General features: G+C 48.2%; 2 protein-coding genes across 2 annotated transcripts; both read right to left on the reverse strand.

Moving 5' to 3' along the window:
• Window positions 1–4153: 4153 nt before the first annotated feature.
• Window positions 4154–70240, reverse strand: ATAD3A (ATPase family AAA domain containing 3A). The gene is made up of 16 exons (XM_036747718.1): window positions 69894–70240; window positions 62681–62757; window positions 61953–62054; window positions 59378–59437; window positions 57265–57334; window positions 54677–54842; window positions 54118–54187; window positions 32515–32670; window positions 32102–32158; window positions 31243–31368; window positions 29724–29848; window positions 27785–27836; window positions 25340–25410; window positions 22498–22665; window positions 21155–21263; window positions 4154–4512 (listed from the first exon to the last, which is right to left on the reverse strand). The coding sequence occupies exons 1-16, from the start codon at window positions 70099–70101 to the stop codon at window positions 4345–4347; spliced, it is 1785 nt and encodes a 594-aa protein (XP_036603613.1). The 5' UTR covers window positions 70102–70240; the 3' UTR covers window positions 4154–4344.
• A 16315-nt stretch (window positions 70241–86555) lies between these two features.
• VWA1 (von Willebrand factor A domain containing 1) lies at window positions 86556–101783 on the reverse strand. The gene is made up of 6 exons (XM_036747746.1): window positions 101457–101783; window positions 97043–97606; window positions 91625–91903; window positions 91053–91325; window positions 88448–88717; window positions 86556–88035 (listed from the first exon to the last, which is right to left on the reverse strand). Exons 1-6 carry the CDS (start codon window positions 101524–101526, stop codon window positions 88004–88006), a joined length of 1488 nt encoding a protein of 495 aa, XP_036603641.1. The 5' UTR covers window positions 101527–101783; the 3' UTR covers window positions 86556–88003.
• Window positions 101784–130829: the final 29046 nt, after the last annotated feature.

A 130829-nucleotide genomic window follows, 5' to 3' on the forward strand; every position in this document is an offset into this window, starting at 1 on the left:
ACGCCCTTCCCTTAAGTGCTTAGAGCTCTTGGAAGGAAGGTGATACAGCCAGATGGGGTGGGGTGGTAGCTGGGTGATTTCAGACCCCTGGCATGGGAGGGAAATTGTGTGTGTATGTGTGTCTAGAATGGGTGTGGGTGATCCACAGTGTTTAGGTCTTAAAAAATTGACTTCAGGGTGCTGGGTAGGTGGAGAAGGGAATGGGAACCCCTAGGAGGGAAGAGGGGGGCTGAGACGGCTCAGACAGCTGTGGCTTTAGGGGTGAGTACCTGGTTGTTTCTGTTTCTGGTCAGTCCCCATCCTCATCCCCGGACCCTCCTTCCTGACTCTGGGTTGTGTCCAACGTTTCTTAGCCCCTCAGGGCCCTGGGGGTTGCCCACTAAGTGGGGCCAGGCCCTGACGTTCCATCCACTGGTTTAATTCTGTTTCTGCTCAGCTCCTTTGTCTGGGATCACATCCATTATTTTTTTTAATGACCAGCGTCTGCGTGTTTCCTGTCCACATTTGTGTTCATTTGTCAGGCTGTCCGGGGAGTTGACTCCCAGGGAAGGTGTCAGGGCCTAGTCTGTAGGAAGAGCCGCTGTCCAGGCAGGATGAAGGATGCACGGGACGGGGTGTCCTGAGGGGGCAGAAGTGCAGGAGGTGCCGTGTTGCCAGCTCCATTCCCCCGTCCTACCGTAAGCCCCAGGGCCCAAGCTTGGACAAGGTCAGTCAGTACATCACCAGGAGCTGGTGCATGGTAGGTGAGGGTCACAGTCCTGAGACAAAGGAGATAGCGATGGGGGCAGGGAGTATGGGGATCCCAGGGACCATTCTTCGAAGCTTCTCTGGGAGGAAACCAACTAGGTTAGAGTGAATGCCTGTTGCCAATCTGTGCATGTGCGAACATGTGTGATCACGTGTGAAGCACGTGCCCATGACCTCATGGGGTCTGCATGGACTATGCACAGGTAAGAGAGAGGCTGGAGGACTGGCCTTCTCCTCTTTGTCATCAGCAAGATAGTAGCTCTTCCCAGGTGCCTGAATAGCTTGACTGGTCCCATGGGAGGGGAGAGTCCCTCTCTACTTCCAGACAATCCCCTCATCTCAAGGCTTTTTAGTGTAGGCCCAGACCAGAGCTGCCTCAGGCCCCTGTGGCCTTTCACTGTGATCATCTCCACCAGCCTGCCCACCGTGACTTCATCCTTCCCTCTCCCTGGGCCTGGTTGCCTCAGTCAGTAAAAATGTTTGGGGCATGTCCCGAGTGTGCCTCTTCTTTTGCTTCCTGTAGCCCCAGGACTGGGGTTGGGGGGGGGCAACCTCTGCTCTGTAGTTATTTTAGTGATGTGATGTTGGCCTGGTGTGCTGGAGAAGGTCTTGTCCTGGTAGACCACTGGGCCAGATCAGAGAAGATAAAATCAAATAGGGATAAATGTAAAGTCTTACATTTGGGTTCAAAAAATCACTCCACAAGGACAGGATGGATAGAAGTGGAGGAGACAGGGCTAGGCAGCAGCATGTCGACCAAAAGCAATCGCGGGTGGGGGGAAAGGGTTCGGTGGACCGTGAACTCCACGTATCCACAGGATGGTGGGACAGCTCCCCCAAATAACGTTAACTTAAGCTGCAGTTAGGGAGGCAGTTTCCAGCAAAGTACTTCATAAAATCTCATTTGATCCTCGCAACTCTGGGAACTAGGTGCTATTATTCCTGTATTAGAGATAGGGAAACTAGTATAGAAAGAAGTTTAGCAACTTGGTCAGGGTTAGCAAGTGTACAAGGATGGATTTGAATTCAGGTCTCCCTGACTCAAAGGCCTGCACTGCCCAGCTGAAGGTGTTAGTCCAGAACCTCAGGTCCCATCCAGAGTATCGTGTTTAGGTTCTGGGTCCACCACGTTTTAGGTAAGACTTGTTAAGCTAGAAGATACACAGTGGAAGGCTACTTGGGTAGGGAAGGGCCTTGAGATCAGGTAAATGTAAAGATCACATAGAAGAATTGGGGGTGTTTACTTCACTTGGAAACAATGGCTGTGAATCAGGCTTGTTTTGGTTGGCCCGGAGCACAAGCTAGAATGGCTGGGAATTTGCAAGAAGGCAGCTTGAGCGTTAAGGGTAACAGTGGAATGGATTGCTTTGAGAGGTAGTGAGCTCCCCTCACAGGGCTGGATGACCGTGTGCTTGAGAATGCTGTTAGGATTCTTCTGAAGCACAGGCTGGACGTGCGGGGCCTCGGAAGCAACCTCTGGGCCCTGGGATCCTGCATTTTGAGACACCCAGAGGACAAAGCAAAGGCTCAGCCTTCTGCCTCCCACCCAGACAGCCGGGGGGCCATCTAGAGGAATGCTTCTCAGGTTAGCCGAGTTACACTTCTAGATGAGCAAGGCCGGCTGGCGATGCTTCCTTCCTTCCTTCCTACCTAAAGGTTGTCCCTAAACACTTCCTCTGTGATGGCCTTGTGGTGTGGGGGGGGTGACACAGACGACACACACAAGACCTGAGGTCAAATCCCATCTCTGGCCCTCACAGGTCTGAGGCCAAAGCTAGGGCTCCCCTTGTCTTCATTCACCTTAAGCCCAGTAGTAGGTGAATAATGGGTGGGCACTGCCATCTTTTCCCAGCTACTTGACTTGGCATATTTACCATACCTGGATGCAAGGTAGGTTTCTAGGTATAAGGATTTTACACCTATACCTTTGGTCCCTCCTGCTCTGTCCTATGGCAGGCCACCTGGTTTAGTAGCATCCCCCAAGCCCCACCTCTGACTCTGAGCTTTTCAGAGACTCAGCATCAACCTGGGAGAATAAGAAGGCACCAACCAGGGGGTATCACTAGCCTGAGAGACAGGGCACTGAGGGCCCAAGACAGGTACCTTTCAGCCAGATCAATGTCCACAGGAGGGAGGAGGCCCAGGAATCTTTTCTGCTGATTTTCAGGTAACCTTGGGATGACCCATTGGGGGGAGCACAGGTCAGAGGGCACCTTACTTTCATTTGCACTGATGGTCATTGATGGGACACTGCCCACACATCAGGGCAGGGGAATGAGGAAGGATAAATTCCCGGGAGAGGGAAGGGGAAGAAGCCTTGGTTCGGGGCCCAGCCCTTTCCCTGACTGGAGGGCCAGCTCTGGGGGCCCATCTGAGCTTGATTACACACATCTAGAACTTATGAAATGAACATCACAGTAATCATAAAAGCACCTTGAAGGTCATTTATCTAGTCCAGGCCCAGAGGGATTGTTTGCTCAGACAGCTACCTCCCCCAGCTCCACTCTGGCTGGCAAGTCGCCCCAGAGAGAGCAGGCAGGGCCCAGCTCAGCTCCTTGACTGTGGGCAGTAAGGACAGGAAACTTGGGGGCCACAATCAGGAGTCCTTTCATCTTCAAACCTTGGGGATGATTTGTGTCTCTTGAATCCTTTGGGAACCAGCTCGGACTTTGCAGCATTTACCTGGGAGGGGAGGGGAGTCAGGCCTGTCCATACTATGGAGAAATGAGCTCAGCCCCAGTGGAGAAGGAACCCACAGGAAGATGCATGAGGTGAGGGCAGTAGGCATGGAAAGGGAGCTGGGCAGTGGGCATGCCAGGCTCTCAGTTCCAGTCAGGGATCCTACGTTTCTACCTTTCTGAGGAGATAAGAGCCTTGGGGTAACAGAGCAGGGAGGGAGGGAAGCAGCCTGAGGGACTGTGGGGGGCACTTCTGGTCCCCCCACCCCCAGAGTGACTGGTTTTGGCTATAAGGGCCTCCTTTCTCTTAAGAGATCTGAAGGCAGGTGCCCAGCCCTGGAGGCTCAAAGGGGCATTTAGGGGACCAGGATTCCGCTGGGCACCCTCACCAGTTTAGGACAATGGAAGGAGAGTTGGGTTCTAATCTTTGCTGTCCTGGCGAGTCTGTGGGCACCATGTCCCCCAACAAAGAAGAGGGCTGAGCCATCTGGATGGTCCTTCCTCCTCAGCTGTGCATGTCTATGGCCTGGGCTCCAGGCCTGCCCCGAGTTAGAGGGGCAGCCTGGGCCACTGAGAATGGTCTGAGCAGAGGGCCTCAGAGTCGAGATCTTTTCCTTGGTGCTTGCTGGAGACCCATGGGCACAGCTGGCACACGGTGCCAGCTCCAGCATATAGCTCTTGGGCTTTGGCACTTGACAGAAAGACCCCAGCACACAAATGGGCACAGGTTGGTGCGTGGTAGATCCTTTAATGTGGCTCCTGCCATCACACACCTTGATGGGAGGATTTTAAAAAAGCCTCGAAGGGAAGAGAGAGGATGACTACAGGCTCAGCCCTGTAGGCCCTGGCTCCGACTTAGACACATGATTTGCCCTTCTATAGCCCTCTTTTCCCCATGTCCTGGGGAGGGCTCCTGCCCTTACACTGGGCTCTCCTTGAAGAACGGGAGAGGCTGGCTCTTGCTGCCCTCCATACCCTCTGCTTTCAGCCACTCCATCTTCTGCTGGTGCTGCTGGATGGCGTCCTTTACGCGGGTGTCAATCATGGCCTCAGTGAGGACACCGTCTTCTGAGGCATAGGCTAAGGCCTGGAGAAGAGAGAGGACAAGGGCCAGGGGATGAGAAGTGACCAGACTGCCATCTCTGCCATACTCCTGGCTATTGCCAGACACCTCAGAAGCCTGTGTAGGCCTCACCCTGGGGCCATCCCACTGAAACCCCTACAAGCTTTTATAGACCACAAGGGGCCCCCAGCCCAAAGTCCCTGCTTGCTCATAGGCTGGAGCTGTGAACTATGACCCTGAAAGACATTGCAAAGGCCCTGGCAGGAGAGTCTGGCAGAGGCCAGTGGGTGGAAAGTGGGCTGGCCATGGCTATATTCCAGCTTCTCTGGTTCACCTGAAGGGACATCCCATTATTTAAAGCTCCTGCTCTCCCCAGTGTCTCTATGCTCATGAAAATCTGATGAAGTACAGGTCCGTGTGAGGACGACAAAGAACCTGACCACTAGTGATGGTTTCAAAATCCACCAAGTGCAGAGTTAAGTATTTGTGGAGACTTCTCACAAAACACATGCTGGGCTTCCAGGGGACCTACAGGGGGGTCCCCAAAGACCATCAGAGGACCCAGGCAGGCAGGCAGGGCTCAGAGCCTACTTGGACATACCAGTGAACGCAAAGCAGGCTTCCAAGGGGCCTGTTAAGCTTAGGGGAACAACAGGACTTCTGGTTCCTTTTGGGTGAGGGGAGGTAATTTGGGGTGATACCAGCTGGCAGCTCTCAGGCCTGGCCTCTGCAATAAGCAGCCTGGGTACACACTGACCCCCAGTGATACTTCACAGGACCCAAGGCCGACCCAGCTTGGGAAGGGAAAGCAGCACCCAGGCATACATTGGGGTGTCTGGGGCCACCAGCCTGCCTGTGAAATGCAGAGGACCGAAAAGGAGCCCTGCCCCACGGGGCATGCCGCATCTCGTGAATATTCAGAGGCCCAACCCCACCCTCCCCATTCTTCAGAGGCCAGTCTCCAAGATAAGTGGCTTCCTATCTGGGCTCCAAAGTAGGTGGTCTCCCCTTAGGGCCACCGAGCAGCCTCATTTCAAAGGTGGCCAAGGCCAGAGGCTTCCCTTGGGCTTGGGCCCCACATGCCTGAAGTGCACACACAGATTCAGAGACGGCAATGCTTGTCTCCTCCCTGGGCCCGCAATGCCCATAAATTTAATAGTGGAAGTCCCAGCAATTTTGTGCAGTTCACGCGCTGCAGATTTTCTCAATGACCTTCTAAAAATAGAAAGCTCAGGGCCTGAGCTGTCAAGAAAGCAAATGGGGAACGCGCCAGTCCCCGCTGGGAGCAGCTCATGCCGTTCAGGAGGCAGAATCCTGTCCTTCCATGCAGATATTTCTAACCAATCTTTCTCACCTGCCTCATAATGGAAGGTGCTGTCAAATGGAGGAATTCACAATTGGCCTTTGGGCAATTCTGAAGCAAATTAATTTTTACTTCCAGGAGGGCAGGCCAGCAGCTGGCCGGGGGGGGGGGGGGGGGGGGGGGGGGGGGGCAGGGTGGAGGGAGGGAAGAGGTAGAGGGAACCCATCCCTCCAAAGAATCCTTCCAGGTGCTCCACAATTGTGAAGAGGGGTGAAAGGGCCAGAGGAAGCAGCCTCCGGGGAACGACCGACCATGTGTGCTCAGGTCCCAGGGAGGCCCCCACCCCTGAAACATCCTGTGGAGCCAAGACCCAGAAGGCCCTGACCCACAGGTCTAGGGCCTCCAGAGTATTATGGGGCCCAGGAGCTGTCCTCTCCATTCACATCCACGTCACCTAAATAATGAGTCTTTTTTTAAAAAAACTAGTTTAAGAAAACCAATTTTGTGACCCTCTGTCCTTCTAGTTGTCAGGAGACAAATTGTGACCCAAGGCTAGGCCCCCCTTTTCTGGTCTCAGTTCCTCATCTGGGTGATCTCTGAGGTCCCATCGAGTCCCCAGACTGAAGGGTGGGGATGTGACAGGAACAATGGAATCCTTCTCGGCACCCCCCATGCCTGCAGCGAGGTCACTGCTGGGAACAAGCTGGCCATGGAGCCTGCTAGCCAAGGTTCCAAGAATACACTGTCACCTCCATGCCACAATGAGGCAAAGCAGGAGTAAACAAAAAATAAGATTGCAAAGCCCAACACTTACGGCTTCTCATGCAAGTCACAGGAGGAGCCTTTTGTGGTTTGTTGATGAAAACCACCACTAACATATTTTTCTGGCTGTTGGAAGGTCTAAGGTCCCTTATTAAAGCCCCCCACCCTGGGTTTTCAGTGTCATCTGACACTGGCTCAGGGGCGGATGGGGGAGGGGGCACCAACACAGAAGGGGCTATTGTTTATGCCTTTTCTTTTCTAGGATTCAGAATAATAATCAAAGTGGGCTGGGTTTGGAATCCAAAAGATCTGAGTTCAAATCCTGTTCCACATACTTAAAGGCTCAACAACTGTGGATAAATCCCTTACCCTCTTTGCTGTTCTACACTGGTAAAATGGAAGTGATGATCGTAATGCCAATTACCAAGATCAAACAAGATGATGTAAGTAATACACTCTGCAAACCTCAGGGCAGTCTCAATGTTGGCTATTAGCACTGCTGTTGAGATTGTCACTGGTGCGGCAGTCTGGCACGAGCACTCTGCTGTTCGGAGCCACCTTGGGAAGCAGAAGTCCCACCCTCCCTTCACAAAAGAGGGAAGAGATGTGCCCAAGGTCACAGGATTTGCAGGAGGGACCCAAGATTTGACTTTGGCCCCACAAAGCTCTCACACACCAACTCCCCAAAAGGCTTGGCTTGGCCGCACAGCCCTGAGTCCTGAGTGCTGAGGGCAGGCCTTCCCCAGGCTGGTGCTGGTCTGAGGACAGTCCCCCCACATTAGCGGAAAGAGGTGCCCTCTGCTTCCCCTGCACCCTCCTCCCTGCAAGGTCACCGCTCCCAAGAGAGGGCAAGGGGAAAAGCAGAGTCTAACACAGCAACCTGATGCAGACAATTCATGTGGAGAACAAAGAAATGAAATCTCTTTTGATCAGGAACAAATGATGAGGCAGATGCTATGCTTGAGCTAGGGGAGCTTGACACTCCAAGATGGGAGTGGCCTGTGGAAGTCAGAAGGCCAGAGAGCAGCCTGCAGCTCTCCTCCCTGCACCCCAGAGAACCACAGAAGATCTCGAAGCCTCCAAGACCTCTAAAGGCAGAGCCAGCTTGGGATGTGCCCCTCCCTGATGGGGCACCTCTTTGGGGCTAGACTGCAGACTCTTGTCATTATATCCCAAGAGGGAAGGGGCCTAATTCCGACCCCCCAAGTGACTGTGCACCCAGCTACCCTTGGATGTCCTCCAGCCCACTTTTGTCTGGGCAGCTTTAACGGACAGGAAGGTTTTCTTCCCATCCCACCCAAGATTGTGTCTCGACAGCAGATAGCATTGGCTTCCACTTCCTCCATGCTGCACTCGGGAGCCAAGAGGAACCAGCTGATCCTACTTCCTTCTGCACCTTCAGACAAAGGCCTCCTGTTTCTGCCCAGCCTTTCCCACATCTTCTCTCCTTCTTTTAACCAGTTCTCAGATGCCCTGCCTTCAAGGCCCATCCCAACCCTGTCATCGTCCTCTGGGTGCTCCCTGGCTCAGCCAGACCTTTCTAAAATGGTGGTGCCCCAAACAAAGCAAAGGTTTCTAGCTGTGGCCTGGCCAGGGGGCAAAACAAACTCTCCCCACCCAGTCCTGGGCCTCTTAAAAGCACCTACAGCAGCCTTGGCTTTCCAGGAGCAAGAATTGCTAGGTGGAGTCATATGGAGCTTGCAGTACACTAAAACCCCCAGATCTTTTTCAGATGAATGTCATTTAGCCATGCTGCCCCCACCTTGGGCTTGGGAAGCAGCTTGTTTTGCATAAAGATGAGATTTTGTATGTAACCCTACTAAATTCCATCTCACCGGGGTCACACATTTATGTTCTAGCCTGTGTGGAGCTTTTTGGCCCCATGCCCCAATGGGTTCATTTTGTGTAATCTGCAGGTCAGATAACTACCTCTCCCCCGCCCCCCATGCCTTATCTAAGTCAAAGAGTGTGCCCTGCCAGATAACCTTCCAAGGTGACTGGTCGCTGAGTAAACGCATTCAGCTGATTCTGAACACATCAAACGCTCTCATCTTCATCCGAGGCTCTGCTTGGTTTTGACTCCAAAGGACATCACACCCTTGCACTGGGTGCTCCCTGGTCCAGCCCCCCGCCTCCCTCCTCCCCCCCTTTTTAATGTACTTTCTTTCCCTATTAGATTGTAAGCTTCTTGAGGATGGGGGCAGGAACTGTATTTCTTTTTCTTATTTATATCCCCAGCACTTATCACAATGCTTGGCACAGAGTAGGCACTTAATAAATACTTACTTGACCAGCACCATGATCTGGCCCATACCTCTCCATATTAGCTATAAAAGTAGCACAAGAGAACTCTGAAGGCTTCACTCAGCTCCGGGTAAATGACACCCATAGCCTGTTGCTGGTCTATCCACCTGGCCAGGCTTGGATGTCAGGCTTTCAATGATGCCACCCATGCCAGCTCTCTAGAATCATGGCTCCATCTTCTAGATGTTTGCAAACTTTGATCAGGAATCGAAGTCAAACGCCCATGCCTGTCTGTCCTTCCTTTTTGAAACTTGGCACCTCTACCCTTCTCCAGCGGTGTCTGACCTCCCGCAAGGTCCCCACATGTCCACCCTTCTCCAGTGGTGTCTGACTTCCCACACGTCCCTATTGGCCAGTGAGCCGTGACAATGACTTAGCACCCCACACACCAGGCTTCTTGGTACTGAAGAGTGCAGCCATCTGGGAACCAAAGGCAGCTCTCTTACTCTCTCCCTACTTCTCTTGGGTGGCTAGTCCACACTGGCCATTTGGGGTTTGTCCTTTCCAGGTGAAAGCTTATTCTCTTGCCAAAAAAAAAAAAAAAAAAAAAAAAAAAAAAGAAGCAGAATAATAGAGGGCTGACCAGCCCTGCCTTCTCTCTGGTGATTGCTGCTGTCCCATTTACCCCAAGCAGGGCTCTGGTCCCTTGAGGAGCTTATTTCTCCACAAAGAGCCACAAAGCCCTTTTTTTGCTTTTAAGTTCACCGAGAACCTTTGGGAATCTCTACTGCTATTTGTCTTCCTACATTGTAGCCTACCCCGCCCCCCCAAAAAAACACTACCTCTTTTTTTTTTTAGCTTAAACCCCTTGGATTTCTAGAGAAGCCACTAAAAAAAAAACAAACAAAACAGTTGAAATAATTAGCAACTTTGCCAAAGTTGCAGGATATTAAAAAACACCCCACACAAATCATCAGCATTTCTATAAATTACCAACAAAGTCCAGCAGCAAGAGATAGAAAGAGAATTCCACTTAAAATAACTGCAGACAATATAAAATACTTGGGAATCTACCTGCCAAGACAAACCCAGGAACTATATGAACACAATTACAAAACATTTTTCATACAAATGAAGTCAGATCTAAACAACTGGAAAAATATTAACTGTTCATGGATAGGCCAGGCCAATATAATAAAAATGACAACTTTAAATTAATTGATTTAGTGCCATACCAATCAAACTACTAAAAAAACTATAGAGCTAGGAAAAATAACAACAAAATTCATCTGGAAGAACAATAGGTTAAGAATATCATGGAAATCAATTAAAAAAAAAGTGAAGAAAGGGGGCTTAGCCACATTAGATCTCAAACAATTATAAAGTGACCATCAAAACAATTTGGTACTGGCTAAGAAACAAGAGCAGCAGATCAAATGGAGAGATTAGGTACACAATACACAGTAGTAAATGACAGTAGTAATCTGGTATTTGATAAATGCAAAGATTCAAGCTTTTGGGACAAGAATTCACTATCTGACAAAAAATACTGGGAAAACTGGAAAGCAATTGGCAGAAACTAGGTACAGACCAACATGTCATACCATAAACCAGGATCAGGTCAAAATGGGTCATGATTTAGACATAAAGGGTGATACCATATGCAAATTCAGGGGAGCAGGAAGTAGTGTATCTGTCAGATCTATGGTTAAGGGAAGAATTTAAGACTAAAGAAACAGAGAGCATCACAGGATATAAAATGGATAATTTTGATTATGTTAAATTAAAAAGGTTTTGCACAAACAAAACCAAGGTTATAAGGAAAGCAGAAAACTAGGAAAAAATTTTACAGCAAGTTTCTCTGATAGAGGCCTCATTTCTTCTCAAATATATAGAGAAATGAGTTAAATTTATAGGAATATAAATCATTCTCCAATTGATAAATGGTTAAAGGATATGAACAGGCAGGTTTCAGAGGAAGAAATCAAAGCTATCTATAATCATATGAAAAATGCCTAAATCACTACTGATTAAAGAAAATGCAAATTAAAACAACTCTGAGGTACCACCTCACACCCATCGGATTAGCCAACATGACAGAAAAGGAGAATGACAAATATGGGAGGGGATGTGGGAAAATGTGGACGCTAATGCACTGCTGGTGGCGTTGTGAGCTGATCCAACCATTCTGGAGAGCAATTTGGAACCATACCCAAAGGGCTATAAAACTGCGTACACCCTTTGGGCTTGTGTCCTAAAAAGATTACAAGGAAAGGATTTGTATGTACAAAAATACAGCAGCTTTTTGTGTTGGCAAAAAAACAGGAAAATGTGGGGATGCCCATCAACTGGTGAACAGCTGAACAAGGTTCGGTATGTGATTGTGATAGAATACTATTGTGCTAAAAGAAATAAAGGATGGTTTCAGAAAAACCTGGGAAGACTTACTGTGTTGGTAATCAAAATGGGCTCCTTAGCACTTAGTTCAACAAGTGCCCTTGAAGAGTTTGGCCTTTGTTTCCTTTGATTAATTCAGTGTCTTTGACTGAGTCTTACTAGGTGCTAAGCCCCAGGCCCAAACCCCTATTAGGTGTAAAACTTTAGTGGGTGTGGACTGGCAACTAAGGTGGGGCTAACTCCAGGGAGGGCCTAGTTTACATGTCTGGGAGAGCAGAGGCTTTTAGACCATGTGGGTTTAAGTCCGCCTCTTTGTGAGGATTCTAGGTCATGTGGGTGAGTCACATGTGTGACTCACCCCTGATGATGAAAAAGATATAAAAACCAGGGGTTGGCTGTCTGTTATTTGGAGCTCCTCCTTACAGCAGTGGTGGTGCATGACTCTGGGCCAGCCCTTGTTCTGAGCTCCTGGGCTGAACCTAGATGTTGGTAACTATGAATCTGTATTGGGTCTGTCTGTTGATGTTTGTACTTTGTTTGTAATTTGCTCTGAAGTTTAGGGTGCTGGATTTTTCCCCTGAACTAAGTGAATGATATTTGTATGCTGAATTAAAGTAAGCTTGTCAACCCCTTCACCTTGCTTTCCTTAGTTAAGCAGATCAAAAGAACCTGTGCTGTTGGCAGCTTTCTGGGTGCTGGCTGTGGGTGGATCTTACACCCCCACAGAAGCTGCTAGCCGGATTGTGGAAACACTTACATGAACTGATGCAGAACCAAGAGAACACTGTACACAGCAACAGCAATACTGTATGATGACCAGCTGTGAGCGATCCAGGACAATTCTGAAATACTCATGATAAAAAATGCTGCCCACCTCCAGAGAAGGAACTGATGGAATCTGAGTGCGGATCAGAGCAGACTTTTTCTTACCTCATTACTGTTTTTATGCTTATATTTTCTTTTACATGACTAATATGGAAATATGTTTTACATGGCTGCACATGTACAATCTATAGCAAATTGCCTGCCTTATCAATGACAACCCCGGGGTGAAGGGGAGGGAGAAAGAGAATTTGGAACTCAAAACTTAAAAAACCAAATGTTAAAAATTTTTTTACATGTGATTGGAAAAAAAAAATATCTGAAGAAATAAAAGCCAACGCTTGGATTTGATTCACAAGACTCCAGGCAACTATCTTTGTACCAGACACTGTTGGGTGCACTCCACCTCTGGCCAGGAAAGCATGTTATTCCTACATTGGAAGCCTTGGTCCAGAAATCCAAATCGTATTCTCAGAAATCCTCTTTTTACTAGTTGGTTGCTTTGCCAATCTGCTTGTCTCTCCCTGAGCTCTTGCCTTTGACTGGCAAACATGATGGAAGCACTATCTGTGCCCTGAAGGTCTTCAGTTGCTTGCCCAAGACTTCATCATCTTTAGCAATATTTTCTAGATTCCCTCTAGCAGTACCCTTTGTGTCTATGTGAATCACCAGATGTGATCACTAAGAGAGAACTGTTACTGTAGGAAGGTTTCTGGTTTATTTTTCATCACACTTAGACCCTTTTCATCTTGGAGGGTTCATGTACTAACACAAACACTTTCCAAGTGAAAGCCATGTGGTTTGGGGGAGGGCACCCATGTTTAGGTCTGCCCATGAATGATGAGAAGCCTCCCATGGCTGGCCCGAGGGGCACAATAGGTCACAGGTGTTCTCTGGAGCTCTTCAGGATTTGAGAGTAAAAAGACCCTTGTTCCTGAGGATGCCTGAGTCTGTAGCTTACATATGAATTAAGATGGAAGCCACACACTGAGGAGAGTGACATCTTAGAGAAAAAGGAAAACCTCGACCCAGAGGGTAGATCTTGCTCTGAAGGCGAGCACAGGTGGCCACCAGACATGCTTTACATGATACCTAGGTTTGTCAGGAGCATCATTTGGGGTCTGTGCTGGACGTACCCTTTCTCTCTCCGTGGGAACACACTAAGCGAAGAATTCGATGAAGACAGCAGAACATTATTCTAAATTTATCTGCCAGCACATAAATAATTCTCTCCACTCCCACCTTCTCTGCTATTCCTGCTGCACCCACAGCCGGGCCCTGCTTTTTTTGGGAAGCAGAGACATATGTAAGGAGCTGGTTCCAGAAGCTCCAGGCCTGGCTCTGGATGTAAATACAGTCCACCTGTCCTCTCAGGGAGGTTTAGTTAACTGTTAAACCCAATAACTGACATCTCCCAGAACCAGTTCATACTAACAGGAGACCCACAACCCTGGGCAAACCCACATCAGTAGCTGTCCCAGTAGCTAAATGGGGAGAGGACTGGAGCTGGAGTGTGACTATTTAGGAAAACCCCATCCTTCACACACAAAGACGCTGCTAACCCTCCTCTCCCCCAGCTACTGCCCAAATGACATATGCTGTGTGAGGTGTCAATACAGCAGTGATCGCTATATTGAACAATACGTGTTCCTTCCCTCCTTTGAGACGGATTCCAGATAATGGGATTCCAGCTAGCTATAGTAAGGAGGGTTCGAGTGTAAATGGCTGCCACAGAATCAGTCAGAGAATGCCCGGGGTAGAAAGGAACCTAGGCAATCACTCAGCCCAGCCCCTCCAGAGAAGGCTGGAGATCAGTCCCCAAAGTAAGAATACTCAGGTCTTAAAAACTGATCTGATGAAGAATAAGATATAGTTCTATGAACCAAAAAGATTATAGAATGTGTCTTTAGGTTATGGACCATGTGCAGAACTGGCAGACCAAACCCCAATTCAGGCCCCAAACCTGAAAGATTCATTTAAAAAAAATCCTAAACCTGCTCGAGTTAATAATTAATAAAAAAGCAATTTTAACTTGTTTTCTGAATTTAAACATACTTCTAAACATCAGCTTTTACACTGGCCAAATCTCCAATCTCTATCATTTCTCTGTGCTACCCTGAAATCCTTATTTTCTAGCCCTGAATCAGACTTTCCCTGGGGCTCCTCCATCAGTCTTCGAATGAACCTATCCGTCTGTACAAGGAGCCTGCCCCAAGGCTGCTGCCTTTTTAATAGTGACAACTACAAACATAAGCTATCATCTCTCTGAAGCTTTAAGATCTAGTTCAGTTGCTGTGAGGCTCAAATAATGATTATGGAGGCGGAGCCTTGTGCACCTTGTGACACACAGTAGGTACTTAATAAATGTTTACTGATAAAGTGTGTCAGCTACTACTTATTAATGGATGAATTTGAAAATGTTTGCTTTTTATGGCACCTGCCCTGTGATTTGGGGGGCTACTGTTTATACTATTTCAGGTTACATGCTGGTCCAGATCTGAACAGGCCTGCCAGTCTTGAAGGCCCAACTGCCACAGCCAATTTACTAAGTCTACGATGGAAAGTCTGGACCAAGCTTACAAATCTGAAGGATCCCTGAGTAGGTGGCTCTTGTTAGAAGACATTTCACACAGCTCTATGCTACAAATAACAAAGCCAAGAAGGGGCCCATGGTTTAATCTACTGCACATACAAATACAGAAGAAATGGCTAAGATATCACGCCCTCGTAGTAGGCCTACAACACCTGATCCAATGCAAGCACTGAGCCCAGAGCCTGGTCCTGCACCTACTAATTGCCCAGCCATAATGGGAACTAGGTAAGGAGGACCGGCCCACCCGTGAGAGTAGCCAGGAAGAACATGGATGGAAAGCTAGAAGAAATCTGAAATGGCTTGAAGCAAATGGGGAAAAGAGAAAAAAAAGGCAAATGTGGTCAAGGCCAGAGTTTAAATTTGTGAAAGAGTGAAGTCAATTGACTTCATTATGGCTATTTTTATGGGTTTCTGAAGAGAAAACGGGTACTAGGAGAATGGAAACCATGCCAGGCTTCTGTGGTTAAGGCTGAATGGAGATGGGTAAGCCTGAATCACCTGGCTGGTGATGGGCCCCAACAGAATGGCAATAAAAACCCAGCAGGAAGAAGACACCTCCAGGCGAAGGGGGCAGAGCCCATCCACACCTGATCAGACACCTGCCTGTAGCCATGTGAGGCCAGCACCACCCCCTAAACTCCTTTAATTAGGTTTGCATTTCCACTCTGTTCACCTCAAACAGCTCCCCCAGATGTAGAACTAGATAGAACCCGTCACCTAGCAACCAAATTTCCACTCCTCCCCCTTCCCACCCAAAGCCCTTCAGGGTATTCAGTGGGACAGCCAAGGAGGCTCAGTGAGGGATGGAGCCTGAAGCTGCAGAGGTAGAAGGGGGGCAGGTAAGGAAGGCAGGAAGCAGGAGGAGAAGCTATCCTTTTGACTTTGGTCACAACTACTGCTCTGCCCCCAAGAAGCCCAGTGGGCCCGAGACCCCGAGTAGCAGCCACAGACAGTGACAGTGAGGCCTACCTGCCTGGGCCTGGAGAAGGGAGTGAGGGGACACAAGACAGCTTCAGTGAGGCCCGCCTGACTGGCTCAAAGGAAATTATCAGGTTCTGAAAATGCTATTTACTCAGGAGAAACAATCCCATCCTTATTGCTCCACAAAGCAATTTTCTACAATTTGCAGAAGAAAAGGGCCTCCCTCTCCCCAGCATTTCAATCCTGTTTAATGAGCTTAATTGGAAAGCAAGAGAAAATCCTTCAAACCCTGCTGCCTGTAATGTCTTCTCAGATGCAGAAATGCAGGACTGAGGTGGGCCTGATGGAGTGGCAGATGGAGCTCAGAAAGGACAGACCTTCTAGCTTCCTCCCTCCACTGTCTATGTCTGAAGGGGTTTGCTGGGCCCTGCCTCAGCCCTGCCGGGAGCTGAGAAGGTGGCCTCAGCTACAGCTGTAGAATAGGGGGAGGAGGAGAGGGAGGGAGAAAGGGAGGAAGGAAGCAAGCAAGCCTGGGGAACCACATCTCTCCATCCTGTTCTTCTCTGGGTTATTACCAAGCCTGCTTAAGTCCAATATAACAGAAGCAGCTCTGGATTCTAGCAAAAAGACACTAGAAACTCACACCTGCTGGTGGTTTTCTTAAAACCATGCTCTTCTCTCTTGTGGTTAGCTGAGAGGCAGTCTTCTAGCAGACAGGGCATGTGGTGGGCAGCCCGCCGTCCCCGGTCTCTCTGGATCAGAAGGAGAGGTGGCAGGGGTGGGAGAGGGTTATTCAGTCCCATGCTTTCTCTAGAGAAGGAAAGTGTAGCCCAGTGGCAGGAAGGGGCTTGCCAAAGATCCCCAGGAGGGGCAGAGCCGTGGGTCTGGCCTCTGCCCTGCAGCCTCATTTCTCCTAGTGTTTGAGGGTGTACAATCTAGACTAAGATACTTTGGTCAGAAAAAGGGCCATGGGCACATCTGATAATCAGCTGAGCCCAGAAGACTCGATCTCCATGAAAAAGCCCCTTGGAGTAGTTTAGTGTTACAGTGACCGAGGGCGGCATTGCGCCCCCGGTTCTGTCTCTGAGGAGTCTGTCAATCTTCTAGACATGTGTGGCCTAAGAGCGCGCCAGCCCATACAGGCAGCGAGATGGCACTGTGGACAGTGAGTCAGACTTGGAGTTAGAAGCCCTGAGTTCAAATTCTGTCTCAGTATTCGCTGCGTGACCTTGGACAAGTCACTTGACCCGTTTCCTTCTGTGTACCTCCCTCAGATGGCTCTTGTGAAGACTAAACGAGGTAACGCACAATACAAGTGCTAAGTCCTATTACTGCTGCTGTTGTTTTATAGAAGGGGAAACGGCAGCCCAGGGCAGGGTCCCCCAACAAGAGTTTTTGGATCCCCCCAGAGACACACAGGCTCCTCTCTCTGGCAGAGTGAACCAAGGGCCTTCCATGCTACCTCACGTCCGTGCCAAGCAGCACCCTCAGGCACTACACAAGTGTAAGGAAGAGTGTGTGAGAACCACCTGAGTCACGCTACCACTGCCTGAGGTCACAGCCCAGGAGTGACAGAGGAATGAGGGAAGAGTCCCATTCCCTCCAGGTTGGGTCACCTCTATGCCTAGGGGAATTCCCAGACCACCATCCACTTGGTGAACACCCTCGGGGATGGAGTGGACTGCTTAGTCAGACCAGGAAGGCCCTTGGTGGTCAGCTCTGACGCAGCTTCTCCAAAGGGAGACTGCAGAGGCAGAGGCCTGATGGCCCCGCTGGCCTCCCCATAGGAGCAGCAAATAAGGAAGCCAGCCCAAGTGACTTCCATTCCCTTCTGGGGCTCTCCCTTCTGGTGAAGGCATAAATCTAGAGGAGATAGAAAGCAAATTGGCCCCAAGTGAACAATTTTTAAAATGACAGAATGCAAATCCACTATTAAAGTGCTGTTCAGACAACCAAGAATGGCAGTCCATGCTCACATCTGCTTTTGACTCAGCTCTCAAGAGCAAATAGAGAACATCTAAAAAAACAGTTACCAAAATAGAAAACACTAATTGGATAGACAACAGACTTTTTCTACTGCAAGCAATAAATACATTGGCACACAGCACGGCAATCTTGAAGATGACCCAGGCCAGGCTACTCTAGCCCATGAGGACATCTGCTCAGAATGGGGGGCTGAGGACCTTACAAAGCAGGCCCAGCAGTCTGGCTTCACTACCTCATACACACTTAGAGAAACCCTGGATGTATCACACTTTCTGAATCCCCTACTGCAGGGGTGGGGAACCTTGAGGCCACAGGTGGCCTTCTAGGTCCTTGGGTGTGGCCTTTTGACCTAGGTCAAGTTTTACAGACCCAATCCTTTTATTAAGGGAATGTGAAGTTTGGATTCATCAAAGGGCCATAGGTTCCCCACCCCTGCCCTGTTGCATTTAATTGCTCCCCAATATTCAGCACAAAAAAAAGTGTGGCCAGGTGGGACTGAGCACAAGCCTGTCCAGAGGTACAGCAGCAGCCCCTGCCCCCCGCCAAGTGTTTATGGTAGAGATCAGCTGTGAAATCAACCACTGCACAAATTCTGTTCTCCTGTGTCCAAATCATCCTTCCTGCTGCTATCAGAACCCTCAAGTTCAAGCTCATCTCTCTGTCTGGGATCCAGGCCCTACTAGACGGACATGCCTGGCCTGATCTTGTGACTTCATTCTATGTTCCAGCCAGTGTGGCAGCTCTGTGGGGGTCGCTCCCTGCCCCCTCCCCCTTGTGGCCTTTGCTTACATTACTAACTCTGCAGATTCCTCCCCCCACCCCGCCCCCAACTTGGGCCTATGGTGTTAGGAAAAATGTCTTTGCTGTCTGGTCCTGGCGATCCGTAAAATGATGGGTGTGGAGACCTTTCAAGTCTTTCTCAGCTTTGATTTTCTTAGCTCAGCTTTCTGGGCCAGCATGGAAGTATCCACGCAGTCTCAGGAGGAGATGAATCACCGAACTCGTCAGCACTCACGTCTGGAGGGCAGGCTTGGACACTGTCCTTTCACACACGGATACTATGTGAGCGCACTGCAGCTGGGCCAGGGAAGGCTCCGTGTCAGCTTATTCTGGGGAGTTTTGAATCAATTCTTGGAAAAGGCATTTACCAAAACAGATCCCACCACCAGGCAACCAGGGCTCAGACTGGATCCTATCAAGAGGACAAACAGACTAAGGCGTGATACTGCAGCACCCATCTATCCAACAGGCCATTGGACTGGTTTAGGTGAAAAATGCTGACCTCCCTAATGATGCTGCCTAACTAAGCCCTGCAGAACACTGGGCCAGCAGGGAGGGCAGACACCCAACACACAGGCACTCGTGCACACACCGGAGCTTCTGCCAGATCATGTTTTATGGAACCAAGCCTCTTGAAGGCTGCAATGAAGAAGCCACTGAAAGCAGGACCAGCCTCGTCTGCACACCTAGTTGTGGTGAGACGTATCTAGAAAGGGAAGCAGACACAAGCAGTGGCTGCTCCCCACAGCACCCAGAATGCCAGCTGAGGGAAGACCTGCAGACACTGAAATGGGGGCCCTAGGCTGGGGTGAGCGGTGTCCTTGGAGGAGGCGAGTCCAGCTCCATATCACAGATCCACGAGCCTTTCTCAATGGCAGGACCAGGACACTACAAGGGTAAATCACCCAGCCACAGAAACAAGTGCCCGAGGACACACTGACAGCCGGGCAAAGCCCTGAGGGCCCTGCTGAGATGCTCCAGGGGCTGCATTTACCTACACAACCACTGAGCAGGCCAAATGTGTCCAAGCCTTCGATGCTGAAGGTGCCCCGATCTCAGATTGCTCTTACATTGTACATCAGAGGTGAACCTCCCCACACATGCTCTCACCTGTCATCTTTGAGAGCCTCGGCCTAACAGGTCAAATCACTATCTGTGCTTTAAAGACCTAGAGCAAGGAAGTGAATGAATCCCCACCCCCTACAATGACACTCCAGGGAGCAGGTGGAAGCTGTTAACCCAGGATCCAGAGCTGGAGCTGGAAGGGACCTCAGATGTCACGATGTCCAAGCGCCTTGGGGGTGACAAGTAAGGAAATGAAGGCAGGGACATGTCAGCAGGGTGGGACTGGAACCCAGATTCAGAGGCAAACTCAGTAATTCCTAGGCAGTGCAGCTACCGGGAACAGACTAGGAACTCTCTCAGGACTTCCAGAAAGGATGAAAAGAGGCTCCGTTTAGCCTGATGTGGACAGTGCCACCAGGCTGGAAAGGCTGCAGCTTCTGTGGCTGTCATTTTAGACATTTGCCTAATTATTCATATGGCCCTAGCTGCAAATGTTCATCGATCAAACTCCAATCACAGGCAGCAACATGACAATTTGGCGGCAGAGGGCAGAAGGGAGTGGGAGAGCTGGCGCATCAGTGCCTGGGGGGCCCTGACTTCGGCAGCCAGGGAACAGAGGACATGAGGGGCAGAAGGTGTCTCCTCTGAGAGGGTTTCTGCAATGTCAGCCCCAAGCCTCCCTGACAAAGGATACCCTCGGTTAAGTTGCCTAAATGGCAAGATGTCACTTAAGCTGATACACCTCAAAAAGGGAGGAGAGACCTGCCAGGAGACTTCTCCATCAGGCCTGGCCTTGCAACACAGACGTTCCACCAAGCTCCCAGCAGGGACAGGCCCCCCCCCCCCCCCCCCCCCCGGGCACCTGTCAGCTGGGAGTCAGCCCTGAAGTGGGAGTGCCCCTGTGGGCCAACTCAAGGAACAAACTTTCCTGCTCTGCTCCCTAGTCTGAACAACCTATGTTCAGGGGTCCTTAGAGGCTATGGGCTTGGGGGAGAGCACCCAGGACCAGAACCCAGATTGGAACAAAGATCCCAGCACCAAAGTACTCCCTCCCTGAGCCACCATCTAGAGGTTTCCTAGGTCACAGGAAGGTAGAGGGAAAGACCTCTGGCCACTGAAGCAGGGGCTGAGGCATTCTCTTATATATGCAGGGTTCCACAGGGGCTAGCTGAAAAATAGAACTATTGTGGGGTGGGGCAGGGAGTGACTCTCCTTTTCTCTCTAGTCTGTTGGGGCTATCTCAAGGAGACCTATTCCTGCTCCAAGCTCCTGGTCATTCATAGTATTCTGGTGGGTGGGCCTAGTAGGGCTGCCTTCAGACACCCTGCCTGACCCAGGACATGGCAGATTTTGTACAGAATTCAGCCAGATGTGGTTCAGCAGGATGGATAATGAGATGGACCGCCCTCTCAAAACTTCCTTATTTCTGCAGAGTATAGATATCAAGAGGCCACGTTTACTACAGCTCTTCTCCCAGTGAGCCGGACAGGCAGGCAGGCAGCCTCCTCAGTCACATCTGAAAAGCCTCACTGACCACTGACCCTGTCAATTCCATTTAAGAGAAGACAGAAGCTCCTTGGCTTCAGCACAAGAGGCACATTTTTGCTTTTTGAAGCTGCTGCTGTGAGAGCCTTGAATACACAGCAACACATTGCGTTAGGAAAAGACCCTGCTGAGCCGGGTATTGCCATTACGTGGAGCAATGGTCAGAGTGGACCAGAAGCAGAAGGGAATGTGGTTCTGGAGAAGAGCCAGGGCCCTGGTCCTTAGCTGGCAGTGCCCTTCTCACTCACCTGCCAGGCGATGGCGAGCTGTGAGATCTCCCGCCCGGACATGCCTTCAGTCAGCCTGGCGATTTCTGAGCATTTTTTCCCGTAGTCAAACTGGGCCAGCTTCAGGCGCCTGAGAAGAAGGGAGGAGTCAGTTGTGGGTCCTGGGGCCTCCCTGGGGAGCAGCTACCACTCAGGACCCAGAGCTAGCGGGGGAAGGGACCTCAGAGGCCACCTACCACCACCTTCTTGGGGCTTACAGATGAGGTGCTGGTGGCGGAAGCTGAAACCAAGCCCTCGGACACTAGCACTAGTGTCATCGCTGCCGTGGCTAGGGCACTTTCAATCTTGGGAGGTTGGACGTGCACTGATGGTCCCAATGGTACAGTAGTCAGTCAGTCAACAAGCATTTATTAAGCACCTACTACATGCCAGGTATTGGAGGACCAAAGAAAGGCAAAAACACAGTCCGTGCCCCCAGGGGGCTCCCAGTCTAATGGATCAGCTATGTTTGAGGCCTCTTGCGCAGGACAGCAATGACTGTGAAAGAAAATGAGCATGACAGGCAAATTCCAATTCAGGTCAAGGGAAAAAAATGGGAACTTGAAATGAAATCACTGCTATTCACCTAAGGGTGGAAACAAACATTCCTGAAAACCAGGACACAAAGAAAGGCTGGTAATATTCCTTAGCAGGAACAAGAAAAGGCAGGAGTAGGAAGGTCCCTTGGCCTTAAAAAAATCAAAAGCGTTCCCAGAGGCTCATCTTCTTGCAGGGCCGGGGGGGGGGGGTAGTGGGGCGCGGGGCACATGAAGAGAAGCTTCTTCAGAGAGGAATCAATGCTTCTCAGACATCAAGAGCCATGTTGGGGGCTGTGGATTCCCTGACAATTATTCCCACAGCTCCCCAGAGCTGAGGAGACCCAATTCTCAGCTCCTCCTTGGATCTGAGCCCTGCTCATGAAGGGAGGGACATTTTGAGATCACTAGCTCACCCAACAATGTTTATAGGCATCATGGCTGTACTGGGTCAAATGTCCTCAGTACACAGAGAAATGTGGCAGTGGGATTGTGGAGTGGAACCCCGCAAGCATACCCTCCACCACCGGGGAGCCCCAGGAGAACTAAACTGCTTGGCTGAGAGGAGCACAACACACATCACTATTTACTCTGAAAGTCTTGTTTTCTGCTTTGGAGTGAACAAGGGCTTCTTCCTGGACGTCTGGGAGAACTGGGGCAGTGGAGGATGGGAGAAGGCAGGGAGGCTTCACTGAGGGACGCTGGGAACCAGAGGCCACATGGTGCCTGAGGGGGGGGGCCCTCACCAGCTCTGCTGCCCACCCCACCCCCCCACCTTCCCCCACTTACTGCTTCCCTTCCGTGGCTGGCTTCAGAATATACTTGTCAAAGTACATCCTCACCAGGCGCTCCCGTTCTGGAAGCTGAGGCAGGTCAAAGTTGACCATTTCATCTATTCGGTCATTGATGGCCCAGTCAAACTGCTCAGGTTGGTTACTTGCCAAGACCAGCATGAACCTGTTGGGACAAATCAGAGGGACTGCCGTCACACGTGGGTCTTCGACTGGGCTGCAAACAGTCATGAACTCAAACCCACCAGAACTAAAAGGATCACTTCTCATTTTGCTGAGGCAGAAATTCCCATTTCCCCCAAGTCTTTCAAGCTCATTACCAATCGCAGTTTAAGAGGAAGAAGTTGAGTTTAAATGATTCTGCAGAGACCCCGAAGGGAGGAGGCAGCGGCGAATGTGCCCCTCCGTCCTATCAGCACAGGCAGAGGAACATCTCCCCACCACGGCTCCTTCCCAGCAGGGTCGCTTTCTGCTTGCATTTGGAAAGAGCCCTAAGTTCTTGCTCCCTCCCAACCCTCTCTTCCACAAGATCTGATGTTACCAGTTTAATGAAGTCTCTCCCTTTGGATTAGTCTTTTCACAGCAGCTACTGCGATACACTAGAGCTCCTTCACCATCTGTTTAAGCGAAGCCTCAAGGAGGAGGAAGATGGAATCCCTGCAGCCCTTCACCACACCCCCTGCCAGCCATTGCAGCCGCTTAGCTTCCCCACACCCAGGAGCCCAGCAGCCAGGCCTACCAAGGCCAGTTCCTTCAGAAGAGAAGAATGCTTTGTTCCAGCACTGCAGAAGACCTGGCCTACCCTAATGAAATCACAGGCCCTAGAAGCACTGAACTTCAAGGGGTCCCTGCCTTTAGAACCCTCCTCTCCAGAGGTTTTTCTTGAAAAGTTTTGTTGGCAGCTGTGATTCCCAGGAAAAACTAACAAGGAAGACTTTCCTATAAGGAAAAGCAGAACACCCTAGGAGACAAGTGACCACAGGCAGGAGATAAATTCCAGATACAGCTTTGGGCTAATCTCCTTGAATCATTTTAGTGACTCCCTATGGATTTTACCCATGAGTACTTTTCAGGGATTCCTAGTGTCAAAATTGTGGGTTTGCCTTTACCTGACATCTCAGACACCAGAAGAGAGAGTAGAACCTCTGTGGAGTTGTCAGAGCCGTACATGGAGCTAACAAGAGGGTTCAATGCCAGTGGGACACAAGCCTGAACAGGAGGTGGGGGTGTGTGTGCGGCAGACAGTTCTGGAATGCCTCTCAGGGGTAAAAGTCTGGTGTGCCTGGTGGAGCCTCACTGAGCCTCTCCCAGCCAGGAGACCCTGGACCAAAAAGCCAATGAGACTTCTCATACCCAAGGATCCTGGCCAGTCAGGCACTAGGTGCCCTGCTGGACATGTACTGGGGGTACTAAGTCATGACATCGAGGATACAGGAAGCAGGGATTTATTTCTCCAGAACTCTGTGAAACTTCAAACGTAGTTTAATTCACAGGAACAGGAGACAATCTTACTTTTGTAAAAACAGAATTCATTACTCCTTCCTGGCTATGCCTTCTTATAACGCACTGGCTGTGCCTCCACAGCAGAAGAGACCACCTCATAGGCCTTCAATTACAGTAACTACATGTGTCTTGCCATCAGCCCTCCCTTTATCATTAGGTATAATGTTTAAAAAGACCATTTTTTCAGCCCCAAGAACACAATTCCTGTTTTCATCTGATGTGGCTAGGATGTTCTCAGAGTGAATGAATACAGTGTTGAAACAGTGCAGGCTAAGCCAAAGTGACTTTTAACAAGCTGTCCTTTTAATTCCTTGGAAAAGTCTTACTCTGGGAAGGACTGAAAGAAGTGGCTGGTCTGTGCTAGTCTTCCTAAGAAGTGAGCATTAGCACCTGGCCAGAACTGAACTGCCCAAGGCCCTCCTGGGGCCCAGTCACTACCAGCAAACTGAGACATCCCTCCAACTCGCTCTGAATTTCATGACTGTTCACAGGTATATACTTGGTGGACAGATCACACAGCCAGAGCCCATTATGCAGTTGAGTCAAATATGCCAATTCTGAAGGAGAGATACCTCGGGGATGGAGAGGTAACAACCAACAACAATCCCCTCCCCATCCCCAATCAGGTGGGAAGGCATCAACCCCACCTGGTGGGACAGCCGGCACACTGAGTGAGTCCTACGAAATCAAATTGGGTCTTTTCCCGAAGATTGTACATCTTTGGTGCTAAAAGCCTGTGAGAAGTCAAGTCTTTCTGATTAAGGGAGAACTGGGGTGGGGGGTGGGCTTCACTCGCTAGTGAACAATGTACCTGACTAACATGTCAGTCGGGAGCACCGCCAACCTGAACACAAAACATCATGGCCCTAGAAGAGGTTTCATGTGAACAAAGTGGAAGTGCATGTGTGGGAGTGAATGTGAGTGTGGTATATTAGCGACTATATGTGTGTGTTAGTGTATGCATGTGTAAACGATTGACTATGAGTGTGAATGAGGTAGTAAGGGTGTAAGTGAGATTCTAGGTCTTTTGTTCTTCCAAAGATATTCTATTATGAGTATGAGTGTGTGTGAATGAGTATGTATGAGTGTGAGTGTGTGAATGGATGTGTGTTAGTGAGTGTATGTGTGTGCATGAGTGAATGTGAGTGTGAGTGAGTATATGTATGTGAATGAGTGAGAGTGGGTACACATACTTGTCAGGACAGTCTCACAGAAGAACCTGAGAGACATTTTCTCTGGATGGCACAAATCAAAGCTTAGATCAGAATACAACAAGCATGCTGTGTGGATGTTCGGTGCGAGGGAGACGGCATCGCTGCCCCATTGTGCTTCCTTACTTGTTGCTGTGCTGGCCTGTTCGATGAAGGAATGCATTTAGCGTTGCCCGAAGGTCTTCACTTATTTTCTCCTGCAAAAAGGCATTGCAGACAGCTGTCAGCCACATAGGATGTGGGCAAGGCGACAAATTCTAAAAATGTCACTACTGATGACTTTATACTTGAACTACGTAACCAGAGCACTGGTGGGAGCCACTGAGAGCCTGTCCCTCAAAGGCCAATGAAAAAAAGGGAAGAAGATGATCACTGATCAGAAACAGATCCTAAACATGCTGTACTGAGAGCTTGTGATACCAAAGTTCACATGAAAGGTACAACTATGGTTTCCAAGTCTCACACTCACACACACACACACATCCCAACTCAAGGACAACCAAACTGCATGGCAGTTAAGAACTGCAGGTTGGGAGCCTGAGCCCCAATATGGCGACCCCTATGGACTGCAAGGGCCACCCTGGAGAAGAAGAGGGACTCAATGTGTCTGCGGGGTGCCAGGAGGAATGAGGGAAGGAAGTTTCTGACAAACTGCTCCCCAGTGTTGGTAAATCCTTCTGTTCTCACATTTCCTGAATACTGAGGTTAGTGGGTTCAGCTGTTTCTGCTTCTTCCCTGTGTTCTATTTTTAACTAGTGCCAAACAATTTGATACTTGCTGCTTTCTAACAAAACTCGACGTCTGCAAATGCGAGCCCCCTTTCATTCCTACTTTTCATTTTCCCCTTGAGATTCTGGGCCTTTTGTTCTTCCAAATAGATTCTATCATTGTGTCCTGCTTAACAGTATCCCTTTGTATAAACAGCATGGCACCCAAATCCACAAATTAATTTGGTATCACTTTGGCACAGCTTAGACATGAACACTGAATATTCTCCCAATTATCTGAGTTATTTTTTATTTCTTCCAAGAGTATTTGATAATCTGTATCTATCCAAGTCTGACCCCTGGATATTCTCTATTTTGGGGGGGGGGGGGAGAGAAGGCAGGGCAGTTGGGGTTAAATAGTCACACAGCTAGTAAGTGTGTCAAGTATCTCAGGTCAAATTTGAACTCAGGTCCTCCTGACTCCAGGGTCCATGCTCTACTCACTGCACCACCTAACTGCCCCTCTATAGTTGTTCTGAATGAGATTTCCTTTTCTATTATTTCCTCCTTGATTGTGTTATTGCCACATAGAAATGCCACTTTTTAAAAGTTAATCTTCCATCCTGTTGTTTTTATTGAGTTATTAATGCTCTCAATTAGTTTCTTTATTGATTCTATAGGGTTTTCTAAGAAAACCATCATGCCAGTCATCAGCAGGCATTGATTGTTTTGTCTCTTCTTTGTCCATGTTTATGCCTTTAATTTATTTTTTTGTATTATTGCTGTTGTTAGAATCTCCTGAACTGGGTCAAACAATGGGCAAAGGGGACATTTTTGTCTTACTCATGTTTAATGAGAAACCTACATATAATTCTTTAATTTTTTTAATTTTAGCTACACCTAATATAATAAAAAATGTCTTGACAGCTACATTTTGCAGGGTTTTTTTTAAAAACATAAATTCTGTGATACAGATACATAGCTTGGGAGGGTTGAAAATAAAATTTATTGCTTTGGGGTAGGGTAATTATATGCCCAAAGGCATTGTACATGGTAAAATCCCTTCCTGACAAAAAAAAAGTCAAAAAAGGACTCAGAGTGAGATGGAAAAGAATCCCCAAGTCACAACAAAGGTCAATCCAATCAAATGCCCAAAGTGAATTTCTCTTTCCTTGACTTCTACTACCTAGCCAAGAGTTTATCTATCTGTTAACTTGCTGAGGTAACCTAATCAAGAAATAAAAAAGGGAGCCACCAAGTGATGAACTGTGTTGTAGAAAAACAGACTGACTGGCTGCACTCCAATGGACCCAGCAATACAACCACCACCTCTGTACCCCAACGAGGTCAAAGGAAAGGGAAAAGAACCTATACATATTATCTAGAGCAGCTCTTTTTGTGGCAGCAAAGAACTGGAAACTGAGGGCATGGCTGGAGAAGCCATATACAGGGGATGATTTCAGAAAAACCTCAGGAAGACTCGTATGAACTGATGCAAAGTGAAGAGATCAGAACAAGGAGAACAATCTGCCCCACCACGGTGCTATTCTAAAGATAACCAGCTGTGAAAGACTCAGGAACTCTGATCCACACGATAACACCACAAGTCCAAGGACTCATGCTGCAATGTGCTGTCCACCTAAAGAGCTGTGGGCTCCAGCATGCAGACTGAAGCATGGCTTTATTCTCCTCTTTCTTTTTCTTGCTTGCCCCCTACCCCCTCAATATGGCTAATGTGGACATTTTTTTTCATGACTATACATATTTGTAATGGGCTTAGTATTTCTTTCCTTCTCAGAGAAAAGGAAGAGAATGTGGAATTGAAAAATTTTTAAAAGTCGAATGGGGAAAAAAAAATACTCACCGTGGCTCGCTTTCTCAGGAACGCATCTGCTTCATCGACAAATAGCAAGAGGCTATAAATGAGAAGAAAGCAAAGATGAAGGAACCTGGGGGAGAAGCAGCTGTGTGTTTCTGAGCAGAAGCCCAATGTGCCTGGGTCACGGGCCCTTAGGATATGGCCTAGGGATTCTATGGACAAGAAGACATGATTGCTAGGAACCAGAAAGTTTTTCCTGTGAGAGGACAGGAAAATTTTAAACCTCTTATGGCCTGTAATTATCCTTCACCACCAGACCCCCCAGGAGCACGACAGGTCCTTCATGTGCCTTTATTAGGCAATAAGGAAGCACACCTCTTATGCAAGGCACACGATTTTAATATTTATTTTACTTCTAGCACTCAAGGAGTCTGGCACCAAATAGCACTTGACACGCATCTCTAATCACATAATTGTAGGAAGCTAACAAACAGCAATGGAGAGGCCTTCATGGCCAACAGTTCTTACTTTAGAAGATGAAGAGGTCTGAGTGACTTGAACCAAATTAGAAAGAACTCAAGGGTCCAGACTCACAGACAACAGAAAATCCTTTGGATAACCAAATCAAAAGTCAAAGCAGAACAGGGAAATTCTAACATAAAAAGAGATGTCATATAGAAAGCATATCAATAATCTACGTAAAACTGGTCTTGTCTTCTGGCAGAGGATTCCTATCTATTGGATGTGAGCATCAGACATTGAGCAATGCAGTGACTTATAACAAAGACCCTGAGTTCGTATGGTCCATAGGCTGCAGTGTTTGTGCCCTTTCCACCCCAAGGCCTTATCTTGGTGTGGAGGAAATGCTGGGCCTCAGAAGGCCAGGCTAGTAAAGTATGAGGTGGCAGGGTCTCAGCTAGGCCATTCAAAGCTTCAAGTGTGGGAGGGCCTGGGCACAGTCTGCATACCCATCACCTGAGGACCAGCCCAGCGAGAGCTGGTCCCCAAACTTCATTTTTTATGAAAACTCGAGAAGGCTCTCTGGGAAGACACAGAGGGGCTGTGATCTCTGCCAGTAGAAGGAGCAGGAGTAACAGCCAGGAAGCCACGAATCCATTGAAGCCCTGGGACCAGGGGCTCAACTGAATTACTAAACACAATAGGATTTACTTCTCTAAAGGTCTACATACGCAAAAGCTGCACCTACCCTCACTTCCTAGGATCAAGTGATAATACTAACACCTAACTGATTAAGCCTCCTTGCCTGGGACAAGAAGGCAGAGAGAGGAGAAAACTTACTTTCTAAATTTACAATATTCCTTTTCTGTGTGCCAGGCAACTGGGATTAAGTGACTTGGCCAGGGCCATGTAGCTAGTAAGTGTCTAATGTCTGAGGCCACATTTGAACTCAGGTCCTCCTGACCCCAGGGCTGGTGCTCCATCTACCGTACCACCTAGCTACTCCAGTTTTCAATATTCTTAAGTCACATCTTCTGAAAAGCTCCCATGATGAAAGCAGATCAAGTTTTGATAAGGACACAGAAGAAAGTGTCTGTCAGAACCAATCAGAATACACATAAATCACCAATTAAATGCTTTTTTTTTTGACACAGTGTCTAGAAACTGTAAATAGAGAATGAGTAGAGAGTCAGGCTGTGCTGGTTTCTTTATGCATGGTGCAGACAGGGCAATGGGCACCTGCCACAAAAATCTCTCCCATCCAAATGACTCTCTCTGAGCTTCCCCTTTCCAGGAGCAGGCAGGCTCAGGGAGCCAGTTGGAGCACCCCTGGAAATCCAGGTACAAGCCTGGTCCTAAAGAAAATGGAGTGAGTAATGCACCCTTCAAAGCCACCTGTGTTGAGAAACAATAAAGATGTGTATTGTAGAGCCCACAGCTCATCTGTCAAAGTGACCACTAAAGGGGAGCACAGACAGGGGCCGCATCCTTCCCACCTGAGGCCCCCAAGGGCTCGTTGACTCACCCTCTGCGGCTGGTGTTGGCCCAGTCAAAGACCTTGTGCATGGCAGTCACTCCTTCTCGCCCCATGGGGGCGACATCACCACCAGTCATGATGGCATAGTCCATACCCGAATGCATGGCTAACTTCTACAAGCAAGAACAGAATGAGAAGTGTTAGGCATCGGCCCTTCAAGATACACGCACGTGCTGATTTACCATGTGAAAGAATTAGTAGAGACTTTTCTATCTATCATACAGATGAAGAGGGAGGCATTGGAATTTTAGAATCAATAGCCACCATTCCTTCACTTTGGAATAAAATGGACATAACCCCCATTCAAAAGAAAACATACATTCTCAAGAAGTGCTCATTGATTCTGCTGATCTACGAGTAGAAACTCAGGCATCATGTATTATTGGAAGTTATTTGAAAACAAAGCACATAAAAACATTTTCATTTTGCTTTGCTCATAGGATTTAAATTCTCTCGCTTACAATCTTTATGAGGCAGCAAAGATGGCTATCAGAATGAGCCCCTTAGGAGCTCTCTGAACTGGGGTGGCTTTCTCGACAGGGGCACCCTCCTCATTTCCTCAGGGAAAAATTCTCTGAACTTCCTTTATTTTCTGAAACACTAGTTTTGAAGATCTGTCCCTGTAAAATGAGGGTTTTAATTCACAAAGTCTAAATGTAAGTTTCTGGCAAGCCTCTCAAAATACCTCTGTTACAATAGGTGTATAAATGTAAAAGCCAGTTTCAGTCGCTATTTTCAAGAAAATAAGGTAAGAAAAGCATAGCAGAACAACAAACTATCACTCATGGATTCAGTCTTCCTCTACCATTCTGAGATTGTTAGGAGTTTTTTTAACGTGAGGACCAACTTAAGCCACTTCTACCTAAGGGACAAGGTGAATTCAGATAAATATTGGATGACTAAAGTAAAGAGAAATGAGATAGCTGACCATGAGTCAAACGAGACCAACAAAGCTGGAAATGAGATTCCTTCTCAACACTGTGAGCAGGTCCTGACAGATGGTAGAGTGCCATCCAATTGGAGGGATTATTTCCCTTCCATATGCTCAGTGGATGATGCAAGGGGCACTGAGGTAGGCAATTAGAGGAAACCTGGAAGAGTCCATTAAAACATGTCTTCATCCCTGTCCCCCTTAACCCTGCCATGACACTTGTGACCTTGGAGCCAGCCACCCCATCCAGCCATAGAGCAGCAGCCTGGAGCATGGCCCCAGGTCAGGAAGACTAAGGGCCTCTTTATAATAACTGGTAGCTTGGTGTTAGTCAAGAGTTAGTCAATCACAGGGCAGAAGACAGAATGTGAAGGACACAGCATCTGGTGTGAAGGGTGGGCCTAGCTCCAGGCCCTGCCACAACACCAAGGCATCAGTCCTCTCCCCTCCCCCTGGGACAAAGCCTGAGCTGAACCAGGGTGGGTGGGAGGCTCTGGTCTCCAACACTGACATGGCATGTGCCCCACACTGTGGGGCTTCCTGTGTGCCAGGATCTCGACGACTTTGTGTTTTTACCTTGGCAAAAAGTGTTTTCCCCGTGCCGGGGGGTCCATACATGAGGATATTCCTGTATAAGCTTTTGTTCTTTTTGGTGTTCCTTGTTGCTATGGCGATGTCCCTGACCCGTTCCTCCAGTTTCGGCTGCAGAATGATGAAAAAGTAAGCAATCGGGGCCAAGTCCCACCCTCTTGCTTTACAAGGCAGCAGAGATGGGGGCGGAGCTGGTTCGGCCTGAATCCCAGACTAGCAAGCTGGCCAAAGCCAAGATGTCAGCCTGGAACTGAAGCCCCCTGAATCTCCTTCCTGTACGGCCTTCTGCCTTACAGATGGACAATTCCATGGGAGGGTGGGAATGTCTCATTCTCTTAGTTTATAGATCATCCTCCCTGTCTGAGGCTCAGTGACCAATTCTGGTTTTGTGATCCACAAAATAAACTACAGCTAAGCAGTACTGATAAGCTATGGGCCTGAAAAACAAGAGAAGGGACAGAACATCAAAGTCTGGATAGACAGTAATTAGGGACCACTGTCAGAAGGGTTTCCTTTCTGTCTTGAAGTTTTAGAAACCCCGGTTTGAATCGCTGGACAGCTCACTAAACTATGGCCAGAAAGCTAATATTTAACAGATTATGAACACTAAAGGTCATAGCTCAATAAATATATCAGCAGAGAAGGATGGGTAAATCTCAAAGAAGCAGTTATTGGGTTTTTCACTCTGTCTTTGGGAATAGAGGAGAAAATATTCAAACACAGCAAAGTCTGGAATCAGTATGAGAAGAGAAGACTTGAAATATTTATAAAGTAGAAAAAAAAAAGTCCTGCTCAGAGACTCAAGCAGCAAGGAAAACAGTGTATGGCCCATGTTGTTACTTACACTGAGAACAACTCCTTCCAGGGCATCCTGAGGCTTACTAGCCAAACGCCTGCCAACCTGTGGAGACAGCAGCAGGATTGGAGATCCAGACTCAGGACATTAGGGGAAGGCCGTCAATCAAGAACCGGAAGTGGGGGGGGTGGGGCACACACCTCATCACTGCCTCCGCTTCTCTCAAAACTTAAAAACCATATTCTTATTCTACTGCTGGGGGTTTACTTGGAAAGCATGTGATGGAAAACTCTGTGTGGGTTTTTGGGAAGAGCCAATCCATACGGCAACAACATGAACTGTGCTTGATTCTATTTGCACTGGTAAAGCAGCCATATTTCAGAAGGAACATAATCATGTGCTGAACATAAAGGTGATGTTGGGGGTGGGGGGGGGGGCAGGAAGGACCGGGGAGGGCTTACCGTGATTGGATGCTTCAGCGCCTCCAACACTGTGATTCTCGAGGTTTCTCTTACCAAGGAGGGCTTTCCTAGGCGGGCTTCAATGTAGCGGCCAGCAACCGCTGTTGCGTTCTTAGCTGTGTAAACACCAACGGCTAGCAGCGTCAATCCAGCCACCTGTGAATGTAACAGGGGGAAAATGAGGTCATCATAGAGCACCGAAGCCTCCCTCCCTGCAAGTAGCCTCAGTAATGCCAAAGTCAGGAAAACCCAAGATCACTTTTTGGCTCTTCATGTGACGGGGAAAGGAAAATATGGCAAAAATTTCTCTTCAATATAGGATCTTACCTGTTCTTATAGCCTTGCAGGCCTGGTTTCAGCAGAATAAAACCCAAACAGATGAAGGAAGGGGAAAGGCATCTCAGATTCTACCTATTAATCAACCCTAATTCTATTTGCTTTTAATAAACTTGGCTTGAACCTTGCCTATTTATAATGCTGTCAGTCACAAGATTGAACACAATAAAATGAACCACCTTCTCGCCCTCCACATACCACCCAAGCTAGGTTCTTAGACAAGCATGTTGTGAATCTCCATCAGGACATTGTGAGGCCCCCTCAGACCTCAGTTGCGGAGGCAATTAGGTTTAGAGGCAGAACCAGCATCAAGTACTTAGGCTGGCCTGCGCTGCACCTCTAAGCTAGAAGACAAGCCAGGCCAGGGATCTCAGGACAGGAAGGCATTTATGCTAATTATCATTTAACCCAGGCCTGGCAGAGACTGTCAATCACAAGTGAGAAGAAAACATTGCAGCCCTCATGACCTTCTGAGCCTGTCTTACAAGGCATGTGGACACAGAGGGAAGCACCAGCACTGACGGGCAAACAGCGTATTGCAGACACCTACAGGAGGGTTTGCTTCATGTTAGACAGAAGAATTCCACACTATTTATGATTGCTACAGCCAAGTTTCTCAAAGCAGGGGACAATGGAGAAAGAACAGAAATGGCAGAAATAAGGAACTTGTTTCCAGGTGAGGAGGTACTATGAGCTCACTCTGAAATGGCGTGCAAAGGGTGGGGAAAGGCTTTCCCCTTCCAATCCCATCTAGTGATGTTTTCTCCAAGCACCAAAATGAAAGAAGTGGAAGAAACCCAATTTCTCCCCATCAACACCCGACAAATGCACTAAGCCACGAGGTGACACCTGAGCAGCCATAGTCTACCGTCCCAGAAGAAAACACAATCACAAAACTGTAGAGATCGGACCAGTCACCAACAGAAAAACCCTCCTGCCTGGCACGCAGGAACATGTACTAAAAATCTGAAACAAGTAAGTAATGGATAGTTTCACAACTTCTGTAACTTTACTTGAGGACAGCAGTTATAGTATTTCCCATCACTGCTGCTGTTCAGCTGTGTCCAACTTCTTGGTGACCCCATTTGGGGGTTTCTTGGCAAAAACACTGTTTCCTTCTCCAGCTCATCTAACAGATGAGGAAACTGAGGCAAACAGGGTGAAGTGACTTGCCCAGGGTTACACAGCTTGTATGTGTCTAAGGCCACTTTTGAACTTTGGTCTTCCTGACTCCAGACAACGTGCTCTAACCATTGAGCACCTAGTTTCCTCATTCTCTTCCTTACTAGGCCTAAAGCCTGGCCAACTACCTCAATAATAACACCCCAAAACTTTCACGTTTTCTGCACTGTTTAAAATGCTGAGGGAATGCAGATAGAATCTCATTTCTCCAACAAATGAGCTCATTCCATCCTGCTACCCCAAATCTGCTAGCCCTTACACCTCCTATGTTAGAAGGGGCCCATGGATCAGCTACTGTTGTTCCTAGTCAATCTGCTCAGTGGAGTGGGCAGGGAGCCAGAGGACCTTAACCTGTTCTAGGCTGTGTACAATCCTGGAGAAAATAACTTCTGATACTGTGAAAGGCCTATGAGCCACTGAGGCATTTATTTCAAACCTTCCAGATTTTATGCCTTCATCCATAGAGGTTCCTCTCATCCCTGCTGCAGCAGAGCCCTTCACAAGTTGGGAGATGGTCCATGATTGCTGAGGAGGCCAGAAATCCATCCCCCTGTGGCCAACTTTGTGGCTAGCACAGAAGGGGGCCCTCTTCCCTCCATTATGACACCCCAGATAAGTGGCTATCCAGCCTCTGCCTGAAGACCTCCAAGGATGGAGAACCCATCTCCCTTACTCTGGAGCCCTCGTTCTTAGGCAATGGCTCCCACCCACTGCTCCTGGTTCAGCCCTCTGAAGGTACATGGGACAATTCTGATCCTTCTCCCACCACCTGAAGGCTACTCTCACATCCTGAGTCATCTTCTCACCAGGCTAAACAGGCTCGGTTTCTTCAGCTAAATTTCATCCTGTGGTCTCCGGGCCACTCTCTGTGTGCTATCTGCACCTCTGCTTGGTGCCAATCCCCCAGAACATCGTGACCAGGGATCCCCTGGTGGCCCCCCTCCCTCCTTTCCAGCCTTTTTGTGTTGTTTTCCCTATTAGATCGTTCATGCCTGGAGGGGAGGGACTGTCTTTCTACATCTCCTTCTCATCCCCTGCACTCAGCACAGCGCCTGGCCCATCGGAAGCCCTTAGTAAATGTTTACTGAATGGAAGTCAAGGCCCTGCAACACCCTGGACAGTTCTCTGGCCACTTATCAATGCTGTGCTTCCCAATCTCCCAGCTGAGTTCTGAGGGGAGCAGGTTCCCCAGCCTGCTTCCCCATTCCTGGAAGCCCAGCTTGTCTGAAAGCAGCCCAAGGTCACTTTCACATTCTGGCTACCACATCCCACTGCCAATTCACACTGAGCTCAAAGTGCACTGAACCCCCTGAGCCTTTTAAAGAGCTGTCCTCTATCCTTGCCCTCCCCCCAGCTTATTCCTGTCAAGGCCATTCTTTGTACTGAACTTCACCCCATCAGCCTCAGCCTGCTGCTAGATTTGGTAGACCGATATTCTTTCGGGGCCTTCTGACTGCCTACGCTCTCTGAATTTGCTGAAGCAGGTGCTCCAGCAGTCACAGCCACTCCAGATGAGAACAGCACCAAGCCTTCTGGGGGTGGCCAAAGCTGTGGGTCATGCCATGAACAGAGGGCAGCGCAGGATCCTAAAACACACAATCCATCACAGTATCACCCCCTAAGGAAACATCTATTTGGGTGGAGACCCAAGAAAACACTCCAAGTTAAATCTCCCAGCTTTGGAATATTTCATCTGACCATAACAACAAGTATCCCTCCAAAGAAAGTACTGTGAATGGAAAGTAGAAAGAGGGAGAAGAAAAATCGAGAGTTATCTCATAGTCCAGTCTCTTCCTGAGAGCCCTTTGCTGTTTCTACAAGGCACATAAGCATGAGTGGGTTGAGTATGACATCTTAACTAAAACTGAGCTAAAAATCGAACCAGACTAACTAGGACACTCAAAAGAAACGTCAAGGTTCAGGTCCAATTGTGTCTTTGGGTGATCATAACTAAACTGTTTGTTAGGAATGCCTAAGACACTAGACCTGTAAAAAGTGGAAGGGGGTAGGGGGAGGGGAGGGAAGGAGGGGGAGAGAGAGAGAGAGAGAGATTCAGCTAGTTCTTTACAAAGGAAGGAGTGGGAGTCTGAAGAGGAGGGTGTGGATGTGGGAACTAAGCACTCTTTCCTTAAAGGAGCCTGACATCTTCGTCACTTGTCTTTTCCCCAGCTACCTTTTCCCTTTCGGCTGTGATGGGCTGCTGAGTCATGAGTTTTCTCACTAGCTTAGTAACCAGAAAATATTTTAACTGCTCAAAAAGTGTCAAGCAAAAAGGATGAAAAGGCAGCACCTTCCCTCGTTAGCTGCAGAGCCAACTCTGCACACGTAAAAGCAGAATCAGAATGAATGTGATCTTTACAAGGCCCAAGAACCACAAGCATTCCTGAGGGACACAAGTACAAGCTGGACAGGCCATGGAAACTCTTTAGATGCCAATAAAATTAATTTGTATTCAATCCAAAGGGTATAGTTAATGAGAATCAACTCATTTCAGGTCTTTATTAGCAGCAGAGGAGAAAAGCAGACATTCAGAAAAGTGTTGTTTTTATGGTGAAAGAAAAAGTCAGCTGCTAATAAGACCTCCTGCATTCACCACAGGTATGAGCCCCTCAGAGTGTGACCAGCCTCAGATCCCTGCAATACAATCCAAGTAAAAGTAAAATATTACCAGCCGAGTGCTGGTAAGTGTTTAACAAGTGCTCCACCACTCTGATCTGTGGTGTTTGCCAATTTCTGACATGTAAATGCTTGCACAGAATATTTAACAACCAGCTGTCCAAAGCCAGCAAGAGCCAGCTCCACATCCCTGAAATACTCTTTGGGGGGAATGTGCATTTACCTCTGGATGGAGGAAAAGAAGGCCCCAACTGCAGTGTAACTTTCTGCAGAAAGCCAACCTAAGTCCCTGACATTGGCTCTCCGTGTTAGAAACAGGATGCCGCTTAGTTAATGCATTGCTTCTCCTGCTGGGTGTATGTAGAAAATGTATTATTAGCAAGTCACTAAGCAGAGGTCCTATTAAAAACACATTATCTAGGACTGAAGGGATACATGGTCACGCTGTGGAGGTGACTCCGGGACCTTACAGGCTGAGCCAGCAGGAGGCCTCCAGAAGACCGTGTGCCAGCCTAGGGGGCCCTTGCCATCTTACCAGTCTTCTGAGCTATGCACCCTTCTAGTGCCGATGGCCCTCCTGCTCTTCCTCACAGCCCCCTCCCATCTCTCAGCTTGGGGGCCCCATCCCTGGCTCTCCCCCAGGGCTCCTCTCCTTCTGCTCTCCACAGCTGGCTTTCCTGTCAGACTCGGAGCCTCCATCAGCTGGTCCCTTCCTATCGCCCCCAGTGGAGCCTGGATGAACTCCCTGCACAGATCGAATCTGCACCCAGCTGTCTGTATGCTCCCCATTGGAATGTGAATCTTTCCTTTCTTTGCATCTCAGAGGACAATACATGCTTGTTACCTGACTGATCGATGCAACATGGATCCTTGAAGAACAAAATGAGGATCTCTGCCTTCAACTCTACTAATGGCAAGAAAAAAAAGAAACTATGGAGCTTTTAGTCTAGCACAGGAAGGACAGGGGTAAAGGGCTGAGCTCTTGAGATCAAACGATTACTCTTCACAGTAAATGCTTAAATGAAAAGCTAATTTGTTAAAGTAATCATTCTTTGCTGCTGTTGCTGCTCTTGGTGGACACTGCTACATGCAGGTCTGTAACTTACTGAGTATAAAAAGAAAAGACCCCCTCCACCCCACCAGCCCGCAGATGCAAGCAGCACACAGCATCAAAGAGGCAACCTGGCGTGAGGACTCTGGACAGCTCCATCACCAAGAGTTTATCATTTCAATCTCACCACACCATTATTCCAACTGGGAGGTAGTAGAGAGCCCCACCACCTTCAGGGGGCACAAGGCAAACCGAGAGGGGTCATTCCACTAGGACTTAAGGGTAGTTAGAGAATGTTTTGCATGACTGCACACATATAACCTATATCAAATTGCTGGCCTTCTCAATGAGGGGGGAGGGAAGGGAAAGAATTTTGAACTCAAAGTTTTAAAAAAGCAATGTTAAAAAATTTTCCAAGTAATTGGGAAAAATTTGAAAAAGAAAAGAAAGAGAGGTTAGAGCAAATTTCCCAGACTGCTAAGCAGCCTCCTCAGGACCTCTGCAGGCTCTCCACCAGAGGGCCTGCTGACTCCCACAAGCCTCTGTAACTTATAAAGACAGTATCCACGTGGCACAAGAATTTATTATGAGCAAATTAAAAATTTCAAAGACAGTGGAAAGCACAACTGACAGAAAACTGTAGCTTCCCAGATCACTGTCCTACTTGCCCATTTCCCTGGTGAAGCCAGCCCCCACCAGACCTTGCTCCTCAGCCCATAAGGTCCCGAACCACACTGGACTGCCCAGGGCTCGTCAGTGGGAGCTGTCAGATTAACCTTGTCCATGCCGGGAGATTTCACAAACATGGCACTGTAGTGCGTCAACAGAAGAGCACTAGAAAACACCCATCAGAGCCTCTAGGAAGACCAGAGAAGCCTCCCTCCATAATGGCACAGCAACACTGGAGATCACAGGTGTCTTCAAGAAAGACTTGCAGACCACTGTTCGTAAAGGAATCAAGACTATGCATGCAGAGCCGGAAAGGACCTGAGGCCATTGAGGCCAACTCCTCATTTTACAGAGAAGGAAACTGAGAGCCAGTTAAGACCATGCTGCTGTGAGGGAGTGGGGATGGGTGAGCTGCTCTATGGCTTTGGGGGAATCTCCAGATCCTGGGGGGTCTTTGAAGCAGACTGGGAAGGGGTGCTCGATATCTAAAGGCAAAGGGTAGAGGAGATGGTGACATCATGTAGAGTTGTGTGCATAATTGCACCACATTTTATTCACTGCTTCGGAAGACATGGGCAAAGAAGGAGGAAGGCCAGACAGGGCTGATGTAGATGTTCATGAACTGTGTAATACCGGGGAGGAAGAAGGACAATGTAAAGGAAGGGGGTGTGTGCGTGTGCGCGCGTGCTCTTTCCACTGGGAGATAGACGCCACTGCCACTGCCATTGTGTAGATGAAGAGAACAGGCTGAGAGTTCAAACAATTTGCCCAGGACATACAACTAAGTGTCTAAGGTCTTCCTAAATCCACTGTCTACCATGCCACCTAGCTACCTTAACAACTATCCATCCAGCCATCCCTCTTTCTAGTCTGCAAATACACAAAGGCTCGTGATTCAACAGGCTTTCTCCACTAATGCCCAAAGGCCAATTAATGAATTGTTATGCCCCACCACCCTAACCACCAAGCAGTAGCCAACCCTTTGGTGGCACAGCTCAGCACACTTAATGGCACCCCACCTGGTTACCTACAGATGCACGTACCAGAGGCCTGTCTTGAAAGTCCTTCTGGACCTCTAAGGCTGTATGGTCCTGAGGTAGCTTTCCAGAGCCCAGGGCTGGCCCATCCACACAATATGGTCTGGCCTCAAAGGAGAATCCAAGGCTGGGTCAATGACTGTCCTGTGAATGAGCTTTCCCTCTGCAAAATAAGGCTGACTTCTACTCAGCTACATAAATGCAGGAGAAACCATCTATCACATCACCTTTCCACACCATGGTTTTCCTGGGGAAGCATTTGTCCCCTAGCTAGGAGCTACAAGAGAGGATCGCTGAGCTAGCTATCTGTGATAAGGAAAGCAGGAATTTCTGAGTTCCAAAGCAGATGAATCTGGTATAAAATCCCCATTAACAGTTCAAGCCTTGACCAAGTATATTATAACAATTATTGAAATACAAGTGAAAGAGCGTTGAGTCCTGCTGTGTTTGTCCCCAGAGCCAGGGCCACTGAGGCTCGAAGCCTAAAGATGAGAGTAACACAAAAAATGAAACAGGGTTCTTTGGGAGGCAATGGGTTCCCTCTCAGTCTAGCTCTTATGGCAGAAGCTGGCTAACCACGAGGGCCTCTGCCAGGGGCTCTGGATGAGACTTGCCAGCTGCATGGTTGAGGTCCCTTTCTCTTCCCACTGAAATGCTATGATCTGCACAAATCTCTTGTTTTTATAATGTGACATGTCTGATATAAGAATAAAGCTGTACATGTATGAGAGCACAATGAGAATTTGTGTACTGCTGCTGAGCAAATACTATGGAACTCCATGGACAGGGCCTGTAGATGGAACTCCTCTCACCTTGGAGCCCTCCCCCTCAAAGCCCACATGTTGTGAAAACAGAAGGGCCATTTTTGAGCCTCAGGCTGGCCAGAGCGCCTCACTCTGTGAACAAGATTCAGAGAACAATTTCACAATGGGTAGTGATGGGTGCAGGGGTTTCCTGCTCAGCTGAGCTTATACTCAGCCCAGCGGGGGGCCTGGGAGGCTCTCTGGGGTTCTCTGGTGGCCCTCAGCAGCTCTACCCAATGAGCTGGGGCCTCCCTTCTGAAGCACAAAGCCAACCACAGGACTATTTCTAAAACAAAGTGACAGGGAATTTGTGGTTTCCAGGCAGACTGTGGCCATTCAGAACCTTTGAGGCTTCACAGTCCTTTGCTATCAGTGAAATCCCTGAGCTGAGGTCCCTTCAGACAGGCCAGAGGCCTAGAGTTAGTGTTCACCTGAGTCCTCGAGGACAGGCTGCCTGACACCTCAGAGGAAATGCCTGTTTGCCCCTCTAGGCCTGCCAGGAGGTGCTGTGGCCAGTGAGAAGGGGGCCTCCTTACTTGCACTCTGAGGTGAAACGCCAAATCTCTAATTTGCCTCAGTCCTATAGGGACCTGTCTGACTCAGCGCTCCTGGGAAGGGAGCCTCTCATCTGTCCCAAGATGCTATCACAGCCGTCAGACAGAAAGACTCGAGATGTGGGGGGTACTTTCTGATATTTCTACATAAAGGCCCAAAAGACTCCACAAGTGGCAGGTGCATCAGAGGAACTCACTTTTTAAAGTAAAAAAAGGGGTGATTAGGGAGGATGATGTGGATGGGTAAGAAATGATGTGACTGATACCAAATGATCTTACATCCCAGAGAAGGCTTACTAATCCCCCAACAAGTTTCAAGGAGGCCCTGGATCTGTAAAAGATTTAAGGCAGAACCCAGCCAATAGAATCTGGGCCCCTGGCTGGAGTGGTCTGGTGAAGCCTCCTCAAAAAAAATGCTCTTAAATGCAAAACAGAAAATATGGAGGATTCTGAAGGAGATCAAGTCTACTGAAAGAGAGCTGTGAATGGAACAAGTTCACAGAGTCCAAGCCCACTACAGAAGGAAATGACTTCAAAACCATCCCAAACTCTGAGCCTCTATGTCCCACCACCTCCATCTGCCCTCGGAGCTTCATGCCTCTGATTTCATCACAAGACCGGGTGGATAAATGGAATTGACCCTTCCAGGTCAATGAAATTATTTCACTTGTGGATGTGGACACACCCAAAGGCCCAATCTCAAGATCAAAGGCGACAGATCAGCCATCCATCCATGCCCTCAAGCTCCTACTGCTGTGAGCTGCTGAGATCTGCAGACCTCATATGTGATCATGGCACTACCCTCGAGGGCTAAGCCTGGAGATGAACCACTGCAATGAAAGGGTTAAATCAAGGTCCCCTAGTAGGTGGCTCCTGTGATCTTCCCTCTCAGTTAACTCTGAATTCCCAGAAGCCCCTGCGACAGCATTTTTGTCCTTTCCCTGCTGGCCCCAAATCAAATAATAAATTTCTCTTCCCCCTATTTTTTTGTGGTGCAAAAAACCCAGGAAATATCCTGTGCTCTCCCATTATTTGTACAACAAACATTTCAACTGAGGCAAAGGCCTAGCATCCAACAAAAATAACTTTCACAATAACCAAAAAAGATGCAAATGAACAAGTACGGGAGAAAAGTTGGTTTTGCCAGTGGAGACTTATTTCAGGAGAGTTTCTTTGGTCTGACCCATTGATTCTTCCCATGTAGGGAAGGTCTAGTTATACCTCCATCCCCCAATCAGCAATTCACCTGTAGGGCAGGGGCTCTTAACGTGGGCCTCCAGGGATCTGGGAACTTGGATGGGGGAAAAAAATGCCATCTTAATTTTCAAATAAGAATATCAGGTGCTTGGCAAACCTCAAGGGGCTACATACTTACTGGCCATTCTGTTCTATTAACCTCTAACTGAAATTTGCATTTCTTTCAATTAATATGATTCTGAACAGGGGTACATAAGTTTCCCTGGACTGCTGGGGGGTCCATGACACAAAGAAAGTTAAGACGCCTTGCTTTGGAGAGCTGCCTGGGGGCACTGAAGACAGCCCAGCAACAGGCTGAGCTGGCTTTCCTATAGAACAAGGAGGCTCATCAATGGAGGGCGGCCATGTGGGGATGAAGTCTTTAGCCATAGTAAGTCACGCTCAAATAAAACTATCCACAGTCCTTTTCTTCTTCTGCAGTGGTGTGGCAGGAACCAGTGGAAGGAAGTGGCAGGTGCTGAGAAGCAGCTATTAGCCCAGCTACACCTGAAATGCAACTTAGTTATTAGGACTCTAAAGGTGAGATCCTTAACTAACAAGCGGACATGGAACTAGAAGAATGGAAAGCATTAATCTTGACGTTTTTGTCACAAATCAAACCATGAGACAGAAGGAAGTTACAGCAAAATGGAAGAAAGAACGGCCCAAAGGCCATGAGAAATGTTCCATGGTGCCATGAAATGGCCATCTCGCCATGATGGTGCACATGATAAAATCATATCAATTCACAAGGAAGCTGAGGGGAAGCTACCAAAGGCCTAAGAAAAAAAGCAACTGCAAGAAGCTTCATGCGTGTTGACCCATATGCCTGCCTATTTTCCCATCTATATAAATTTTTTATGAAAAGTGTTGGCCTGGGTACTGAGGGCATCTTCAGTGAAGGTGATGCAGACAACACAGAGGGCTTTCCCAATGGACAGGCCACACCTTTACCATGACACAAGCGACTCAAATATCCTACCATGTTCACCAACTATAAAAAGCATCTTGGTAAAGCAAGACACCACCTTAAAGGTTCCCCTCCAATGAGGTTTGGTGAATGCATAAATCAAAACTATACAAATTTCTTTGAAAGCTCTAATGGAGATAACCTTGTTCAATGACTCTGATCATTTTCAGGAGGCAAAAAAGAGGGAGATGGAAGACTTCTAGAATTTCACTGCAGCCAAGCTGAGGCTGGAGGGTCCTCCAGAGGTTCTGCCATAACCACTTCAGAGCCATAACCCCCCCCACAGGAAAAGTCCAGGGGTTCAATAATGCGCCTTGTGAGGGATCTATTCCCCAAGTGGATGCATCTGGGACTGACACAGCTGGGTTCTGAAGGAAACAGGATGAGAACACATGTGTTTTAAGAATAAGCCCAAACTCTACCTGAAACAAAAGCCTTTCTTGTCAATACCAAGATTCTACTATTGTATTCCCAAAGAGCAGATGTGGTGTTATTCCCCTACTCAAAAAACTCAATGGCTCCCTATCACTTGTAGGATTACAAATCTAAGCTCCAGTGAAAGCCCGCTGACCTGGCTTCGACCTATCTTTCAGGCTAATTGGCTGTCACTCCCCTTCTCACACACCACAGCCCAGTTATTCAGCACACCCCTGGGCCTCACCCATGCCTGGAATGGCCTTGCACCTCACTTCAGTCTCTCAGAATCCCCTTCCAAACTGCTTGAATGATCCATCTTCTATATGAAGCCTTTCCTGATACCCCAGCTGCTCAGGCAGACACCATATTTTTCTTACTTTTAATCTTGTGTACACTTAAGTACACATTCCATCCCCCAATGGATTATTAGCTTCTTGAGGGCAGGGATGGTTTCATTTTTATCTCTGTATGCTCAGCACCTGGCACACAGTCTGAATGTAATAAATGCTTGCTGACTCGAGTTACTATATGGCTGTGAACAGTGTAACACTACAGTCTCTGAAGAATAAAAATGGAATATCACTCAGTCAATGGAGAAGCACATGATGGAGGTCATTAGGCTGCTACACCTAATAAGGAACCACTAAAAAGAGCTGAAACAAAAGATTTCATCAAGGAGGTGGCCTAGCCAAGTGGTAAGAGCACAGGCTAACCATCGGACTGCCCACTAGAATCCTTGTGATACAAGGGGAAAGAAAGGAAGGTCCCTGGAAGACTGGGCTGATATCTCCCTCTCCATCATCACTTTGTGGGTGAGCTTGGACAAAGGTGACACAGGACAGGAAGGCATGGATGGGCTACAACCTGCATTGACTGTATCACAGATCCATCTGGGCTACCTCAGAGCTTTCTCTCCCAGTCCTCATCTGCTGAGTGAAATGACAAGATTAGCTAGAACCTTCCATCAACTGTACATCCCCCTTGTCAAACAGGGGTAACCGAACTAGTAAGAGCCAGAGATCACAGGTGCTTATTGGATCACTACGAACATCAGTTAGTGGCTTTGGGTCTTTTCTGGATTAACTTAGTAGCTTTATGAGAGAGAGAGAGAGAGAGAGAGATCCCAAAGGAAATGAAGTGGGGAAATCAGCCTTCTAGAAAAGCTCATCGAGCCCTCCTAGGTATCGCTTGCCTCCCTCCACACTGTGACCCGTCAGCAGAGGCTCCACAAATTTCTTCCCCGGGACAAGCCAAACAAAGTCTGCAATGTGTGAAATGTAGAACACCACCACCACTACATAAGTTCATCCTGGGTAAGGAGGCATTCAGAGGACAGGGCCAAATAAGAACCAAGTGTAAAGTCAGGAAGGATGTTAGGAAGAGGGCTGGATCTATTCTAAGTCTATACAAAGAGGAAGGCAGGAGACCATCATGGAGCACCCCTTGGCACAGCCTCACTATGGTAAGCTCTGCCATGCAGGCCAGGCCTCCCAGGAAGACGAAAAGACCCTTTGTTTCAGATGCTCAGCACGCAGCATGAAGCCTGGCACATGGCCGGCACTTAGGAAAGGCTTGTTGGATCGAAAGAGACAGACACAGACATGGTGAAGGGTGAAGCCCCAATACAAGTGTATGTTACCTTCTGCACGAAAGGTGTTTCTGAAGTGAATCAATTTGATATGAGAAATACATTTGTCACGTGACAGAATCCTATGGGGAAAAGTACATGCCAAGTAACAGGGGCTTTGTAACCTTCTCCCCTCATTGGGTTGTATTCTACAATGGAGGAGAGCCTGAGACACCAGTCAGTGCATCTGCTCTCCTTTTACAGATAAGCAAGCTGAGGAAGAGCAAGCATGAGAGCTCGGATTGGAACCCAGGCCCAGAGCACTGGACCACACTGCCTCACCACAAGCTCATCTCTACTTGTGAAGTACAGGCTTAGCACTTAAAACAACTCATCAACACAACAAAAACAGCCATCCAGGAGGCAAAACTTGTTCCACAACTTGGAATTTGTGAATCTATGCACTTTAAAACTGTACCCCCACAGTCTCATATAAAGCTGAAAGAAGGAAATAAGACGGGGAACTCGATAAGAAACACAATGATTTCTAGCTGAGCTCTCTGGACCCTTTCCTTTATTGATCATTTATTAAAAATGAAACTATCCAGAAACCAGGGACACACCTGACCTACTACCAATTTCTTCACTAGGAAAAAAGCCCTTACTCTGGGTTTTATTCTTCCCCAAATTTCCTATTTTAGGAAATAATTTTCAACTTTCTTTTTAAAAAAAACAACAACTAAGTTCTGCTCCTAAGTACCAATAGGAGGTTGCCAGAGAGAAGGAGCAGGAAGAGGGCAGGGAGGTATTGTGAACATGATCTCCAGGGTTCTGGAGTCATGAAAGCGCCATGGATTGAATCCCATCCCAGAAGGTGAAGGGCTTATTTCAAGAAAAAAAAAAAAAGGATTCGAGGAGGACGAGCATTTAACAACAAGAAAAAAAAACAGCTGGTAAGACAGTGTGCAAAACAAAATGGAAATACTAGGTAAGAGATGAGGAAGAGGAGGGAATGGAAAATGGGGGCACCAGGAGGGGTTCTCGAGGGATTTAGGTGTAAAAGTGCTAAAGAAATAAGGAGAGGAAACTTTAGAGCTGACATCACTCACACACAGTGTCTGCTACAGCCCAGTCTTTAGGCAAGGAAAACACTGACAAATCTATATACAAAGTACAGGCTGATCTGCCTCCCAGAGGATGGGCTAAAAGGCCTCCAGGTACAGCCACTTCTATACTCCCCAGGTGTTAAGGGACAGTGACTTATTCCTTTAAACCATAGGTTCCCCTGGGGGGCACTGGAATGATTGGGGGGAGGCAGTAGTAGTCTTGGGTGAAATTGGGAGGGTGTTGAATAAAAATAAGGAGGCAGTGGAAGCATAAGGAAAGATAAATTTTGAAAAACCGTTCAAACATCTCATCTGTTATATAACAGAGTTAAAGTCCTAGTGATTATGTTATTTTCCAAATAAACACACAAAATGCAAGTTATAACCAATCAGTGGTCATATCCACTGACAGGTCTTAACAAGCAAGTGTTGGAAGGTGAGTGTGTTGGGAACTGTCAGGAAGTCTAGCATGCTTTAGCAGGAATATGTGCGTGTAATGACTTGTTTACAGTAAAATACTATACAGCTGCATGATGCAATATTACATCATCAAAATTTCAATGCAGGAAAAACCCCATAAATTTACAATAAATTATTAAATTTAAGATGCATCATTTCAAAAAATATATATATTTTTTGAAATGATGCAAGTTAAAAAAAAAAACTGTGAAAGGTTTAAAGATAGTAGATTTCCAGGGGGGCACTGAGTAATTTTTTTTTGAAGGGTATGGTAGGCCCAATAAATTTAACAAACCTCTGCTTTAAACAGAAATGGAATGGCTAACACTGCCATAGCACCTTAAAGTTTGCAAAGTGCTTGCCACCTATTATCCCACCTGATCCTCACAACAGCACCAGGAGGTAGGTGCTTATTATTTTCTGAACTGTACAGAAAAGGAAACTGAGGCTGAGGAAGGTTGTGACTTGCCCAAGGGTCTCAGAGTAATTGTTTGAGGCAGGATTTGAGTCCAGGTCTTTCTGACCAGGATGTAGCCTTCTATCTATAATGTCACGCTTTAAGGTCTTCAAAGAGAAAATCAAGAGAAAAAAAAAGAGCTATGAAAAGGGGGGCGGGGCAGGGACACACCTGACCTACATTGGGAAGTCATAGAGGAGAAACACTTTGTGCTAAGAAACAAGCCTGAGGCTCTCCCCCAAGGAAGGAAGAGCATGATATACAGAGGAAGCAGCTTTCTGGCTTCCGGGGAATGGCCAGTGGGACAGATCCTCAGGTGTGTGTGAGGGGAGATCCAGGAAGGGGGATAGGAGTGACTCTCTGCTCCAGGACACTGGAGCACCACCTGGGAACAATTGGAGCTTTTGGAGAATCTGCATCCAAGCCCCCAAACATCCCAAACCGTGTCAGAATGTGCAGCCACTCTATCTTTGTGAATCTGGTGACTGATCGTGCACAGAGGAATGGAGAAAGCCTTGCTAAAACCAGCTAAATCTTGAGAGCTAGAAGCTGAAGAGCTTAGAGGCAGCGCTATGTTCTTACCCCTGCTCCCCATCAAGGCTGAGAAGTTCAGAAGACAGGTATCACTAACAGCTGGCTAAGGAAGGTTGTGTCTAAAATGGAATGTAGATTTGTGGAGCCCAGATTAACATATAGTAATGACAGGCAATCTTGCTTAGTTAGAGATGGCATCTACCTAATAATGGTTAAGAATCCATCCGGGCAAGAATGTATCAACCAAGAGTTTTGCACATCTAAGAAAAATGAAAAGAATGAAGGAGAAAACTATTACACGTAACTACCAAGCTTAATTCTGATGAGAGGAGCTACAACATATGAGGATGAGCTATCCAGAAGTTCACAGACAAAATCCAAGAAAGGAGCCAGTAATAAAATCTGTATTCTCAGCATGCATACAAAAGTGCCAAGTGTGGGCAACAAGCAAATAAGCTAGAGATCCATGCAACACATGGAGGTAAACAGGAGCCCATAACTACTGAAGCATCGTAATGAGATAGGCGTGATGGCTTGGGAAGGATCTGATCTTATTTGAAACGGGCCAACAAGACAGGTAAGATAAGGAGGCAGCGGAGTGTATGCAGTGGTGGCGCAGGTGGGGGGGGGGGGCAGCGGGCGGTGGGAGTGGACAGGAAGCTAGTATCATGAGACCCTGAAAGCTGAGAGGGGAGGCACAGTGGACATCATCTGAGTAAAGATCAATGAGACAAAAGGAACATGGTGATGACGTGAATGGACAAGAGGAGGGAAGGATCCCAAGCCTAGAATGGATGGCCTTCAGTTATGTGGACAGACTCTGGGAATGTACAAGACAGAGAAGCCAAAAATTTCTTAACAGGGAGGTGGTACAGCGTAGGGCAGGGCTGTCCAAACCTTAGGTTTTTATTGAAGCAATAGACAATATATTTTGATTTGCCATTTTAGTGAGAGCTCTGTGGTAGCTCAGCTCCCTTTACTAAAGCATTTATGTAAATTTCTATGCTTGTGGGCAGGCTTTTGGACAGAGAGCTGGGCCTGGAGTTGGGAAGACTTCAGTTCAAATCCTGCCTCAGTTACTCACTAGCAGTGCCACCCTAGACAAATCATGTGACCTACGTGCCTCACTTTTCTCACCCAGAAAATAGGGCTAATAATAGCACCTACTTCCCAGGGTTATTGCAAGAATCAAACAAGATGATAATTGTAAAGCCCCTAGCACAAGGGCCCAGCACAGAGGAGGTGCTCAGTAAATGCTGCTTCCCTTGCCCTCCCTTTAACCTGCTTTAAGATAAACATTATCCCTGGAAAGGCCAAAGGACTGGGTAAAAGTTCTACCCTGAGCCCAATGCCACCATTGTGGAAGAGTGGCTGCTGAGGCAGAAAGGACTGGAAGCCTGGGACAGAGGGGAAGAGCTGGGCACTGCCTGGAGAGAAGATTTCAGAGGGCTCAAAGGGCAGCAAAACTGGGGGAAGACAATCCAGGACAGAGAAGTAAAGGCGTTGCAGCGTAGTGAATGGAGCTGGTCTTGATGTCAGGAAGATCTAGGTTTGAATGCCTTAAGACTAAATTCTTTAGTCTTTAGTATTTCTATACTTCTCATGAGGACGAAAAAGGGCAACTGTCTAAAGACACCAACATGCACAGAGCTCACCAAAGCAGGTTTTAAAAAACCCATTCTAGAGCGTAATTTGGAGCTATACTCAAGCGATTATAAAACTGTGCATATCTTTTAACCCGGCAATACAATTAGGTTTTTATCCTAAATAAATAAAAAACAAAAAGGCAAAAGACCTATAGTACAAAAATCTTTCCAGCAGCTCTTTTTGTGGTGGCAAAGAACTGCCAATTAAAGGGGGGGGTGGGGTGGGGTTTGCCCATCAGGTGGGGAATGGCCAAACAAGCTGTAGTATGTGACAGTGATGGAATATTACCGTGCTATAAGAAACGACAAGCAGGATGTTTTCAGAAAAACCTGGAAAGACCTACCTGAACTGAAGCAAAATGAAACGAGCAGAACCAGGGGCACAGTAAAAGCAACGCTGCGTGATGATCGACTGGGAATGACTAATCTCTTCTCAGCGATACAGCAATACAGGGATCCAAGACAATTCGGAAAGACTCATGATGAAAAATGCTATCCACAGCCAGAGAAAGTGGAGTCTGAATGCTGATCAAAACCTACTTCTCTTTTACTTTCTTTGTTCTGGGTTTTGTGTCTGTTTTCTTTCACATGACTAGTGTGGAAATGTTTTGCCTCACTGCACATGTATCAAATTGCTTGCCTTCTGAATGAGGGGAAGAAGGAAGGGGGGAAGGAAGAGAGAGAATTTAGAACTCAAAATTGAAAATGAATGTTAAAAATTGTTTTTACATGAAATTGGGGAAAAAATAAAATAGCAAAAACCCCCACAAAAAAACCAAGAAGTGCCTGCTGAAACAGCCCTCATGGGAACTAGAGAGAAGGCAATGGGACCAGGCTAGCAGATACCAGCAAGGAAAGGGAAGCAGGGTCTGCAAGCAAGGGGGCCAAGCTGGAATCCTGGCTCTACCACTTACGAGACAGATGACTTCAGATAAGTCACTTCACCTCTTGGGGGATTCAGTCTCCTTCCCTATAAAAAGGAAGGGATAGAATTTATGATTTCTAAGGTTTCTCTCTAGATTTAAATCCATAATCCTAGGGTCTTAGAATGAGTGATAAAGAGTCAAGCTGAGCAGTCTGACATGCACCCTCTATTGGCCAGGAGGGATATGAAGTCCTAAAGCAGGACATCTTGATCCTTTTTTGTGTCCTGGAACTGTTGGATATTGCACCCCTTCTCAGAATCATGTTTTTGAATGCATAAGATAAGATACAGAGGATCACAAATGACAATCTTATCATGTTACTGATCAAGTGTACCAGAATATTAAAACAAGTTCATGGACTCTAGGTTAAGAATTCCTGTTCTGAAAGAGGAAAGTTCTAAGGCTGCAAACAGAAACATTATATTATGGAAGATAAGGGAGAACTGTCCAGAGATGTGGATACACTCAAAGATGGGGCAATGACAGAAGCAAGGGCATGCGACAGAGAAGAAGAAGGGCCAAAACTTAAAATAAGCTGAGCCAGGCAGTGAATGCCAAGGGCAACAAAAGGGGCTCTTTCGGCCATGGCACTGGCCAGGGCAGGCTGGGGGGGGGGCGGAGGGGGGAGCATGCTGCTCACCACAGACGAAAGGATAGTTGATGGGAGCAACACTCAACTTTGATTTCTGCTTCCCTGTTCTCTGTAAGGAGAATGACCTTTAAACTGGCAAGGACAGAAAGGCCCACAGTTAAGCAGGAGCTGCCTGGGGCCGGCAGCAGAACCACAGAACAGCCTGAGCCTCACACTCTGAATTCTCAACTTCCTCTACTGGGATTCTTAACCATTCTAGATAACTGCATTTCAATATAAGTGATTCTGTATTTTCTGTATTTTATCCATTCAAATACAAATTCTGAGAAGACTCACAGGCAGGCCTCCCTACATGGCCCTAGGGATCCAGGACACAAAGAAGGTTGAAGCACCCCTGGGCCCCCCATCTAGAGCCTTTATCCTAGCTGGCCTCTAGAAGGCCAGCCTGGGAGTAGCGGCTGAGAGGCAGGTTTGGCCTTAGTCAGCAAAAACTTCTGGACTAGAGCTGGCCAAACACTGACAAGGCTGTCTAGGGAGGCAGTGTCCCTCCTCTCAACAAAGGCCTTAAGGCAGAAGCTCAGTGATTCCTTGCTGGGGATAGAGGAGATTCCTGTTGGCATATGCACTAGCCAGCCTTTGAGGTGCCATGATCAGAACACCTCGGGCACTAGGATTCTCTCTGTAGCTCAGCCCAAGCTGAAGGAAACAGGAGTCATTGGACCTGAGCTCTATGGGATCCTCTATCAGACTGTGGGTTTTCAAGGACTTGTGATTGTTTCAGTAGGACTGCAGATCACAACTCCTCAGGAACTGCGGTGACTGAAAATATTCATCCTTCCTCAACTACCCTTTAGGTAATGAACCTACCTGACTTTATACTGGCTGGTCCTTAGAGAGGCGAGGGCAGGATCCCCAGCCCCAAGGAAGTCTCAATGGGCCCGTGTTCTCCCCAATGACAGGTGGGTACAGACTCCTTCCATTCATGCCTGACTGGCCTGTGTGCTGAGGGCCTTCCCCTCTCCCGATTTTAACTGCTGCAACATTGGTCCATCTATTATCCCTGCCCACCTTTCCTGGCAACTTGTCTCTTTGGCAGTATCTTTTATGCCACTTTTTACAACTTAATTTGTCTTTGGTAACAGGATGCTATTGATAGACATTCTCTATCTACCTCTTCACTGGCCTCTGAGTGAGCCCTAACCTCTTCAGAGATGGCATTTCACAACTGGGCCATGAAGGACTGCTACAGAACACTGGTGTTAAAAAGATGCACATCTGTTTCAGGAGCAGCATGGAGGGCTGCCAAGGGTCCTCTCTTCTTTTCATTCTTGCTCTAGCACACTGTCCCCAATGTCTGTCCAAGACACGGTTATTTATGGACTGCTCCATTGGCTGGGCATCCAACTGTCCAACATTTCTACACAAAAGGCATCCTGAGAGTATTGTGATTGGTGATGGATCTATAAAGTTCCAGGGCCTGGTCCCACCATAGAATTCCTCTTCCACCTGGACTCCTAAATGATACAGGCAAATATCCATCGCCCTATTTCATTCCTCACTTGATGCTAATGAGGGGCTTAGCAGTGCTCTCTGTTGTTTTGTCTTTCAATAAATCTCTTGGGACTTCAATAAGTGCAGAGTTGCACCTCTTTAATGAGGAGACAAATGCTTTCCTATCAATGAACATGGTGGGATCTTGTATTCTCTGCACATGTTAAGAATTCTGTGACCGTAAAGGTGTAGTCTGCTACAGAGTATTATTTTCAAAAGCTTCCCTAACTTGTATCTTCAAAAAACATGTCCTGGATTCATGGGTAGATTATTCTCCAAGATTTTAAACAGATGGGAAGTAGTTCTACAGGTTAGTAATTATTGGTCTTATTCATCCCTTAGTACACCAGCTAATTTAATTTTGGTTATTTATATATATTTCTTAGACCTATCAATTTATGGTAGCTGAGGCCAAATCCAGATTTTTGGCACTGACCCTACCTACCACCAAACACACACACTTGGCCAACAAAAGGAAGCCCATGAAAGCACCAATTGGAAGCCAAAAATAAAGGCAGAACTCTTATGCTCTGGAAAAGAGATCACATGGTAAGGTAAACTGTGCGTCTCTCAGCAAAGAGAGGTGCACACATGTCACAACATCACTTGTCAGGGGTGGTCACAGTGTTGGCTTTTTGGATTAACTGTACTTGTCAGCCCAGAGGGCTCCACAGGAGAAGCTGTTACTGAGACATGTAGTTTTATTTTAAAAAAGAAAACAAAAATCGATCATGAACTACTTTTTGCAAGTCTCTTTGGTTAAGACTCATAGCATATGCTACTTCTGTAAGTTTGGAAAGACCAAAGATTCTCTGATCTGCACAACCAGCAAAATGGGAGAGCAGCCAAGGGAACAGACTTGAGGGCAATGCAAAATGAATACAGCATTACCTGTCACCCTCATGGACCCTCCTCCATTTAAAAACTAGATCATATGCATACTGCCTTCTCAGCCAGAGGACACAGAACATGGCCTGGCCTCTGCCTGAGGACCGGATGTCATCTCCAGCCACCTGCCCACCTTCCTAGGCCTGTTTCCTCATCCAGGACAAGGCCCCAGCTCCACTATCCTATCACCCCATGGTCAATCACACAGCAGTGCCCTCAGGGCTCCCACACTAAGCCCCCCCGCCCCCCAACTCTCTGAGGCCTTTCAGCTACTGTGTTTTTAGTTTTCTGGGTTTTGTCCTCTGATGTCAGTCGTTACCTCCTGCCACCCTCTGGGGTTAATCTGAAGCAATGCCATTTCCCCCAGATCTCGCTCCTTTGAGCTACGTTAGGATGAGCATTGGGAGAGTTGAGTCTGTCTACACTGACTTAAAACAAGAGAATACAGGCTCTTTGATGAATCTGAAAGGAAGGCTTGTGGAAAATCTCTTTTGGATTCCAATTCTGATCTTTTTCTGCTACTCTTAAGTTTTCAGCTGAGTTCTGTATAGAGACTGTTGGATAAGTGACATTCAGGTAACCGAAGTCCTGGGGAAATTACACTTTCCAAAGAGTCTGGAAATTTCTAAAGAAGAAAATCATGATCTAGCAGCCACTCTCAAAAAATGGGCATATTGTCCTGAAAGCCACATGCCTCATGCAAAAAATCATTTAGGCCAAAAATGGCTGGCCTTAATAATGTGTGAGTATTTATAATTGCCCTGGAAAGGCTAACTTTAAACTAACTAGAATAATGCCTCAAGGACAAGACGGGAGGGCCACGTCCCTGCTATTCATTCATCCCCTGGAAGCCTCGCTGGAGAATGACAGAGGAAGTCAAGGCTGTGCCTCAGCTTGGCCCAAAAGGGAATCAGAAATGCAGGTGACGCAGCTCTCCATGATGTGATTCACCTAGAATCGACACGGGGAATCTCAGTCCTGGAGAATATTTGGGATGGATGATTACCGTAGCTGTTACTTTGTCCCAGTCTGTTACAAAGGCCCGAAATCCTTCACCAAACAGAGTACCAGCTGTCCTGTGGAGGGGAAAAGCAGCAACATAACCAGGAGGAAAACAGGCGTATGGAGAGTGGGTCTGGAGAAAAAGGGGTCAAGAGGATGAACAAAGCTTGAAGGACTTGTGAGATTCTTCTGAATCCTCAAGGACCATCCTGTCAGTCACAGAACTACCAAGGAATCCACAGATTCCCAAGGCAAGGCAAAAGATTAGGAATTCTTATTACAACACCTGGGTGAAGAGCCTACCACAACCAGAACCTGAAGGCTGCAAACACACAACTGAATGATCACAGAATTAAAAACGAACAGTACTGCAAAGTCAGAAATGGCACGCTAATTTCCCACGGGGATTTACTTTTGGGAAGAGGGATGAGTTTAGGCATCTTAAAATGAGGCCCGGTTTCTCTGCCTTTCTTCTGAGAAAGACAGGCCCTCCCTCCTCCTGAGGGCAGTCCCCGGTGGGAGTGTTGCAGGCCACTGTGGGCCCATCACTGCTTCACACGTACTTGAGGGACTCCAGAATGGTCTGGCGGTGCTCGGCGGCTTTTAAGCGGATCTGCTCCCTGATGATGTCTGCATTCTCCCTCTCTGCTCTGGCACGAGCACGGGTCTCTGCCTCTATTCGCAGCATCTCATTCTTATGCCGCAGCTCCATTTCCCGTTCCACAGTGGCTTTTGAATGAAAAGAAAAGGCAAAACAAGTGATATTTCCTCCCAGATTCATACTTCTGTCATGAATAGAGTCGAGGGTGGTATGGAGTTAAAAAGTCAAATTAAAGGAGAACGGAAATAAGTCCCTTTCTATATTTGGGGGTGAGGTGGGATTTTTAATCAAACGAGATGGAGGTAATCATAAAAATGGAAGAAAAAAAGAAAAATTCAATTAATAATTTAAGTTTTCATATTGTCAAAATCAATGCAGATAGAAAAAATTATAAAGTTGTAAGGGGGAGGGGGGAAGGAAAGAGAGATTGTATCTTATTGCTCCTAAAAATCAGTTATTTAAGACACACAGACACACCATACACACCAGGAAATATATGGAGTGTCCCAAAAATCTTAGTGCAGTTGGACTCTTTCGTAACTTCTGAAGTTGCTATATGCTACAACCTTACCAAAAAAAGCCGACATTTTAAAGTTAACAAAAATTTTAAAATGTCGATGTTCCTTATTAAAATTCGATATAACTCATCTCATGCTCTATATAATGACTCTAGTTGACTTTCAGACTTTGTGAACTTTCATCTCTAGCTTCTCAGGTTGCTGAAAGGGTTCTTTGCCACCCCAGCCTTAGGATCAGAAGGAAAACAAAGTTTCAATGTACAAGTGACTGTTCTGATGGGACCCCATTAGAACAGGTGTAATAGAGACAGAGCAGGGGCCCGAGGGGACCAAGCCAGAGGACCTCCTCTAGTGATCCACCTGTCTGACAAACTGTGGTCCAGAAACCACTGCACTCACAATACAAGATGACAAAGTGGCCTGTCTTGTTAAAATTAAAACGCAGTAGTAAAAGTTATCAAAACCAAAGTACTAATTATTGGACTAAGGATAAAAGATGCTTAACTAAACTTTTGAATGATGTTTTTTGCATGTATACTTCTAAAGTTACTAAGTTTAAAACTGCATCAAGATTTTGGGGACCCCTCAGTATAAAACCAAGGCATTCTCCAAAAGTGGTCAAAGAATATGGTCTTCAAAAGAAATGCAAACTACCAACCACCAAAAGAAAAGATTCCGTATCACTAATAAGAGAAATGAAGGTGAGAAGAACTCAGGTTTCACCTCACAGACCCTGAATCAGCAAAGTTGATCAGAGATGGCAACAATCAGCCTGGGAATAACAAGCAGGCCAATATGCTGTTGGCGAAGCCCTAAACTGGGCCAGCCATTTTGTAACAGGCTCCCAACATTCACACCTTCTAACCAGTGATCTGGAGAGAAGAAACCTACCCAAAGAACATCAGACAGAAAGAATGGTCCCCTATATGTACAGATATTCATGGCAACATTCTTGGCAGGGGCACAAAACTAAGTAAAGTGGATGGCCACTGACCAAGAGCACACCAACAATGACAGTGAGATGAAAAAAGCCACAATGCTATCTTACTTTTTCAGGATCCTTGCTGATGCTGTTTATTATAACACAAAAACAAACAAGACTGCCTAGAACTACTCTGTGGGAGGTCATTAAAGCAACAGGAACAAAGAGAAGCCAAAAAGTGGCAGGCTCTCTTAAGCCTTTCCACTTAGGCAGCCTCAGTGGTGGGTGCTAGTCTGGTTTCCAGGATCCTAGATGCAGAGCTAGAAAGAATCCTGGAGATAGTCTAGAACAATTTCTCCACTTTACAGATGAGGAGATTAAAGTGAAGGGAGGCAAACTGACTTCCAAGGTCATCCAGATCCTCAGTGGCAGGGACACCTTGAATCCAAGCTGCCAGCCCAGGCAATGGTTAAGGCTGAGGTCTAGGGCTCTTCTGCGATTCCCACATTTCACCAGGATCAGGAGGATGTTTTCAATTGGCTTCGTTTACAATGTTATTTTTACAATATTCTGTTTAATTATGAAATCAACCCCCCATGAACACTTCACTATCTGTGTATAATTGTGAACTCTTCTAGGGTATTATGTTTTGGGTTTTTTTTTTCGGAGAGGGGAAGGCAAGGCAATTGGGGTTAAGTGACTTGCCCAGGGTCACATAGCTAGTAAGGGTCAAGTGTCTGAGGCCACATTTGAACTCAGGTCCTCCTGACTCCACGGCTGGTGCTCTATTCACTGAGCTACCTAGCTGCCCCAAAGATTATGTTTAAAAAGCAGCCACTGAACTGATCACAGCAAAAATAATGAAATTGCTGCTTCCTTCTTCTTCTGAACTTTGGTGTTTTCTCAGGTGCATCTTTAAAGTCCTCCTGTGTAACACACAAATTAGCAGGGCTGAGCCAAACCAACCAACGCTCTTCATTTCCATCCAACCACTCCCTTCTCTTTCCTGGGAGTCTAGGCCCTCTTCAGAGACTCTCCACTGCCCCTACACTCTGGTTCCAGGTGTGCATGGGCCCAGCTTCTGGTGGGTGCCCCCTTGGCTGGCCTTACCTCTCCTGATTGCCTCCTGCTTCTGCACGGACTCCTCCTGCTTCCGCAAGTTTTCTTCATTGAGAAGTTGCTGAGGGAAAAACACACACAAGGCAGAGGAGGTCAAGTTTTCAAAGTGACCATTCTGTGGAGAGGGGCCTGTGGTCAGTGGGATGCTGCAGAGGGTCTCTGGTCACAGATCACACACGTCAGAAAAGGGAGCCAGGCAGTCAGACCACTGACCACATGGATTTTAAATCCTCACCAGGGATGAAGGAATGAGACCATCCCCCACCAAACACGAAAGGTGGAAAATGCCACTGCAGTAAGAAGCTCCCACTTGTAATTCCCAGGGGCTTTTCTGCTTTCCAGGAAGGCAGGGATGCAGTCCCTCCTAAGGTCAAACACCTTCTCTAGTTACACTGCAATGGGCCAGCTGGCTCAGAGCTTCCTCCATCTGTATTTAGCAAGCCATGGGAAATACAAGAGCAGGGCTTCACACACCAAATCAACTTCAGTAACAGAGTATCAGCTCTGGTGCTGAGAATCTGCATCCCTGGCTGTTCCCCACTTGGCAAGCACTGTTGGGAAGGCTGTACTAAGAGTCACTGGGAACATCCAATGGAGCCTGGGAGCAGGGCCTCATACCTTCATTTTATGTCCCACAGCCCACCCCCCTCAAAATGGCCTGTGGTAGAACCACGTGAGTCTGGAATGGAACACCAGCTCCAGAGGGGGTTCAAAAACATGTGCACACTCTTGGGAAGGCCTTTTTCCAAAAGGGGTGGATTTCAGAACTGATGCTACTTTCCTAAGCTTTCAACTTCTTGAGTCGTTCTCCTTACAATTAAAACTGAACAATGATGCACAAGAAAGATGCAGAATTAGGAAAGCCAGAGAAAGTGAGATTATGAGCTCCAAGAGGAAGAGCACAGGCCCCCTCACCCCCGATAAAAGGGCACCTTCTCCTCCACTTGAGTTTCCTGGTAATGCTCCAGGATGACATGGAGGGCCCCCCAGGCCCCTCCAAGGCCAGATGGTGAGGGGTGCATAGTTGGGGGGCAAGGTGACACTCTCACTGGTCAAAGCCCAGCTACTCTGCAGCAAAGCTGGAACACCATTACCAACTAAACACTTGTAACTGGTGGTCAACATTTATCCTATTCAGGCACAGGCTGAGCTATCACCTTCCCCCAATGAATCTTGAACCCAGGTCACAGTTGTTTTTCAAAGCCAGGGTCAACACCTACAGACAAACAACTGATTCTGATGGCCCGGGAATTTCTAAGGCTTCCAGAGCCAGGGCTGATACACAGTCTGGTCTGAGGCAGAGGATCTGGATGACAATTCAGCCTCACAGTGAATAGATTCCAGGGGACAGGAGGGGGTTGTGAGCACGGGGGCACTTAAAGCAATCCTTAGGCTCCTAACATCGGCAAAGCACATCACAATCTGTTAGAAATCCTGAGTCTCATCCCCATACACTCCAGGATTTTCAGAGCAGAACTTTTTTGATAGCTAAGAACTGGACATGAAGCAGGGGCCCATCAAATGGGGAGTGGCTAAATAAATTGTGGTATTTGAGTGTATAAAATACTCATGTGCTCTGTGTGAATACAGAGAAACAGATGCAGAGTGAAGAAAGCAGAGCCAAGAAAATGACATACACAGTAACTACAATGACATCTGTGGAAAGAACAATGATACACCGCAAGGTCAAAAGCAAATTTAACAAAATCATCAAGGTGAAGCAGGGCTCATCTGTTCTGAGAAGACACCCCAGCCTGCCCTCCTTCGTGGTGGTGGGAGGTCCACAGGTGTACACTGCAAGTGGGTTTGGATTTCTCAGTGTATCATTCCATTGTGCTGATTCTTCAGCCTCTAAAAAATGCTATCTGTGATGTGTGATAGCTCTTAGGGAAGGGGAGGAGGAGGGACACATTGGATGGTATGGTGATGTAAGAAAGAGAAAATATCCATAAAAACTAAAGAACAGAGGAAAAAACCCATTGATGAACAACTGAAATTTCTGATTCTCTCCTCTAAGGCTCAGAAGTAAAGAAACAACAGCCATGTTCCTGGTGCCGGGCACCCAGAAGTCGGGTAAATCTGTCTTCTCTGTGGCACTGCTCACCTGTTGTCTGAGCTGGTCATCATAGCGCTGCCGAGCCAACTTGTCCTGATACTGAGCTCTCTGTAAAAAGAAAAGGAGATTAGACTGAGGGCCCAAGCTGACGGCAAAGACGCCTGAGCACTGGAGGCCTCAGGGTTTGGCCCCAGATATATAAGAAATGTAATCACAAGCCCACAGCTCTTGGAGAGTCCTTCTGTCATCATACAACCACTGGTCTTGTTACTTGTACGAGCAATGCACCGTAGCAACGGGCGAGCACCTAAGCTTTGTGGTCAGCATACAGCAAATCTCAGACTTTAGATCATAAATGGGCTGGGATCTAGCTCCAGAGAAGGAATTCCCAAGCCCACCAAATGAAACTGCAGGTTCCTTGATGCACTGACTTAAATAACAGACTACAGAGAAGTTCAGAGAAGAGCTCCAATTCCGTCAATCAATGAGCATTTATTAAATCCTTACTGTATGCCAGGCACACAGGTGCTGGGAATACAAAGACAAAGAAGAACCCTCCCTAGCCCTCAAACAGCTTACATCCTATCACAGCAAAGGTACACAGATAGAAGACACAAAATCAATACAATGGTTTTTGGGGGTGGGGGAGGACAGAGCACTACAGGCTGGGGAATCAGAAAGGTCTCACGGTGGCTTTGAAGGAAACCGGATCCCTGGCATTCCTGGCCTGGGGGAGTCTGTGCAAAGAAAGTCCTATAGACAGGAGATGGAGTCACCCAGGCGAGGAAAGGCCAGGCCAGTCTAGATGGACAGCAGAGGGGCAGTAACGCACTATGTGGCTGGAAAGGCCAAAGAAAAGGATTTATCTTGTGTCCTAGAGATGAATGGAGTTGGAACAGGGCCAGTGACATGGTCAAACCGGAGATGAAATGAGAATCAGAGGCAGGGAGACCACTGAGGGAGACAGTAATGACTACTTGAGCCTGTCCTATCTGCTGACATCCAGTAAACGCTATTCAGGAGAGAGCAGCCCTGGGGAATTCTCTGAACTATATCATTAAACCACTGGCAGCGATGATGATGGCAGCAATGAAGCCACCCACTGAGAGAGCAGAGAGAGAAGAGTGTCCAGGATAGAGCTTTGGGGCACCCTCAGAGTGAGGGTAGAAGCAGGAAAAAGCATCCAGAGAAGACAAGCACCAGGGTCAGACACAATGGAGAAGTCAAGGAGAATTGAGTGAAGAATATCATTAGATTTGGCAGCTAAGACCTCGAGAGTAGGCCAGTAACACAGAGCATCGATTACAGGAAGACCTCCAGTGAGTCCCATCTGGGACACACACACGGGCTGTGAAAGGTGGGCCAAATCCCTCACCTCCCAGCCCCTCCCCATTCCCTTCTACCTCCCAGCCCCTCCCCCATTCCTCTCATCTCCCAGCCCCTCCCCATTCCCTTCTACCTCCCAGCCCCTCCCCCATTCCCCTCACCTCCCAGCCTTGTTCTACACAGGTGAGGAAGTTTCCTCATCAGGAATTTCCTACCAGTGAAGTCACAACTCCAGATCAAAAATAAACAAAAGAGATAACTGGTAATTTTGAAAAGAGGAGTGTGCTGAAAGACAAGGTGGAAAGCCAGACTACAAAGGATAGAAGAGAGGGGAGGAATGAGGCAGGGAGCACAGACAGCTTTCCTTTAAGGAGAGGGGCTGTGAAAAGAAGAAACTCAAAGGCTCAGAGAAACTCAAAGTTTTGGAAGGTGGGAAGGTGTGGGGAGGGATGGAGCGGGGGAGCTGCTAGAAATGTCGGGAGGAGACTGGACCAAGGACGGGTGAAGGGGAGAAAGGCCACCTCCTCAGGCCGAAACAGAGGACAGGACGAGGGATGAGGTGAAGGGACCAAGGCATGGAGAAGGTGAGGAGATGGAGGGCCAGCTGATCGGCTCTGTGTTCTCAGGAAAGGGTAAGGCCAAGAGCTCCATGAGAGTGTGGGGGAAGGCACTGTGCGAGCCTGGAAGGAAGGGGACAGAGTCGCTATCCTGGGCTGCCGCATGAAAGGCTGTAGGGATGACACAGCAGAGCTTAGAGGACCTGGAATGGGCAGCAGTGTGTGGTGTGGCTTTTCCTGGTCCCACTTGTGAACGAGGAGGAGGAAGAGGTAGATACTGCCAAGGGACAGGCTCTGATTGCAGAGACATGGAATTTGAAAGTAGGCTGGCACAGAAACGACCAGGCCAACTCTATGGTGGGGACTGGGAAGGACAGGAATGACTGTCTAAGAGCATACTGAGGGCCAGATGATGGAAGGGGTGATGAGAACTGAGAAGAGGTCAGGATGGGTGAGGCCCAAAGGTAGACAGAACGACAGAGGAGCTTATGCTCTGATAAAGCAATCTCAGCATTTTTGACTATGGAAGTAGAAGCCTTCAGAAATACCAGAGACAGTGATCCTTTATGTGAACCACAGTCACACCTCCCATATTTCAAGATAATCACGAAACTGCACAAGTTTTGGGTGTAAATCCCTCAAATGAGTATTATCTTTTCAACAGCCTTCGAAAGCATCATACTCCCTCTGCCAACACCCAACACTGGTGGCTCCTTGATGCCGAGGCCAAGGGTCCTTACTGCCTGATGCTGCCTTGTTTCTTCATTTAGTGTCTTCCTTCTCTCTTCCGCTTGTATCCGAACCTGCTCGTTCTTCAGCTGCTCCACGGCAGCTTCGTATTCCTTTGAGAAGAAGGATAACACAGTCAAGAAGTGAACATGTCTCCAGCCAGCGCTTCAGGGAAAACCAAGCCCTGAGAGCTCTCCACAAGCCATCACTTTGGGTCCAGATCCCTGTGGCACAGCCACCCATGCACAAAAAGAGCCTCAAGGACCCGAGTGAATGAATAGGCCCCCAATGAGAGCATTCTGCTGCTCCTGAGTAAGCCCAGAAACGTCCAGACAGACATACCGTTAAAGACAGATATAAAAAGACACAGAAGAAAATAGATACTGCAAGAAGCCCGAAACACATTACAAAAAAGCACATTAGTATTTCTGGGTCCCTAACCTCATGTTTTGGAATGCTGCTATACTGTTTGGGGAACTGAACATTTATCAGATGAACACCAGAGGCTAGACTGGGCTGGAGGCTGCCTGGCCTTAGCCTTATTACTGTGTATACCTATACCTGGTCAAGCCCTTTACCTATCAAGTCAAGTCAACTTCAAGACACCAAAGTTTGCCAGCTGCAGTCCATTTAAACCTTCTTTTCTTTTCTCCTTTAACCATGGGCTAAAATGCCACCAGTAAATTTGGAAATCAGAACATCTGATGAGAGACATTCAACAAGAAGTCAGACAACTTACCTTAACCTTCGACTGCTGCTCCAGCTGCAAAGTCTGTTCCTGCATCTGTGCAAGACTGAGTGCTTCCTTGGCGTGGCCTATGGGGCAACGCAGAGCAATGCTTAGAGAATTTGTGTCACTGAAGGATCCCAGCCCATTGTAAGAGTCCCCCACATTCCTCCTGGTCTGGAGCACCACACTGCTGATGTGGCTCTCTGCTGAGGGGCTCTGCCGTCTTCTCAGCTCCAGCCAACCCCTCCCTTCCACACGCACATACGCTCTCATTTCTCTCCAGACCTTGCTCACACTGTTTCTTCCTCCTACAGTCAGGCCCCTGGCCCTTCTTTCTGCCCATCCTCATCTTACTCATTTTCCAAGGTCTAGCTCAACCCCCACCTCCATCCATGCCTTCTCCCCAGAGGAACAGGCAATTCCTGTGTGAACTTATTTTGTATCTCCCAGAACACCTAAGCAGTTAATGAATGCTTACTGAACTGTGGTTCCCTTCAGGAATATAAGGATCTAGCAATTAGATTCTAAGTTTATAATGTCTAACCACATAACAACCAATCAATAAGCATTTACTAAGCACCTACTATGTGCCAGTCATTGGGGTCTGAGACAAAAATGGAACAGCCTTGAGGGAGTTGGCATTCTAATGAGAGTTTGCACACTGAAAACAAGACCTTCCAGGCAGTTTTGAAAGGGAGGGCAGAAGCAGCTGGGGTGCTCAGGAAAGGCTTCGTCTAGAGGTAGGAGTTATGCTTGACTTGAGTCCTAAAGGCCACAAGGCACTTGCAGGAGAAGAGTTCATGGAAGGCACTGGATGGCCAATGTAAAGGCTGGAGGGGGCCTGTAGGTCGGCGGAGCTGCAGAATAATGCACCAGGCCCTGGCCTAGGGGCTGGGGACACAACACCAAAAACAGTGCCTGCCCTCAAGGAACTAACAGAGAAACAAGCAGAGTTTTCTTCAGGGGATTAAAAACTAATAGAAGATATCAAGTTAATAATTCTGAAGACTGAGTTCTTATCCCTGCACGAGGCAGAATTATTTCACCAGAAATTGTGGCAAACCAGTCACCCAAATAAAAAGAGATACTATAACAAGTGGCGTGGGAAAGAGGTTCATTGTAATACTAACTGACATTTATATGTGGCTTTGAAGTTTGCCAAATGCTTTACAAATGTTATCTTATAACAAATTCCCTGGAAAAACACTGCTCTGGATAAAAACACACCCTACCAAGAGAGGGAGCTGAAGCCAAGCTGCCTAGGACAATGAATCCTGCTCCAGTGAGACCCTGAAGCTAAAGGCAGAAAGGCTCCAGAGATCAGCCTTGCCAACTAAAGCAAGCCTTCTTGGAGGAGGAGCGCATCACACACGAATGCACATCAGTCACAGATGGAAGGCCTAGTCATTATCCAAGAGGATGCTTCACAGCCACCTCTGCTGGCTCATGGGATTGAAGAAGAATAAAACTTTCTCTGAAGTACAGGTCATTGAAGAGATTGGAAAACACGGCCCTTAATAGCAGCATCTCTACCTGCTCAAGTCTAATCAAAATTAACCAAAGCCAAAGAATAAAATTCAAAGTCTAGAAGAAAAGAGTGGGAGGAGGTATTTGAAAGAGGGATGGAATGTAGCTCTACACAGGTTTGAAAACCAGCTAGTCATGGCTGCTTCAGCTGGTTAATGCAGGGCTCGTGGGTTCATTCTTTATGACCTCTGATCCCTGGCCACAGGGTAACCTCTAGTAGCCCTGGTCAGATAACTGACACCTAGAGTCCCAGGGAGATCTGGAGGGAATCCTACAAAGAAACACGGCCAACACTAGAAAAAAAATCAATGGCCAATGTTGTTATTGAATCGTTTAGTTGTGTCTGAATCTCTGGGATCCTATTTGGGGTTTTCTTGGCAAAGATACTGGAGTGGTTTGCCGTTTCCTTCTCCAGCTCATTTTACACATGTGGAAAATGAGGCCAACAGGGGTAAGTGACTTGCCCAGAGTCACACAGTCAGTAAGTATTTAAGGCTGGATTTGAACTTAAGAAGATGAATCTTCCTGACTCCAGGGCACTCTATCCACTGGGACACCTAGCTGCCCAATAGTCTTCTTCACATAAGGACAGTGTGATATCATAATGTGAATTCTATCCCCATCAAATATGACAAATGACAAAGAGAAAATCAGACAGAGGGCTAGCTCCAAAAGCAGAGAGGAAGCAGTGCCCATTTAGAGCTGAAGTATCCGCGAGGCTCATAGACATGTGTGTGTGCTGGGTCTTGAATGATGGGGTCAATGCGGGGGGACTAAGTAAAGGGAATGAGCCAAAGTGTTGGGTGAGAAAGGAAAAGGGGTAAGACTGGGCTTTGGCTCCAGCTGAAGGCCACTGAGCACTGCAGGGATGTACTTGGGAAATGTTTAACAAACCTAATAAAAATACAATAAAACAAAATGATGTTAATTGGTGGTTTTCTAAGTCAATATGCTCCTCAGAGGGTTTGTTTCTCTCTAAGTTTGATGTTCTTGGCTTAAGGAAGTCACAGGAGAGCTGTAGGAAGCAAAGCTGGATACTGAGTGAAGGGCCTTGAATGCCAGGCTGGGATTAGAGTGGAGCAACAAATGAAAATTTCTGAGGAAGTAACATAACCTATTCCCCCCAACTGCCAGTGCCCTCCCTCTCTCTAAGTGTGCGCGCACACACACACTGTCTCTGCCGTAGAATGACAACTCTTTCAGAATTGGGGTGCTTTCATTTTTTTGTCTTTGTAGCCCTACCACCTTGCACAGTGACTGGCATATAATAGGTGCTTAATCAGTGACTGGTGACTGACTGGGAACCTAAAGATTGATCTGGCAGTGAAATGTGGAACAAACAGGAAAGAATGCAGGGAGACCTCTGAAGAGGCAAGCCCCCGAAAGGGAGTGGAGTGGACACTTCGCAAGAAGCTTTGCAGAGGAAGAAGAATCGATGGGACTTTTCAAACACCTAGTGGAAGAGGAGACAAAAATGACATTTAATCTAGCTTGAGAGAACGATGGTGACAGCACTACCAGAAAGAGATACTGTGAGGAAATGGGGAAGACGCTGCATTTATAGTCTAAAGAATTAGGCGAATTGGAGGTGATGGTGAGGGCAGCATCAGCGGGGGAAAGAACAGTGGACCTTGAGAGGATGAGTTCAATTCCTGCACAATTTACTACACGTCTGTCCTTGGGAAAGGTAATATGTCTCTGGGCCTCAGTTCCCTGGCTATAAAATGAAAGCTAAGACTAGGGGACCTTTAAATAACCTTCCCAGTTCCACACCTGTGACTCCAGGAACCTACTGGTGAAGACGTCCAGCAGGCAGTTGGAAATATTAGTCTAGAACGTAGGAGAGACATGAAGGAGAAGGGAATAAGTGTTTATGAAGCTCTAACTATGTGCCAGCCACTAAACGCTATGCAGATATTATCTCAGTAGTTCCTCACGATGGCCTGAAGCAGGTGCTAGAATGATTCCCATTTTACAGTTGAGGAAACTGAGGCAGACAGAGGTTAAGAGCAAGACTATAGACCTATGAGACTGGAGAGTCATCTTCAGGAAAGTGACAGATGAAGAAGAGAGGGAATGGATAAAGTCACCAAATGATCACAGAATTTGAAGTAGGAAGGGACCTACTAGTCCAACTCATACACAAAAGGAATCTCCACCATGACATATCCTATGCGGAGTAAAAGCAACAGAGAAGAGAGGAGAGACCTCTACAGAACACGTACGCTTTAGGGGTTAGGAAGAAGAACCCGTGGAAGCGACAGCAGCAGAGAAATCAATGATTCAATAACTTCATTACCGAGCCATCACAGTCTGGGTTGCTCGTTGGACTGGAAACGAGTTTGGTTGATGGGAATTCCATGGTGAAAGTGGTGATGTTAACATCAACCAACCACCTAAGTGTTTATTGAGTGTAAGGCCCCACGCTGGCTACTGTAAAGAAGAAAAGACAAGGTCCCTGTCCTAATAGAACTCAAAGTCTAGCAACTACATACACATACGGGGCAGCTAGGTGATGCAGTGAGTAGAGCACCAGAGGACCTGAGTTCAAATTCGGTCTCAGACACTTGACACACTTACTAGTTGTGTGACCTTGGGCAGCAAGTCACTTAACCCCAATTGCCCTGACTTCCCCCCTCCAAAAAAACCAAAACAAAACAAACTACATACACATACACAGACAACTACAGGGAAGTTGTAAGTAACAACTATTCTGTTGCCAAGGCACCTGTTCGGAGAAAGTTAGGAGATTGTTAGGAGTTGGCAAGGATCTCCTGCATTTACTCATATTGACAACCTACAGCCAAAAGAGTCAGTCAGCAGTCACTGATTAAACACCTACTATATGCCAGTCACTATGCAAGGTGCTGGGGCTACAAAGACAAAAAAATGAAAGCATTCCAATTCTCAAGGAGTTTTCACTCTATAGGAGGGAGGGAGGGAGAGAGGGAGAGAAGAAGAGGGGGGGAAGAGAGAGGGGGAGAGAGAGGGAGGAGAGGGAGAGAGAGAAAAGGGGGGAGGGAGGAGGAGAAAGGGAGGGGGGGGAGGGAGGGAGGAGGGAGAGAGAGAGAGTGTGTGTGTAGGTAGGTAGGTAGGTAGGCAGGTACTTAGAGGGAGGAAGGTCAATGGGAGTTGGGGGGAATTAGCTTATGTTCCTCTTCTTGGGTCATTATTAAAATATTTCAATTTCATCACCAAGGCCAGCGGGGTTAGAGTTCAGGGAGAAGTACAATATAGTAGAAAGGGCCAGAAGACCTGGGGCTCAGTCCTGGCTCTGACAGTAGCTGTATGACCTTGAACACAGTTTTCCCATACGTGCTTTAACGTTATTCTGAAGTTCTGCTTAATAAAGGTAGGTGGAGATAGACTCCACCTCCAACAAGTGGCCTTCTTCCACCAATCCTGGCCAGTGACCATTCTTTCCAAAGATCTCCAAAACCTAGGTTCAACAAGATCCTACAGCAGAGCAGGTTATTAAAAATTAGACTTGGGTAAGTCGATGGCCTAAGCATACTATCCTTAAAGACCACTCAGTCCAATGCCTTCCTTTAGCATCCCTAGGGGAGGAAATGCTAGAGAAATGAAAGATATCCACAGTGGGGATCCTCCAACACTCTGGCCTTTGTTCTCATCCCTTTTCCCTCTACACAGACAGTTATTGCTTTATTTAAGTTTGCATCATGCAAATTTGACTTTATGTAAAGAATTCTAAAAGAAATCTGCATTCCAAAAAAATACCGAAGTTAACTTTACTGTGTACTCTGCTCCTGCCCCTAGGCTCTTCACTCTTCAGCTTCTCACTACCCCATCGGGAAAACCTAAAAGAAAAAAAAAAACCCACCTTCCAAGTGAAAGCATAAGAATGGACAGGCACAGAGAGACCAGCACCACCACGGATTGGGGGCTTGGCTTGAAATCTCTAGCACAAAGAGAGGAGACCTTAGCCCTGCTTTGCCTACCTGTCCAGCCCCAACTTCTGTCTGTCAGCCCTTGGTACCATGTGTCTGTCATCAATCCCCTACTGTCCATGTCCGTGTCCAGTCCCTTCTTCCCTTCCCTCTGTTCCTCTCAGTTCCGACCAGGCCTCCATGTGGCCCCCTTCGTGCCTGCTTCCTTCCTTTCCCCAACTCAGCAGGCAAATTTGCAATGTGTCAAAACTGAAGTCAGAAGAATGGTCTACTGTCAGTATTATTTTGCTTAATCTCATCAGCTCCTAGAGGTTCATTTTCATCTATATACAGATGATCTATTTGTCCAGCCCTGACTTCTGGTCTCACACCCCCAACTGCTCATGGGGCATCTCTAAATAGATGTCCAGAAGACTTCCTAAACATATTCAGAATTCAACTTGATATTTCCCCCCCGACAAGCCTCCGTCCTCATCCTAATTTTCCTATTACTGTCAAAAGTACCAGCAACTTCCCAGTCACCTGGTCTCAAAACCTAGAATTGGACCTTGACTTTACACTCATCCCTTTCCTCCTATATCCAGTCTGTTGCCAAGTCCTGTCAATTCTACCTTCATAACATTGCCGGAATATGGCCCATTCTCTCCTTGGACGCTGCCCGCACCTGTGTAGATCTTCATCAGCTCACTCCTGGACTACTGCAATAGCTGTTAATGGTTCTGCCTGCCCTGAGTCTGTCTCTTTCCACTCCAGTCCATCCTCCACTCAGCTGTGAAACTGATCTCCCAAATGCCCAGGCATGATCACATCTCTACCCCCATTCAATCAACTCAAATGGCTCCCTATTGCCTCTGGATCAATTATAACATCCTGTTTGGCACTTAAAGTCCTTCACAATCTAGCCCTTTCCCACCTTTCCAGTCTTCTCATGCCTCCCACAATCCCCTTCCCTACCATGTACTTTGTGATAGAGTGACACTGGCCTCCCTGCTGTTTCTTACACAAAACACTTTCCATCCCACCACTGGGCATTTTCTCTGGCTGTCCCCCATACATGGAACTCTATCCTTCCTTCAAGTCCCAAACTAAGTCTCACCTTCTACAGGAAGCCTTTCCTAATCCCCCTTAACTCTAGTGCCTTTCTTCTATGGATCTATGGATCCAATTTATCCAGACCAAGGCTTTTTTGTACATAGCTGTTTGCAGCTGTCAGCCCTTTGAACGCTGGGAGCATTTTTTTTTTTTGCCTTTCTTTGTATCCCCCAACACCTTAGCAAACAGAATGCGCTCAATGGATGCTTACTGAGGGATACATAATGCTATTACGTCCTGGGAGTTGCCTTCAAGTGGGCATCGCCTCCCCTCCACCTTCAGGCACTGCCCATCGACCTCAGGGTCCATGGCAGAAACGAGGCAACGGAGGTCCAGGGGAGGGGGTGAGGTGACAGGCCCAAGGTCACGGGGAGTGGGGGAGGTCAAAGGGCAGAGCTGTGACCGGACCCCGCCCCCTGCCTCCGACTTCAAATCCACAGCTTTCTACTCACTCCTAACAGAATGCCCCCAAAGAGTGTCCCAGTGGCCCCACGTGGTTGCGTGGCAAGAGCCCACAGGCGGGGACAGGTCTGGCTTCTAGTTCCACCCAGGGAGAGGACCCAGACGGGCGAAGGCCCCAGCCTCCCCAGCCTCAGTTTCCCCAGGAAGCACGAAAAGGGGAAGGGGGAGGGGCTCGCTTTTCCAGGCCCGTGAGGCCGGGAATGGGAGAAGTGACCCCGGGGTGACCCACTCACGCGAGTGCTCGAGCTCGCGCGCCGCCTTGGCCGCGCGCTCCAGGCCCGTGGGGTCGAAGTTGCTCCATTTGTCCTTGGGCGTGGGTCGGTCCCCGCCGCCTCCTGCCCGGTCTCCGCCGCCGTCCCCTCCAATCGTGGGCGGCAGGGGCAGCACGGGCCCCGGACTCTCGCCCTTGGGACCCTTGTTGACACCAAAGAGCCACGACATGACGGGGCGGCCCCCGAGCCCCTAAGGTGAGCTCGCCGAGCTGAGAAGCCTCCACACGCGGCGCGAGCCGTCACGCGGCGCCCAGAGCGCAAGCGCAGGAAAAAGAGCCCGCCCCCTAGGGGATGGGCTCTAAGAGAGCGCGTGCCCCGAACCTCACGTTCAGGAACGTTCCACCTTCGGATTGGCTGCGGGGACGCATGACTCCTCCCTCGCGTACAGCCCCACCTCCGTCGCTGGCAAGTGAGGCTCAGGCTTACCGCAGCCCATTGGCTACCGGCGACTCCAGGGGAAAGGTGGTCGGGGAGGGGCGGAGCGGTGTCGTCGGAGTCGCTGGCAACGGAGGCCGAGAGGGAACGCTCAAGGGCGTGACGGCCGGAAAGAGGACTTATGCCCGTGTCATCACTTCCGGCTAGCAACGGAGCGCGGTGCCCCGTTGCTAGGGGACGCCGGGCGGAGTTCAGGCCATGGCGGCAGCGAACAAGCAGGTGCCCCGGGAGCCCCTGAGCTTCGTGCTGCGAGGGCACCGGGCCCCGCTCCGGTGAGTGCGAACGGCAAGAGAAACAGGAGACCCCTTCGAGCTGGGAGAGTACTTAGAGATCACTGAGCCCCATCCACCCCACTTTCCTCATTGCACCAAAGGGGAAACTGAGGCCCAGGGAGTGGAACCAGGGTACTCAAAGTCACCCAGAGAATCAGGGTCTGGAGCAGTAGCAACCGAGGGGACCAGGGAAGGCTTCCTATAAGAGGTGGACCCAGAGCTGAGCCAGCATTCATTTGTTCATTCATTCATTCAACAAGCATTTATTTAGTGCCTAAGATGTGCAGTGGCTGTGCTAGTTTCTAAGGGTACAAAGACAAAACTGAAATAGCCCCTGCACTCAAGGGGCTTATATTCTACTGGGGAGGATACAGTTAAACAGCAAGTATTTTAGTGCCACTGTGTACCAGACACTAAGTGCTGAGAATACAAAGAAAGGCAAAAACTGCCCCGACTTGACTCAAATGGGGAGATACATGTAAGTAATTATGTATCTACAAGAAAGGTTTACAATACCAAAATATATACAAAGTAATTTCAGTGGGGAAGAGGCATGCCCTAGCAGCATCTGGAGGTTCTCCACCCCTGATTCTGGAGGAAGGCTTAAAGGTTGAGGAGGTGAATTTACTTGGCCTGGAAAGAAACCAGGAATTCTAAGAGGAGGAAGGGAGAGGGTCAGTTGTGTGCAGGATAGGTTGGGAAAGACTGCCAGACAGGAGTCTAATTAGGAGGTGCTTACTGTTGGATTGGGATGATCCAAGTAAGAGGTGATTTAAACCTGATTGAGGCTGGTGACTGGGTGAGTAGAGAGAAGGGAAAGGATACCATATATACATAGTAGAAGTGGAATTGACACGATTTTTGGCGGTGGGCAAAGGGAATGGTGAGGAAAAGGGAAGGATGAGTTCAGGGTGGTACCAAGAAGTTTGAAAGAACCGTGAGTCTCAAAGGGAAGATAACGAGTTCCATTTTGTATGGTTCAAATTTGAAATGTCGATGGTACATCCAGATGGAGATGTCCAAGGAGGCAGTTGTCGATGGGAGACTGGAGTTCAGGAGAGTGATGAAGGCTTGATAGATAGACCTGGGGATCCTCTTCCTCATAGCCATCTTACAGAATCTCTTGTCTCTTCCAAAAGGAAGCTTAAATGCTGCCTCCTACCTGAGGCCTTTCTTGGGCCACTATTCCCATCCCACCTCCCTCCAGTAGTCTCTCCATATGAAAATTACTTTGGTTTTCTTTTATGTAGTTCTACGTATCCATGTTGTCTTTTCCTGATAGAATGTAAACTCCTTGACGCAGGGACTGTTTCATTTGGGGGCTTGTATAGGACTAGACCCATGATTTTGGGGGGATAGAGAGCTCACAATGGGCAAATTCCCTTTACCAATGTAGACTTGCACCTGCTCCACCAGTTAGATTCTTGGAGTTGCTTATGAAAACAGAGTCCCACAGCTAGAATGTGACAGTCAGAACCTAGGACTTACAGATTCTGAAGATAGCTTTTTTTTAGCCCAGCCAAATGGGCTGTATGACTGTGTGTGCAGCTAGGGGGCACCATAGGGCATAGGCTGCAGGGCCTGGAGTCAGGAGGACTCATCTTCATGAATTCAGATCTAGCCTAGGACACTAATTGGCTATGTGACCCTGTCACTTAACCCTGTTTGCCTGAGTTTCCTTATCTGTAAGATGATCTGAAGAAGGAAATGGCAAACTACACCAGTCTCTTTGCCAAGAAAACCCCAAATGAGGACATATGGAGTAGAACACTACTAAAAATGACAGAACCAAAAAAAAAAAAAACAAACCCCAAAACCCAACAACAACAACAACAACCCACCACCACTAAAAACTTTATTGATTTATTGGGGCATAAGGAAAATAATTAAACCCAGAGGAGTTGATGAGATCACCAAGGGAGAAGGTATCGAGATAAAAGAGAAGAGGGCAGAGGACAGAGAGCCCTTGGACAAGTAGGAGGAGAACCAAGAGAGAGAATTGTCAAGAAAACCCAGGTGGAAGAGGATGCATAGGTAGGAGGAAGGGGTGGTCAACAGTGTCTTATGCTGTGGAGAGATCAAGAAGGATGAGGACTAAGAAAATGCCATCCGATGTAGCAATTAAGAGACCATTGGTAACCTTATAGAGAGCAGTTTCAGTTGAGTAGTCTGGGCAGAAGTCAGATTTCCAGGGATTAAGAAGTAAATGGGAAGAGAAGAATTGGAATCAAGAAGTATAGAAGAGTATGAAAGGGAAGAAAGAATAGGCCCATTGCTTGAGGGGGTACTGGACTCAAGTGAAGGTTTTTTAAGAATAAGTGAGACATGGACATGTTTATAGAAAGCAGGGAAGGAGACCAGAACTGGAGAGAAATGGAAGATTCATGGGGGCTGGGCTGTGATCACAGGGAAAAGCCCCAAGAGGAGGCCAGAGGTGACAGGATCAAAGACAGAAGCAGAGGGGTTGGCTTTGATGAAAAGAATGACCTTTTCACCAGCAAAATGGTGGATACTCTACAGAGTTTTGGGATTGGCTTTGGCGAAAAGGATGACATTTTCAACAGCAAAATGGTGGATACTCTACAGAGTTTTGGAGTTGGCTTTGGCAAAAAGGATGACTTTTTCATCAGCAAAATGGTGGATATTCTATGGAGTTTGGGGGTGTAGGTGTAGGGTAGAAAAGAAGCTGGAGCTGAGATCTTCAGAGAAGAAGAAGAAGAAGAAGAAGAAGCCGCCTGTTGGAACAGCTGTTTTGGGGAAGTATGAGAGTCAGTTATGATGTTCCTGAGCTTAACCATAGCCCTAAGTGGAGTATGTGGCTTGCAGCAGTCTCCCCTCACCTCCCAAGCATACATTGACAGGTGAAATATTCCAGGGCCTTAGGCAGGCTTCCTTACCCTTTCCTTTCTCCCCCAAACAAATAAAAATAATTTTATTCCCTACTTTTTGAAAATGTCCCCTCAAAATAACCCTGTTTCCTGTAGCTGAAAGAGTACATTGCGGTTATGGGTTTGGTGTGAGAAGATTTTTTTTGGTTTGGGAGAAAGAACTATACATTTGACTCCAGAAGTAGTATTTCTCATCATTCCTTGAGAAAACTACCTGGACAACCTTCCTTTGCAAAGAAGGAAGATTCTCAGGGACAGGCAAAGAGCTTGGGGTTTCCTTTAAGATGCCAACAAAAATGCAACATCGTCACCTACCTGTGTTTTTGCCTTGACCCCAAAGGGTGAGAAAACAGTCTATTGAGAAGGGGACTGAGTATATCAATATGAGAACCAGGGGGTAGCCAAGGTTGGAAGAGGCCAGCTAAAGTTCCCAAGAACCCTTTCGGTTGTGTGTGTGACTCTCCATGACCCCATCTGAGGTTTTCTTGGCAGCCATTTCTTTCTCCAGCTAATTTTACATATAAGGAAACTGAGGCAAACAGGGTGAAGTGGCTTGCCCAGAGTCACACAGCTCTTAAGCATCTGAGGCTGGATTTGAATTCAGGAAGATGAGTATTCCTGACTTCTGGCCTGACACTCTATTACTGTGCCACCTATAACCTTCAGGGTACCTTGTGAGAATGTTTCCTCTCTGTAAGGAGTTGTAGGGCTATCAGCTAAGAGAAACAGGTGAACCAAAAGAAGAGAAATGGGAACAGGCCCGGAAGCAAAGAACTCCAGGGGCTTACAGAACTAAGGATTTCCCCAGTGGCTACCAGTGAGGCTATCCCCATGGCCCTAATTAGGCCCCTGATAGTACTTTCTTAGTTAATCTACTGCCTCTTCTTGGTCATCCTCAAAGATACCTAGAATGTTCTCCACTCAATTAGAACAGAACAGAAATTCAATTGGGGATGATTTTTTTGCAGGGAGCAGGGCAATTGGGGTTAAGTGACTTGCCTAAGGTCACACAACTAGTAAGTGTGTCAGGTGTCTGAGGCTGGATTTGAACTCAGCTCCTTCTGACTCCAGGGCCAGTGGTCTACTCACTGTACCACTTAGCTGCCCCAAATTGGGGATGATTTTAAGCCTGAACAAAAGGGAAGAAATGCTTGACATTCTAAGATAATTACTTCTGTGTGTTTTGTGTTTTTATGAAGAGAGAAACGAAATGAATTTCTCAGCAATACTCAGAAAACTGCCCTTGTCCAACATTATAACTCTCATGAATTAGCCAAGAGCCAGGCATCTTCAGGCAACCTGGAAAGCACTTCATGCACTCAAGAGGAAGAAATGGGTAAGGATGAGAACTCAGGCATCACCAGGTCACATGGAAGGAGCCAAATACTTATCCCTAAAATGGAATGTTTGTGAAGGGCTTGCCCCCCATAGGCTGTCACTGTGGCAGCATCAGGAGCATAGGTTCTACTGTCAGGGAGCCTACAATCTAATTGGGGGAAAGCAAAGAAACAGCGTTGATGCAAGGGAAGGTGAAGCAAGGGCAAAGGAGAGGTCCCCAAAAAGGTGCAATACGAAATCTGAAGGAGAGAGGGAGAAAGAGCAAGAAAGAAAAGAAAGAAAGGGACAAAGAGAGAAAGGGAGAAAGAGAGGGAAGAGAGAAAAGAGAGGGGGAGAGGAAAAAGAGAGGGGAAGAAGAGAGAGGGAAGGAGAAAGAAAAGAGAGAAAAGGAAGAAATGGAGGGAAAGGAGAGAAGAGAGGGAGGGAAGGGAGAAAGGAAGGAGGGAGAGAGAAAGGGAGAAAGAGGAAGGAGAAAGGGAGGGGAAGAGGAAGAAAGAAAGGGAGGAGAGTGAGAGAAAAAGGGAGAAAGAAGAGGGGAGAGAGAGAGAGAGAGAGAGAGAGAGAGAGAGAGAGAACTGGCACCTGGAGGGGAGGGGGAGTGCAGGGGCATTTGAGGTCATCCTCAGGGCAGGGCAAGGGGACAGAGAGCAGTGCCCATTCCAGAAGGAACGGTTCTGTTGTTATGGCTTTTGTGTCCACGACTGAGGGCCCGGGGCAGGCTGCCAGGTGTCTGGGCTCAGGCAGTAGATATGAAGGCCTAAGTGGAATGGCTTGAACTCACTTGGTCATCATACAATAGGGCTGGGCCCTAGGGTGGGAACTCCAAATATGAACATATATGAACTTCCCCAAGGACTAGGGGGCATGGAACCAAGTCAGTCTACTATTTAATGGATATTCTACCCCCTGCCAATTAAAGCTTGGTTAATTTTTTTAAATGATCATTTCCTTTAATGCAGCTATATTTCATGTTATCATACTTTGCTTATTACAGAATAAGATGTTTAGGTTTTTGCTTTCAAAGAATCATAACCAAAACCAGAGCTAAGCCTGCCCAGGCGGCCCTCTGATACACAGTAAAGTTCTGCCATTTTCCCTGTCTAATATGGCATAAATGCACTGACCAGGTTCCATAAGTGGGGCCTAAAGTCCTGTTTGTCTCTTCAAACCTCAGTCCCACTCTGGGATGTCCACATATCTCCACTTGGAAAGTGCCCTAGGGATCCTGGCTCCTCTACTGGGCCAGTCCCAGTTACTAGGAAAGCCTGGGATCTGGGTTGGGGTGACACAGGGTCCTGTCAGAAGTCTGCTAGCTAAATGACATGGAATCCTGTGACTTGCAAGATCTTATATTGTGTCTTCCTCCCTCCAATTGTGCAGCTGGTTTGTCTTCTCAGAAGGACAGTCCCACAATTGATGACCTGGAAGAAAGTTTACAGAAGCTCAAGGTCCAAGTGCGCCCACGCTTGGCCCCCAGCTTGAGTCTTGACTCTGACACTGAAGATGTCTCTGGTTCGGATGCCGCTGACCTCTGGAGTCCTGGTCAATCTCAGCGGTCTGAAGATCGATGTACCCCACCTCCTGTGGGGGAGAGGGAAGCTCTGCTGAAGGCACCAATGGACTGGGGACAGTTTCTGAGTCCCCAGTGCTTGGCTAGACCGTTGGGAAATGGCTCACACCCTAGGACTTTAGGTCTTCCTGTGAGGTCCCTTCCCCTAGGCAACTACAGAGCAGGTCTTCTCGGAAGCGAGGTGCCCATGAGTAGTTGTCTGCCATCTGTGGCCTTGGTGATGGATGGATCCCCTGAACAGTCCTTCCCCCCTAAATTAGGGGCACCTCATGTGATTGGTGTGAAGTCTCTACTGCCCCCTAAGATCCCGGTGAGGTCCTGCTCTCCTCAGAGGAGAGGCAGCTCTCCCAGGGTACCCAGAGGCAGATCTCTTTCTTTCACCCGATCTCATTCATTCTCCCCTGCTTCCAAAAGGACGCGATGGGTCCGGTCTCACTCCCAGTCCCCCAGGCCCATCTGGAGACCCACCTCAGCCAGAGCTAATGCTTGTGCACAGCAACCCCCTCAGCTCATCCGGCCTGGGGGGAGCAGAAAGAAAACGGCTCTGAGCAGACCATCTAGATCTCAAACTTGCAAGACTGGGCCCTGGGCTGCCCGCCGGGCCTGCATTCCTCCTGAAACCAGGGAGGAGGAAGCCCTGGACCATTCCTGGAGCCCTTACTGCCTGCCTGTACCTGGAATCTCCTCCCCCCTTGCTCAGGAGATGAGTGAAAGGTAACGATAAGAACACAGCTGCACCCTTTGCAGTTTGCAGACCTCACTTCATAGGTAGTGTCTCTTTGGGGACATATAGCAATCCCGGGAGGTAAGTGCTGGCATTATTCCCCATATGTGAGATAAGAAGACAGGCTCGGAGGAAGTGACTTGCCCAGGGTCATACAGTTAGAATCTGAGGCGGGATTCCAACCCGGCCTCCCCGTTACCGAGTCCTATGTCCTGGCCCCTGGACAGCACCCCATCCCAGCCCTTCCTGTCACACTGCTGGGATTTGCCCTATAAATGTAGCTTAGCCAGGGGTTGTATCTGCGTCTTTCAGAGACAGTGTCATTCTCAAGGCACACTTTCACCAAGTTTTTGCTGTGTGAGATGCCACTTTGTGGGGGAAGAGGGGGGATAGTTTTAAAAATCAAAAATGAAGGTGTGTCTTCTGTGCCCTGAATCACGGTTTCCATCTTTAAGCGGGTCTGTTCCGTTGGCCAGTTGTGGCTTTCAAAGAAACAGGGCCTTGAACCACTTCCCTGGGATGCTTCAGCAACATCAACGGTGAGCTCCTCCCAGCAGCCCCAGATGAGACCGTTACCTCTGAGTCAGTAGCTGCATCAACAGTCCATGAATCCTTGTTTGAAGAATGTACTTTGTGTGAGGAGAGGTGGTTTATGGTGATTTGAATAATATTTTTTCAATTACGTATAAAAACAATTTTTAACATCCTTTTTAAAAAATTTTGAGTTTCAAATCCCTCCCTGAGACAACAAGCAATTTGATATAGGTTATACACATGTAGTCATGCAAACCATAGGTTTGTGGTGGTTCGGGTGTTTGTGAGAAGTGGCTAAAAGGATAATAATCCTTTCTTTTAAAGAAAGCACAAGATTTAAAATGCTCATTTCAATAATTCAGCAACTATGTATTGAGCACCTCCTACAGCCCTTTTGCTACAGGGTGGTACAGTTCAGGTAGGCACCCATGCCTAAAACCAGTCACCAACACACCATTTGATGACAAGTGAGATCTTGACTAATAAAGTCAAATGGGGCAAGGGAAACTTGGAGAGTGGCCATGGGGTCCAGAACCAGAAATGGGGTCAAAGTAAAGTGGTACCATGACAGCTTAGAACCCCAAGTCTGTGCATTGCAGGTTCTTCCAGACCCTTGAAGAAGGGCATGTGCATCAGTCCCTGGGGACCATGGCCCCCATCCAGAAAGCCTTGACACGACTCCGTCTGCAGCGCCTTCGGGCAGAGGAAGAGTGGGTTTTGGAGCTGAAGAGGCAGCAAGAACTGGAAAGGACCCGAGGGCCCAGGTCCAAGTGGTAGGTGCTAAGACCTCCTTTGGGGCCCGCTGTCTTGGTCTGCAAAGGCGCCCTGCTCCATAAGGTGGCTCCCCTTTCCTTTGGGATTCTGTTGGACCTCCTCTTGTTTCTCCTACTAGAATTGGAAAAGGGCCTTTCTTGTGTGTCATTTTTCACCCACGTTTTTGAAGTGCCCAGGGTAGCTAGCAGATTGCATCTTCATTTTCATGGAGAAGTGAAGGACCCCTGCTGAAGCCCTCTTCTTAAGCCTCATCCTGGTATGGAGGGAACTGGGAGGTTTTCAAAGGCTCTGCCAGGAGACCTCAAGCTCCAGCAGGTTCTTCCAGGAAGAGAACCTTGAAGTCTAGACTTAGGGACAGACAAGCTGTGGGCCTGCTGTCTGTAAGCCAGCCTGACGGAGCTCAGGAGGCTGTCTTTGGGCTACCCCCAGCAGCAGCATCAAATGCCCTCAGGAGTGGCCAAGTCAAATTCTCTAAATGGTAAATGATATATTTTAAAGACTGTATCATCAGTATGAAGACTCCCAGCCCATGCAAGATATAGTGGTGGCCAGTTTTCTGCCTCTGCTCAAGAATGAGGGGCCTTGACGGCTCCTTGGCCTGCCTAGGATTCATGCCAATGTAAGGCCAGAAGGAAGATGGAGGCTCATGGCAGCTGTGCTGTGCCCCACCTCCCACCCCTGCTGTCAGCCTTGTTCTAGACAAAGTTCAGTCCTGAGATTTCTTGAGATACCAGCTGGTTCCATTTCCCATTGCCCTCCCCAGGAAGGCACTTATGTTGGGCTGCTCCACAGGCCTGCTTGGCTGCCTCCTCTCTGCAGCCTGTGGGATGTGCCTTTGATCTTCCTCTGCTGCCTACCTCTCCATCCCCACCTCCAATTTATAGGTTACTAATGAGGTCTTTCAATCTCTAAACCTTTCAACTGTGAATTGGACTCTACCTGGTCTCACCCTCAAGTTTCTTCCTTTATGTCCAGTAACGGGATGCTACTAGGCAACCCTGTCTAACAGGCAAAGCTCCAAGTGCCAGAAAAGCATAGTCTCTGCTTGGGAAAAAAATTACATAGCCCATAAAAAATGGAGAGACAGCTGAACTGTGAGCTGCACACGAGGCTCAAAGTTTGACTAAACTAAAGCATTCTGCTCCTGGGGAGAAATGCTGTCCATATTCCAAGTAGGCTGTTATTTCAGATGCATTCGGTTCTATTTTGTTTCCCAGCTGCCCCATAGCCCCAAGTCAGACACTAGGGTATTTGTTCTAGGAGAATTTTGACAGTGTTTGTTAGTCTGTTTCTACAGAAACCGTTCGTTCCCCAAAGGAGGAAGCCCCACATAAAATATCCGCACCGGCTTGGCTCCTGTTGTGGTCGACCGCACACATGGCTGGTCACACTCCTGCCTTTACATGCCATTAGAAACCCAGGGGAGTACCCAGCCTGCTGGCTGCCCTATGACAACATGGGAACATATAATCCCACCCTAATACCTTGAGCGAATACTTTCCTTCCAAGGGCTCAGAGTGAGTGTCTGGAAGACGTCTGCAGTCCTCCTTCCAGAGGCAGGATGGTCTGGGGCAGAGAGCAAATTTAATAAACTAACACCCCAGCCTTCATTATTTCAGCAGATCTTGTACCCTTGCCCCTTGCTGACTAGACACATGCTCAAGAGACAGATGCTGTGAGCTCTCAGCTCTGGACCTCTGGGCAAAGGAGGAGGGGCACATTCCAAGCACCTGTCATCATCATCATCTTAGGCCCCCATGCTCTGGACAAAGAATCAAAGGGATACAAGTAATAACACTGCACTGCAAATTCTGGGAGGCTGGGCAAGCTCATTGTGCTCAGATCCACTCAGTAGAGTCCCCTTTTATCAATTAAAATAGTGAGTTTATAGAAGTAGGCAATTCCTCCCTGTCCCCATCCCCCCTTACAGAATGTGGTTTTAAAAGACTTTCTAATGTGGGACGAACGGATAAGCCATGGATGGAGTACTCCTCGCTCTGGCTCCACTGCTGCCCCCAGCCTGCCCCTGTGCAGCCCTTCATCCCTGACAGCTTGGGGATCCCTGCTCAGAGCTCAGCCCCCTGTACTCTGTGACGGCTCTGCGGGCCAGTACAGCTGTTTCTGATTTTCAGGTACGAGATGAAAAGCTCCCAGTTCCATTATGAAGCCCACAAACATAATGAGTGGCTGAGGAATAGCCAGGACTCACCATTCCTCTGTAACTACAGACAGGAACTGGCTTCTGAGGCCAAGGAGTTGGATAAGTACTCCAAGCCTACCCATCTGGATTCCTTTTTAACACCACGACAGAATCATTAGTAATAGGATTGGAAGGCTAATGAAGCTGTATGCTGAAGCCTTAGAATTCTCCAGGGAGTGTCTGGTCTTGTGGGATGGAGAGTGAGGAGGCCACTGTCTTCCAGAATGAAGACCCCAAACCCCAAAGGAGCCTTCCTTTGAAAGAGGGAGAGGAAAAGACAGCCCTGCTTACTGACTGGACAAAAACTGGAAGGTCCCATCTTGGAAAAGAGAAACTTGAAGCCATGGGCTTCTCTCTCTCATCCCCACTGCTAAAACCGAGCAGAGAAGGTTTGGCTTCCTCTGGAGACATGTTCATCCATTCATTTACTCGCTCAAAGTGTACTTATTAAATCCCTACCATCACCAACTGCCAAGTGAGATACAAAGTTTAGCCAAAACAACCCTTGTCTCAGTGAGTTCAGTAAAACAGGTACCAAGTGGGGCTCTATGCACGACGTTCAGGGAGCTCACAGCCTCTTCAAGGGGATAAGATAAACAGAACTGGAAAATACAATATTACGAGATGGGTGCCCCAGAGAGGCCGAAGAAGAAGGTTGTTGCTAGTCTGGGCTTGGTGAGGTTGGGGGCTAGGGATGGGGAAGTCTCCCTGGACAAAGTAGCCATGTAATTGGGCTTTGAAGAATGAGTTAATATTTAACAAGCAAAGAGGAGAGAAAGGATGCCAACCTGCAAAGCATGGGACAGGAGCTACTGGTGTTGGTGTTGGCCACATTACAAATGTAATTAAATAAAAAGTTCTGGTCGATAGTGTTTGAACATATCCAGCACTTCCCAGTGCTTTGGGGTTTTTAAAAGCATAGTATATTGTGTCTAATTAAATGTCCAGGGAAGGCATCAGAAGCAAACAGACTGCCCCCATTAGCGTGATTTTCCCCCTAACATTTAGACAGCTGAATTATGTTTGTTACTTAAATGTTTGGTTGGGTCAAAAGCTAGGCATTTGGGGTAAGATCAGGCCTATAGGTTATAGGCGGGACAATCATGTTGGGACTGCTTAACAGAATCCCAACGAATGTTCCTGTCTTCGATTAGAAGTCATAAAATATACCTATTGTTTTTTATCGAGGAGCGTTCGTGTGATCATTACCTGGTAGCTCAGGACACAGCATCCTCAAGGGAGGTAATGCCATGGGACCAGCTTCTTCCCGAAGGACAGTGTTCTGCCCTAGGACCAAACTGACCAGACCAACCATAGAGGCTGCAGATCGGGTGGGAAATGAGTCAGAGGTGCTCTGTGGCCAGGAGGTGGCGCTGCAGCCGCAGTCTCTGGCCCAGCACACTGATGCTGGTGGCTTTGCAAAGAGGATTTTTCAGTCCTGTTTGTGAAGGGTTTTCACCTAATGGCTTTAAGTACGTGCCTGATGGTGGCAAATGGGAGGTCACAGCCCACATACCTGCTGGATCCAAAGATGCTTGGGCAAAAATCACATTGAGGGAAAACAGCCTCCTTTTGATTGTCATTGTCCCTAAGTGATGCTCTCTGCCCTGACTGGGGCAGTGGGGGAAGGAGGGAAAGACAGATAAAAAAGACAGATGGGGAGAAGAAACAGAAGGGAAGAGAGACAGAGACAGAGAGAGATGGAGAGAGAGAGATGGAGAGAGAGAGAGAGAGAGAGAGAGAGAGAGAGAGAGAGAGAAGGAGAAAGAGAGAGAAGGAGAAAGAGAGGTGGAGAGGTAGCTTGGGGCCAGAGGGCAACAGGAAAATACCAAGGCTTTTATATACACACATACTATACAATCAATAAACATTTATTAAGCACTTACTGTGTACCGGGCACTGTACTAAGCACTGGGGATACAAAAAGAGGCAGAATACAGTCCCTGCTCTGAAGGGGCTTATGGTCTAATGACATAGACACATGTACATGTGTGCATTCATGCATATATACAACACTTGGATTTTCACCCATATCTTCACACAGTGTATCTACGTGGGCTAGGACTGTGTGCCAAGACCCCAAGTATGCCACCATTAAGTGTGTACATTAAAGCCACTGGGGTCAGAGAGGTAAGTATAATTTGTACTGGTAATGTTTTCTCCAACACTATCTTAAGTCAGACAATCAAAAAAAAAGCCCTGATTTTGTAGTGTTTGCCAGGGGTCAGATGTTCATACTGAAAATCTAACCATCGGCTAGCAGCACTCCCATATGTAATATATAGAAATTATATAATATTTAACCAAATATATATATTACAGATAATATGTATATTTCTTGTGTGTGTGTCTGTGTGTGTGCACATGGCTAAGTGGTGCAATGAATAGACCTCCAGGCCTGGAGTCAGATTCCTCTTCCTGAATTCAAATCCAGCCTTAGACACTAGATGTGTGACCCTGAAAAAGTCACTTAACCCCATTTGTCTTTGTTTCCTCATCTGTAAAACGAGCTGGAGAAGGAAATGGCAAACTGCTCTAGTATCTCTGCTGAGAAGACCCCAAATGGGGTCACCAAGAGTTAGACATGACTGAAAAATTACTAAATAACAGTAGCACGAATACACACACACACACACACACACACACACACACACACACACATCTTCTATAGCCATATACACTGCCCTCAGGCTTTCCTCAGGTGATATCTGGCTCATAGAATCATAGATTTCGAACTAGAAAGGATCCTGGCCATCAGATGAGGTTATATGTAAAATGAAATGATGGATTGAAAGTCCCTGGCAAACTTCAAAGCACCATATAAACATTAGCCCTCCAGCTCATCCCCCCTGTGTTGTGGATGAGGAGCTGAGTCCAGAGAGGTTCACTGTACCGGAGGTGGTTGGAAGTGCTCTGGGTCCCATGTGAGGGGCTGGGCTGGGCTCATCTTAAAGGCCTCCTCCCAGTTCACTGCAGCCCCTGACCCTGGAAGGCTCTGTGGAAGGCTGCACCCTGCTGATTCCACATTGAGTTCATGCTTTCAGCGCCTGTGGCCGGCTTATCAAAGAGGTGGAAGCTGGATGGGGCAGCTGTGCTTTGCCAGGAGGGGCTCCCTTGGCCCTCCCTCTGCAGGGACTCATCTCTTCTTTCAGGCTACTCAGCAAACTCTGCAGATGTTCCTTCTGTGTGGATTGTCATCATTGCTACCACAGCTCACTTATGCTTTAGATTTTTGCAAAGTAATTTCCTCCAATCTTCCCATTTTCATTGTGAATGCACAGCACCCATCATTATGTGGGCAGGAGACCAGATTTGCCCCTTTTACCTTGTGAATAGCCAGCTTGCTCAGAGTTCCCACGGAACACCACATTTATTCCCCATGGAGCCTTTCACACAAGAAATCCTTAATAAATATTTGTGGAATTGATCTTGTTTCAGTACCGTGGCCCATGAAGCCTACCTCCATGGTCCCTAAAATGGGCCAGGTGGCTCCCTTCCACAAATACTTTTTTTCATATACTGCAAAGTTACATAAATTAGGAAGTAGGTCTGGGAAGAGGCCAGGGCATTGCAAACAATAGAATGAATTAAGATTAAGCTAAAGGATGAATGGTTAAAAGTAGAGAGTGATGACATGATAGCAATCGTCAGAGATTTGAAGGGTTGTAATTTGATAGCACTACTCTTGTTTTTCTTGATCCTGGGAGCAAAATTAGGAACAAAGAATAGATGAATGGATGAATGAAAAAGCATTTAATAGGCAATATATATGTCAGGCACTGTGCCAAATGCTGGGGATACAAATACAGAAAACAAAGATGGCACCTGCCCTTTAAAGAGCTTCCGTTCTAAAAGGGGAAAGGCTGTACACACGCAGAGGAGGGACTGCCAAGGGAGTTTATAGGAATGATGAGTGGTGACCCTAAAGGAGGGGCTTGACACACTCCTTCCCAGGACAGTGACAGAGTGAATTAGGTCATGGTTCCAGAATCATGGTGATAGGGAAATGTGAGGGCCAGGTCAGTGGAATAAAACGGAGAGAATCAGATTTCAGGTTGTAAGGAAAATCTTCATTTCCAGGAGAGTGAGCCAGAGGTGTTTGGGGCTGCCCTGGAGGGAGTGGGCTTCCTGTCAATGGAACCTACTAGGGAAGACCTGACAAGTTACTCATTGGCAATGCTGATGTTGGCACAAACATTTGTGCTAGTTGTGAGGTCATGGGTAAAACCACTTTCTAAAAATATGCTTTCAATTAAGATACTCCTATGTAAACTGGGCAGAAGGGCTTGCCCCAAGTGTATGAAAGAAGTTATTTCATCAGCCCCCCAGAGTCAGGCTGTTAAACAACACAACCATAGCCTCTGGAAAGGGCAGAGTCATTCCTCCCCCTGGTCCCACTTATCATCTTTGGGTCATCCCAAGCCATAACTTCCCCCACCCTAACCCTCCCCTATATGTATAGTCTATCCTTGAATGTAGGCTCCTTGAGGCCAGGGACTGTCTCTCTTTTTGTATTTGCATCCTAGCACTTCGTACGTAGTAGGCACTTAATAAATGTTTTTCATTCACTTGCTAAATGGTATGATTGTGAGCTCCATGAGTGCTGGAACCATATAATTCATAGATTCTGGGATGTGGAAATGGAGGGAACTTCCAGTGCCATCAAGTCCAACCCCTCCATTTTATAGATGAGGAAACTGGGACCAAAAAAGATTAAGTGATTGTCTGAGGCAGGATTTGAACCTAGTTCTGCCCGACTCAAAAGTTTAGAACTTGGGGCAGCTAGGTCGTGCAGTGAGTAGAGCACTGGCCCTGGACTCAGGAGTACCTGAGTTCCAATCTGGCCTCAGGCACTTGACATACTTACTAGCTTTGTGACCTTGGGCAAGTCACTTAACCCCAATTGCCTTCCCTTCTCACCAAAAAATTCAGAACTCTAACCACTATACCACTTTCCCATTTCTAATATGCATTAAACTTTGCAATTCTCTTGCTTCACAACCACTCTCTGAGGTAATTTTTTTCAAGTCAACATACATTACATGCCTACTATGTGCCAGGCACCATGCTAAGTGCTGGGTATACAAAGAAATGGAAGTCATCCCTATTTTCTTGAGAAGGAAAGTAGCTCTGATATTAAGCCAGGGTCACAAGGGTTGGTAAGTATCAGAACTCAGGTCTTCTGTGGGACTCCAAGGCCAACGGTCTTCCCGCTACCCCAGGGCTATCTTATCTAACCTTCGAGGGTCCAAAGGAAGGCAACTAGAATGAAGAGGGAGGATCCTAGTTCTGCTCAGCCCCTGGGAGTAGAGCTACGAGCCCAGGGTGGAAGTGAGGGAAAGGCAGATGTAGGCTGGGTGGTAGCCATCAGAAATAGACAGGAGAGCAAGGAGTGCCCTTCCCTCCAGGTCATCAAGGGGAGCCTGATGGACCACTTGCTGGGGATGGTGTTGAGGGGATTCTAGGGTGGACTCAGAGGCCCCTTCCAAGCTCTGACCTTCTATGGAGCACCCAGCAGTGTGTGACACAAAGCAGCCTTTAATAAGTGGTGAATAGAATTTGGCCAGTTTCATGAAAATGAACAGAGGAGGGAAGAATTTTGCATTTAGAACTGGCAGATGAGGAAGCAGACTCGAAAAGGGGAATTGGGCTTCCGGGCATTACATAGGGAGTAGTAAGTAGATGAGCCAAGATTTGGACAGTTTCTCTTTCTAGCACACCATGCTAACTTCTCTTGATAAAACTGGGGACAAAGGGTCCCCTCTCTATCCCCTCTGCCCCACACATCAGCCTGGAGATTGGGCTGCTCCAGCAAACAGATCTGTTGTTTTGTTTTTTAAATTGCATCATCCATCTGTGACCTTGTACCAAAGACCAAAGAAGAAACATTTAAGAGAAGAAAACCACTCTGTGTGTCGGCTTAATTTATTGTCATTTAAAAGTCTGTTACATTAATGGGGAAAGAAGGAAGAAACAAAGCATTCAGTTAGTTTAGGATAGCCTATGCAAAAATCAGTAGGTGAACATAACATCTACTGACCAAGGTTTGAACACAGGGATCTCCCTTTGGAGCCCTACTTAGCATGAGCTTGGGAGTCAGAAGCACCCCAGGGCCACACCCACTGGATCACAAAGAGGAACTAATACTAGAACACAGTAGCAGAGTGCAAGAGGAACCAGGACCCCTTGTAGGGAGGGGCAGGGCATCTCCCACTGCCCCTACCCCAGGGCACTTGGACAAAGTGGCATCCCATTATTTTGATTTTTGCTCCACCAGTAGACCCTTCCAACAACTCTAGCAGATTGTAAGCTCCTTGAGGGAAGGAACTCATTCACTTTTTGTTTTGTGTCCCCAGTGTCTGGCACATGACAGATACTTAACATTGTCTGAGTTGAACAGAATTTCTCCATCTTGCTTGGCACAGAGGTGACCTGGGTCTCTGGCATGGAGCTCAGTTCAAGTATAGACCTATTTACAGAATCTGCTTCTGTCACCTAAGGATCAGCCGACCAGCCACAGCAACCCAGGGAAGAATTGTATTTTTTTAATTTAAAAATAAGGATGTATTTTCTGCCTTAAACATGGACCCCTCCTAGTGCCCTCTCCTTGGATGCTCTTCACCTTGGAGAAAGATCTGATATAATCCTTGAATACTTGGGTGTTAGTGACCTCCCGGAGACCCCTTATTGGAGACAGGGAGGAAATCTGCACTTGAGGAAAGGCTCTGCTTTTTTCTGCAAGGAAAGGAATGGATGGAATCCTAACTGGGGGGACATCTCATGTTGGGGGAAAACCTTTAGGATTAGGAGGGGGCAAATTTGAGAGGGCAGGGGTCATCCCAGTATCCCTCATCTGCCTACATTCTATACCCATGGCCAGCCCTGCTCAGCTTCCCCAACCAAGACTTGAGTCACAGTCCCCATCCTTCTTATCTTCTAGGGAAACCATGCCTAGAAAACTAGAGACAAGGTCTCAGGCCAATACCTTCCCATCTCAACTCTTCACTTTGGGCAGGTCATCAACAACATACATGATAGTACAAGAGAAAAGAGAGTGAACCTATGGCCCATGGCTGAGCCATCAGCACGTCAGGCTTTGGACCCAAGTCCTTGAGGACCACCCAAGCTGACCCAAGCTGACTGCTGACCCACTGGACGTAGGCACCCTGCAAGGGATGGGAAAGGACTGATGGGGCATAGAGGGACCAACTGGCCACAGAGATTCCGTCTTCTCTCCCCAATCTCTTCGGCCCAGCGCTTTTCCCTCTGCTCTGTTTCTGATGGAAAGGCTCAGCTCTCCTCTGTTATTTGGGACTAAGGGCATCTTGGGGCATGGCTAAGTGGGTCGATACTCAGGAGCTGGCGTGACTGAAAAGAAAGACAAAATGTCCCAAATCCATTTTTTAAAAGTTCCTTTTGATATATATCAAGACCCTGCAGACCCTCAGCCAGGAGAAAGGGGCCATCTCTAGTCCACAGACTGGAAGCTCTCCTATCCACCCACAGGCCGTCCTGCAGTGCCAAGGCTCCAGATCTCTCCCCTTCAGCCAGGCATCTCTCTGGACCCCTCCACAGGGCATATTCCTTCCCATTGTCCCTTCTGCTTTCCACATGACTAAAGCTTGGCCATCCTACAAGGTCACACCTTCCCCACAAAGCCTGTGCTCCCTGACTCCTCCAGCCCTCAGGGAGCCCCACACTCCCTCTCCTCTGACTATCTATGGGGTCCCAATTCCAAACTCAGGCTTGTGCTATCTCTGCTGTTATCTCCACCACTCACCAGGGTGCATGTGGACAGTCTGGCAGCGCCAAGGCCCAGCGTGGCTCTGGTAGATGGGCGTCACACACACATGGTTGGTGGTGCCAGCAGCCAGGCCTGTGAGGATGACGCTGTGGGTCTTCGGTGAGATGCTGAGAAGGGATGGGGGCCCCACCTGCCGCCGGCACCGTACCTGGTAGCCCTGGACATCGCCGTCTGCAGAGTCCCATGAGGCCTTCACAGTGCTAGGGCCCAGGCTCTGGAAGTAGAGGCGCCCGATCTTGGAGGCCACTGGCCCCAGGGCAGAAAGGGGGCTGAGGTCAGCAGAGTCCTAAGGGATGGAGAGCCTGGCACAGAAGGGACAGGGACACCAAGGGGTGTCCCATGAATGCAGAAGGGACTTTAGAGGCCATCACATCCAACCCCTCCATTTTAAACACCAGAAAACCGAAGCACGGTGAGATTGTGACTGTCCCCATCTCTACAAAGCATCTGAGGCAGGCTTGAAGGAAGGTCTTCCTGCCTTTAACTCCACCCAACTGGATGATGGAGCCTCTTCATTAGGCATTCATTGGAAGGACAAAACTTAGAGAAGATGGGCTGAAACATGGCCCCCAAAGATCCCATTCCCACCCCCAGTAATCACCCCCAACTTCCTTAAGACATGCAGATTGCCTGAGCCAGAAGGGACCTGAGAAGGCATCAAACCCAACCCTTATCAATACAAGGAATCCATTCTACATCTACAGGTTCTGCTCAAATGCCTGTAGTGACAGGGAGCTCACTACCTCCTGACACAATTCTTCCTAACATCTCTAACTCAGCTCCCAGGCTGGATTACATTAATGACACACAGTCATGCTTGGGCTAACTAAGATCAGTGGGAGAAGGTGAGTGGGGACAGCAGCCCTGAGACTAGGACTTTCTACCAAGGAAATTTCAGGAAAGGACAGCAGGAAGGGAGAACCAAAGAATGATCTTCATCATCTCCTAGAGCCAAGGGCTATCGAGGGATATCCGAAACAAGGAATGTTTCCCAGGGAAATCATCCTGAGCACATTACCTGCCCACCTGGAAGTTTCCCAAACTATAGGTTGGTGAAACAATATGGTGGGCTACAGGACTCTGTAGGAGGGGTCCAGCTTGTCTTTCTGGCTTTCCTACTCTCTGATCTCCTCTTTCTTCTTTGCTTTTTTCCCCAATAATATTTTATTTTCCCCAATTACATGTGAAGACAATTTTTTACTTTCATTTTAAAAAAATTTTGAGTTCCAAATTTTCTCCTTCCTTCCCTCCCTCCTTCCCTCACCTGAGATGGTAAGCAATTGGATATATGATCTCCTCTTTTTTAAGAGGAGCTAGCCTCACGTCACAGAATCTTAATATTCTAAGAATTTCCCTCTCAGTTCATGGAACTGACGAGCTTTCTTTGACTCTTAGAGTTGGGGGGAAGGACCCATTAAGATTGATTAATTCCTCCTCCCATCCAGGGCAGGAATGTGCGCTTGCTCATAGAAACAGTCCATAATAAAATTATTATAAATAACATAATTACATATAATATATGATAAACATATAATTATACAAATAAATGTTAAAAAAATAGCAATCAAAATTAATAAAATAATAATAAAAGCTTGGCTTCTGGCCCTCTAGACTTCACCCCAGCTGCCTTCTCATCCTGGAACATCCCTCCACTCCTAGAGCCCCTGCTCCCATTGGTGAACACTTTCCTGGGCTTCTTTTTAGGGGAGAAGACCCCACCAGCTGTCCTTTTCCCACCTGCTACTCTGCCCTGGCCTCTAAGCTGCGTTCTCAGCCTGGGGCTGTCCCTTTCCCCACCCCTTCCATTTCTGCTCCCTTTTGTGTTTTGTCCCCTCCCCCCTCATTAGAATTAGATGGCACAGGCGCTATCTCTCTTTTTGCATGTATCTGTATCCTCTTCGTTCAACACAATGCTGGGCATAGAGTATGCCCTTAGTAAATGCTTGTTGCCTCGCCTTTTCCCATTCTGCAGATGGGGAAATTGAGGCCCAGAGAGGTTAAGTGTTGACCTTCAAGTGTGGTGTCCTCTATCCAAAGCCCACCACCACCACCAGCACCGAGTTTTGTGACCTTGGACAAGTTACTTCTATCAGATCCTCACTTTCCTCCTCCTGACATTTTATAAGCTATGATTGTGAGTGTCGGTGAAGACTCAGACTCAAGTCTCCTGCCTCCTGACTAGTTCTCTCTACTCTTCCATGCCGTCTCTGGCACAGGGTGGCTTCTTCTTCTTTTAAAACCAGACTTGTAATTCCAGCCCTTTGGGAACCAGTTAGGAATTCTTAGTCTTAGAGAATCGAGGCCCTGAGAGGTCAAGTGAGTAGTCTAACCTCACAAAACCAGGATGTGACAGGATTGGAAGCGAGGCCTTCTCACCCCCAAGGCCAGACTTTTCTCCATTCTCACCTTAAGGAGGCACTGGATAACCATTTGTGGAATTAAATGGAGCTCCTCCCTGCTAGGGTAGACTAGGGACTAGGGACAGCCCTTCCTTGTGGTCTGCTCCCAGCCCCTGGACACTTGTCCACCTTGGCCTCCAGAAAGATTTCCCCTGACCCATCTTCTGCTAGACCCTCCTCACCTTCCTGTGTACAAGCCTTAGCCGACAAGGCTTTCTCTCGGCCAGACCGATAGATGGCAACCACGGTGACCAGGTAGGTGGTATTGGGCGACAGATTGTCCAAAGTGGTGCTGTTCTCAGTGGCAGGCACCTCAAGGAGCTGGGCCTCACCCCCAGGCAGGGGTCCATACAGGACCTCGTACCGGAGCACGCTTACAGGTGTCGGGGCCCAGCTCACGTGAAAGCCATGAGGCTTTGAGTGGGAGATGAAGATCCGGGCTGGGCTGATCTCTTCTGTAGGGCACAAGAGGTATGTGTTGGGGGGAAGCCTGAAGCCTCAGACTCTCCCATTCCCAACCCAGGATTCCCTTCCGGGCCTCCATTCATTCTGTTTGAGGGAAGAATTCCTTTCCCTGACCCCTAATTCTTCTGCTCTGGGGGTCTTCACGCTCCACTCTCTGTTCTTCCTTGGGTAGGGGTGTTCTGCCTTACCAGACCCTTCCTCCTCCCTACATCCTCTGGGACAGGGATATCCAACTTCTATGACCCCCAGCTCTTCTTCTTCCTCCCTTTATTATCCCCAAGAATCTCACCTTCCAGAGTAGTGACTTGGATAGTCTGTGGAGCAAGGTACTGAAGATTGGACTCGGGTACCAAGACCACTTTGTAGGTGGTACTGGGTTCCAGGCCATCCCAGAGCCAGCTGGTCTCATTCCCAAGCAAGTGACGGCTCTGCTTGGCACCAGGGTCAGCACTGGGCACCACCTCCAACAAGTAGTAGCCAGAGTCACCGGACAGTAAGGGTGGCCATACCAGGCGGAAACTATGGGATGTGACCTCAGTGGCATGAAGCTCCTGGGGCCGCATCGCCTCTGGCCATAGCAAGAGAGGAGAAAGAGAGAGAGTAGAGAGATATCAAAGGTCAGGCCTTGCCAGATGGGCCAGGTTTCACTCCCTTCTCCCTACCCCCTAAACCCCCTCATTTCTTCTGCTTTAGCCCTCAGAGTCTCCTCTCTCCCAACTCCTTACCCCCATTAGGGGGCTCAGTAACTGAAGACTTCAGCATTTTCATTTCCTATCCCATGAGAACCCTGGCAGGGAGGGGCCAACAAGCTGGATTTGGCTCATTCAGATTTATACCGCAGCTACAGGAGTTACAGTTTACAAAGCTGGTGAGCTTTCTTTTTTAGTTTTCACTAGGCCGGAAGCAACTTTATCTTCCCCTTCCCTCCCTTCCCTGTCTAGTTTACTCAATACAGGCTTCCTGGTAAGGCCCCAGCCCTGGGGTCTGAGCACATATGACTCTGGAGCCAAATTCTCCTCCTCCTGAGGGTTGTTTCTTCACCTGTGCGATGGAGATGGTGATAAGGATGCTGCCATAGCCAGCTCCCACCTTACCCCTCCAAACATGAAGCTGGGAGGGAGCCTGGTTAACCCCTCCATTTCACAGATGAGGAAATTGCTCCCTAAGGGGTTAACGCTAGGCCCAAGGTTACGAGGGTACTACGCATCAGAGATGGGACTTGAACCTGGGTCCCATGACTTTGGAGCCTGTGCTCTTTCCACCGTAGACTGGACCTGGGACTTACCCCAGCCCTGCCCTGGCAATAGTCCTACTGCTTGGTCTGGCTGGACCCCAGGAATCTCAGGCTGGGGTCCTTGGGCTCTCTCCCAGAGAAAGGGCAGGACTTGGTAGCCTGGAGTTAGGACATATTCCTCCTCCCTCCCCTAGGCAGTGAGAGATTCAGGTCCCTTGGCCTTGGCTTGGGTGTTACCATGTGGGTAGTGGGGAGCTATGGAAGGTTTGGGGGCAGAGGATCGCCAAACTTAGAGTCTTACAGGACAGCTTGAAGGACCAGTCAGAGCTGATGCAATAGTTTGGGGGAGAGGCATGGGCCAGTTGGAGCCTATGCCATAGCCCCACCCCAAGGTCCCACCACCCTGCAGACAGAGGCTCTGTCTACCGCCTCCTGATACAGCAGAAGGAGCTCCTGGTCCTCAGCCCTGCCACGCTGTTTTTCCCAGCCCCGCCCCCACCACCACTGTGGGATCCTCCCTGAGATGCATTCTTAAGGAGCAGCCCTCTCTGGCCTCTCCAGTCTCCAGCACATGACCCACCTCCCTTCCCCACCGCTTGGAGGCCAATGATTAACCCAGAGAGAGGATATAAGAATCCTCTGGTTTCTGGCCTGTTCCTGCAGCCACAGCTGGCCTAGGCTGGGGTTGGGCCAGATGCCGCTGGCTCGAGAAATGCCAGGGCCCCAGCCCACCTGCTGGGCAGCTCCCTTCCCCAGCCCCGGCCCCGGCCCCTCCCTCATGGTAGGGGGAAGGGGGAGAGGAAGGTACAGATGCCAACTCCCTAATGCCTGCCCTCATGACTTCTCTCCTGAGCTATTGCATCAGCCTTAACAGCTGCTCCCAACCATCTCATGAGAATGATCATCCTCATCTCCAAAGACTCAGACCATGGCACTCCCCAGCCCCTAAACCTTCTATAGCTCCCCACTGCCCACATATAAAACCCAAGGTTCTCAACCTGGCACTCGAGATCCTCCCACGAGGTCCCAAGGCCTATCCCACCTCCGTACCCAGAGGCCCTTCTGTGAATGGTCAATTTCAGCCAGACCACTTTGTCATGACCCACCCCAGCCTCCGGCCCTTGCTGGATCTGGACTCTGGACAGACCACTTTCACTTCCCTTCTCTCCTGATCTTTCAAGGTCCAATTCAATGTTGTCCACCTCTTCCATAAAGGCTGCACTGCCCATCCCTGAGATACCCCTACCCGCATCTCCCTCCTCTGAGCTCAGAGGTGAATCATAAATGAGTCTCGTATATTCAGCCAAACTGAGTTCCCAAGAGCAGGAACTAGGTCTGACAGGTCTCCCTTCTCCCTCTCTCCACCCCCGTGTCCAGAAAAGTCTAGCACTCAATCTGTTTGCTCATCTGTCAAATGAGGAGGCTAATGTCACTGGGTTCTGAGGGCCCTTTCATCTCTGGAACAATGAACTTAGGATACTACGATCCTATGACTTAATGACTTCTGTGGTACCTTCCAACTCTAAGCCCTCTCCCTCTGCCAGAACCCTTATTCTCAAATGGAATAACCTGTGTAAAGTGCTTGCAGATCTTCAAGTTAAACGCCACAGAAAAAGAATCATTCTTCTTGAAAATCTCCTTTTGAGAGTACATCTGGTCATATTCCTCCTGAGCTCAACAACCTTCAATGGTTCTCTCTTGCCCACTGAGTAAAGTTTCAACTCCTGAAGATCCTACTTAAGGGGTCACCCCCTTTCACATCACTGTATGCCTCAGCCCAGCTGGCTTAGCTGCCCTCCCCCACCCCCAGATGTGCCCTGTGTCTTCTGCAGCTGTGTCTGCACACTCTGGTCCCTAAGCTTGGAATGCCCTTCCTCTCCCTGTTCCCTGCTGGATTCCTACCCTTCCTCTAAAGCCCAACATGAAGAGTACCTCCCCCAGGAAGCCTTCCCTGATTCCCTGTCATGAACAGCCTTCTTGTAAGGGTGCCTCATTCAGTGCTTTGTCTAAAGGGATAATCATGGAAGTGATGTCTGCTACCATTGTCTTTGCTTGTTTCTTAAGCCGCTCTGACTGTAAGCGCACGCACGCACACCCATATACACACACATGCACACACTCGAACACACACCCATACATACACACATGCACACACTCCATCCCCAAACACACACACTTGCATACACACCCATACATACACATGCACACATGCGCACACACATGCCACCACACACGCATACATATGCACATGCACACACTCCACCCCCAAACACACACATACTTACATACACACCCATACATACACACATTCCACCCCTGCATATACACACATGCACACACACACTCCACCCCCGCATACACACATATGCATACGCGCACGCGCGCGCGCACACACACACACAGGTGCACACACAGCCACACATAAACCCATACATGCACATGCACACACACACACAATGCATAATCACACACACACACCTATATATACATATACACACACAAGCACATACATGTACATGCATGCATTACCCTCAATACTGTGCTCAACACCTACTTCAAAGGCTTGTGATTTCATTTTTCGGGGCCCTCCCTTTGCCAATCCAGATGATGGAGGACCCACCCCAGGGCCATTAGGTAAAAGTGTCTAGAATTGCTATGATCCCCAGATTTTTCAACCAGTGACCAAACTACTGATGAGAAGCCAACAAGCATTTATTACAAGTGCCTACGACCCTCTAGGCATGACACTGGACCCCAGAGATACAAAAACAAAACAAAAACAGTCCCTGCCCTCAAAAGGCTTGCCTTCTATCAGAGAGCAATGCTATTCACACAGGTTAGTATATACAAAATCAATACGAAGTGATGCGTGAAGGGCACTACCAGCTGGGTGGGATCAGGAAAGGTCTCATGGAGCAGAAAGGGGGCATGAGCTAAGCTTTAAGGAAATCAAGAATCCTAAGATGCAGAGCTAAGGAGCAAGAGCAAAATCATGGAGGTGGGAGATGACAGATGGCATGTCATTTTTTGAGAAATATCAAGCTAATTTGATTGGAAAGTAGAGCATATGAAGGGGAATAACTTATAATAAGGCTAGAAAGGTAGGTTGGGACCAAGTAGTGAAGGGCCTTAAATGCCAAAGACAGAAGTCTGTTATTTGGTCCTAAAGGAAATAGGGAGCCACTGCAGTTTTATTAAGCCAGGGAGTGACATGATTAAATCCGAGATTTGGGAATGACACTTTGGCGGCTGGGAGGAGAAGGGAGAGACGTAAGGGAAAGAGATGAGCAGGCTGCTACTGTAACAGATAAAAGGTGAACTAGGGTGATGATAGTGTTGGGGGACAAGGGGAGAAAAGAATAGGGAGGAAGAAACAACAACGGATGAAGGAGAGGGAAGAGTCAGGGAGGCGGGAATCACCAGCTGCACCATCATCTCTGGGCTTATGCCTGGCACCTGCATTGAAGGACTCCTTGGTCCCATAGTGAGGCATGGGAGGGCAGGATGCTAATGGCTTCCTGATCAGTGACCCTACTGTCCCTCTCTCACCTCTCTAATCCTTCCTCCCCACATCTGTCAAAGTAACCTCCAGAGAACACAACCACCATATTATTCCCCTGCTCCAAAACCCATTGCCTCTAGGATGTAACACAAAGTGGAGTTGAATGTCCTCTCCTATCTGAGTCCAACCTGCTTTGGCAGACTTATTCCATAACACTCCTTTCCATGCACATGACATTCTGACCAAACTGGCCTATTAGTATTCCATTTCCCACCTCCACACCTTTGCCCAGCTACTCCTTATGCCTGGAATTCATTCCCTTCCTCACCTCTTCTTCTTAGAATTTCATTTTCCCTTAATCTACATTTTAGCTGGTACCATTTACTCAAAGTCTGTTCCTGATTCCCCACCCTCCCTGGGAAGAGGGCTGAATTTAGAGTCCAAGGAACAGTATTCGTTTAAACTCTCTGGGCCTCAGTTTCCTCATCTGTAAAACTAACCCAGAAAACTTCTAAAGCTCTCAATCTGTAATCCTGCAGTTGACTTCAAATTACCTTGTATTTATTTAGTCATCTGTATACTGTATACCTATCCCACCATGTCCCCAGCAGAAACTAAGCTTCTGGATGGCAGGGATTATTCATTTTTGTATTTTTAGCTCTGGCACCTTGAAAGTAGTAGGCAGGTCAGGTGGTGCAGTAGATAGAGCATGGGAAAGACCTGAGTTCAAATCCTGCCTATGACACTTACTAGCTGTGTGACCCTGGGCAAGTCGCTTAACTCTGATTGCCTCAAAATAAATAGATAGAAATGAAATTTTAAAAAATAAGAAAGTAGTGGGCACTTAAAAAATGTTGTATGAATAAAGGAATGACATTTCCTCAGTTCCTTTGGGAAGTTCTGCCCAAAGAATAACCTCAGACCCTCATACTTTCTGCCCATAGCAGGGTTCTCTGGGACTAAGGGCCTACCGAGGATGGAGCCCCGCAGCTCAGGAATGATAATTTGTAAGTCATCCACATCCACAAAGCGTAGGTGCTTCTCAGGGGGCTGGGAGGCGGCAGCAGAGAGGTCCAGGAAATTGCCTCGGCCGGTGCTGACGATGAAGACGGTCACCCCCAGGTCCTTGAGCGCCTGCATTGGGGCCTGTGCATCATCGCTTGAGCCACCATCGGTCACCCACACCATCACTTTGCGCACGCCGGGCCGAGCGCCTGCCTTGGTGGTGAACAGCTGCTCCTTGGCCAGGTCCAGGGCCAGCCCAGTGTTGGTGTCCCCCATCAGCTGCTTGGCGGCCCGGATGGCCTCCTGGGCAGCAGCCCCTGAGCGGTGCTGGTCAAAGGGGAACTCGACTGTGGGCTCACTGCCCACATGTACCATGCTGGTTTGCACGGCCCCTGGGCCCAAGGGCAGCAGCTGGACTAGCTGCCCCACAAACTCCTTCACCCGAGAGAATTCGTAGTAGGAGACGCTAGCTGAGCTGTCCAGCAAGAAGAGGAGGTCGCCCTGGGCAGCTGGGGTGTGTGTGGCAGGGCCTGGCAAAAAAAGGGGGACAGAGAAGGGGTCAGTGATGGAACAACAGACTCCTAGTTAGCATGTAGCAGACTCCTAGCTTACGGTTGGCAAAGCTTTATTCACACAGGTTATCTCATCTGATCCTTACAACAACCTTGTGAAGTAGGGTTAGAGGGGAGGCAAGAAGGCAGAAGAGAGGGAAAAAGGGAGAGAGGAAAGGAAGGGAGGGAAGAGGGAAAGAGAGATGGAGGTAGAGAAAGGGAGAGGAAGAGAGAGAGGGAGGAAGAGAGGGAAAGAGAGAAGAAGGAGGAGAGCAGGGAGAGAGGAGGACAGAGAGGGAGGAAGAGAGGGAAAGAGCAGGTGGGGGAAAGAGGAAAGGGGAGAGAGAGGGAAAGAGGGAGAGAGGAGAAGAAGGGAGGTAGGGGAGAGGGAAAGAGAGAAGGAGGAAGAGAGGGAAAGAAAGGTGGGGGAGAGAGAGAAAGAGGGAGTGAGGAGAGGAAAGGAGGGGAGAGGGAAAGAGAGAGGGAGGTAGAGAAAGGGAGAGGAGGAGAGGGAGGAAGAGAGGGAAAGAGAAGGTGAGGGAGAGAGGAAAGGGGAGAGAGAAGGAAAGAGGGAGAGGAGAAGAAGGGAGGTAGGGGAGAGGGAGAGAAGGAGGAAGAGAGGGAAAGAAAGAGGGAAGGAGACAAGAAAAAAGGGAGTGAGGAGAGGAAGGGAGGGAGGGAAGAGGGAAAGAGACCAGGAAGAAGAGAGGAAGGGAGAGAGAGAACAGGGTAGGGGGAAGAGAGAAGAATAGGGGAGGGAGAGGGGAGAGAAGGAGGGAATGGGAAAGAGAGGGGGAATAGAAAGAGGGAGTGGGGGGAGAAGGAATTGGGAGAGAGAGGAAAGGGAACAGGAGAAAGAGGAAATGTGAGGGGGAACGAAGGGAGAGAGGAAGCATTTGAGAAAGGAAGAAGGGAATGGGAGAGAGGAAAAAGAAAGAGGTGAGGGAGAAAAGAAAGAATAAGGGGGAAAAGACAGGGAGAAGGAGGGACAGGGGATGAGAGAGAGGCAGGGGAAGAAGCTGAAGAGAAAATGGTGAGATGAGGAGGTGGGAGAAAGGGAAGCTGGGGCCCTCCCAGGTGACAGACCGCTGAGATCCTTCTAGAGCTTCAGGGCCCCAGGGTCCCTGGGTAACTGCATTCTGGGCAGTATGTGTGGCTCAGGACATCTTCGGGTTGGCCCATGATGGAAGCTGCCCCAGCCTTAGGGACAGATAGGTTTGGCTGAGATGACCATGTGCCCTTGTAGGCTGCCTCAGACATTGGTGAGTACCCCGATACTGTGTCTTTTAGTCCAGTACCCCCTTTCCTTCCTCTCCAGGTTCTCTTTGAAGCCAGGGAGTGTGCCTTGCTGGACTCTGAAGCCCCTCCCAGTTCAGATGGGTCACCATGCTGGGGTTCTTCCCGAGGGGAGGCAGCCACAGGGGCCTTGAGCCCCCACAGGACACTAGGCCTGTGGTCAGCCAGCTCTATATGGCACAAATTTGGGGGGAGCCCTAATAGCCCCTTCCTCCTGCTTTACTTCACTGGCCCCAGGCCTTCCTTCTTCAATGCAACGGGGACTTGGAAGGACTTCAAAGAAGACACCAGCACCCCGTTAGGACTCTGCTCTGCTCCCTCCTGGTGCCTCCTGCGGCCAGGAAAGGCTGGGCTTTCTAAAGGGGCTCTTAGCTAGGGCTCGGACAGGACAAGGTCAGCCTTTCACCTCTCTGGTAGGGCATCCCCCTCTCCACTCCTTTTCTTTCCCCTAAGAAAAGCTGCATTGAAGTAACAGCCGGCTCCCAGGGCCCAGAGGACAATCACTCTTTCTCCTAAAGCTCTAGCCTAGGCTGAGCCTCGAATGCCAGGCAGGCACCGGCAAGAAGGGAACTCCCCACAGGCTGGATCACAGAGAATCAGCGTGACCCAAGCCAGCCAAGCAAAATGGGGGTGGGGGAAGCTTTGAAGAACCAGACCAAGGGGCATAATACCTGAAGGTTTACTCCCATGGAGAGAAGGCCCAGACAAGTTCAAAGAACCTTCAAATATGGTCTCCTAAAACCTCCCAGCTCCCATTACAGTGGTAATGAGATGAGAAATGGGGGAGGGACCCCAAAGTTCTGAGAAGAGATATCATTGGCAAATTCTGGAACACCATGCTAGCCGTCTGTCTCTGATGTGAGTGACTCCCCAAAACTGGGTTTGTTTTCCTCCAAATGAACATGTGAGCAGAGGGCTGAAATTCAGGATATCTGGGTTTTAATTCAGGTTTTGTTCCAGACTGATTTCAATCTCAGCCTGAGACCTGCTCCTCAACGGGCTTCAGTTTTCCACTGCTAAATAGGGTGGTGAGGCAGCTAGGTGGCACAGTGGACAGTGGATGGGAGTCAGGAAGACTCACCTTCCAGAGTTCAAATCTAGCCTCAGACACTTACTAGCTGTGTGACCCTAGGTAAGTCACTTAACCCTTTTTGCCTCAGTTTCCTCATCTGTAAAAATGAGCTGGAGAAGGAAATAGCAAACCACTCCAGGATCTTTGCCAAGGAAGTCCCAAATGGGGTCACAAAGAGTTGGATACGGCTGAAATGACTGAATGGCAACAAATATGGAGAGTTCTCTGTGATAGCAGGCAGCCTAGCAGAGACGTGTAGGCAGAGACAATGATCAGACTGGAACAGGAGGCCCTGGGTTCAGATCCTACCCCTGCTATTTGCTACCTGAATGATCTTTGGGCAAATCACATCTCTCTGGGCCTTGATTTCCCCATCTGTAAAATGACAGGATTGTACCACATGGCCCAGCTCTAAATCAGTTATCCACACATCCAGGATCCTTCTAGCAGACCCTGCTACTGGGTACATGCTCATTCCACAAATGGGAAAAACAAGGCAGAACAGTAGTTCTTCTCTAGGTTCCCCAGCCTGTTTCCCCTTCCCAGTGCCCCCCAGCTCCACCTCCGGGACCACAAGTCTAGCATAGACACATATGCATTCTTGCTATCCGCCTGGGCCCTGGGCCCAGTGGTGCAGGTGGCTCAGGGTGTGGGAGGGGACCCTCCAAGCCGCCTCCTCCACAGCCCCTCCCAGGCTCCTTTCTCTACCCTGAGGGCCTCTCAGCACCCGGTGGTGAAAAAGCAGACGGCAAGATAAAGAGGAACTCCAAAGCTAGGGAGAGAAATAGAGAGAGAGTGGCTTCCAGAAGACAAGAAACAAATTGACCAAGTTAGAGCCGAGACAGGTCAGGAAGGGAGGGGTAAGAGAACCTGAGGGGGTTTCCGAGACTAAAGAGATTGAGGCAGAAAGCCAGGCAGTTTCTCTGGGACAGATGACAGGACACCCTCTGTTCACGCCAGAGGATGGATGACCCAGAGCTAGGCTGCGGAACCCTAGTGGTTTATGATTTCCCGTGATTGTTCCTTCCTGAGCCCGAAGACAGCAGGGAGAGAGGACCTGGAAGGGAGAATGGAGCCCACAGTTGGCCTGGAATGAAGAAACATTACATACGGAAACCTCTCTCGGGATGGAGAATGTGTAACCGTCCTATCCCGGGTCGGAGAGAGGACATTCTGGTGACAGAGGCCAGGGACACCCAGGTGAACTGACTTCTGGTGGATATCCCGGCGATACCCAATGTGCCTCCAGCCCAACATCTTCCAGCTTTGGGGGGCAGGAAGCAAACCCGCTTTAGTAAGGAGACTGAGGAAGGAGGCACAGGAGAAGGGGCTTTCCCGCTCCCTGTCCACTCGCCCCCATCTGCCTTCACTCAGAATAGTGCACACCCTAAGCCTCTTCCGACAGGCTACCCCCCCCCTCCACCGCACCCCACCACCCCAGTTCCAGGCGCACATACTCACCTGGCTCAGGTATGCTCTGCCCCAAAGCCAGCTGCAGGCAGAGGAGGCCCAGGGCCGCCCAGACAATCATAGCGGCCGCCGCCGCCTGAAGTCTCTACCCCGAATCTCCGCGGGCTCTGGACTTGAGCCGGGGACCAGAGGGGCGGGGGCGGCTCATAGCAGGGCCCCCCAGCCCTTGCCCTGCCCTCCACGCGCTGGCGCTGCTGCTGCGACTGGGGCTGGGTCCTGGGCAGCCCGAGTGCCCGATCCTTCTTCTCCTCCTCTTCTTTGCCTTGCTCCTCTTCTCTCCCCTCTCCCGCCGCCTCCTCGCCTCCTTGGCCCAGTCTCGCAGTTCGGAGGTGGCGGTGGGAGGTGGAGAGGGAAGGGGGCGGAGCGGCAGCCACTTTAGGAGACGAGGCTGACGACCCGCCCCTCCTCCCTCCCTCTCCTGTCCCGCCCGGTCCCGCCCAGCTGTGCTTCACTTGCCCAGGAGCAGACAGACACACAGACACTGACACAGTCACCGGACACACTCAGCCGAGCGTGCCCACCACCTATCTCCGAGGAGTGGGTGCGGTTTGGGAGGCACAGCCCCCTCCCCCGCCCAAGGGATCTCCTCGTGGATCCCTCCCCCTCCCCACGGGTCCCCTATGGCTATGAGAGACTTTGGGCCAGCCAAAAACAGGAGCTCGAAGCGGGAAATACCCTGGAAAGGGCTGGCTGCAGGCTCGGCCACTGGACCACGTGCTCCTCTCCTCCCCCGGGGCTGCTAAAATCCTGGGCCCAGCCACTGCCTTTTCTCGCCTGGGCTGCTGCCCCTGCCTTGCAGCTGTCTGGAGAGTGAGGGGCCATGCCGTGGCAGATATCCCATCCATCCATTCACCCACCCATCCATCCATCCTTCCATCCATCCATCCATTCACCCACCCATCCATCCATCCCTCCCTCCATCCATCCATCCCTCCCTCCATCCATCCATCCCTCCCTCCTTCCATCCATCCACCCCACCCACCCACCCACCCATCCATCCATCCATCCACCCACCCACCCATCCATCCATCCATCTATCCATCTATCCATCCGTCCCTCCCTCCCTCCTCCCACCCTTCCCTCCGGGCCCTAGGGATGCTTCCCTCTGATCCTTCACTCCAGGAATTCAGAGCTGGAGATTCCCAAGAGAGAAGAGAAGGGCTGGGCAGGACTGGGCCCCCAACAGGAAGGACTGATCCCTGGGGAGGTTCTCCAAGTCTGGAAGCCCTTACAAAGCAATGAAGCAAAGGTCCCTGGAGGAGTTGGAGCAGCATGGGAGTCTTGCTGGGGGCTCCCTTACTCTGCTCCCAGGGCTGGAAATAGCTCATTTCATCCTCTAATTTTTTTTTGCTCTTTTTTTTAAAACATCACCTTTAGTTGCCAATATATACCTTTCCTCTCCACCACCCAGAGAGTCATCCCTTGAAACAATTTAAAACCAAAAAAGAAGGAAAAAAAAAAGTTCAACAACACTAGCCAATGTATCAACTGACTCCAACAGTGCATACAGTATTCCAGACCCATAGCTCCCCACCTCTGTAAAGAAGGGTAGAAAATCCAATTATTCTAATAGTTTATTTCTATAATAATTTCTATTTCTGTGGCACTATAGCCCTTCAAGTTGGGCAGTTGTAAGTATTATCATCCTCATTTTACAGGTGAGGAAGCTGAGGCTCAGATACAGGAAGTGATTGTCCATGAGGCAGGATTCTAACCCAGGCCTCCCTACTTCTGGTCTGCCTGCTTGCCACTTCATCAGGTGGCTACCTGTGGTGCTTTCAGTATCTCTCCTCATCCTGCCTTCCAGCAGCAGCTCTGTGAGGGAGGCAGCATGTTTGGGGGGTTTTCTGGGTGTGGGGAACAATGTTTACTTTTTATTTTGTATCCCCAGCCATTAACACCTGGCACAATAAATACTTAATCAATGCTTCTTAACTGATTGGTAGAAGTTCATTACCCTCATTCTACAGATGAGAAACCACCCCTGGCAGCTAGGTGACTCAGTGGATAGAGCACCAAGCCTGGAGTCAGGAAGACTTAAGTTCAAATTCTGCCTCAGACACTTACTAGCTGTGTGACCCTGGGCAAGTCACTTAACCCTGTTTGCCTCAGTTTCCTCATCTGTAAGATGTGCTGGAGGAGGGAACAGCAAACCACTCCAGTATCTCTGCCAAGAAAACCCCAAATGAGGTCATGAAGAGTCGGCCATGACTGAACAACCAAAACCTCCACTAAAGTTTCTCTGATGCCTCTTTTTAGAGTCAAGATGAGCCTGGCACATGGCGATTAGCTCAGTGCCTGGCATATAGTAGGTACTTAATAAATGTTTATTGATTGCTTGATATACTACACGTAGAGCCCATATCAGATTGCATACTGTCTTGAGGCAGGAAGAGGGGTGGGAGGGGGAGAAAATTTGGAACTCCAAATCTAATGGAAGTGAATGCTGAAAACTAAAAATAAATAAATATCTTTTTAAAAAGAAAACTATACTAGCAGAATATAAGCTCTGGGCAATGCTACCAAGCCTGAATGACTTTTAATACAATCCTGGCTACTGGTCAGTTCTCTGAGACCTTCCTGTCTCCTCTCAGATGCTAGTGCCCCCACCAAATTTAACTAGTATTTACTTTGTGTGTGTATGTATATACATATTACATGTGTGTATATGCTTTAAATAAATTTTCTAGACCAAAATCTCACATTATACACCAAGAAAAGCCCCAAATGGATACATGACCTAGATATAAAAAGTCAAATCATACACAAATTAGAGGAGAAAGGAATAACTTAACTTTCAGATCTATGGAGATGGGAAAAAATTCACGACTAAACAAGGAATTACATAGGATAGAATGGACAATTTTGACTGCATAAAACTTAAAAACTTTTGCACAAACAAATTTAATGCCGTTAAAATTAGAAGGGAAACAGGTAAATACAAAAAATCCTTGGAACAAATTTCTCTGATAAAGGTTTCATATTCAAGATACAGAAAGACCTGATTCAAATAGTGAAGATTAAGTCGTTTCCCCAAGGGATATATGGTCAAAGGAAATTAACAAGGAGTTTTCAAAGGAAGAAATTCAACTTATTAAAGATCACAGGAAAAATGCTCCGAATCATGAATAATTAGAAAACAAGAGAGGAGAATGACAGATGTTGGTGGGGCTGGGGGACAACAGGTACACCGATGCTCTGTTGGTGAGCTGTGAATTGGCCCAGTCATTCTGGAAAGAAGCTTGGAATTATGCCCAGAAAGTTAACAAACTGTTCATACCCTTTGAACCCAATATCCCATTAGGAGGCCTACACATCAAAGAAAGAGGAAAGCAATCTATATATACAAAAATATTTGGAGCAACTTTTTTTTGTGGTAGCCCCAAAATGGAAATTAAGGAGTTGTCCTATTGGGGAGTGACTTTACAGATGTGGGGTAATATAAATATAGTGGAATATTATTTTTCCACAAGAAATGACAAAACAAATAGTTTTAGGGGAAACTGGGAGGACCTCTATACTCTGGTGCAGAATGAAGTGAGTAGAACCAAAACAATTTATACTGTGATAATGACATTCTAGAGGAAAAAATTGTGAAAAACTTTAGAACTCTGATAAAACACCATGATGTCATTGGAAGTCTTTGAAAACAAAAGACCATCGAAAAAAAATTTTATTTATTTTTTATTTTTATTTTTTGGAAATTTTTTATTTTTAGTTTAACAAACTCGGTTCTACATAATGTTAAGTTCCAGATTTTCTTCCCCCTCCCCCCTTCCACCCCTCCCCAAGACTGCATGGAATCCGATATATCTTCTACATATAACTTCACATTGGACTTATTTACACAATAGTCAAGTTGTAAAGAAGAATTATGAACAATGGAATGAATCAGAAAATTTTCTAAAAGAAAGAAAGCAGAAGACTAAAGCAGCTGGAGGCGAAGGTGTGGAGTCACTGGAGACCCACTCAGAGATACCCACAAATATCAGGAAATGGAAAGAATGAGACCCCTACTCAAGAAGTTCCCATGGTGGCTTACAGCCTCCAAAATCAAACTCCTCTTTTTGGCATATAAAGCTCTTCACATTCTGGCTTCAACGAGTCTTTCCAAGCTTGTTACAAATTACTCTCTTTCACAAACAGGACGGCCGGGCCAAAACGGTCTCTGCTGTTCCTTACCCTTGGCGTTCCTGGACTGACTCTGTGCCTTTGTCCACGCTGGGCCCCCGGCCTGGAATGTCCTCCCTCCTCACTGATGCCCCTTACCCTCCCTCTTAGAATCCCATAGAATTTCCTTCATAGCTCAGCTCAAGCACGGCCACGTGGGCCAAGCCTTTCCTCTAGTGCCCTCCTCCCAACACCATTACTTTGAATTTACTGTACTTTCTATCCCCATATGTGTGCTTCCCATAACGGAAATAAGCTTCCTGAGGGCAGGGACTTTTTAATTTTTCTCTTTGTATTCCCAGTGCACATTGGTGTCTGGAACTCTTAATAGACACTTAGTGCCTTAGACACATCGTGGCACCTTGAAAAGACCATTCACTGGCTTTGAAGTTAGAGGACCTGCGTTTACATCCGGCTTTTGTCACATTACACCCTTTGTAACCTTGAGCAAATTATTTACCACTCATTCTCAGTTTCCTCATCTTTAAAATGGGGGAGGGGGAGGTGCACTCAGCGGCCTCCGAGCCCTTCTAGCTTGGAATCTATGATCCGCGGATCGATTGATCGGTTGGTTGATTGCGAGCAGAGAAGGTGAGAGGTAGAGATGGGGATGGAGGGCCGCTAAGTCTCTGCTTCTGCAATCCTGTCCCCACAGGACACCTAGGAGGGGGCAGCCAGAAGCCCCGATCGGCCCTCCCCCACTTCCCAGGAGAGGACGTACAGTAGGACAATTCGGGGAGGGAGGCGTCCGGGGAAGCCTGGGAAGACAGTGCGGGGTGGGGGCTGGGGGGTGGAGAGGGGACGCTGCTCCAGGGCTTTTCCTTCCTTCTCTTCCTGGCAGGTGAGAGCGGATGGGGATGGGGGAGGGAAGAGAGAGTCTGACTTTGCCTAAAAAGGGAAATCTCCCACTAGGGAGCCCAAGAACGTCGGCCAGAGGAGCTAAAGCCAGGAACTGGCGGGACTCCGTGCCGGGAATCCTGGCAGCTCCCGTGTTCCCAGGGGGCTTGGCTGGGCTGCACCGCTGAGGATCTTGGTTCCCTCCCCTCCTCCACTTCTCCCTCCGCCCCAGGTGCTTCCTGTCTGTGCCACATCCACTCCAAATAGAGGGGGGGGGGGGTCGGAGCCAGGACCAAGGTCATGGCCAGGAGCTGCCTCTTTAGAGGCTATAAAGACCCCAATAAACCTGTATCTCCACTCACCCCCTCTTCTTAGCTGAGCCACCCAGGAGAAGGACGGTGAGGGCAGGGCTGGGACTTATTTGGGAGGAGGAGTGGGGGGACATGCCTAAGGTCAAGTTGGGGAGAGACACCCAGAAGCTGGCTTAAAATGAATGTGGGGTGAGGACTTTCCGTAGAACTCTGCTGGTCCCCTCAAGCTTCTGGTCTCCTCAAGCTGGTCCCCTGACTTGTCTCAGCCCCCAAATTTGACTTGTCAGTCTGAGGCTATGGAAACTTAAATAAGGATTGGGAAGGGGGTTCCAGAAACCTACCCTGGCAGGACAGAATGGACACGTGGCCGTCCAGGGAGCTGCACGAACCCTCAAAGAGTGGGGAGAGGCTGTGTCTCTGCCCACTCCTCAAGTACTCCTAAACTCCCGAACTCTCCTAGCTTCCAAGGATGAGCTGGCAAGTATCCAGAGGAGGGGGACTAAGATGATGAGGAACCTCCAGATCATACCATATTTGGATCAGCTGAAGGAACTCGGGAAGTTCCCTTGCTGAAAAAAAGGCTATTGGAAACATGATAGCGGGGGTTCAAGCATTTGAAGGGCTGTCTGCCAGCTAGAAGGATCACTTGTTGTATTTGGTCCTATCTAATAGATGGAATAGGAGCAATGGGTGGACTCTTCCTATTTCTGCTCCTTACATCCATGGATAAGCCATTTTCCCATGTTTGGCCTCAGTTTCCCAATATGTAAAATGTCCTGGTTGAACTCGTTGATCTCTAGGGTCCCTTCCAGCTCTAAATATGTGATTTATATGCAGCAGAAGCAAATGTAGGCTGGATGTTAGGGAAAAGTGCCCAATATTTAAAGCTACTCAAAAGTAGGATTGATCTGTTTTGGGAGGTGGTGGGTTCCCACCTGGTCTGTCAATAAAAGGCTGGATGAGGACTTGTCCAGGATATTGTAAGGGAATTCCTGGTCAAATGTAAGCTGGACTAGATGGCCTCTGAGGTCCTTTGTTTCAGCTCTGTGAGGTCTGGGGATCCTATGAAGCTCAGCTTGGCCCCCCGGGGGTGGGGGTGGGGGGCTCATATCTCTTCCTTGGGCCAAGCTTTCAACAAGCATTTTATTAAAGGTGGTGTGCCAGTCATTGTGTTCACCTTTGGGGAGATAAAGACAAAAAAATGGAAATAGCCTATGCCCTCAGGCAGCTTGCATTCTTTTAAAGACCCAAAACCCTTGGCAAGGGCTGGAGACACATTCTCTTCCCAGTGCTGCCATTCGCCCAGCCTTGTGATGCTTGGCAAATCCATTTTCCCTCTCAGAATTTCCTCATCTGTAAAAGAAGTTTGGACTAGCTGGTCTGAGGCCCCTCCCAGTTCTGATTTCTCTTTCTTTCAGGGGTCTCCCTCAGCCATCCCCAGGCCTGATCCCCATCCCAGTCTCAGGTTCTCTGAGTCCTTTTCTCACCTCCAGGTCACAGGGACCCCCAGTTCCAGGGGCCTCCCCACTTTCACCTGCTCTTTGGTATCTCTCTGGGCCAATATCCGTAGCTCCCTTTCCCCACCCCTCACCCCATCCTTGTCTTTGCCAGGCCTGGTTCAGGCTCCCTCTCCCCAACTCAAGGCTCCTGCCCAGCCCCACCCTCCACCAGGCCCTCACTCAGTCTGGCCCAGGCAGTTACAGTCACACCTCAGTTCTGACAAGCTGTTTCCGTCCCTTCATGGAAAAAATGAGCTAGTCTCAGTGACTAAGTCTCCTCTGAGGAGACACTCCCCTTCATTACCACCCCACCATCCCAAGCTTTGGGGTGAGCAGGCCAGAAAGGGGAGAAGCTCTGAGGGCTGAGATAGAGAAGGACCCAGTCCCTAGAGCTGGCTTCTCTCTGATCCCCTGAGAGGGTAGATTCCCCTGGGCCCCCCACAGATGCCCATCCCTCCCTCTTCTCTCTCTGGCTGGGACCTGGCTAAGCTACCCTTGAGTCAGGCCTTGGTGGTATCTTAGACCTTGTATCTCCACTGAGTGCCCGGCACCATACCCTGCCCACAGAACTGGGCACACAGCAAACATGCCATCCAAAAATAGGACTCTCCTGGACCTTAGTTCTCTTTTTCTAAATGTCCCTGGTGTCCTCCCTACCCTTTCCTTAGTTTGATCCATTTTTGGAGGTGGAAGAAAGGACCTTCTTCCCCCCACCCCTTCTGCCAATTCACCAAAAATTGAGCAAGTACTATGTGCCAAGGACAGAGCCAGACTTGGGGATACAAAGATAGCTTATATTCTAATGGGGGCATAGACCATGTAAATAGGTAAGTTTTGAGGGGACCATCTCCAGTCCTCCCTATGTGTATCTGGCCACTGGACCCAAATGGCTCAGGAGGAGAGAATGAGGCTGGTGACTTTGCACAGCCCTCCCTCACTTCAATCCAATTCACTTGCATGTCATGGTAGCACCTCCATGATGTCATGGTCCTCTTTGAGAATGAAGGACAAACAACAGGTTTTGAAATGATCTTATGAAGAAAGAGGGAGTCAAGGAGAGAATATTAAGGACTGGGGAGATCAGGAAAGGCATCCTGTAAGAGGTGGTGTGGAAGCATTGCCTGGAAGGAAGCCAGGCAGCTGAGAAGCAGAAATGAGGCCAGAGATGGTTCAAGGCTATGGGACACTGCATATACAGGGTGTCTCAAAAGTTCTGGTGCAGTTGTACTAAAATGTTTGGGATAGCCTGTACTGTCAGACTTGGCTGATCTGTTGGTTAGTTTTGTTGGATTGCATTTTAAAATCTTCCTTGTTACAATGGAAAGCTTACTGTAAGAATAAAGGATATGAACAGTTTAAAAAGAAGGAAAAAGGAGTATCTAGGCAGTGCAGTAGGTAGAGTACTGGCCCTGGAGCCAGGAGGACCTGACTTCAGATCTAGCCTCAGACACTTACCACTTGTGTCAATCTGGGCAAGTCATTTGACCCCAATTGCCTCAAAATAAATAAATAAAAAGAAGAAAAAATCATGGAACCTTAATGATAAAAGATGCCTTTTAGATCCTTTGGCCTAATCCCCCTCACTTGGCATTATTCCAAAATAATAATGACCCCTCCTGGAGAGGCAGCCTAGCCTAGTGGATAGAGTACTAGCATAGGAGTGAGGAAGCCCCAGGTTCAAAAATCCTGGCTGTGTGACTCTGGCCAAGTCTTAAGTTAACTGCTGATTTATTGGCTGATCTGAATTAGTGGAGAGAATTTCCATACTAGAAGATCCCCTATACCTTTAATGCAATCATGTGTCTGGACCAAAAAAAAAAGGTAACTCAACACCAAAAAAATAAGAACCTCTCCAAACTGTTATTACAGTTTTTCCTAACTTCAGAATAATTTCACACACTCAGTGAGCGACAAGAGCCTGTGGTTTTGGTTCAGGCTCTGCCATTGTCTAGCTGTGCAATCTCTGGGAAGTCCTTTTCCCTCTCTGAGTCACCCTTTATAAAAGAGCGAAGAATGCCTTTTCCTGCCTCCCCTAGGGCTATTGGGAGGATCGGACAGGGAGAATGTGTGACCGGACTTTGTAATTTGTAAAGTCTCAGATATTATCCTTTACTTAAGGACACTGAACAATCAGCTGCCGTCTTTACCAAATACACTCATTCAGCAGATACTCCCCTTAGGGGCATATGTGGTGGTGAGGGCAAAGTAGGGGGCTTGTGTGTGCAGCACTGGCCGGAGGGGACCTTCGCTGCCCACAATGTCCTCTCTTATGGGCGTCCCTCCCACCGTCCCTCAGTGTCACAGCGACTCTCTTGTCTCCTTGTCCTCAAATCCCCCCCCCCCACACACAGCCCAAGCCCCTGTTGTCCCAGATCAGCATTTGGGGAACAGTCACAGGATTTCAGATTTGGGAGGGGCCTCAGAGGCCATCCAGCCCACAATTCCTTGGGTGCCTAGCACCTCTCGGAGCAAATCTGAACTCCCGTGTCAGCTTTGAAAGCTTTTCGTGCCCTGGCCTCTACCTACCTTTCCAGCCTTACTGCATATTATTCCCATTTATTCAATCTCTATTTCAACCAAACTGGCCTTGCTCTTCTTCACCCGTGACACTCTAGCTCCGACCTCCATGCCTTTGCCCAGGCTGGCCCCCATGCCTGGTATATATTCCCTCCTCATCTTCACCTCTTAGGACTCAATCAACCAGTAAACCATTTATCAAGTGCTGCTATATGTGAGGTGCTGTACTAAGCACAGGGGATACGAAAAGATGCAAAAGACAATCCCTGCCCTCAAGGAGCTTATAGTCCAATGGGGGAGACAGCATGCAAGTAAATACATGCAAAGCAAGCTATAGACAAGGTAAATCATAAATAATTAACAGAGGGGAGGTCCTAGAATGAAGAGGGATTGGGGAAGGCTTCCAGTAAAAAATAGGATTTTAGTTGGGATTTAAAGGAAGCCAGAGAAGTCAGTGGGTGGAGTTGAGGAGGAAGAGCCTACCAGGCCTGGGGGACAGCCAGAGAGAATGCCCAGGGGCATAAGACCAGGAGGGTCTTATTTGTGGAACAGCCAGGAAGTCAGTGCCACTGGAGTGAAGAGTTTGTGTTGAGGAATAAGGGTATTAAGTCTGGAAAAGGAGGAGGGGGCTGGGATATGAAGGGCTTTGAGTGTCAGAGGATTTTTGTATATGATTCTGGAAGCAATAGGGAGCCACTGCAATTTATTGAGTAGGGGGTGACGTGGTCAGACCTGTTCTTTAGGAAAAATCACTTTGGTGGCTGAATGGTGGATAGATTGGAGGCAGAGAGACTTGAGGCAGGCAGACCCACCAGCAGCTATTACATAATCCAGGCAATTAGATGCTAAAGACTAGAAGGGAGGTCGGGCAGTGTCAGAGGAGAGAAGGAGGGTTACAAGGGTGAAATCGACAACTTCTGGCAGCAGCTTGGATATGGGGGATGAGAGATAGTGAGGAGTCCAGGGTGACTCCTGGGTTGTGAGCCCCGGGCACTGGGAGGAGGGTGGTACCTTCATATGGTAATAAGGAAGGGGGTTTAGGGGAAAGATAATGAGTTTGGTTTGGGACATTTGGTTTGAGATGTCTGAAAGGCAGTTGAAGATGTGAGATTGGAGGTCAGCAGGGGGATTGGGGTAGATTTAAGAATCACCAGTGAAGAGATGGTAATTAAATCCATGGGAAAGGATGAGATCACCAAATGAAGTAGAAGAGAAGAGAAGAGAGGGGAGGGGAGAGGGGGAGAGGAGGGAGGAGGGAGGAAGGGAGAGAGACAGAGGGAGAGAGAGAGAGAGAGAGAGAGAGAGAGAGAGAGAGAGAGAGAGAGAGACAAAAGAGAGGAGAGAGACCGAGACAGAGGGAGGGAGGGAGTAAGGAGAAGAGAGGAGAGGAGAGGAGAGGAGAGGAGAGGAGAGGAGAGGAGAGGAGAGGAGAGGAGAGGAGAGGAGAGGAGAGGAGGGGAGGGGAGGGGAGAGGAGGGGAGGGAGGGAGGGGAGGAGAGGGGAGAGGGGCCAAGAGAGAGAGAGAGGGAGGGAGAGAGGAGAGGAGGGGAGGGGAGGGGAGGGGAGGGCAGGGCCCAGGACAGCCAGGTTAGAGCACTGAGGGACAGCTATGGTCAGAGATTGCATTACCTGTATGAGGATCCAGCAAAGGAGACAGAAAAGGAGAACCAGGAGAACAGGAATCCTGAAAACCTAGAGAAGAATGTATCAAGGAGGAAGGGGTGAATTTCCCAGTTTCCTCCAAAACTCCATCTAAGTACTACCTTCTATGTAAAACCTTTCCTGATCCCCCAACTTTCCCAATACTAAACTACTTTGTGGCTTTATATAGACTTTGTATATACCCATTTTGTTGCTGCTGTTCAGTTGTTTTCAGTCATGTCCAACTCTTCATCACCCCATTTGGGGTTTTCTCGGCAGAGATACTGCAGTGGTTTGCCATTTCCTTCTCCAGTTCATTTGACAGATGAGGAAACTGAGGCAAACAGGGTTAAGTGACTTGCCCAGGGTCACACAGCTAAGAAGTATCTGCGGCTGGATTTGAACTTGGGTCCTGCTGTCTCCAGGCCCATTGCTCTATGCACTTCATCACTTAGCTGCCCTATGTACCCACATATATGTGCTTTGGTCCCGTCCCCCCCCCACCAGAATGTAAGCTTGAGGGCAGAGACATTCAGATGTGGTTTTGTATCCTTAGTAAGTACTTAATAGACATTTCATTAATTGATGGATTGACTACTCTAACCAGAAATTCCTCCCTACAACATTTCTACAACCCCTAGCTGAAAAAAAAATACTCAATGAGTGGTCATAGCTCTTACTTGCAGACCACCTGAAGCAGCCCATTCCCCTTCCAGACAGTTCTAACTGTTAAGATGAGGCAGCTAGGTAGTATCACAGTGCCCAGGGCTCTGGAGCTGGAGGCAGGATGATGCATCTTCCTGGGTTCAAATCCGACCTCAGACACTTAATAGCTGTGTGACCCTGGGCAAGTCACTTAACTTTGTTGTCCTCAGTTTCCTCATCTGTAAGATGAGCTGAGGGAGGAAATGGCGAATCACTCCAGTATCTCTGCCAAGAAAACCCCAAATGAGGTCACAAAGATTTGGACATAGCTGAAACAACTCAACAACAAATTCTTAGGACATTTTTCCCTAGGCTAAATATCTCTAATTCTTTCAAGTAATCCTCATGTGACATGATTTCAAGACCTTTCAACCTCCAGTTTACCCTCCCCTGGATGCTCTCCAGCTAATCAATGTCCTTTTAAAAATGTGTCACCCAGAACTGAGCACAAACAAGGTCCAATCAAGCACAGTTGAATAAACCTGTCCCTTGTCCTAGACACTGTGTGTGTATGTTTTTTAAAAATCAGTTTAAGATCAAATTGATTGGGGAGGGAGACAACATATTATTTTTACATTTATTTGGTTATTTAGATTGATCTGGTGGTCCACTGAAACCCCCAGATCTTTTTCAGATGAACTGCTACTATCCAGGCATGGTCCTTTTCCCCCTCCCCTGCCCCCACCCCATCAATATTCCTACCCAACCTATAAAGCTATTGTGCTGAAGTAGCGCATAGTGCCACTCCAGGACTGCTCTTTCCCCACCCCACCCCCAAATTGGACTAGATATAGGGGGAAGAAGTGAGTGAGGAGAGGGTAATAACTTCAAGGTTGTAAACCTGATTGACTAGAAAGATTGTGGTGCCCTCAACAGAAGTAGGGGGTGGGGTGGAGGTGGAAAAGACATCAGACCACATCTAGGAGAAGCCCCCTCCTCATTACCTAAACCTGTGCTTTGCATTATATAAGGGATTAATAAATCTTGGTTGAATAAAATGGAGCTGGGAGAGCTAGCCGGGGGCCTGGGAAGGGGTCAGGGTGAGGGCTAGGCACTTGTGAATGAGACTGTGAGTCAAAATGACTCTGTGAGACCAGTGCTATAATAATCCCCATTTTACAGAGGTGGAGTGACTTGCCCAGGATCACATAGCCAGTCAAATACTGTCAGAAACAGTATTTGAACTCAAGTCTTCCTGTGCCCAAGTTCAGTGCTCTTACTCCCCAACCCACCCAGCTCAATCTGGGAACCTCTTTACTTGGCTAAGTAAAGTCTCACATGTGAGAGAGACATAAAGATGATGCGACAGAAGGAGAGGCAGTGACAGAGATGGCTATCTTCTGTGCCCCCTCCCTCACCAGGGAGCTGAAAGAACAGACCTCTCCCCCCTATTCTGTGGGGTCCTGGCGGGAAGTATGATTCATGACCACCTCCTCACATGCCTGAGTCCTTTCATGAGCCTAGTCCTGCTCTGACCTGCAGTGACTCAGTCTGGGGTCACCCTGGAGCATTTGCTGCTCTGATTTGGTCACTTTGGCTCTTTCTCCTTCTCTCTGATGTTTCTTCCAAGCTCTAAATGTGTCCCCTGTGTGTAGATTGTCCCTGTTATTAGTGGAGGGGACCTGAGCAGCTTGGAGATGGGGTCCCAAGGCTTGGAGGCTGGACCTTCATCTCAGCTGGCTAGGCTTATCTGACAACCCTCTTCTAGGACAAACCCATGGGGACCCTGGGCTATCTGGTCTCACTATTGCTTCATCCTGCCTCAGGTTTTCCACTTTAAACTACAAGGACCAAGAAGCCTGGCTCTCTCCTGCCTAGATCTTGTGATACCTGAGTAGCCAGCTATTGCTAGAAAAACCCTGCCCCCAGCCACTAACTGCAAACCCCAGTCTGCATAAGAAAAAAACAGACTGAGTTCCTGCCGTTTGGTGAGGGCCCCTAAGACACTTCCAAGGAATGTAAGCTAATTACCAGGATGGAAGCCTTGGCCCTAGACATTATCTTGAATTATATGACTTTTACCATATCTTGAGCCTTCCTAGCTTCAGGAGTTATGGCAAAAGTTGGAGATGGAGATCCTGGGTTGCAAATTCCAATTGACACTTTGTCAACTATCTGATATGTTGTATTTACAATCCATTCAGGAGGTTCCTCTAATGTTTCATGGTCATAAAAAGTGAAATAACACAGGCTTGCTGAGTCTGCAAAGTAACATATGTAAACTTCAAGAGATAATTAAGCACTGAACCCTGTATTGTCTATATAAACTACTCTCTCCCTTTAAACGTGGTCATTTGATCTGGGATAACTTCCCCGAATGACCGCCGGCTAATAAACTTCTCCATTCAAAACTTATACTCTGTGGCGTGTCTCACTCGCTTCTGGTATAACAATCTCATGGCTTTTCCACTTTAGGTAGACACTACTGTCCTGGAATTCACCTGATTCTTTCAACCTCTGGTCCCTTGGCACCAGCCATTAAGGTGATAGAATCATAAACCAATGGCTCACAGACCTGAAAGGTCAGAAGCTGAGGCCCAAGGGTGTTAAATGAATTGCCCAAAGTCATAAGACCATAGACATAGAGAGAAAGGGACTTTAGAGATGGCCTGGTTCAACCCCTTCATTTTACAGATAGGGAACCTGAGGCATGGACCTGGCCAAGTAATTATCAGAGGCAAAGTCTGAATCCAGACCCTCTGAATTGAGAGCCACAGATTTTTCTCCTAGACCACAATGCTTCCCATCACAGGTCATCCTCCCCAATCTGCACATTCTCTGTCCCTTACCAAGATCTTGGAGCTGAGTAATCTGCCTCATTTTAGCTCTTCTGTCTCCCTCTGGCCTGTGTTTCTCCCAAGTTCATCTACTTCCTTGGAGTGGCAGTACAGTCCAAGTCTCCCAGGTTTCCTTACTAAAAATCTCCCAGAGCCCTTTAAATTTTCACCCCCATATCATCATTCAACCCCTGACCCAGCCCAGGGCAAGTGGTACCTCCCCACCCTGCTCTTCCAGTTCTGGCCAGGGATCACACTGTCCTTCATAATATCTCAGGTTCAATCCCCTCATTTTACAGAAAAAGAAAGTGAGTCTCAGTCAAAGGACTTGTCCAAGGTCACACAGGTAGGATTCTCACCAAGACTCTCTGATTCTCAGTCCAGCATCCTTTTCATAGTACCATGATCCTTCCTAACCTGACTATTTTCTCTTCCATCCTGTTGCCCGTTGTTGAGCCAGTCTGACCCCTCAGGACCCAGACGCTGGCAGACCTTAGGGTCCCTTGACTCATGGGGATCCCCATGTGCCCACATCTCCAGCTGTCCTCATGCCTTCTTGGTCCCCTGGATGGATGCGGGCTGCGGGGGCGCAGGGGCACAGAGGCAATGAGCCCAGGGAATAGCTCTCATTCCATCACCAGCCTCGTCAGCTCCCAATGGGACAAATCCCACCCAGTTTTACAGAAAAAAGAGACTTTTGTTCCCAAGTCCTGGCGTCATGTTTGAGCGGAGGGAAAAGAGCAGCCCCTCTGGCCTCTGGCTTCTGACCTGACTTTAGTATCCCCACCCCCACCACCCATCCCTGCCTTGGTTACCAGCCCTCTCCCAACGAGAGAATCACAGGACATGAGAGCTGGCAGGGACCACAGTGGCCTTTGGTCCAAACCGTTCACAAGAGAAAGCCCCATCCTAGTGTATCATCAAGTGGCCCTCCAGCCTTTGCTTGAAGACCTCCAAGGAGCAGGAGCTCCCCACCTATGTCTCCCGTCAGCCCACTGAACGTTGGGACAGCTTTCAATGTTAAGCAATTTGTCCCTGCTTCAAGCCTCCTTTGAGGGAAACAGGGGCGCAAGGAAGTTAGGTGATTCACCGGAGGCCAAACAAGGAGTAGAGGCAGATCTGGGATTTGAACCCAGGGACTCTGATCTTAAATTCACTAAATCTTGAGTTCTGGGTAAAAAGGCTTGGGCCTCCTCCCCTTATCCTCGGACTCCATTCTAATTCCCAGGGAGGTACCAGTGGGCCCCAGCTGCTACCTCCTTTCCTCTGAAGCCAGCTCCCACTGGACCAGGGGAAGGGCAATGAGGCTTGCCAAGGTCTGGTTTCAGGGCCAGGCAAAGGACAGTTGGCCACCTTCCTACCCATTCAAACCCTGGTGTAGGCCTCAGCTGGGCGGGCTCTGGACTCAGTTCAAGCCCTGACCTTTCTCTTTCTCCTATAGCTGACCTGTCAGCATCCCCCAAGGAGCCAGAGTGTGCCAAGGGAATACCTAGAAGATGCGTAACTTCTGGGAAATCAACAAGAAGCCTGGCATGACTCAGGACAGTGAAGACGTGAATAGTTATCGTTAAAGGACCTAAGATCAAACCATCATGGCTGCTTTCCTGCTGGGCTGGGGCCCTGATCCTCCACTGGGGAAAGACCTTCAATTTCTCCATCTTGAGAATAGGCTGAAAGGTTTGGGAGAGAGACAGAGACAGAGAGAGAGAGGGAAGGAGAAGAAGGGGGGAGGGAGAAAGAGAAAGAGGGAGAGAGAGAAGGAAGGTGGTGAGATGGAGACAAAGACAGAGAGAGGAGAGAGACAGAGACAAAGAGAGAGGGAAGGAGAAGAAGGGAAAAAGAAAGAGAGAAGTATAGGGAGAGAAAGAGGGAAAGAGGAGTGAGAGAGGGAGAGGAGAAAGAGAGAAGGAGAAGGACAGAAAGGGAAGAGGGAGAAGGAGGGGGAGAGAAAGGGAGAAAGAGAAAAAAGAGAGGGAGAGATGGGGAGAGAAAGAGGGAGGAGGGAAGGGAGAGAGACAGAGAGAGGGAGAGGTAGGGACTTGGGGCACTTGGCCTGAATCTCCCAGGGAGCTCTGGAGCTCTGTGCCAGATGGCTAGGGTTTGGCACAAAGCCATTACCACCTGCATATGAACTCATCTTCTTTCCTGCCCAAGGGCCCTTCCAGGAGAGCCAGGGGGCTGCCAGCCCTGGGAGTGGTGAAGATAAGGCAGTCTCAGCACCCAGGATTAATGGCCTTCCCCGGGAAGGGAGGGAGAGACCTAAAGAGCAGGGATGTAAACAGCTGAGGACTGCCAGAGGAGAAGCCTCGGCCCCGCTCTCCCCCGTTGGTCCCGCAGGGTAGCCACAACCCAGCCTTGAAGTCATCCTTCCTCCCTGTCCTGCCCTGCCCATCTCCTCCCCTCCCCCTCAGGCTCCCCTTCCCAGGGGCCCAACTGTAGTCTGACATCCCCCTGTGCCCCGACCACATTCCTGGAGCTGGTGGGGTTGGAAGAAGGGGAGGGGATGGGAGGAGCCAGTACCTGTTGGAAGTCTGGGCTCTGGGCACTGAGGGTAAGTGCCCCTCTCCCCATGCCTCTCCACTGCTGGGCTTTGCCAGGTTGGGCTCGAGGGAGAGGCCACTTTGGGGGTGGGAAAGAGCGAGGGGCAGATTCCTAGGCTCCTGGCTAGAGCTGCAAGGACCTCAGAGGCACTGCAGCCCAACCCCCTCATTTTACAAATGAAGAAACTGAGGCTCGGGAATATTGCATTGTAGTAAGCCGACAAATGGGAGTTGGCTCTGACTAGGACCAGTGCTCCCTATCTGGTTTAGGGAGTTCACCATTAAGTATTTGGGCTGGGGGGGGGGGGATAGTCTACTGAATGCTGATTTCATTTGAGTGGGGACATGGGCTAGTGAAGAAACTCCCTTCACCGATGCAGGTCAGTACCTGCTCTGCAACTTATAGTCCTAGAGAATTGGGCCCCCCTCTTTTAGCGGGGGCACAGAGAGGTCATTCAATTATGTCAGGGATCAATCACACAACTATAAGAAGTCTGGACATGAACCCAAGGCTATGCAAATATATTCAAATGACATGCAAATTCTGAGCAAAGAGGGAAGGGGCAGGCGGGGCTGACCCTTGGGGCTCAGAGGCTTGGGGGTGAAGGGAGAAGTTGTTCCACAGTCTCCTACTTGGGGAAGGCAGACAAAGACATGATGGCTTGAACTCTGGCCCCTGGCCAAGAGCAGAATTGGGGCTCTGTCCTGGGACTTCCCTGAGAAGCAGGTGGAAAGGCGACAGTAAACAGGGCTTCCCAAGCATCTCCAATCAGGATGAGGTCCTGACAAGCTTGCAGTTTGTCCCTGTCCATCCCTGCTATGATATCACCCCTCACCCCACTACGGCGCATACACAACGCTGAGGCCAAAAGCTGCAGCTGCCCCCAGGAAAACGACTTCCCGGAACATGTTTATGTGAGACCTCAGGCCGAGGCTGGGGGCTGGGGACCAGGGCTGGGGCTTCTCTGGCTCTCTGAGGAGCCTGGGAGATCTCACAAAGGCTCTCGGGAGGATCCACTGGGGCCCATATAGCCAAGGAATGCCAGAGAGTTTACTGGATATGTTGGTATCCTTCCCTGACCCCTCCACCCCTCTGCCCAGAGCAGGAAGGACCAAGATAGATCCTGAGTGAAGCTGGTTTGGGAGCAAAGTCAGAGATGGGCTGAATTTCCCTCATCTTAGCTGCTTCCTCGAGGCCCAAAAGAGGCTCTGGATCTGGCTCTTCTCTGCCCAAACCCTGGGAACCCTCCACATCCCACACCAGGTAGTCCAGACTTGGGTCTCAGAGCAGGGTCTCTCTGGACCTGGGTATCTGGGGAGAGAAGGAGAAGGCTGATTAGCTGAAGATCTAGGAGAAGGACAAGGGACTGGATACCCCCAAGCAATTTGACTTCTGGAGCTCCCTCAGTTATGGCCCAAGTGTGAGAAAGAATAAACTTGTGTGTGGAGGTGGGGGTGGAGGGTGGAGTGTGGCAGGGTGCCAGCTTGGAGAAGAATTCCTCCCCCTGGGCTGGGAACTGAGGAGGGAAGTGGGTGTCCCGGAAAGTAGATAGCTCAGCTTTGCCCCCTCACTTTTGAAGTCTGAACACTCTGGGCTGGAATCCTGGTCATTTCTGTTTGGAGAGTCTGGTAAGGAATGAGGCAGTGCCAGATCTCTCAGGGCTGAGTTCTCTAAGTTTGGTTGAGGCTCAAGCTATCGGGAAGCTGGGTGGCACAGTGGATAGAGTGTCAGACCTGGAGTCAGGAAGACTCATCTTCCCAAGTTCAAATCTGGCCTCAGTCACTTACTAGCTGTGTGATCCTGGACAAGTCACTTCACCCTGTTTGCTTCAGTTTCTTCGTCTGTCAAATGAGCTGGAGAAGGAAATGGCAAGCCACTCTAGTACCTTTGCCAAGAAAACCCCCAATGGGATTATTAAGAGTTGGACAACAACTGAAAAATGACTCAACAACAACCACAAAGGTACAAGAGTCAGCCAGTGGGGATCAGCCAGGCTGAAACCATTTGAATGGTCAGAACATAAAAGGGAATCACTGGCTGGAAAGCTGAGTGGAAGGAGCCTGATGGTGGGAAACTTGGAATGCCAGGCTTAGAATTTCTACTCTCTCCTTAGAGGCTCCCAGACTTGGCACCAGCTCTCTTTTGGGTCGATCACTAAATCCAAGTCTCTTATCTAAGAGAAGGGAAAGCTGAGGACTGAGAGGGAAAGAAACATGTCCAAGTGATGGAAAACCTTCTTCAAGGCAACTTCAGGGGGGTCCATATGCCCTCTGCCCTCAGCACCCTGCCCCCACCCCTACCCCACTGACACGTGAGATATCACGGGGGATGTCTTTTCCCATCAAACCTCACATACATTTATTCAATCCAAGTATGTATAATCATGTAACACATAATTTTGGGACACATGTCTCCATATAACCTACTATGTGCCAGGCACCGTGCTAGGGATATTAAATTCCAAAATGAAGCCAGGGTTTTTCTACACCATGCACACAAATGAGCATATACAGCATGTATACGGAGTAACTTCGAGAAGGGGCTGGCACTAATAGCTTGGGGGAAGTTAGGGAAGACGCCCAACCTGGGTCTCAGAGGAAGTTAGCTGAGCATTCAGGGACCAACTATACATACGTGGGTGTGGATGCTGGTTGGAAATGGATTGTCTGATATAGGGAAGAGCCAGCGGGCTAGTTTATTTATGTCTTCTTCTGAACTTAACAAACCTTATCGAATATCAGCAATCTTCACATATATAGAAAAATAGAAAGAATTGGCCATAGAATGTTAAATCCTATTATGTGAAGCTTATCATATACATGTGTATGTCCATGTGTAATATATATGAGTCACTTCCTTTAAGGAGATATATATCTGTGTGTGTATGTATATACATGTACACATACATATGCATACATATACAAACCCATACTATATATATACATATATATATATATACATAAAATTTCAACATGTTAGTTTCAAAACTGCTATCTGGCTTATCTTCTGAAAATGAAACTTTACTGAGAATAATTGTTTTTTAGAAGTTTATTTTTAAATTCTGAATTTAACACTAAATAGAATGGACATTTGCATTTAGGGCAGGAAGAACATCTTTTAAGTTATCTAGGTCTTCATGACATATAGCTGGCTTTTCTTTGAAGCATCTAATGAATTCACCATGTCCCTTTTAAAACTGTCCTGCTAGCCTATGATTCCATCTATTTTTTTTGTTTTTGTTTTTTTGGTTGGGGTTAAGTGACTTGCCCAAGGTCACACAGCTTGTAAGTGCGTCAAGTGTGTCTGGAGTCAGATTTGAACTAAGGTCCTCCTGACTCCAGGGCCAGTGCTGTACTCACTGCACCACCTAGCTGCCCCAATTCCATCCATTTTTGTTGTTGTTCAGAACTTTCAGTCGAGTCTGACTCTTTGTGACCCCATTTGGGGTTTTCTCAGCAGAGATACTGGAGTGGTTTGCTGTTTCCTTCTCCAGCTCATTTTGCAAATGAGGAAACTGAGGCAAGCAGGGTCAAGTGACTTGCCCAGGGTCACACAGCTAGTAAGTGCCTGAGGCCAGATTTGAACTCGGAAAGGTAAGTCTTCCTGACTCCAGGCCCACTGCATCACCTAGCTGCCCATTCCTTCTATTATACACATTAAACAAAAGTGTTTCAATAGCTCTCTTTTTTCTTGTCTTTTTCTTTCTTCCAAAATCTTATCCCCAGCCTCTTCTTCTTACCACCCTTCCTTAAGTAACCCTTGTAGCAAGTTGCAGTCAAGCAAAATAAAATTTCCTTGTTGGCCATCCCCCAAAATGTCTGTGCTCTCCAGCCCTTTACTTCTCTGTCAGGAGGTGGCCCATTGGTCCTCTGGAATCACGGTCATTGCATCCATCAGAGTCCTTAAGTCTCTCTAAGCTGTTTTCTTTTGCAGTGTTGCTACTGTAGAGATTGTTTGCCTGATTTTGCTCACTTCACTCTGCCTCAGTGCATATAAGCCTGCCCACGCTCACCATCATTCCTACTATGCTAGGCACCATCTTGAATACCTTCAACATTCTGGGCACCCTTTGTGAGATGCTCTCCGGCCTATCAATGTACTTCCTAAAATGTGCTAACCAGAAGTGAATGCAGACTTGATTTGACAAGGATGGAAGGTGGGAAAACTTTCATCTCCCTAAGTTTTGGATTTTCTTAACAGCCTAAGAACTCATCAGCTTTCTTGGTTGCGATTTCACACTATTGACTCCCAGCCAGCTTGAAATCCTCTCAGATCTCCAGATCTTTTTCAGAATAATTTTAGTGCCAGGTCCCAATTATATACTACCCCCTTCTTCACCCTCCCAGTCGTATGTATATAAAAGAGATGCTGCGTTGTCAGCTAGTCAAGTCCCAGGGCTAGGAGTTCAAGCCACTTTTTTATAAAGGAGAGATCAGATGTATTTTGCTTGGCTCCAGAGGCAAAACTAGGCAGAAAAGTGGGATATGCTGGAGCTCACTATTGAGATTTGATTGTTAAATTTTCAGTGTGAGAATTTATACCTTGAAAATCAGAGCTTGGTTTATTGTTTGGTTGATCGTCAAGACTTAATAAAGTAATGGAGAAAATGTTAATTAAAGTTGAAATTTAAAGATTAAAGTTAAAATCATGTCATACATGTCATATATATATACTTTTCTTCAAAGAGCCAGTTGTTAAATATTTGCTAGCCTACCACTAGTGGAAATCTATCTATCTATCTATCTATCTATCTATCTATCTATCTATCTATCTATCTATCTATCTATCATCTGTATATATATCTATCATCAATCTATCACCTGTCTATCTGTCTATTTATTTATCACCTGTCTGTCTGTCATCTATCTTATTTACTTGTCTGTCTATCTATCTTATTTACTTACCTGTCTATCTATCTATCCATCCATATATCTATATCTATCATCTATTTATCTATCACCTATCTATCATCTATCTAATCTATCTATCTGTCTGTCTATCCATCTATCTGTCTGTCTGTCTTATCTACTTACCTGTCTGTCTGTCTGTCTATCTTTCTATCTATATCCTAACTATAGGAGTTATCTAGAATTGCATGCCTCCAAAGTAGTGAGTTCCTTGTCATTGGAGGGAATGGAAGCCAGGTGACTGTTTGTCTGGAACATCATAGAGGTCATTCTTGGGTTTGACTGGTCTCTGAAATCCCTTCCAACTCAAACATCTTGTGATTCTGGTCCTTCCATTCAGAGCTCCAGGGAAGGGGAACACATGTCCACATGCCCAAATACTTAGACACTCATGTGCTTCCTCCTGTGATGAGTGACCCAAGCTCTGACCCAGCAACTCTTGTCCTCCTTCCCCTTCAGAAGGACTCCTCCGGGAAAGAGGACGTGAGTCCCGGTCACTGCAACATGGCCCTCCCCAGACAGGATGTGGGCTGGGGGGGAGGGGCTGAAGGGATTTCTGTTTCCTAGCCAGCTCCCTTCAGGAAAGGGATGCTTCAGAAGGACTGCCGCCCCCTGAAATTACAGTGAGATTTCCGGGCCTTTGGAGATGTCTTGGACCCCTCCCCCTCCACCCCCAGCTCCACTAGGGAGAACGGGACATGGAGAGTTCACTATTTCTGTCTTACCTTTAAACTTCCTCCTCCCTCTCCCCCCTTCCCCATCCCCCCAATGCACCCTCAGCCCTCAGCATTAGCACCCCTTCCACCCTCTCTTCTCTTTAGGTTCCCCTAGCACTGCTGAGGGAAATTCCCCACTCCTAGGGTTGGATCCTCATGGATGTGTCCTATAGGGGCCTCTATTTCTCCATCCCCTATTTCCTCCCCAACTGTGAAGTGAAGACCATGCTTACCATGAGACCTTCCTGATGGGGGTGGCAGATTAGAAAGGGAGACATAAGTTGAGAAATAAATAAGATACACAGTGCATATATGCATGCATGTATATATGTAAATATTCACATACATGTAAATATCCACACGTATGTAAATATCACAGGAGGTAGTGAGTGTAGGGGCAATTGAGAATCCAATACTGTCTGGGACCCAGAAATACCCATCACCTTCCCCACCCTACTCTCTTTTCCAATTTGCCCACCCCTTTGGGTGGGGCACATACCTTGGGCAACCCTCATCCTGCCTCAGCCACAAGCCTGGACACCCCTTCCTCACATACACAACTCAGATGGCAACAGATGCCAGCCAATTAAACCCGTTAAGCACATTCCAGCTCTTTGGCTGGGATCTCCAAGGGAGAGGAAAAGGGGCCACCCACCTCTCCCTCTATCCCAAGAGAAATTGGGCCCTCGGAGCAGGGGAGAGAAGGCTGATGGAGGGCAGGAACCTCGAGACTCCCCGACATGTGGTTTTCATCTAAGGACCCTGCCTGTGAGGAGAGCAAAAGGGAGTGAACTCCTTTTACATGTCTTACGTGCTAGGCTCTGCAGAGCGGCCGAGGGGCTGCTGGGAGGGGGCCTGAGCCTTCCCGTCCCCTTGCCCAGGCCCAGCGCCTCTTCCTCTCCTCCGTTCCAGAGCTCTCTGCACTGTTCCTTCTGCTTGGTCAGCTGCGCTCCCTCCTCCTCTGCCCGCCTTCTGTCCCCTCAGCAGGCTCTGTTCCTGTCCCAAGGACACTCTGTCCTCTCCCCACTGTTCCCTCCTTCCTCCAGCCTCCCTTCGGCCTCTTGTCTTAAGCTCGTGTTCCAGTCTGCCTGGTTCCTCCTCCCTGACTCCCCTGACGGGGTAGCCAGACCCCACCCCCCACCCCATCCCCTCCTTACCCCTTACTCCTTTTCTCCTCCCCTGTCTTCCCACCTCTAAACTCTGTTCTCCTCTTCCATCTTCTGGTATCCCTGCCTCCCTTTTCCCTGCCTCCTGCAATTCTCTGACCCTTGATTCAGGCCTCTCTGATGGTCCTAGGGGTGGGTGGAGGCAGGCATCCTTCCTTACCCTAGGGTTCACCAACCGCTTTTTTGAGGGAGGGCCCAAAATCTCAGGAGGCCAGCAGATATTAGGGAAACAATGGCTGTTGAGGAGGGCCCCCTCAGCCCTGGGAAACCCCTTTAGGAAGTGGCCAGACCACCTCTGGGATCCCCCTCAGCCATGGCTCTCCTCCAGCCCCCTTCCACCCCGCTTTTGTTTCCCATGCCGGTGCTACTGCTGACAAGGCCATTGATCTGGGCTGAAGTCAAGTGTGGATTCTGTTAGGCCCCCAGATGTCCAATTTCTCTTCACCCTGACTTTAGACTAAAGTGGGGAGGGGAGATGTAAAGGGGAGTCTGGCCTCTGCCCAGGGCCGGGGAAGCTCTCTCTCCTAATCCCCTTGGTCCCTCCTCCACCCTCTGGCCCCAGCTGTTGTTTTTCTGAGCCTGAGGCCAGCCCAGGCCAGAGCCAAAGTCTTCACTGGTCCCCTGGGTTTTCTTCTTTGGCCTTTGCATGCAGTCATTGAGGGCCTGAGGGCTGTCCCATATGCTGGGCAGAATTAAAGCGAGGGCAAACTCGGGAAATCATGGCTGGAAATATTCAAGAAGCAGTGCTGTCCAGTGGAAGGGGCACTATGCTGGGAGTCTGAGGCCCAGCTTTTTGCCTTTCTGACCCGGGCCAAGTCGCTTCCCTTTCCTGAGACTTTGTTTCTTCCTCTGTAAAATGAGACGCTCCAAGATGGTCTCTGAGGTCCTTTGCAGCTATAATAAATGAGTTTATGAATTCCCTCAGGCCGTCAAGCACTGACTTTAGAGTCAGAAGTCCCAAGTTCAAATCTTCCTGCAGACACTCACTAGCCATGTGACCCTGGCTAAGGTGTCTCACTTCCAGTTTCCTTATCTACAAAACAGAGATAATAATAATACCTACCTTACGGGGTTATTATGAGGACCAAGTGAAATCATGTAGATAAAGTGCTTTACACAATTTAAAGTACTATTTAGAGGCAGCTAGGTGGAGCACCAGCCCTGGAATCAGTAGAACCTGAGTTCAAGTCCAGCCTCAGACACTTGATGCTTACTAGCTGTGTGACCCTGGGCAAGTCACTTAACCCTGATTGCTTCATCAAAAAAAAAAGTACTATATGAATGTTAGTTCTTAATACTATAATTATTTGTTCTATTTCCCTCTTCCTCTCTCAGCCTAGAGACAGAGATTGGGGTGGAGAGGATAAGGAAGATAGGGGAGATATCAATCAATCAACCAATCAACACGTGCCAGGCACTGCGTTAAGCCCTGGATGTGGCAGAGATGAGGCAGAAAAGGGGTGTCAGGGAAGAGGGGAACGAAAGAAAGGACAGGAATGAAACAGAGACGTTAGGGCAGAAATAGGGGGACAGAAAAGGTAGGAGAGAGGGAAGAGAGGAGAGATAAGGCACAAAGCTGGGACAGAAGAGATGGGGTAGACAGAGTAGAGACAGCAAGAGGGCCTGGGGGCTGGAGATTTAGGGAGTGAGGGGTGGTTGGGGAGAAATAGGGAGGGAGAGTGGTTAGAGACAGAGTGAGAGCTGGGAGGACTCAGCCGGCTGCAGGGCCTACCTTGGTCTGTGCTGAGCAATATTAGGGCATGGGGATCAGAAACAGCCAGTCTGGGGGCCAGGAGAGCGAAAGGGAGACCATGCTCTGAGGAAAGCAGCTGAGAGGCCGTGGGAAGGGCCTCTTGATTCTAAACAGCTCCTTTCCTGATACCTGAGTTTCCACCATTCACTCTCTCCCCAGCACAGAGCCACATCAGCTAATCGTTATGTCATTTTGCATACATCTTTTTTTTTCTATTCTAAATAACATTTTATTTTTCCTGTTACATGTAAAGACAGTTTTAACTTTCATTATTAAAAATTTTTGAGTTCCAAATTTTCTCTCTCCCTCTCTCACTTCCCCACCCCCCTGCCCCAGACAGTAGGCAATTTGCTATAGGTTATACACGGTCAATCATTGCACACATCTTCATGCCAGGCCTTTAAAGTCAAAGGACTTTGGAAGCCTGGGGTCCATCCTACGGGCAGGTAACAGAAGAGCTGTAAATCTCCCCACCCTGGAAAGAGCATTGGATTTAGAGCCAAAGGACCCGGGTTCAAATTCTGCCCCTGTATGATCTTAGACAGGTCATTTAACATTCCTGGGTCTCAGTATCCCCATCTGTAAAACGAGGCTGTTGGACCAGATGGGTTCTGAGTCATCCTATGAATCCTAGGTAGGCTCACAACCCCCGTCTTAAGGAGAGCCCCTCAGAGAGCAGCCTTCACAGCCTTGGGCGCCATCTTCTGGTCAGCCCGGGTAATAAGACCTGGCCTTCTTTGGAGGTTGGAGGGCTCAGGAATCCAACTTTATTCCCTTGCTTATCCTATTTTATCCCTCCCTCAGCCTTGGCCAGCCAGTTTATCTTCTGAAAACTAGGGATTAAGAATCAGCAGCTTCTTGAGGGTGATTTATCTTCCCGGAGACTCCTCAACCTCGGTGGCCCCACCGTGCCCAGGCTTGTGTAACCTTGGCGTCATTGGACTCTTCTCTCTGCCCTCTGACCCTCTGACCCCTCCCCCCTCCCCCCCCATCTAATTAATCCCCAGGGCTGGTCATTCCAACCTCCACAAGCTCTCCCAGCTGATGGCCACCATTCCAACGCAGGCTCTCATCACCTCCCACCTGAATTGTTCCAACAGCCTCCTCCCTGCTTCCTCTTGCTTCCAGCCTTCACTCCAGTGAGTCAGCCAACCAGCATTTATTAAGCCCTGAGTATGTGCCAGGCGCTCTGCTAAGCTCTAGGGCTACAAAGAAAGGCAAAAGACAATCCCTGCCCCGAAGGAGGTCGAAGTTTAATGGGAAAGATAACAGGCTGATAATTATGAACAAATAAGATATCTACAGAAAAACTAGGAAATAATCAACAGAGGGAAGGCACTAGACGGGGTTAGGAAAGGTTTCTTACAGAAGGAGAGATTCTAATGGAGACCTCAAGGAAATCACAGAAGCCAGGAGCTGGTGATGAGGAGAGAAAGCATCCGGAGCATGGGAGCCAGCCAATGAAAATGCCGGAGCCAAGAGATGGAGTGGCTTTTCTAGGAATAGCAAAGAGGCCAGTGTAATCTCCTTTAACTAACTGTTCCCTCTGCCAAAACCTTCAGTGGCATTCCACGGAAACTCCTGCCTCTGACATTCAAGGCTCCCCATGATCTGGCACCCCGATTGTTTCAATGTTCTTCCTTATCTCCCACTCTTCTTCTTCTGGGCTCTTATCAACCGCCCACCAAACTGGAGTGCTCCGAGTTCCCATTCTCCTGCCTTTATTCACACTGTTTCCCAATGCCTGGAACAGGCTCTGCCTTCCCATCTCCGTCCGATCCTGGTTCTAAGGCACCCACCTGCCAGGATTGTTGTAAGGTTCAAATGAGATAATAATGTCTGTAAATCACTGGCACATAGTAAGTGGGAGATAAATGTTAGCTATTATTATTAAAACTAGAAGGGACTAGAAGCATGCAATCCAATCCCCCATTTTACAGATGAGGAAACTGAGGTTCCCCCATTCAAGGTCACTCAGGTATTGGCAGAGCTGGGCTTTGAACTCAGCTCCTCTGACTCTACTTTTAGCATGCTTTCTGCTGCAGCAGTCTGCCTTCCAGAAGAAATCTCTGAGCCACCACTTCCAGGAATTCCCAGAATTCCTCTGAGTAAGGGGCAGGTAATCTCTCCCCCCTCCAATGTTTCCTAGGGATTTTCTACTTGTCCTATTTTTCCTTCTTTGTCACTCAGTAATTTTGGGTGTAGATGGTGTATTTCCCCTAGTAGATCATGAGGCAGCAAGGGGACACAGAGGATAGAATGTTGGGATTGGAGTCAGGAAGATGGGTTCAGATATGACTTCAGACACTCACCGGCTCTGTGACCCTGAGCAGGTCACTTAATTTCTGTCTGCCTCAGTTTTCTCAAGTGGAAAATGAGAATAATAGCACTTATCTCCTAAGGTTGTTGTAAAGATCAAATGGGATTTTTTGCAGGGGGGAAGGCAGGGCAATTGGGGTGACTTGCCCAAGGTCACACAGCTAGTAAGTATGTCAAGTGTCAGATTTGAACTCAGGTTCTCCTGGCTCCAGGGGGCCAGTGCTGTACTCACTGTACCACCTAGCTGACTCTCAAATGGAATTTTTAAAAAGCACTTGGCACATAGTTGGTACTTAATAAATGCCTGTTCTCTTCCCCCCACCCCCTCCTCTTGAAGGCAAAAACTCTGCCATTATTCCTTTTTGCGTTCTTAGCTGAGAGGGAGTGTGGTATAGAGGGTGGAGAACAGGTGAGGAAGCCATCAAGTGCTGACTTTGATGTATATGGACCGAGTGACCTAGGGTAAGTCACTTAACTTTTCAGTTGCCAGACCATATAGGATCACAGATTGAGAGCTGGAAGGAGCCCTAGAGGTCATTGAGTCCATCCCCCTTATGTAATAGTTGGAGAAACTGAAGCCTAGAGTGTCACCCAGGTGAGATAGGATTTGAACCAGAGTCTTCCTGACTCAAATTGAGATCTGCTCTTTCCACCACCCTACAGTGCCCGTGCATCTCTGGAGGGAGTGCCCATAGTGGGAGTTCCCTATACAAACGAAACCACATATCTCCTTTCTCCCCATCCCCTTGCCACTCCTCTCACCCTCCCCCTAAAAGTGTCCCCAGGTGATCTTGCAATCTGGAATGATCTAGATATTTTCTTAAGAGGGATTAGATTTGTTCTGCAGAGGGCAAGATTAGGGTCAGTTGGAAACTAGAGAAGATTCCTGCTCAAAGTCAGAAGAAACTTCCTAACATTGAGAGATGTGGCCTCCATACAGAAGTCTGGGCTCCCCTTCCCTGGAGGTCCTCAAGTTGGATGGCCACTTGTCAGGGGAGGGTGTAGAGGAGATCTTATTTTCATCCTCGTTCACCTAGGTGGGCTCTGAGGCCCCTTCCTGCCCCAAGAGGTTCTGAAATGTTTGGCCAGTTGGTCTGGTAGTCCCTTGAATTCACAGGGTCCCTGTACCTGGAAGGGACCACGGAGATCCTCTAGTCACCCCTTTCTCTTTTTATAGATGACAAACCTGAAGCCCAGGGAGGTTAAGGAGCTTTTCCAAAGTCACAAAGGCAGTAAGCGGCTGATGATCCAAACCTAACAAGTATTTATTTAATAAGTACAAGGGAAGAAACTTAACCATTATTGGCCTCAGTTTCTTCAACTGTAAAATGAGCATAATAACAGCATCCACCTCACAGGGCTAGTGTGAGAATTAAGTTAGATATCTGGAATACCAACGAAACACTTAGCACAGTGCCCTGCACATACTTGTTTGTCCTGCATTTTCAAAGAGGGCGATGACCTCATGGTGATCCTGACTCCAGTGTGAATTGGATTTAAGTGAG

This window comes from Trichosurus vulpecula, chromosome 2 (genome assembly GCF_011100635.1).
Source record: "Trichosurus vulpecula isolate mTriVul1 chromosome 2, mTriVul1.pri, whole genome shotgun sequence".
NCBI lineage: Eukaryota > Metazoa > Chordata > Mammalia > Diprotodontia > Phalangeridae > Trichosurus > Trichosurus vulpecula.

What these genes read in the sequence shown, in the direction of transcription:
- VWA1 (XM_036747746.1), bottom strand. Translation starts at nt 101,526, where the DNA reads ATGATTGTCTGGGCGGCCCTGGGCCTCCTCTGCCTGCAGCTGGCTTTG. An exon ending in GCAGAGCATACCTGAGCCAG is followed by an intron (nt 97,607 to 101,456) that starts GTGAGTATGTGC and finishes TTTTTTTGCCAG; the next exon opens with GCCCTGCCACACACACCCCA. An exon ending in TAAGGCTTGTACACAGGAAG is followed by an intron (nt 88,718 to 91,052) that starts GTGAGGAGGGTC and finishes CCCTGGGGCCAG; the next exon opens with TGGCCTCCAAGATCGGGCGC.
- ATAD3A (XM_036747718.1), bottom strand. Translation starts at nt 70,101, where the DNA reads ATGTCGTGGCTCTTTGGTGTCAACAAGGGTCCCAAGGGCGAGAGTCCG. An exon ending in AAACAAGGCAGCATCAGGCA is followed by an intron (nt 59,438 to 61,952) that starts GTAAGGACCCTT and finishes TTCTTTTTACAG; the next exon opens with AGAGCTCAGTATCAGGACAA. An exon ending in CGCTGAAGCATCCAATCACG is followed by an intron (nt 32,159 to 32,514) that starts GTAAGCCCTCCC and finishes CTGTCTCCACAG; the next exon opens with GTTGGCAGGCGTTTGGCTAG.